Below are 144,179 nucleotides of genomic sequence, written 5' to 3'. Positions count from 1 at the left end.
GATCAGAGCAGAAATAAATGAAATAGAAACAAAGAAAACAATAGCAAAGATCAATAAAACTAAAAGCTGGTTCTTTGAGAAGATAAACACAATTGATAAACCATTAACCAGACTCATCAAGAAAAAGAGGGAGAGGACTGAAATCAATAAAATTAGAAATGCAAAAGGAGAAGTTACAACAGACACCACAGAAATACAATGCATCCTAAGAGACTACTACAAGAAACTCTATGCCAGTGAAATGGACAATCTGGAAGAAATGGACAAATTCTTAGAAAGGTATAACCTTCCAAGACTGAACCAGGAAGAAATAGAAAATATGAACAGACCAATCACAAGTAATGAAATTGAAACTGCGATTAAAAATCTTCCAACAAACAAAAGTCCAGGACCAGATGGCTTCACAGGTGAATTCTATCAAACATTTAGAGAAGAGATAACATCCATCCTTCTCAAACTCTTCCAAAAAATTGCAGAGGAAGGAACACTTCCAAACTCATTCTACAAGGCCACCATCACCCTGATACCAAAACCAGACAAAGATACTACAAAAAAAGAAAATTACAGACGAATATCACTGATGAATATAGATGCAAAAATCCTCAACAAAATACTAGCAAACAGAATTCAACAACACATTAAAAGGATCATACACCACAATCAAGTGGGATTTATCCCAGGGATGCAAGGATTCTTCAATATACACAAATCAATCAATGTGATACACCATATTAACAAATGGAAAAATAAAAACCATATGATCATCTCAATAGATGCAGAGAAGACTTTTGAAAAAATTCAACACCCATTTATGATTAAAAACTCTCCAGAGAGTGGGGATAGAGGGAACCTAGCTCAACATATAAAGGCCATATACTACAAACCCACAGCAAACATCATTCTCAATGGTGAAACACTGAAAGCATTTCCTCTAAGATCAGGAACGAGACAAGGATGTCCACTCTAACCACTATTATTCAACATAGTTTTGGACGTCCTAGCCATGGCAATCAGAGAAGAAAAAGAAATAAAAGGAATACAAATTGGAAAAGAAGAAGTAAAACTGTCACTGTTTGCAGATGACATGATACTATACATAGAGAATCCTAAAAATGCCACCAGAAAAGTACTAGAGCTAATCAATGAATTTGGTGAAGTTTCAGGATGCAAAATTAATGCACAGAAATCTCTTGCATTCCTATACACTAATGATGAAAAATCTGAAAGAGAAATTAAGGAAACACTCCCATTTACCATTGCAACAAAAAGAATAAAATACCTAGGAATAAACCTACCTAGGGAGACAAAAGACCTGTATGCAGAAAACTATAAGACACTGATGAAAGAAATTAAAGATGATACCAACAGATGGAGAGATATACCATGTTCTTGCATTGGAAGAATCAATATTGTGAAAATGTCTATACTACCCAAAGCAATCTACAGATTCAATGCAATTCCTATCAAATTACCAATGGCATTTTTTTAGGGAACTAGAACAAAAAATCTTAAAATTTGTATGGAGACACAAAAGACCCTGAATAGCCAAAGCAGTCTTGAGGGAAAAAAACGGAGCTGGTGGAATCAGACTCCCTGGCTTCAGACTATACTACAAAGCTACAGTAATCAAGACAATATGGTACTGGCACAAAAACAGAAACATAGATCAATGGAACAAGATAGAAAGCCCAGAGATAAACCCACGTACCTATGGTCAACTAATCTATGACAAAGGAGGCAAAGACACACAATGGAGAAAGGACAGTCTCTTCAATAAGTGGTGCTGGGAAAACTGGACAGCTACACGTAAAAGAATGAAATTAGAACACTCACTAACACTGTACACAAAAATAAACTCAAAATGGATTCGAGACCTAAATGTAAGACCAGACACTATAAAACTCTTAGAGGAAAACATAGGAAGAACACTCTTTGACATAAATCACAGCAAGATCTTTTTTGATCCACCGCCTACAGTAATGGAAATAAAAACGAAAATAAAGAAATGGGACCTAATGAAACTTCAAAGCTTTTGCACAGCAAAGGAAACCATAAACAAGACGAAAAGGAAACCCTCAGAATGGGAGAAAATATTTGCAAATGAATTAACGGACAAAGGATTAATCTCCAAAATATATAAACAGCTCATGCAGCTCAATATTAAAGAAACAAACAACCCTATCCAAAAATGGGCAGAAGACCCAAATAGACATTTCTGCAAAGAAGATATACAGATGGCCAAGAAGCATATGAAAATCTTCTCAACATCACTAATTATTAGAGAAATGCAAATCAAAACTACAATGAGAAAAAAAAAAACTACAATGAGGTATCACCTCACACCAGTTCGAATTGGCATCATCAGAAAATCTACAAACAACAAATGTTGGAGAGGGTGTGGAGAAAAGGGAACCCTCTTGCACTGTTGGTGGGAATGTAAACTGATACAGCCACTATGGAGAACTGTATGTAGGTTCCTTAAAAAACTAAAAACAGAATTACCATATGACCCAGCAATCCCACTACTGGGCATATACCCAGAGAAAACCATAATTCAAAAAGACACATGCACCCCAATGTTCATTGCAGCACTATTTACAATAGCCAGGTCATGGAAGCAACCTAAATGCCCATCGACAGATGAATGGATAAAGAAGAGGTGGTACATATATACAATGGAATATTACTCAGCCATAAAAAGGAACGAAATTGAGTCACTTGTTGAGACGTGGATGGATCGTATATTAACGCATGTATGTGGAACCTAGAAAAATGGTACAGATGAACCGGTTTGCAGGGCAGAAGTTGAGACACAGATGTAGAGAACAAACGTATGGATACCAAGCGGGGAAAACCACGGTGGGGTGGGTATGGTGGTGTGCTGAATTGGGCGATTGGGATTGACATGTATACACTGATGTGTATAAAATTGATGACTAATAAGAACCTGCAGTATAAAAAAATTAACAAACAAACAAAACAACTAATACTAAACTTTCTTTGGGTTATTTGCATGGAAATATGTTAATATAAATGTTTCCGACATTACATGAAATTTCTAAAAATCTTATTTGTTCTGGTATAATGCTATAAGTCATAACTGTAGTTATTACTTTAAAATGTATATCTCAGAAATAACTAAATTTCCTTGCCAATTGCATTATTATGAAATTTCATCAAATCTTTAACCGTGGTCATTTTTAAGTCTTTTGTCATTTACAGACAGTTCTGGGTGTACTCTGATGCTTTTGCAAAAATGTTCCTATAAAAGGGTTTCATCTTCAAGGAATTCATGGAAAAGACTCTGACCAGTACAGGTTTCTGGTAACTGACTATACTGCTGAACTGAATGAATATGCATTTTCAGAACTCTAATGGAAAACTGATGAATTCATAAAAGTGCTAACAAAAGATCAAGATGAAAAACAAAATTAACAAAATTAATTACATGGGACTGAGTGAACTGATGAGGATGATTATAATTTTTGTGACTTTCTGTTTGAAAAAAAAAATCCCACAAGGACTCAGAGGCAAAAAATATACAAATCAGGGGCTTCCCTGGTGGCGCAGTGGTTGAGAATCTGCCTGCCAATGCAGGGAACACGGGTTCGAGCCCTGGTCTGGGAAGATCCCACATGCCACGGAGCAACTAGGCCCGTGAGCCACACTACTGAGCCTGCGCATCTGGAGCCTGTGCTCTGCAACAAGAGAGGCCGCGATAGTGAGAGGCCTGCGCACCACGATGAAGAGTGGCCCCCGCTTGCCACAACTAGAGAAAGCCCTCGCACAGAAACGAAGACCCAACACAGCCAAAAAAAAAAAAAAAAAAAAAAAAATATACAAATCAATTATCACTGCAAAGTAAAGGAGCTGTTACAGTGGAGGATTACTGGACTGAATGTCAATATTATGACATAGTATGAGTGTGTTTCGTGTTTGGTAATTGCAATCATTGTTGCTTTTGTTGTGGTCATCCATCTATAATGCTTGGTGTCAGCTTATTTATCTCTTGTAAAAATAAAATACAGTGTGTGTGTGTGAAAAAAGAAAATGAAAAAGAATTAAGATCATTAATAATACTTTAATGGAAAGAATTCAAGCAAATTGATAAGAAGGACACTAGCACCTCAATAATAAAATATGGGCAAAGGTCATGAACAGACATCTCACAGAAAAGGAAATGCAAATTGTCATTCTGCTACAACTGTGCTCTCTTTAATCTGTCCTCCCAATGAACAGCAGAGTAATTTTTCTAGAACAGGATCATGTTTACTCCCTTGCTGAAGTTTTTTCTCCATTTTCTGTGAGATTATTTTAAGTACTTTTCAACTTTTGTAAGAAGAAGGGAGTTATACTATCACAAATTGAGAGAATGTTCATTAGAAAGCAGTCTGTGATTGGTGAAGATCGAACATCATTTTCAGAAGAGTAGAGTGATATGAGCCCGATTTCAGGGGCTTATAGAGAGAATTGTGGGAAACAACTGCAGGATACCCTACTTAAGATGAAATCAATCTTTTCACTGATCTTTCCAGTTCAGTTCTCTCTAGTACCCAGAAGCCAGCAATCCATCAACCCCACCAGGATCTCCGATACATTGATCCCATCACCTTTCCACAGTCCCACACCCCCTAGATATCCCAATCATTCCTCTCCTTAACCAGCTTAAATCATGGACAGGCATTACATTTAGGCATATATTGTCAACTCCATCACCTCTATCTACCTTTATGGTATTCACTAAGCAGTCAAATACACCTGTCTTCTCTGCACCTGCACGTTAAAGCTGAACATGGCTGAGAATAATACTGAAACACTGACTGGTTCCTACTTTAAGTTAATAACCAGAGCCTCCAGTGACCTAGTACTGCCAAGGAATCCGACGATACATCCTAGTCCGTTCTCCATTCTTCCACTCTCCTACTCCAATGTCTGTACCTTCTCTCTTCGAAAACCCTTGGTACCTTCTCTCCCATCCTCTCAGATGATGACCTTGCTTCCTACTTCTCTGGAAGAGTTGTGGCAGTGAGAAAAATAATTTCCACAATCTTCCATCATCCTATCTGCTCATACTTGTCAGATTACCAGCCTTCCTTCTCTAACTGTAGATGAAAAGTTTGAGCCTTGATCCCAGACTAACCCTTTGAATTATGCACTAGACACCATCCCCTCCTGACTAAATACATCACTTCAATACGTTTCCTTTCCCTCTCCCACACCTTCAGTTTTCCACTCTTCATGGTGACTTTGAGGAACAAATTTGGTATCTCTCCTATCTTAAAACACACACACACACACACACACACACACACGAAAAGATCTCTTGACTCTACTTTTCCCTCCAGATCCTGACCCCTTTTTTCTGCACATTTTTTGCAACTAAGCTCCTAGAAAAAGTTGTCTTTACTCACCTGTTCCAATTCCCCTCTTATCATCCAGCTTTTGCTCCAACTGCTCCATCATAACTGCTCTTATGGTTACTTGTGGTCCCCCATAACTAAATCTAAGAGTCAGTTTTCAATCCTCATCCTACGTTACCTAACTACAACATTTGATACAGCTGGGCATTCCCACCTCCTGGAAACACTCTCCACTTGATCCCAGATTCCACTCTCTCCTGATTCCTTTCTTATCTCTCTGGCTTCTCCTGTTAGTCTCTTTTGCTAATTCCTCCTCTTCTACAGTCAACCTTAATATGATAGTACCCCAGGGGTCAGCCTTTAGACTTCTCTTCTCTGTTTATACACACTCCCATGGGGAGCTCATCTAATCCCTGGCTTGATATTGTCTATATGCCATGACTACCAATTTTAAATCCCTAGCCTGCACCTCTCCTGTGAACGCCACACTTATATTTTGAATTGCTCATTTGAAATCTCCACTTGGATGTCTAACATACATCTCAAACTTAACATATCCATTACTGAACTCCTTTCTCCTCCACCCTCAAACATATTCTATATAGTTACTTAATGGAAATTCCATTTTTTAAGTTGCCAGGCTCAAAACTTCAAAGACATTACTGACTCCTCTTTTCTCTCGTACCTCATATCCAGTACTTTAGGGAATCTTAATGGCTCTACCTTTAATATAATCTTTATTTGATCAATTCTTATCATCTCTGCTGTTTCTACTTTGGTTCAAGTCATCATCATAATTAGGTAACAGCAATAGTCTCCTAAATGCCCTCCATGCTTCCGCTGTCAAACCCTTTAATCTATTTTCAAATATAATATTCAAAGTCGATATTCTTACTAAGGCTTATAAAGCCCTACATGATCTGCCTACCCATTACACCCACTCCATTCTCTGGCCTCTCCTACTCTTTCCCCAAACTCTCTTTTCTACAGTAACACTGGCCTCCTTGCTGTTCCTTGGAGATGCCAGTCATGCTTCCCCATGAGGGTTGGAAAAGCTCTTCTGGAGAGCCATGTGGCTCACTTTCTCACCTCCTTTAAGTCTCTGCTCAAATACCATCTTTTAAATGAAGCCAAATGTGACAGCTCATTTATTTTCGACCACTCCCACTATCACTGTGGACCTACCAAATCCACTTGCCCTGTTCTATATTTTTCCATATGACTTATCTTATAAAATATAATAAAATTTACCCTATTTATTACGTTGTGATTCCTACCACTAGAATGTAGACTCCATTGAGAACAGAAAATTTAATCTGTTTTCCCCACTGATATACTCTCAGCACCAAGCAAAAGACCTGCCACTTATAAGAACTCAGTTAGTATTTGTTGATAGAATAAATAAACCTAAAATTACAAAACATTTGGGGATTTTCAGTTATAGAATAGTTGAATAGCAACTACAAAATAAAGCATGTTTAAACTGATTAAAGACACAAAATAAGGGGGAAAAACAAATGCAAAGAATAAGAAAAATGATATAGTGCTATCAATATCAGACACAAGAACATTTTTTAACATCTTTATTGGAGTATAATTGCTTTACAATGGTGTGTTAGTTTCTGGGCTATAACAAAGTGAATCAGCTATACATATACATATATCCCCATATCTCCTCCCTCTTGTGTCTCCCTCCCACTCTCCCTATCCCACCCCTCTAGGTGGTCACAAAGCACCGAGCTGATCTCCCTGTGCTATGTGGCTGCTTCCCACTACCTATCTATTTTACATTTGGTAGTGTATATATGTCCATGCCACTCTCTCACTTCATCCCAGCTTACCCTTCCCCCTCCCCGTGTCCTCAAGTCCATTCTCTATGTCTGTGTCTTTATTCCTGTCCTGGCCCTAGGTTCTTCAGAACCATTTTTTATCATTTAAATATAAATAGAAAAAAAATACTACATTAAAAAAACAGTCCAAAAAGAAGATCATACTACATGAACTTGTATGCACCAAACAATATAGTTTTGAACAATTAAAAGCAAAAATGTGCAGAATCATAGGAAGGAATTAACAATTACACAATTGCAGAAAAATTTTTATAAATTTCTGTTAGAAAAATATTGATAAAGGAGATGAAAAAGTTATTAAGATATGGAAGAGCCAAACAACAAAATTATCAGGTTTTATCTAATTTTAGTATATTCTCTATATATTATGTACTATTTATAATATATAGTATTCTCATATATTTATTTATGCTATTTAAATTATGTATTAAATATATTATTGATATTATTAATAGAATATACAATAATGTATTATATTACAGTATTATATTACAACTAGAATATATAAATATGCTATTTCTATATATTTCTATATATTTACCTATATAGAAAAACATGCAGTCAACAAATAGCATACATAGATCATTTTTTTAAATGACCACATACAAAACCATAAATTTTTTCAAAAAGTTGATAAGATGCATACCATACTCTCCAATTTCAATGCAATTAAATATTTTTAAAGTTAAAAATCCTTCTCAAATTTTGGAAACTAAAATACGAAAAGCTTAAAAACAATCTATATAAATGTGTATGGGGTAAAGGAAAAAAAACTGAAAATTGTAAAATAGAACTGCTTGAAAATATTAGATGTCAGACCTTGTGGAGTACAGCTAAACTATTTCTAAGGATGAAATGTATAACCTTAACTACATTTCTTTGAAAAAAATGAGAAACATTTAAGATAAATTAGTTAAGCATTCAAGTCAAGAAGGTATAAAAACAGCAACAGAGTAAACATAATTAGAAGGAAATCATTTTTTAAAATATAAGAACAAGAATTATTGAATAATAGATAAACCTTTAAAAAGCTGATCAACAAAACCTATAGTTTTTAAAAAGATTAATAAAAATAATTTGCTACAGCTAATCAAAAGAATAAAGAAGCTACAAATAAATACTTTCAGAAAAATTGAAATGAATAGATGCTTTTAGAGTCACAAGAGAGTACATTGAACAACTTTATGCCAATAAATTTGAAAATGTTCAAATTTCATTTTTTCTAGAAAATATAAATGATAAGAATTGATTCAAAAATTAAATCAGTAGCCAGAAAATCTCTTACCCAAAACTGAAACTAGACAAAGATTGTCATAGAGGTGATTTTTACCAAGTTTTTGAGAAAAAACAGATGTTCTATAGCTCATTTTAAGAGTAGAAGAAGAAGGAAAATTACCTTGGTTACAAAAACTGGCTAAGGACAGTACCAGAAAAGAAGGTAATGGAGCAATCTCATTTATGAATATAAATGCAAAAATTCCTAAATAAAATATTAAGAAATAAATGTCAACAGATATAACCAAATAATAATATATCATGACCAAGTAGAGTTTTCTGAAGAATGAAATTATATTTAAACATCAGAGTTTATCAATATAATCCACCTTATTAACACACAAAAAGGAGAAAAACCAAAACAATCATTTTAATAGAGATGCTGAAAAATATTTATTGGGCTAAATTGGGTACTCATTTATGCTAAAATATTTCAGAAAACTAGAATAAAAGAGAACCTCTTTAACTTGTTAAAAAGATATTTACCAAAAAAAAAAAAATACTATAATTAATGGTGAAACTTTATAAGCATTTCCTTTATTTTTAACAAATTTATTTATTTTATTTATTTATTTTTGGCTGTGTTGGGTCTTCGTTGCTGTGTGTGGGCTTTCTCTAGTTGCGGCGAGCGGGGGCTACTCTTCGTTGCGGTGGGCGGACTTATTGCAGTGGCTTCTCTTGCTGCGGAGCACAGGCTCTTGGCGCTCGGGCTTCAGTAGCTGTGGCTGGTGGGCTCTAGAGCACAGGCTCAGTAGTTGTGGTGCACGGGCTTAGTTGCTCCCCAGCATGTGGGATCTTCCCAGACCAGGGCTCGAACCTGTGTCCCCTGCATTGGCAGGAGGATTCTTAACCACTGAGCCACCAGGGAAGTCCAAGCATTTCCTTTAAAATCAGGAATGACAGAAAAATTATTAAAAATTTAGAAACAGGCAAAAGAGAATAGTAGGTATTCCTTCAATGCAGTGCTGAGTTTGCATCTTTGATTTTTCTATTGTCTGTGCTGTTTTACAGCTGTGTAGATGCAGAGGTTAACTTGTAGCTATTTGTGTGGTACAGGTGAAAGTAATTTCTGTCCAGTATAATGCAATCCCAAAGTATAGTTTATTGCTCTGTAGGATGTTAACCAGTTCTGGACCTAACCCAGCAATCTTATCCTAAATTTCCTTTATTAAATTAACTCTGAAGTATTCTTCGAACCAATTTTAATATATTCCTGGTTCCCTCATTAATTAATGAGTTAAATAAAATCCTTGACATACATCCATTTTACACTTGCTTGAGAGCTATGATTTACCCTTTTGGCAAGTACACTTGAACAAGAACAAGTCAAGGATGGCTGTAATTACTTCTTCTATTCATCATATACTAGAAGACGTAAATAAGTAACTAGTAAAAATAAATAATATGTCTGAGTATTAGAACAGAAGATTTAAAAAATGCTGTGATTTTCAGATATGGTTGTCTATATAGACAATCCAAAAGAATTCAAAGGGCAACTATTAAAGCAAATATGTGAATTTAACTAGCTTGCTGAAGACAGTAAAGCTAATAGTCTTCCTATACGTTTAGCAACATTCATTATAAAATTTAACTTGAAAAGACACAAATTACAAAAGCAACAACAGCCAAAAATGTACCTAGGAATAAACTTAATAGACGGTGTGCAAGATCCCTTTGGAGAAAATTACAGAATATTATCAAAAGATATGATAGAATACCTAACAATTATATTATGCCAATAAATACGAATGGTCAAATCAGAAAGCTGCCTATTCTGTGAATTACTCTGTAAGTCAAATTAAGTTTCATTAAAATTCTGTAGAATATTTTTTGTGGAAATAGATTTTAATATTTATATGGAATAATAAAGCACCCAGAATAGCCAAGACAATTTTGAGGACTTGTCTGACCAGATATCAAGAGGATATCATAAAATTTAAAAGACAATGTGACATTGGCTCAGAGACAAGCAAACAGATTATTGGAATAAAATAGGAATTCCAGAAACAGGTGGAAGCATATAAGGAATTTGGTATGTCGTAGAGAAAGTATTACAAATCAAGGAGAAAAGTGTTAGTGTAATTGGTTTATTATATGAAAAAAATAATTTCCCTAATTTACACCTTAAGAAAAAAATAAATTTCAGATGGGTTAAATATTTAAAAGTGAAAAACAACACTTTAAAATTATTGTGTTTTTTAAAAAAGAGAATATATTTATTACATTGGGGTAGGGAAGGAATTTTTAACTAAAACCAAAAAAAGGAAAAAAACTGCTGTACAATGAAGAACTTCTAAATAGTAAAATTTACCATAAACATACCTGAAAGATAATTGTCAGACAAGGAAAGACATTCATGACATAAAAAATGAAGGATTAGTATCAAACATATATGATAAATTATTACATATAAAGAAGAAAAACACATTTTTAAGTCCACCCCCCCAACCCAGAGTTGGCAATAGGCAATGGATTTGAGCAGATGAGTCGTTGAAGTGTAAGAAAGCATACTGATGATTAAATACATAAAAAGATCATAATGCCACTAGTAATCTGGGCAAAAATATTAAAATGATAATAAAGAATCATTTCACATCCAACAAATTAGCAAAAAGGTAAAACTTCTAATAATTCCAAGTGTTAACAATGATGTGGATTGATTACTCTTTTAGATTATTGGTGAAAGTATAAATTGGTACAACTACTTTGGAAAACAATTTTATAATACATAAAAATTTGAAAGTTTGCAGCCATTTTGGAAAGAAGGGAGTTTGGCAATATCCAGTACACTTGAAAATGTGCATACCCTGTGACCATCAATTTCTTGTTTAGGCCTATTATCATAGAAGAGCTCTCAGAGAAGACATAAACAAAGATGTTCACTGAAGTATCATTTAATAGTGAGAACTGGAACCAATGCAAATCTCCACTAATAGGTGACTGCATAAATAAGCTGTGGTATCTTCCTTTGATGAAAAACTAGGCAGCAGTTAAAATGAATGAACTATCTATGTGGATTAACACTGGTAAATGTCAAGAACACATATGCTGAGTGTCAAAAAATAGGTTGCCTAATATTATATATAGTATAATGTTTTTGCATACATTTTTAAAACTATACAAAAGAATATTATCCTAAAAACCTGGTCTGCCTAACATGGCAGGTAATGATAATATTTTTTTCTGGATAAAAAGAGAGAAAAGGCCCCAGTCACTGAGCCGCCGCCGAGGACTCAGCAGCCTCCCCCTCGAGCCCCCTCGCTTCCCGACGCTCTGTCCCCCCACCCCCGCCCGCCTTCTCCAGCCACAGCGTTCCGCAGGCCATTTCCACCGAGGAAAAGGAATCGTATCATATGTCCGCTATCCAGAACCTCCACTCTTTCGACCCCTTTGCTGATGCAAGTAAGAGTGATGATCTGCTTCCTGCTGGCACTGAGGATTATACCCATATAAGAATTCAACAGAGAAACAGCAGGAAGACCCTTACTACTGTCCAAGGGATCGCTGATGATTACGTTAAAAAGAAGCCAGTGAAGGCGTTTAAGAAGAAATTTGCCTGCAATGGTACTGTAATTGAGCATCCAGAATATGGAGAAGTAATTCAGCTACAGGGTGACCAGCGCAAGAACATATGCCAGTTCCTCGTAGAGACTGGACTGGCTAAGGACGATCAGCTGAAGGTTCATGGGTTTTAAGTGCTTCTGGCTCACTGAAGCTTACATGAGGATTTCCTTGCAATGAGTAGAATTTTCCTTCTGTCCCTTGTCACAAGTTTAAAAACCTCACAGCTTGTGTAATGTAACCATTTGGGGTCTGCTTTTAACTTGGACTAGTGTAACTCCTTCATGCAGTAAACTGAAAAGAGCCATAAAACAAAAAAAAAAAAAAAAGAAAGAAAAAAAAGAAAAATTAGGGAATATGCAATACAAATATACATGGATTTATGTGGTTTTCTGTATTGTTTATTATAAAAAAAGAATCAATGAATGAAGAAAAACAGTGCATAGTAAGTGGAAGAAATCAACTAATATAAGGTCCCTTGACAGCATAATTACTTCTTACACATTCAGCAAATACCTGAGGCATGTAAACCCTACTTGCACTATACTGACTGAGTATAAATTGGTATACAAGATAGATACAATTGCTGCTTAAAATTTAAAAAGGATACAGACTAGTGAATTGATAATCACAATACCACGAGAAAAGTGCAGACATAGAGAAGTACATAGTACTCATGCAGGTACGTGAGAGGACCACTGTGCTGGTCAAGGTGTCTTTGGCTGTAAGTAACAGAAAAAACCTTACACAATTACAGGGATGTATTGGTTTAAATAACTGGTAAGTTTAAAGATAGATCAGGATAGGTTTGAGTCAGCAACTAAAAAACATCATCCAAGAGCAAGTTTCCCTTCCTCAATTCTACAGTTCCCCGGGGGGTCAAGTCAGCTTCACTCTGCTGTTGGCTCCCTCTTGTGGTGTCACATGGTTACCAAATACTCCAAGTTCAATGTTTCTCCAGTTCATGACCAGGGAGAGACACAGAAGCCTTTTTGTAAGAAATGAGGAAGCTTCTTTCTTTAGAAGCCTCCAGAAATCTCTTTATCACAGCGCCTGTGTACTGCTGTATTCCCAGCACTGGGTAAAGTGGAGGCCCTCGATTAAAATTGTTCAATTGACCTGAATCTCCACAGATAATAAATTCACAAAACACTTAGCAGGATATCAAAAAACCCAATATTTGTTAAGAACAAAATACGTTTATCTTCATAAATATTAGCAAATATATGCTAATTTATTCACGTGTTTTCTAAATTTGCACCTTTTTTTTTACTAGAAGTATTGTCTATTTCTCAAATGATGCTTTTTAAGTATTTCTCTATTTTGAAAGTTATAATCACAAATTACATATTCTGCTATTATGTTACTTGGAAATTTATAGTGATTTACTGGAGAATAAACGTGTAAGCAAGATTATTTTTAAATATGAACTTACAATGAAAAATGAAAAGAATAAGATGTTAGGGGGAAATATGGTTAAATAATTTTATAACTCAGTTGGTAAAATTCTACCTAGGCCTGACATAAAAATCACAAATTATGAAAGAGATAAATTTAACTACCTAGAAATTAAAATCTGTGTATAAAAAAATACTCTAAAGAAGGTAGATATAGAAGCAATGAATTGGGAATTAATATTTTAACATAGGGACTTCCCTGGTGGTCCAGTGGTAAAGAATCCACCTTACAATGCAGGGGACGCAGGTTCGATCCCTGGTCAGGGAATTAAGATCCTACATGCCATGGGGCAACTAAGCCCGTGTGCCACAACTACTGAGCTCACGCGCATCAACTAGAGTCCACATGCCGCAAACTACAGAGCCCACACGCCCTGGAGCCCATGCACCACAACTAGAGAGAGAAAACCTGCATGCCACAGCTAAAGAGAAGCCCGCGCACCACAATGAAGAGCCCGTGCGCCACAACAAAAAAAAGTTCCCGCATGCCTCAAGGAAGATACTGCGTAGGCAGCCAAAAATAAATTAAATAAATAATAATTAATTAAAAAAATATTTTAACATATGTGATTGACAGATTAATTGCCATAAATTACAAGGAATTCTATAAATCAATACCAAGTAATCAAACAAAATAAGGAAAAGGCAAAATTCATTTTAAAAAAATCCAAAGAAAAAGTGCAAACAACCACCAAACATATGAAAAGAAGTTCCAGCTGACTATTAATGAAAGAAATGTGAATTCAGACAATGATATCTTTCTTGGAAAAGATTAAAATCAGTGATGATCTTAGTGATGGAAAAAGACCATTTTAGGGGATAGGAGTGTAAGTTAGTACAACTTTATCAAAAGAAATTTGAAACAGTCTATTTAAAGTAAAATCAAATTCAAAATTAAGATATTGACAACTTTAGATTCAGAAACTCTATTTCTAAGAATTTTTCCTGAAGAAATAATTGCACAGATGTAGAAAGAAGTATGTACATAGGTATTCACTGCAACTCTGTTTTCAGAATAAAAAATTGGAAACCACTTAATTGTCCATCAGTTGTAATCTAGTTAAAAAACATAATACTAGTCATCTATGGAATATTACACAATTCCTAAAATAATGTTATGTCTATACCTAGTGACAAGGAAAGATAAAGATAACTACATAAATGATTTTTTAAATTGCCAAAATGTGATATAACGTGATCACATTTTTGTGAAGTGCATTATATAGGTGTTTGAACATGTATTTAAGAAATCCAGAAGAGAGTGTATCAGAGGAAAACCTGTGATTATCTCTTGGGGGTGGGATTATGGAAAAGTAACGTTCTCAACCTTGTACATTCTATATTGCTTAGATATTTTACAGTAGGCATGTAACACTTTTGTACCAGAAAAATATACAATTTTACTTTATATATTTAAAATATAACACATAATTTTTAAGAAAGAAATTAGTACTGTTAATGCTGTTTAATAACTCATATTAATATATTTACCTGACACTTCATTGACAGCTAACTGAGTAACTCAAAATTGTTTAAATGTTCATTTCAAGTTATTTGTAAGGTGATATATTAGTAGACAATATGGGAAATAGTGGACAAGAGTAGAAATTTCTAAATGAAGGGAATGAAGGCAATAAAAAATAGAATATTGAAGAAAGGTGATTATTTGGGAAAGCTGAATGGTTAAAGAAAGTGGAAAATGTGACATTCAAGGTAATTTATAACATCAGTGCTTAGCACACCCCAATTTGCTTACTGATGATTCCCCAAAATTTATAAAAATTCAGCACCAATCAATTTCTGTGGTTCTCTATGATCAAGTAACCCATATTTCTTGTATCAAATAAGAAAAGATGTTCCATTTAGTGATGGATATAAGAGAAACCAAAACTAGCTGAGCAATTCCCTTCAAAAATCACTGTTCTTCTTTTTTTCCTCCTTTAGCAATCTTTGATACTGTGTCTGGGGTTGAGAATCCAGGGATAAATGACATGTGTACATGCCTTCTCAGGAACTTGAACTCCAGATGAGAAGTCAAACAAACAAATGAAAAAGAAATGGAAAAGCAGTTTTAATACATTGAAATAAGGTGTTGGGTAAGGCAGTGTAAATAGGATTCTGTGTGTTGGGAGTGCTTAAAAATAAAGCTGGCCTCCCCTGTATTTAAGGGTGGAGATTAGATGTCACTTTTAGATAAATCTTTATTCTGTGATAAAACACCTATTATGGTTATCCCTTGGTTATCAAATTAGGATGAATACACTCCGGAAAACTGGAGTTTGCAATTTTTTATGGAGAGCTCAGAAAGTAATACTGTACATAGTACAACAATTAGGAGGACCAAGTATAGGAGTCACACGGGGAGTTACCATGATTGGAGAGACTGCAGGCAGCCCAGGTACAGTGTGTGGTTGACTGTGAACTTCTATGGATTCAGCTATTCTGACACAGCACTGGACCTTGAGGAAAAATACCTGAGCCTGGATATAAACTAAAAAGTGATAAAATTGGTGTCCAGAGTTGACCCTATGGGACCTCGCCATTGAACTGACCCAAGAAAGGCATTCTTGCAGTATATGACAAATTGACAGGACAAGTCATCAAATGGTTACATCCTGAGCTGATAAGAAGAAACAGCATGAGTGGCTTGAGGTGTGGACTATATGAATCTGTGGAATCCCTGGACAACTAGGAATTAGAGAAGATAATAGGCATATGGAGACTTTGAGATTGATTGGAAAAAAATTAAACAAAGTGACAACATTTGGCAACTGTTACACGATCTAAGAATGTCCAAACAATGGCAGAAAATGAGTAGCTGGAGAATAAGGGAATCGTGGAGTGAAAAGGGTTTTGGACTAGGATTTGGAAGATTTCGGATTAAATATTACTTTATTTATTATCATTATGTCAATTTATTTATTTATTTATTTAACTTAACATCTTTATTGGAGTATAATTGCTTTACAATGTGTGTTAGTTTCTGCTTTATAACAAAGTGAATCAGCTATACATATACATATATCCCCATATCTCCTCCCTCTTGCGTCTCCCTCCCACCCTCTCTATCCCACCCCTCTAGGTGGTCACAGAGCACCGAGCTAATCTCCCTGTGCTATGTGACTGCTTCCCACTAGCTATCTATTTTACATTGGGTACTATATATAAGTCCATGCCACTCTCTCACTTCGCCGCAGCTTACCCTTCCACCTCCCTGTGTCCTCAAGTCCATTCTCTACGTCTGCATCTTTATTCCTGTCCTGCCCCTAGGTTCTTCAGAATCTTTTTTTTTTTTTTTTTTAGATTCCATATATATGTGTTAGCATACAGTATTTGTTTTTCTCTTCCTGACTTACTTCACTCTGTATGATAGACTCTAGGTCCATCCACCTCACTACGAATAACTCAATTTTGTTTCTTTTCATGGTTGAGTAATATTCCATTGTATATATGTGCCACAACTTCTTTATCCATTCATCTGTCGATGGACACTTAGGTTGCTTCCATGTCCTGGCTATTGTAAACAGTGCTGCAATGAACACTGTGGTACATGACTCTTTCTGAGTGATGGTTTACTCAGAGCATATGCTCAGTAGTGGGATTGCTGGGTCATATGGTAGTTCTATTTTTAGTTTTTTAAGGAACCTCCATTCTGTTCTCCATAGTGACTGTATTAATTTACATTCCCACCAACAGTGCAAGAGGGTTCCCTTTTCTCCACACCCTCTCCTGCATTTACTGTTTGTAGATTTTTTGATGATGGCCATTCTGACTGGTGTGAGGTGATACCTCATTGTAGTTTTGATTTGCATTTCTCTAGTGATTAGTGATGTTGAGCATCCTTTCATGTGTTTGTTGGCAATCTGTATGTCTTCTTTGGAGAAATGTCTATTTAGGTCTTCTGCCCATTTTTGGATTGGGTTGTTTGTTTTTTTGATATTGAGCTGCATGAGCTGCTTGTATATTTTGGAGACTAATCCTTTGTCAGTTGCTTCATTTGCAAATATTTTCTCCCATTCTGAGGGTTGTCTTTTTGTCTTGTTTATGGTTTCCTTTGCTGTGCAAAAGCTTTTAAGTTGCATTAGGTCTCATTTGTTTATTTTTGTTTTTATTTCCATTTCCCTAGGAGGTGGGTCAAAAAGGATCTTGCTGTGATTTATGTCATAGTGTTCTGCCTATGTTTTCCTCTAAGAGTTTTATAGTGTCTGGCCTTACATTTAGGTCTTTAATCCATTTTGAGTTTATTTTTGTGTATGGTGTTACAGAGTGTTCTAATTTCATTCTTTTCCATGTAGTTGTCCAGTTTTCCCAGCACAACTTATTGAAGAGGCTGTCTTTTCTCCATTGTATATTCTTGACTCCTTTATCAAAAATAAGGTAACCATATGTGCATGGGTTTATCTCTGGGCTTTCTATCCTGTTCCATTGATCTATATTTCTGTTTTTGTGCCAGTACCATACTGTCTTGATTACTGTAACTTTGTAGTATAGTCTCAAGTCCGGGAGACTGATTCCTCCGGCTCCATTTTTCTTTCTCAAGATTGCTTTGGCTATTCAGGGTCTTTTGTGTTTCCATATAAATTGTGCAATTTTTTGTTCTAGTTCTGTGAAAAATGCCATTGGTAGTTTGCTAGGAATTGCATTGAATCTGTAGATTGCTTTGTGTAGTATAGTCATTTTCACAATGTTGATTCTTCCAATCCAAGAACATGGTATATCTCTCCGTCTGTTTGGATCATCTTTAATTTCTTTCATCAGGGTCTTATAGTTTTCTGCATACAGGTCTTTTGTCTCTTTAGGTAGGTTTATTCCTAGGTATTTTATTATTTTGTTGCAATGGTAAATGGGAGTGTTTCCTTAAATTCTCTTTCAGATTTTTCATCATTAGTGTATAGGAATGTAAGAGATTTCTGCACATTAATTTTGTATCCTGCTACTTTACCAAATTCATTGATTAGCTCTAGTTGTTTTCTGGTAGCATCTTTAGGATTCTCTATGTATAGTATCATGTCATCTGCAAACAGTGACAGCTTTACTTCTTCTTTTCTGATTTGGATTCCTTTTATTTCTTTTTATTCTCTGATTGCTCTGGCTAAAACTTCCAAAACTATGTTGAATAATAGTGATGAGAGTGGACAACCCTGTCTTGTTCCTGATCTTAGAGGAAATGGTTTCAGTTTTTCACCATTGAGAATGATGTTGGCTGTGGGTTTGTCATATATGGGCTTTATTATGTTGAGGTTACATCCCTCTATGCCTACTTTCTGGAGGGTTTTTATCATAAATAGGTGTTGAATTTTGTCAAAAGCTGTTTCTGCATCTATTGAGATGATCATATGGTTTTTATACTTCAATTTTTAAATATGGTTTATCACATTGATTGTTTTGTGTATATTTAAGAATCCTTGCATTCCTGGGATAAACCCCACTTGATCATGGTGTATGATCCTTTTAATGTGCTGCTGGATTCTGTTTGTTAGTATTTTGTTGAGGATTTTTGCATCTATGTTCATCAGTGATATTGGCCTGTACTTTTCTTTGTTTGTGACATCTTTGTCTGGGTTTGGTGTCAGTGTGATGGTGGCCTCGTAAAATGAGTTTGGAAGTGTTCCTCCCTTTGCTTTATTTTGGAGGAGTTTGAGAAAGATAGGTGTTAGCTCTTCTCTAAATGTTTGATAGGATTCGCCTGTGAAGCCGTCTGGTCCTGGGCTTTTGTTTGTTGGAAGATTTTTAATCACAGTCTCAATTTCAGTGCTTGTTATTGGTCTGTTTTTATTTTCTATTTCTTCCTGGTTCAGTCTCGGAAGCTTGTGCTTTTCTAAGAATTTGTCCATCTCTTCCAGGTTGTCCATTTTATTGGCATATAGTTGCTTGTAGTAATCTCTCATGCTCCTTTGTATTTCTGCAGTGTCAGTTGTTACTTCTCCTTTTTCATTTCTAATTCTATTGATTTGCGTCTTCTTCCTTTTTTTCGTGATGAGTCTGGGTAATGGTTTATCAATTTTGTTTATCTTCTCAAAGAACCAGCTTTTAGTTTTATTGATCTTTGCTATCATTTCCTTAATTTTGTTTTCATTTATTTCTGATCTGATCTTCATGATTTCTTTTCTTCTGCTAACTTTGGGGTTTTTTGGTTCTTCTTTCTCTGATTGCTTTAGGTGAAAGGTTAGGTTGTTTATTTGAGATGTTTCTTGTTTCTTGAGGTAGGATTGTATTGCAATAGACTTCCCTCTTAGAACTGCTTTTGCAGCATCCCATAGGTTTTGGGTCATTGTGTATTCATTGTCGTTTGTTTCTAGGTATTTTCTGCTTTCCTTTTTGATTTCTTCAGTGATGTCTTGGTTATTAAGTAGTGTATTGTTTAGCCTCCACGTGTTTGTATTTTTTACAGATATTTTCCTGTAATTGATATCTAGTCTCATAGCATTGTGGTCGGAAAAGATACTTGATACAATTTCAGTTTTCTTAAATTTACCAAGACTTGATTTGTGACCCAAGATATGATCTATCCTGGAGAATGTTCCATGAACACTTGAGAAGAAAGCGTTTTCTGTTGTTTTTGGATGGAATGTCCTATAAATATCATTTAAGTCCTTCTTGTTTAATGTATAACTTAAAGCTTGTGTTTCCTTATTTATTTTCATTTTGGATGATCTGTCCTTTGGTGAAAGTGGGGTGTTGAAGTCCCCTACTATGATTGTGTTACTGTCTATTTCCCCTTTTATGGCTGTTAGCATTTGCCTTATGTATTGAGGTACTCCTATGTTGGGTGCATAAATATTTACAATTGTTATATCTTCTTGGATTGATCCCTTCATCATTATGTAGTGTCCTACTTTGTCTCTTGTAATAGTCTTTATTTAAAAGTCTATTTTGTCTGATATGAGAATTGCTACTCCAGCTTTCTTTTGATTTCCATTTGCATGGAATATCTTTTTCCATCCCCTCACTTTCAGTCTGTGTGTGTCCCTAGGTCAAAGTGGCTCTCTTGTAGACAGCATATATATGGGTCTTGTTTTTGTATCCATTCAGGCAGTCTATGTCTTTTGGTGAAAGCATTTGATCCATCTACATTTAAGGTAATTATCGATATGTATGTTCCTATTACCATTTTCTTAATTGGTTTGGGTTTGTTATTGTAGGTGTTTTCCTTCTTTTGTGTTTCCTGCCTAGAGAAGTTCCTTTAGCATTTGTTGCAAAGCTGGTTTGGTGGTACTGAATTCTCTTAGCTTTTGCTTGTCTGTAAAGGTTTTAGTTTCTCTGTCGAATCTGAATGAGATCCTTGCTGGGTAGAGTCATCTTGGTTGTAGGTTTTTCCCTTTTATCACTTTAAATATGTCTTGCCACTCCCCTGTGGCTTGCAGAGTTTCTGCTGAAAGATCAGCTGTTAACCTTATGGGGATTCCCTTGTATGTTATTTGTTGCTTTTCCCTTGCTGCTTTTAACATTTTTTCTTTGTATTTAATTTTTGATAGTTTGATTAATATGTGCCTTGGTGTGTTTCTCCTTGGATTTTTCCTGTATGAGACTCTCTGCCCTTCCTAGATTTGATTGACTATTTCCTTTTCCATATTAAGGAAGTTTTCAACTATAATCTCTTCAGATATTTTCTCAGTCCATTTCTTTTTTTCTTCTTCTTTTGGGACCCCTATAATTTGAATGTTGCTGTGTTTAATATTGTCCCAGAGGTCTCTGAGACTGTCCTCAGTTCTTTTCATTCTTTTTTCTTTATTCTGCTTTGCAGTAGTTATTTCCACTATTTTATCTTCCAGGTCACTTCTTCGTTCTTCTGCCTCAGTTATTCTGCTGTTGATTCCTTCTAGAGAATTTTTTATTTCATTTATTGTGTTGTTCATCATTGTTTGTTAGCTCTTTAGTTCTTTTAGGTCCTTGTTAAACGTTTCCTATATTTTCTCCATTTTATTTCCAAGGTTTTGGATCATCTTCACTACTGTTACTCTGAATAATTTTTCAGGTGGACTGCCTATTTCCTCTTCATTTGTTTGGTGTGGTGGGTTTTTACCTTGCTCCTTCATCTGCTCTGCGTTTCTCTGTCTTCTCATTTTGCTTAACTTACTGTGTTTGGGGTCTCCTTTGCGCAGGCTGCTGCTTCATAGTTCCCATTGTTTTTGGTGTCTGCCCCTAGTGGCTAAGATTGGTCAGTGGATTGTGTAGGTTTCCTGGTGGAGAGGACTAGTGCCTGTGTTCTGGTGGATGAGTCTGGAGCTTGTCTTTCTGGTGGGCAGGACCACGTCTGGTGGTGTGTTTTGGGATGTCTGTGACCTTATTATTACTTTAGGCAGCCTCTCTGCTAATGGGTGGGGTTGTATTCCTGTCTTGCTAGTTGGCTGGCTTAGGGTGTCCAGCACTGTATCTTGCTGGTTGTTGAGTGAAGCTGGGTCTTAGCATTGAGATGGAGATCTCTGGGAGAGCTTTCACCGTTTGATATTATGTGGAGCTGGGAAGTCTCTGGTGGACCAGTGTCCTGAACTCAGCTCTCCCACTTCAGAGGCACAGGCCTGACACCCGGCCAGAGCACCAAGATCCTTTTGGGAAGTCTGAGGTCTTCTGCCAGCGTTCAGTAGGTGTTCTGTAGGAGTTGTTCCACATGTAGATTTATTTCTGATGTATTTGTGGGGAGAAAGGTGATCTCCACGTCTTACTCCTCCACTATCTTGAAGGTCTCCCTCCATTATGCCAATTTTAAATGAAGGAATAGAAGCTCAGAAAGTTAACTAGTCAACCAAAGATACCTAGCTTCTGAGTGGCAGGATTGAGATTGAAATGCAAAGCACTGAACAACTCAACTGACATTTCTCACTGCAGATATCCAACTGCCTTCTTGATATATCTTTTTGAAGTCTTACAAGCATCTTAAATTGGACTGGACAAAATAGAGCTTTGACTTTCTCTGCCTGCCTTCCTAATTCACTTCCCCACAGATTTTCCCAGTCTCAATTATGGTATCACCGTCTCTGTCCAGCTGCTCAGGCTTCAAACTTAAGAGCCATCCTTGATTTCTTCTAATTCATCTAATTCATTGGTAGGATCTACAAGTTCTATGTCCAAAACATATTCTGCCATTAATACTGTTCAACTATCATTTTTTACCCCAACTATGGCAACAGCCTCTAAATTGGTCTTCTAACAGAACAAATCTTTAAGTAGGGATGTCAGGTGCTGCTGAGAACTCCTGCCTCCTTAGCAGTCCATCCTGCACACAGAAGCCAAAGTGGACTTTCTAAAGTGTGATTCATACCCTGCCATACCTCAGTTTAAAATCACCCAAGGCCTTCTCTTTATAACCAGAAAAAAATCCACTGTCCTTGCAGTGCCCATGTGCTTATTCCCCTGCTCTCCACTCTCCCCTTCGTTCCTTACCCTGAGCCACATTGGCTTTTCTGACTCTTAGACAGTCAGCTCCTTTCCATCTCAGGATTTTGACATCAGCTTTTCCTTTTCCACATATCTTCCTCCTACTCATCATTCAAGTAACAATCAAAATGTAACGACAAAGAAGTGACTACCTTAGTTAAAGCAACACCTTCACTCACTCTGAATGGCGTTTCCACATTTTATCTTCTTCTTAGTGCTATCACTTCTTGAAATCCCAAGAGATTAAAGTCTCATTGAAGACATAGCCTCTGTTTTACACACTTTAATATTTCATGCCCATAATGGTACCTGTGTATATTTGGTGTTTAATAAATATTGTTTGATTGACTGAATTAATGGGTTATTTTCATCCTAAGGTAGCCTATCAGAAATGATGAACAAACTAGTGAAACAATAGAATATTATCTTTCTAAATATAGGCATATGAACATATTGTGAGTTCGGTTCCAGACCATCTCTATAAACCAAATATCATAATAAAGCGAGTCACATGAATTTTTCGGTCTCCTAATGTATATAAAAGTTATGTTTACACTATGTTGTAGTATATTAAATGTGAAATAGCATTATGTCTAAATAAACAATGTACATACCTTAATTTAAAAATACTTTATTGCTAAAACATGATAACCATCATCTGAACCTTTTTCATCATCTTTTTTGCTGGGGCATCATCATCTTTTTGCTGGGGCAGAGTCTTTTATTGATGTTGATGGCTGCTGACTGATCAGAGTAGTGGTTACTAAAGGGAGGGTGGCTGTGGAAATTTCTTAAAATAAGACAATGATGAAGGTTGCAACATTGATTGACTTCCTTTCACGAGTGATTTCTCTGTAGCATGCAATTTCTCTGTGGCATGCAAGATAGTGTTTGGGAGTGGTAGGAAATGAGACCTACCTGTTTGATAGCATTTTACACACAGTAGAATTTCTTTCAATATTGTAGTCAATCCTCTGAAACCCCTGGTGCTGATTTACCAACTAAGTTTACTTAGTGTTCTAAATCCTTTCTTATCATTTCAACAATCTTCACAGCATCTTCACCAGGAGTAGATTCCATCTGAAGAAACCACTTTTTTTGCTCATGCATAAGAAGCAACTCCTCATTCGTTCAAGTTTTATCATGAGATTGTAGCAATTCAGTCACATTTTCAGGGTCCACTTCTAGTTCTATTTCTCTTGATGTTTCCACCACATCTGCAGTTCCTTCCTCCCTGGAAGTCTTGAACCCCTCAAAGTCATCCATGAAGGTTAGCATCAACTTCTTCCAAACTCCTGTTAGTATTGATATTTTGACCTCTTCCCATGAATCATGAATGTTCTTAATGGCATCTAGAATGGCGAATCCTTTCCAAAAGGTTTTTAATTTACGTTGTCCAGATCCATCAGAGGAGTTTCTATCTATGTCAGCTACAGCCTTATGAAATGTATTTCCTAAATAATAAGACTTAAAAGTTGAAATTACTCCATGATCCATGGACTGCAGAATGGATGTTGTGTTAGCAGGCATGAAAACAACCTTAATCTCATTGTACATCTCCATCAGAGTTTTTGGGTGACCAAGTACATTGTCAATAAGCAGTAACAATGAGCCCCAAAACAATTATAATAGTAACATCAAAGATCACTGGTCACAAATCGCCAAAAAAAATACAATAATAATGAAAAAGTTGGAAATATTGAAAGAATTACCAAAATATGACAAAGAGACATGAAGTAAGCACATGCTCTTGGAAAAATGGTGCTGATAGACTTGGTTGATGCAGTGTTGCCACAAACCTTCGATTTGTAGAGAACACAGTATCTACAAAGAGCAGTAAGGTGAAACATAATAAAATAAGGTATCCCTGTAATGGTAAATAATAAGAAAATCTTTGTTAAACTAAAATCTGTGGGTATGACACTTAGATTGCCTGTGATTTTTCAAAAGTTGGAAAAAATGTGGGGATACATTGTGATGTATTGCTCAAGTTGGTACTTAGATTGTAACCATATAATACTTATATCTTACAGTAAAGACCCACAGTCAAGAATAAATCACAACTATACAGCAATTTTCAGTAATTGAAAGGTCAGAATCTTTCATTTCATTTCAAAGTCAGAGCCCAAAACACCAAGACTGATAATTCCTGAAATTATTCTTTGGAATTCCAAGAGAAATACTATGTTTACATACTGTACATACAATAATTTACTAAAGTTAGTAATTTCCACTCTTTGTTCTCATAAGAGGTTAGGCTGAGCAAAGAGTCACCAATTTTATTATTTTATTGAATAGAAATTTAAAAAATGGAAATTGTTGCAACAATTGCTGCTGTTATGAATTAAGCCAGCTCTTACTTTTAACAGACCCTCTAGATTTCTGAGACACTTTCCTAATCTGGATTCATCATACTCTCTCCCTGTCTTCTCTATCATGCTGGTTTTCACAGCAGCTTTTGTTAACTAAGCAAACTTGGGTCCGCTTACCCAATGCACAGCAAAGCCAATCTACTGATACCAGATTGCAGTGAAGGAAAGTATAGCATTAATTGCAAGGCAACCAATGTGAGGCCAAGGAAGGAGAATGGGCAGCTCATGCTCAAAGGATCCAAACTCCTGGATGGCTTTCAGAGAAGGGTTTTTAAAGGCAAGGTGAGGGAGAGGGTTGCAGGGTAACTGATCAACCCATGCACATTATTCATATTGGTTGATGGTGAGGTAACCCAGTGGTAGCTCAGGAGTCAACATCATCAACCTTGTGGTTCCAAGCGGTCTGGGGTCTGTGTGCTGGTGTTTAGCATGCAGTTAATTTCTTCCACCTGGCAGGGGTTTTAGTATCTGCAAAACAACTCAACGTTAGGGTTCAGGATATTCTCTATAGCCCTTGAGGGGGAACAAAAGGTCCTTCACTTTGTTTTATGGTTAAACTATTATTATTTTGTCTTGCTTGACTATTTTCCTTTGTTTCTCCATTTTCTCACTTCTCTGATTAAATTTGCTCTTTGGAACTCAGGGAAGGCCTAGGATGCTGAAGATTTTTTACAAACAAGAGGCAGGGGACACCAGTGAGAGGTGTCTGTCCCTGGGAAGACCCCTCAGGGTCCTGCTCATTTTCACTTCTCATAGTGGAAACACAAGATAGTGTTTGGGAGTGGTAGGAAATGAGACCAGAGGGGCAAGGCTGGACCAAGTCTTGAGGCTGAAGGATCTAACCATGCTGAGGAGCTTGGACTTTATTGTGAGAGTTTATGTTTTGGAAAAGAAAAGAAGGAGAAGAAAAAGAAGAGAAGGGGAAGAAGAGAAAAGGGACTCTTGTTTATCTGATAATGCATTCTAAGTGCTATCCAATTTCTCTTCCTCTTTTTGCTGCCAAACTTCTCAAATGAGTCCTCTATACTGAGACCTATATAATAGGATGTCAAAGTAAGATAGTTGCTATTTTCTCAGCTTTAGGTGAAGCTCTAAACTTGAGAACAAAGTGTTTTATTATCCACAAATTATAAAAAGAGGTGACTAAAAAGAGACAGCCTAAAAATTAATCAGGTAAATTCATCCTTAGCCTACATTGAAGATACTTTAAGGAGAGGCTTGAAAATTAATAGAAATGGGTGAGTAGAACCTCCTTAGTGAGAGAATCATGAGAGACTGAATATACAAATGAACAGTGACTAGATCATATATGTCAAAAGAACTCTCACCCACATCCTCTGCAGCAACCAGCCGGGAAAGCCAAACCACAACCTCTGTAGCAATCAGCCAGAACAGTTAGGACTTGATCCGTGACTGCCAGCTTCCTATTTTTTGACCTTACTTCCAACTCAGAACCAGCCAGAAAAAATAAAGCCAAATATGCTCCTCAAACCCATCACATAAGATGCTCTGCTTCTAGTTAGAGCTCCTCTGGCTTCCCCACACCAACAATCTCCAATCAGAGCAAACCTGAAGGCATTCCTCTTTCTGTACTCTGGAGCTTTCCTACTCCCCTGCCTGCCTATGATTCTCTGCTAAATGCAAGTGATGGTGATGACTTCCTTATTACAAAAGGCTCTGAACAAATAGCCTCAGTTCTCATTAAGGTGGTCTTTATTTATTTTCAGAGTGCTATGACATTTCTCCTCCCCTCTGCCTGGGGGACAGGACAGTGGCGCTTCCCCCTTACCTATAGCCAAAGACTCAGGGACCAACATGCTATTCAGTTCCAACAAATGTCTAAAGGGGAGGCTGGTTGAAGGGACCTGTGATGGCTGAAGAAAAAAGGCACAGCTATGATGGGACAATTTGGTAGGGCAGGAATGTATGCAGATATCACATAGACCAAGTGTGGATCACTTGGGCTATCTTGAAAGGGACCCTCCCAGGATAATTTCCTGGGAAAGTGAGTTGACCCCAACAGAAGATCTCTTAAAAACCCACAAAAGCACCCAGTGAGAGAAATCATCAACTTTTTGATGGACCAAATGACAAAAACCATACAAGCGAAATAACACTGTTTCTGTCTTTATTTCTTTTCCCTCCCGCAATACCATATTTAAAGAATCTGTGGGTAGAATAGTGAGTAGGAGAGGAAGTAATGAAATTTTCTTTTACCCTCAAATTTGATTATTTCAAATAGTATTTTTATTGGAATATTATTTCTTTATGCCAACACTTATTTATTTTGCCAAGGCTTCTGAAAGAGTTGCTGAGAAAACTACCCTGCATCTCCTCTGCCGTGGGCCATGACACTCTCCTTGGTTAAATTATGAGTACAGAAGTTTTCTATAAAATATTAAAAGCTTAATATTCAAGACAAATTTGACCAGTCTGCTTTCTCCCATTGTGTTGTTCTAATGCAATTAAACAATGCATTGTGAATTTGCTTTGAGGAGACCACAAATTAACTTGCAATTTTGAACAAAGCCCTGTGATTGCTCATCAGCCCACTGCTATACCCACCCATTAACCTCTACTGACTCCAGAAGAGAGAGAAGAAAAAAAAAAAGAAAAAAAAAAACTTCACTGGCATTCCATCGGGAACTTTAGATCAGGGAGCGCTACAATGCTTCTCATCTCACTGACCTGACATCACCACCCCAAAGACAGGCCTCTCTGCACTTCTTCCTGAATTCATCCCCTCATTCTTGTCTTTCCAACCACTCAGTGGGCTGTGAATAAGAGCTGTGGTAAAGAGTAGGAAAGGCTGGCAGTGAGGGGAGGGGTTTCTATTTTCCATAGAGTAATCAAGGGTGGCCTCACTGGAAAGGTGATAATTGAACAGAAAACTTCAAGAATTCAGAGAATAAGCCATGTGGATGGGGGCGGGGTGGGGAGGATGATAATATTTAAGTCAGAGCAAGTGTGAAGGATATGAGGACATAGGCTTGAGGATTCTATCAATAGCAACGGACAGACATCACTGGAATGAAGTAAGTGAGACAGGAATTATGAAGAAAAGGAGCTAATGAAGTAAGAGGTAGTGTGTGTATGTGTGTATGGGGGTGGTGGGGAGTGTATCACGTAGGGCTTTGTAGGGCAGTGTGAGAACTTTGGCTCTTATTGTGTGTGAGATGAGAAGCCAGTGGAGGATGTTGAACAGAGGAGTGATTTCTCTCGTTCAGAGAGAAAGGATGACTCTTGCTGTTCTCCTGATAGAGGAGTAGTGGTAGGTAAGGACTGATGAAAAAGAGACTATTATAACAATACAGCAAGAACTGGGGGGTGGCTGGATCAGGGTAGGTAGTGACAAGGGGTTGAAATATGCATATATGTTGATACAAGCACTAGGATTTGCTGGAGGATTGAATATGGGGAATGGGAGGGAAAAAAAGGAGTCAAAGATGATTCCACAATATTGTCTTAGGCAACTGGTGGGCCATTTACTGAGAAAGAACTGAGAACATGAGGGGGGTGAAGTAGGAGTCGGTAGTTGGCAGTCCATACTGGGGGTAGAAACAAAGAGCTAACATTCACAATAAGGAGGTAGAGACACTGCCCAAAGGTTCAGGAAGGATCCATAGGGTACACGTTTTTAAGCTATGCTTTAATATATGGATGAGGTTTTCACAGGGGAGAAAGAAAAAAAAGTATCCTGTTTCTTAAGCCGGAAGAGCCAAGGCAAAGGAAATGGGAAAGCATGGGCCATTATTTGGAATCGTGATCATTGTGGTTTGGTTGCAACATATGATACACATAGGAAATTGCAGAGAAATAGTTTTGGAAAAGCGGGATGGAGCAAGATGGTGACAGCCTTGCATGCTTAGTTTAGGAGTTTGGACTTGACTTGCAAGGCAACTAGGATATGCTGCAGAATTTTAAGCAAAGGAGGGAAATGATAATATTAATCTCCACTTTAAGATGTCAGTGGAATGTGGGATGGATTGGGGGGGCAGGTGAGGGAATGGAGTTGAAAGCAGGAAAGTAATGAAACCTTTGTGATGGACAGTTTCTATTTGCCCTTCCAGGTTCACTCTCTATCCTTCTTCAACCTGCATTGTGCCCCTGGAGTCTGACTTTTACAGACTATTTATATAGGCTACCTTTACCCTCTAATTTATGATTAATTTGTCCAATAGGAAACACAGCAGGGGAAAAGAGAGCAGGTGTAGAGTGAGGCCAGAGTGACTGTTATCCTGAGTCACTCACTCCCTGCCGTGCATGTCTGCTTGAAGACACAGCTCCTATCAGGAGGCCCTATTCTACAGCAACCTGGGGTCCAAAAACTGCTCTCTTCCTTTTTAAAATTTATTCTATTGAAATATAGTTGATTTACAATATTGTGTTAGTTTCAGGTGTACAGAAAAGTGATTCAGTTATACATACATATGTACAAATATCTATTCTTTTTCAGATTCTTTTGCATTATAGGTTATTACAAGATATTGAATATCGTTCCCTGTGCTATACAGTAGGACCTTGTTGGTCATCTATTTTATATATGGTGATGTGTATATTTTAATCCCAAACTCCTAATTTATCCCTCCCCCCCTCACCTTTCCCCTTTGGTAACCATAAGGTTGTTTTCTAAGTCTGTGAGTCTATTTCTGTTTTGTAAATAAGTTCATATGTGTCATTTTTTAAGATTCCACATGTGATATCATATGATATTTGTCTTTCTCTGTCTGACTTACTTCACTCAGTATGATAATCTCTAGGTCCATCCATGCTGCTGCAAATGGCATTATTTCATTCTTCTTTATGGCTGAGTAATATTCTGTTGTGTATATATACCACTTCTTCTTTATCCATTCATCTATCTGTGGCTCTCTTCCTTGACTCCTTAGGCCTAGAGACCAAACAGGTTTCTTTGCAGTTGGTAAATGTGCTAATGTTCCTTAACCCTGCTCACACCCTTGTAAAAAGTCCCTTCACCAAACTGTCCTTAGTAACCCTATTCAAGCCTGCCATTTATTTGCCACTAAAACTGTAACTGTGTGCCACAGGAAAAACTCCAATCATGGTATTTAAAACTTGGTATTTTACTTTTTTTTTTAAATGACATCCACGGCTAGTGTGGTACTTTTGTGGTCATGTGGTATCTTGGATTGTATAATTCCTCACCACACTAGCACTGACTACCACATGGCTGTGGGAACAATGCCCATCACTGCCACTCCACAGGCAGCAGGAAGGAGAACAAAAGGGGTCCACTTCCCAACAACTTCAAGAAGTCTCCCGGGAAGTCTCCTTCAACGCTTATTGTTTCCATCTCTTTGCCCAAACTTCATCACGTGGCTCTGCCTACCTACAAGTGAGACTGGGAAATGATTTTTCTAGCTGGGCACGTTGCAGCTCTGAATAAATTTGGAGTTTTGTCATTAAGAAAGAAGTAGAAAATGGTATTGTATATGTAATTACAAGGCTCAATTCTGGTTAAATAATCCAGAAAGATAGGATAGGTAACAAGGGCCGGAGAATGTGTTGAGGGAAAGGGGAAGTAGTGATGGATACTGTGAAAGATGTACAAGATGTTAATGTTGGAATGGCCCTGCTTAATATCCTCTTTATTTGACAATATTTTACTTAAGCCCTTTGATCTAATAAAATATTATTTATCTGAATACACAACTGTCTAAAAGCTTCTTGTTGACGCCTTTTATAGAGTATAACCAAGAAAAAAGAAATGGACTTAAGTCTGAATAGAAGTGACTAGAAAACAAAAGAATATTGGCAGTTTCCATTTCTGCAACTTTGGTAATGTTAAATAATTCTTGAGCCATATCAAAGGACACAATGGCAGAATTTCCATTGACCTAAATAACCTCCTGAAAATAAAGTGGTCACAAAATTAAAACTGTTGAATTATGATCATCACACACATACTTTTTGCAGAGCATGCCACTTTTCAAAAGGAGCAAAGTTCAGTGTTACTGATAAACATGAACAACTGTTGATGTGTCAAAGGTCTAAACCTGTGGGACATAAGCTTCCTTGATGAGCTGAATCTTAGGAAAAGTAATAACTTAATTTTGTCTCTCAAACTTTAACACATAACACGTTCCAAGATCTTATGTTTTTTTATTAGTCTGTAGAAAGTACAGAAGAACTATATTTCTTCTCTCTCTGAGAGTTTATATTCCTTGAGATATGAAACTGTACCTCTGAAAGCTGTGTGCATTTTATGTACAATATACTTGCACATATTTGCAACACATTTTTCTTTCCAAAGCCCTCATGGCTGAGTTAGTCCCTAACAGAACATTGCTCTGAATGTCATTATATAGAAAAAAATTCCCACCTTTAAATACATTCGTAATTTAGGCAGTCGTTCTTGATTTCCAAAGAAACAAATTTAGAACTATGTGAAAAATGTAAACTGAATTTCTCATTGAAATATATATGTTAACACCATCATGGTGACCATCTTTTGAATGAAGTGATAAACATATATTCTAATTTAGTCCAGCAAGTGCTAGATTTCGTATTGGGAATCTTACATCTGTTCTTCCCAAGGAAACCCACTGTCTCTTAATTTTTATCACCATTAACTTGTAATTTGCTAAATATAAGCTAGTCACATTGTGCTTCATTTGTAAAAAAATAATTAACATTCTAAGGTGGGGGAAGGGATAGTTAGGGAGTTAGGGATTGACATGCACCCACTGCTATATTTAAGATGGATAACCAATGAGGATCTACCATATAGCACAGGGAACTCTGCTCAATGTTATGTGGCAGCCTGGATGGGAGGGGAGTTTGGGGGAGAATGGATACATATATATGTATGGCTGAGTCGTTTTGCTGTGCACCTGAAACTATCACAACATTGATAATCGGCTATACCCCAATATAAAATAAAAAGTTAAAAAAATTAACATTCTAGCTTGTCTTCCCTTTTCTATCCATCATGCTCTGTGGAGCCATTAGAAAATATACATTTATGAAACATGTCATGGCTTGTAAACCTAGAACTCTGTAATTCAATTCCCTCTCCACAGTTTACCTTGTGTTATTTATTTAACCAATATTTACCAGATTCAAAAATTTTTAAGACTTTTCCTAACTAGCCATGTCAGGCTCTGTGCTAGGAGCTAGGTGTTTAACCTTGAGCTTTATGTATTGATTAGCTCTCTATAAATTTGTGGTTGATTATATGTATTTTGATGCCCAGGAGTTTTTTGTTTTTTGTTCTTTGTTTTTTTTAAATTAATTAATTAATTTATTTGTGGCTGTGTTGGGTCTTCGTTTCTGTGCGAGGGCTTTCTCCAGTTGTGGCAAGCGGGGGCCACTCTTCATCGCGGTGCGCGGGCCTCTCACTGTCGCGGCCTCTCTTGTTGCGGAGCACAGGCTCCAGACGCGCAGGCTCAGTAATTGTGGGTCACGGACCCAGCTGCCCCGCGGCATGCGGGATCCTCCCAGACCGGGGCTCGAACCCGTGTCCCCTGCACTTGCAGGCAGATTCTCAACCACTGCGCCACCAGGGAAGCCCCAGGAGTTTTGTCTATGGAGAGGAACAACTAAAAGTATTTTTACTTCATTTGATTTTCAGCTTACTAAATTCATAATTTTACTTACTAGACTCGTATATTCATATTGATGGTAAATTTGGTTAACTAAATTTACTTTAAAAAGATAAACAGCAATTCCACATTAAGCATGACTGAACACCTTAAACAGCAAATAGAATATGTATAAATACAAGAATTATACAACTTATTACTACATATACCTCTACATGTATTCTAAAATAGTAACATTATAAGGTTGGTTAACATCTTCAATATTCCTAGTGTTGTTGTATAATATTTTTACTCTACTTAATTTGATATCTGCCTAAAGTTTTAGTAATATTATGTTTAAATAGTATTTCCAGGGGTGGTAAATCTTTCCTGATTAAAAAAAAGAAAAAAGACTTCCTAACTAGCCATGGTCACAGGATCTAGGTTATCAATCAGGTGATTATTGGATAGAGAATTTGGATATAGAATTTAGCTGTTTCTCTCAAGCAGATTAAAAATCAAGATAATTACTATTAGGCTATTTCCTTTTAGGATTAAGTTTTACAACCATTTGTCTTTCTTATAAATGATGTATTTTGAAAGTTAGTAATTTCGTCTATGTCTTGTCATCATAATATATTGACCTGGTCTGTTAGTATTATTACAACATTTTTTATTCCTTAACTAGTATCTTATTATCATTTGTAGAACCACATAACAGTTTCATCTCTTAAGAGATGCAAGAACAGGAACATACATTTCTCTTTAAGACATTTTGCTAATTCAAATACTTTTGAACACTCCTACTTTGTTATAATGTGCTCATTACTATTAGAACCATTTTCTACCTGATATTACATGTGGCTATGAGGGCTGATTAGTTCTCCCTGTTATTGATACAATACCGTGGGGTTTTTTTTTTTCATTTTTATTTATTTATTTTTGGCTGTGTTGGGTCTTCGTTTCTGTGCGAAGGCTTTCTCTAGTTGCGGCGAGCGGGGGCCACTCTTCATCGCGGTGCGCGGGCCTCTCACTATCGCGGCCTCTGTTGTTGCAGAGCACAGGCTCCAGACGCGCAGGCTCAGTAGTTGTGGCTCACGGGCCCAGTTGCTCCGCGGCATGTGGGATCTTCCCAGACCAGGGCTCGAACTCGTGTCCCCTGCATTGGCAGGCAGATTCTCAACCACTGTGCCACCAGGGAAGCCCCGATACAATACCTTTTATGGACTATGTAAAAATTGTCAAACTCTTTGCTGAAGTGATTGTACCATTTTACGTTTCCTGCAGCAATGTATGAGAATTTAACTCACATCCTCTCCAATACTTAAAGTTGTCAGACTTTTTAATTTTAGTCATTTACTGGGTACTGTAGTGGTAGTTAATTGTGGTTTTCATTTGCATTTTCCTGATGACTAATGACATTAAGCATCTTTTCATGTGTTCATTAGTTATTTGTATATATTCTTTTGTAAAGTATTTGTCCATGTTTATTTGGTTGTTGTTCAATTTACTATTAATAAGTTGCGAAAGTTCTTTATTTCAAATTCACATCTTTGTCAAATACATGTAACGTGAATATATTCTTCACTCTGTGGCTTACCTTTTCATTCTCTTGACAATGTTTATCAAAGAGCCAACATTTTTTTGTGTGTGAACACCAATTAATCAATTTTTTGTGACTCATGCCATCCCAGAGTAAAAAACATTTGTTCCTATGTTTTCTACTAAAAATTTTAAGTTTTATTTCTTAAGTTTAAGTGTATGTTTAAGTCTAATTTTGACATTTGGTATGAAGTAAGGGTCCAGGCTCATTTTTTTTCATATGTATATCCAACTGTTTGGGCACCATTTTTTAAAAGACTGTCCTTTCCCCATTCAATTACCTTAATACCTTTGTTGAAAACCAAATGGTCATATATATGTGGGTCTATTTCAAACTTTCCATTCTGTTCCATTGATCTGTGTGTCTCTTCTTTCACCAATAGCTCACCCTTGGTTAATTTTTTTTATAATAAATCTTAGAGTCCAATGGTATATGTCCTCTAACTTTGTTCTTCCTTTACAAAATTACTTGATTATTCTAGGTCCTTTGCATTTCCATACAAATTTTATAATCAGTGTGTCAGTTGCTGCCAAAACAACATGTTGGGATTTGATTTGGATTAGTTTAATCTATAAATTAATCTAGATACTAGGAGAATTGCCATTTTAACAGTGTTGGATCTTCCAATCCATGAATATCATATATTCCTGCATTTATTCAGATCTTTTAAAATTTGTCTCTGAAATGTTCTGTGGTTTTCAGTAAACATATATGCAAGCACGTATTTTGTTATATTTATCCCCTAAAAATTTCATGGTTTTTGATACTATTGTAATGGAAATGTTTTATGATTTATATTTCCAATTGTTTGTTGTCAATATATAGAAATGTAATTGATTTTTGCATGTTAGGTCCGATTTGGGGACCTTGCTAAAGTCACTCATTAGCAAGTAATTATTTTTTTTTTAGATTCTTTAAGATTTTGTATGTATATGATCAGTTTTCTTATAAATAGAGTTTTTATTTCTTTCTTTGCAATCTCTGTGGTTTTTGTTTCTTTTCTTGCTTAATGCACTGGCTAGGATCTCCAGTAAATGTTGAAAAGGAGTAGAGAGGGACTGCCCTGGTGGTCCAGTGGTTAAGACTCCATGCTCCCAATGCAGGGGGCCCCGGGGGTCAATCCCTGGTCAGGGAACTAGATCCCACGTGCCGCAACTAAAGACCCCATGAGCCGCAACTAAGACCTGGTGCTGCCAAATAAATAAATAAATATTTTTTAAAAAAAGAAAGAAAGAAAAGGAGTAGAGAAAGCGGGGACATTCTTGTCATGTTCCTGATCTTCAAGGGAAAGTGTTGAATCTTCACTGATGCCCTTTATCAGGTTGAGAAAGTTTCCTCAGCTCAGTGAGATCTCTGTGCTTTGCCTGGGATCCCCCTATCAGTACAACCAAGTGGAATGTCTTCAGGCAAAAAGCCAGGGTAATTGTAGGGCTCATCTCATTTGCTTCTCTTCTATATCAGAGATAATAGTTCTACTGTTCTTGTTATCCCATGTCTGAAAACACTTTTTCTTATATTTTATCCAGTTTTCTAGTTATTTATTGTGGGCTGGCAAATCTGGTCTGGGTTATTACATTATGGTCCCACATTCAGAGGAGATAAACATCCATATATTAATACTCTCTGTTTATTTAAATCAATAAAATTAAAAAGAGCTCTGTATATTCATAATTTTGTTGTGACTTTTATTATACATTTCAATTAATTTTTTAATTTTTTGTTTTTTAAATTTTTTATAGAAGTATAGTTGATTTACAATATTATATTAGTTTTGGGTATACAGCATAGTGATTCAATATTTTTATAGATTATATGCCATTTAAAGTTATAAAATAATGGCTGTATTTCCCTGTGCTATACAGTATAAGTATATCCTTGTTGCTTATCTATTTTATACATAGTAGTTTGTATCCCTTAGTCCCCTACCCCTATCTTCCCCCTCCCTTCCTTCTCTCTCCCCACTTGTATCCACTAGTTTGTTTTCTATACTTGTGAGTCTGTTTCTGTTTTGTTATATGCATTCATTTGTTTTATTTTTAGATTCCACATATAAGTGGTAACATACAGCATTTGTCTTTCTCTGTCTGACTTATTTCACTAAGCAAAATACTCTCTAGGTCCATCCACATTGTTGCAAATGGCAGAATTTCATTCTTTTTAATGGCTGAGTAATATTCCATTACGTGTGTGTGTGTGTGTGTGTGTGTGTGTGTGTGTGTGTGTAGCACATCTTCTTTATCCACATATCTGTTGATGGACACTTGTGTTGCTTCTATGTCTTGGCTGTTGTAAACTATGCTGCTATGGACATTGAGGTTCATGTATCTTTTTGCATTAGTGTTTTCAATTTTTTTCCAGATATATAGCCAGGAATGGAATTTCTGGATAATATGGTAGTTCTAGTCTTAGTTTTTTGAGGAATCTCCATACTGTTTTCCATAGTGGCTGCACCAGTTTACATTACCACCAACTATATACAAGCGTTCCTTTTTTCTATATCCTCATCAACATTTGTTATTTGTAGACTTTTTATCATGGCCATTCTGACTCATGGGAGATGATATCTCATTGTGGTTTTGATTTGCATTTCTCTAATAATTAGTGATGTTGAGCATCTTTTCATGAGCCTGCACTTCAATTAATTTTTAACTTTTGAATATCTATTCAATTTATCTATTATAAATTGAAGGCTTTTGAGTAACTCAATCTCTTCAGTTAAACCTAATGATAAACAGAATAATCCTACAATGCATAGAACAACCCCTTTGTAAACACAAAGAATTAAATTCCAGGAAGTTCTGGGTTATCCTACTGATGGGCTGACTAAGCTTCGGTAACATTGGAGAAAGTTCTCAGAAAGAAAAGCCAGGAGACCAGAATCCTGAGATAGAAAGCTGTTAGTTTATAGGAAAAGCGTCCCATATAGCTTGTTAACCCAATGGTTCTGTCTCAATAGCTTCTTCTAAAGTCAAACTTCCATGCAGCTTGGGACTGTGTCTTCTTCTTGTCTGGATTCCAGCAGTTCTGGAAGATATAATCCCTACAAAACCTGAGTTTCAGACTATCCCAAAATGGGATCTCAGAGAAAAGTCCTATCCAACTCATAGTGAAAGGAGAAGGGCAGAAAAGTTGGGTCCTGTGTCACCAAAGGTCTGAATATTACATTATCTTCTCTTTACCCACCTCTTGGAGAGAACTAGCCAAGGTGACCAAGATTTCCTCAGGGGAAGGTGATGTTTAAAAACTGCTTGTTATTAACAACATCTGTTTTTCTAGGAGGGGAAAGGGGATAGGAGTGAAGTCTAATAATTTGAGGACCTTTTGTTTACTTGCTACTGTTTGGAGTATAGAAGTTTATCACTTGGGAATTTTCCCCACAATTTTTTAAGTTGGAAAAAGGGCAAGTTTCTTTCTTTAATTTTTTCCTAACTATGTTATGTAGAAAGATACATCTTCTAGTATATGATCTGTTTTATTGCAATATGTATAATTTACCTTCTAAGTCATGTGTACAGAGAGCTTAGTGTGATTTATTTAAGTAGAATAGACACAAGACACTATTTGCTAATTTCATTTGTTTCTGTGATAAAAGGTACGTCAGGTCTGTATTAGTCAGGGTTCTCCAGAGAAACAGAGCCAATAGGATACAGATATATATAGAGAGATTTTTTATGAGGAACTGGCTCATAGGATTATGGAGGCAAAGAGGTCTCACGATCTGCTATCTGCAAGCTGGTGGTGTAGTTCCAGTCTAAACCCAAAGACCTGAGAATTCTGAGGCTGATGGGTTAAGTCCCAGTCAGAATCGGAAGGCCCATCCAAAGGCAGGAGAAGATAAAGTCCCAGCTCAAACAGAGAAAGCATATTCACACTTCCTCTGCCTTTTTGTTCTATTCAGGTCTTCAGCAGATTTGTTGATGCCCACCTGCACTGGTGAGACCATCCTCTTTACCCAGTCTACTGATTCAAATGTTAATCTCTTCCCGAAGTGCCTTCACAGACACATGGGGAAATAATGTTTTACCAGCTATCTGGTCATCCCTTAGCCCTAGTCAAGTTGATACATAAAAGTTACTATCACAAGGCCTGTAAAGGGAATTTTAGCCAACGGTGCCTCAGAAAAAAAGAAAAATCCCAAGGTTTCACTGACTTGTCCAAATCATACATTATCAAGAAAGGTCTATTAATGTGCTCTATAACACTTGAGCGGAAGGTGAATATCAGTAGAAACTAATATTAGGCTGCTTTGCAATCATGGGTTATAAATTAGGCATATGGATATTAGACAATGTACTCAGTGATGATTATTGACAATGTTGAATCGTTCAAAAGATGCTAATATATGTTCTGCTTTTACCATAAATTAGCCACTGTGTCAAATGATTTTCATGTAAAGTAGCCATCGAAGGAATTCTTTTACCACTACTCCCACCTTTTCTGGGTCTAGTGCTTCTTTCTAATGGAATCTACTGTTCTCCTCTCTCTGCCATGTAGTATGTACAAGAGCTGCTGTCTTACAGACCATGCCCCTTGGCCACAGTTGGTTGGTTCAAGGTAGGTCACCTGACTCAAGAACATCCAATTAGAGCCCATCACTGAGAATTTTGAATTTAGGAAGAGAGAGAATATGGCAGTGGGGAGCACAAAATCTCAAACTCAGGAGCAATTAGCAGCCATGGTTCTGTTTTCGAGAGAAGCTGGTAAGGAAGAAGAAAACTGATGTTTTCTTCTTATAAGAAAAACGGGGGTGGGGGGGGGAATTTTGGGTAGAGAACAAGAGTCCTGGACTTATTCAAAGACATGAGCTTCAATTGTTTTCAAGGACCAGCTGCATCCTTGTGGCTCAGTTGTTCAATATTTCCTTCTACTATATGAGATATCTTGTCAACTAATTTCCATTTTTGCTTAGATTAGTTTGAGTTGTAGTCCTGTTACTTGTAACAAAAGCATGGAACTAACACTGTGGATTATCTCATTTAATTCTCTCCATAATCCTTTGTGGTAGGTCCTATTATTCCCTTTTTATAGATGAGGAAACTGAGTTTAGAGAGGTTCAAATCTTGCCCAGGTTAAGCAACTTGTGAACAGCATAGACAGGAGTCACACCCCAGGTAACTCCAGACACACTTTCTAAAACACAGGATTAGTGAATTATGGCTGTAAGATAAGAAGGCTGATTTTTCAAAAAACAAATTAGACCTTACACATAATAGTACATATTTTTCTGTTTTGCTTGTCTTGAGAGGATATATATTTTCCAGAAAAAGGTTGGTGTATCGATTAACCACTCCTGCAAAACAAATCACCCCAAAACTCAATGGTTTAAAACAACAATAATCAATTTTCCACGCTTCTGCTGGTAGGCAGATATACTCTGTCTGGAGAACCACAAAAACATGTGAGAGAAGGCATGGATACAGGGAAGGATAAAGAATTTGGAGCAGTTCATGCAATCTACCATGCAGACAGTTATCACAACTGTTTTGGATTTTCCAAGTGATAGTGTTCTGGTTAATTATTACTCTGGATTAGGAACTGAGAAAATGTTTCTCATGCAGTTGCAGTCAGATGATGGCTAGGGTTGGAACAGAGGGAGTGTTGAAGCCGATGGTGGCTGGCTGGGTATCTTGCTCTTATGGCCTGACCATGTAGTCTTACTATAAGACTTAGTTTGGGCTCCTTACTGCATGGTGGCCTCAGGGCACATGGACTGCTTACTTTAAAAGCAAGACTTTAAGAGCAGATATTCTAGCTCATAGCCTTGGAAGGCAATGTAACTTTACTTCTGCCACTGTATTCTATTAGTTACAAGTGCATCACAGATGGTCTGGATTCAAAGGAAGGATAATTCTCTATTTCAACTTCACTTCTTGACAGGGCAGTAGCAAGCTTCTAGAGCATGTGAGGTAACAGATATTGTTGGTGATTTTTATATTTTGGAATATATCATCTACCACAGGCATTATGATATAGCAGAAAATTGGACTTGTGCTGTAGTTCTGGTTTGGCACTTATTAGCCATGTAACTTTAGACATATTCTCTGATCTTCCAGAGTTGGCCAATAGTAAACATCACATAATATTTATCAAATGAATGAATGAGTGACTTCTTCAGCATTCAGTTTCTTCCCCTATATGGGATTAATAATACCTAAAGAAAGTCATAAAGAATAAATGAGATGAGAGACTTGAAGATGTTTTGAAAATTTGAAAGGACAACTGTCTATGGGTATTCTTGTCTTTTTTTCTTCAGTGCCTATGACATTCTCTTTGGAATATTCTCAATAATAACAAATTTTTGTCCTCTGAATAATTTGGCTTTTGAAAAGAGTCATTTGAAGCAGGGAGAGGACTTATGATTTCACTGAGTAATAGCATTTTGGGGTCTAAAATGAGATATCATCATGGTATGATAAGACTGATATTTTCAAAGTAGCTGGTAACCTGGTCTGAATGACTTTTCTAAGAAAAGATTACTGAAAGTGTTTTACGCAAAGGCAGGGGAATTGAAATAACCATATGATGGCTGCAAATAAGGGAAAATGTTCATTTGAATGTTTGTTTAAAACTAGGATTAAAAGTTTATCATCATCACTCTTGTCCAGTGTCTGAGGAAAGACTCAAGCTTCCTTTCTAAGATGGGGAAATTTGAATTTTACTGGTGATCAGTTTAAAAAAAAAAAAAAAAAGCCAATAGGAATTAAGTGAAATAATTGTATTTGCAAGTAAGGACCACCTGTAGATTTCCAAAAATTACTTAAAAAGCACCTTAGTTCAGTCACCTCTATATTCGTCTTCTTAAGGTTAAGTTACCTTGCTATTCTTACTTATATGTGTTTTTTTCTTTTTATAATCTTGGTGATAGTGAATGGGAAGTTATTTTTAAGTATGACTTCTGAAGGTTTTTTTTTTTTTTTTTTACTTACAAAAAGCAAATTGTTTCTCAGTCACTAAAGCAAAAATAATTAATAAGAAGGAAAATGATTTCAGCAAATAGGGCTAATCAGTTACCAGCATTTTCTTTCTTAAAGACATATGGTAGTAGTTGGTTTTCTCTAGGGAAACCTTATGTATCTGTGATTGAAGTGGATAGCACTGTGCCATCAAAGTCAGCCAAGAAAAGTCTGAGCAGACTACTTAGGTAATTTTGATATTATTTTCACTTAGAGTAAAGTTTAAAAAAAATGTTCTAAGAGAGAGAAAATGTAAAAGAAAAAGATTTTAAAATAAAATTATATATAATATATTATTCTACATGTTATATATATTTTATAATAGGATAGATATGTTTTATAAGCATACATAATAAAATTAGGTGAAAGCTTTTAAAAGTATATATACTAGGATCATGCACTGGATTAACAGTCTAGCTGATTGCATATGGTCCTAAAAAGATCACCGAAGAACATTGCATGCTCATTTCTTCTCAAACCTGAAAGGTAGTGAACAGCTATCAGAGAATTTTTGGTGGCTTATAGTCTGCTTGACTTTATGGGAAAGGCCTCCACTTAACTTCAGTTACCCACTCCCCTTTGTCCTCTTTCAGATGAGGCCCAACTCAGTCCTAAACAGTTCAGACAGCCCACAGGCCATTTTTGACTGAGCCACTGACTGGTCCAGGAGACAAAGAGGATATTTTTGACATTAGCCTGAAAGAAAGTTATAAGCCCTAATTGGTCTTATTTGAGAAGGGCTGGGGAACACAGGACCCACGAATGGCTCTGATAAACGATGCTGGTTTCCATAGCATGAATAGGATGTATAATTGCTGCTGCCTTGTTGCAGGTCCTTAGAGAGTACAGATGCTAAACTCAAGTAGATCTCTCCTTGAGGGGCTTCTAATGTGAGACCCAGATGGGGCTGAGGAGAGTCATTTATTCCACAAAATTTATAACTCTGATTGTCTTTTAATTTAACTAAGTCATTCTTCTTTGTGTTAGAGGTATTTATCTTGTTTGCAATGGAAAAGTCCCTTATCTTAAAGAATACAATATTGTCTCTATGAGAAAAAAATTTTTTTCAAGTAGCTTAGAAGGTAAGTCAAGAAAGATACAATAAACTAGCTTCAGAAGTATCTTCCTCAACTACAAAGTCTGTTCAAATGTGCTGCATCACACCAGGCACCACTGAGCAGATGTTACATAACTTTGATATTTTGTAACAAAAGAGATACTTTTTCAATAACAGGAAAATAACTGAAACCTGCTTAAACATAGTAGCAGATATTGGTTTTCCTAATTAAAAAGTTAAAGAGATATAACATTTAGTTTTTTTAAAAAGTGCACATTTTAATTTTTTCTTAATTGGTGCTCAAAGATATAGATCACTACTCTTTTATGGCCTCCAAATTATAGCCCCACTCATTTTCCTAACTTTTTTTCCCACGTTACATTTTGTCTCATTCTTCCTCAGCTGCACAGTTCTTAGTTCCTTTCTTCCCCTCCATGTCCAGTCATCTTTGTCCTTCTTCCTTCTCTCAGACTCTCCTATCCTTCTGTGTGCTGGATTTGTTCTTTCTCCTCCACTCTGGAAATCTTTTCCTCTTTCAGCTTCTCAACCTTTCCTAGAGAAAAGGACCACAGGAGAGCCTTGTGTTTTCCACCATTTTTGCTGCCACTCCCCCTGTTCCCATTGTTTCTTGCTTGGATTCTTCCATTGGCCTCCTAATCAGACCCCTAGATGCTATACTTGCACCCATCTGGTTGATTGGTCACACTCCAACCAAGGTGATAGCTGTAAAACAAATTGAATCATGGCATCCCCTGCTTAAAACACCTCATTGGGTTCCCAGTGTATTTAAGATAAATTCCAAAATCCTTAAAATGACCCATAAGGCTCTACATGATCTGTTTACTACTCTCCTCTGTTACCCACTGTGATCCATCCAGTGTGGACTGTTTTTTGTCCTATCTTCCTCCCTTGCTTTCTTTCTGCCTAATTTTTTTTTTGGAAGGGGAGGGAGTCAGAGTGATGGTGATTCTTAATATCTTAGGCTTATTAAAAAAGAGACAGAGAGAGAGAGAGAGAGAGAGAGAGAGAGAGAGAGAGAGAGAGAGATACTGTCCACATAGGGGTTGGATGAAGCTCTGAAAATTGTTAGCTATTGGAGGGCTCAGAAAATGCTTACTATAGTGGGAGGCATTACTTTTGCTGCAAGATCATCTAAAGCCTTTTAAAAATACTAAAATAATACATGTTATTGTAACAACAATGACTACTACTACTACTACTCAGAAATAAGCTTCAGAGATGTCTTTCCAGGTTTTTCTCTGCATTTATTAACATATACATAAACACAGGTAAGTTCTTTCTTGGACAAACAAACAAAAATTATAACCTCTCACCCCAAAATAGCTGAACCTCAGAATAGAAGGCTAGAAATTGAGATATTTTTATGATGAACCCCTATAAAATTTTCTGCTTGCTTTTCCTGTGGACTTTAGAGACAGTTAAATGAATCAGTCCATTTAACAGTTTAATTTTCCTCTTCCCCCTGCCCCAATCTAGTGTGGAAATTCACCTTGGTTACTGCAAACTCTGATACACTATCTAACAGGGACGCTCCTTCACTGAGGAAGGTGTATCACGTTGAGAGGGACCATTGTTCAGGAATCCCGGGGTGACCATCAGTGTAACTAACCACACCTTCACCTACTATGGGTATTATCATCATTAAACTCTTGCCAATGCAATGCACAACAAAACAAAAAGGCTTCTCATTCTAGTTTGCATTTTCCTTGCTGCTAACAATGGCTGAGCATGTTTTTATACATTTGTTGATAACTTGTGATTTTTCTGTGAAATGCCTACTTTTGTCTTCTACTCTATTGGTTATTGGGTTGTCTTTTATTGATTTGTAAAAGCTTGTTGTAATATTGAATATTGTGATGGATGTGGATATGTCCTCCCCCCCCCCCCCAGACTCCCCCTTCAAGGAGGGGTTTGTTGCCTCAGCTGCAGAAAGTACTATTGGCAGAGAGCCTTCAGCTGTCAGACCCTTCAGGGATGGCGTCAGCTGCAAAGCCACCTAGCCCAAAATCACACTCTCACCATAGTGGCTTACATCCAAAGACTGATGTGATGGACGGAAGGTTATAAAGGTCCAGCCATTCTGGCCCACTAGGAGACAATCCTGACAGGCCAGTTTACCTCTAGATCTCCCTGTATGGTCAACCAGAGCTGTTTGGGTCTGTGTTGCAACTGGACTTTTCCCTTGGCCCAATCCTGAATCCTTCCCCTGCCTTCACAGCGATTGATCCTAACGTCACTTCCTAATAAATATTATGTCTCAGGTTCTACTTCCTGGAGAATCTATCCTGCCAAAAATATATATTTCATATATTGTGGCAAATGTTTTCTCAGAAAATATTTTTCAGACAAATATTGCCTCAGGACCTTTGCACGTTCTCTTCCCTATGTCACTTTACCCTTGGCTATCTCCTACTTACCCTTTAGGTACCAACTAAAATGTCACATCCTTACCATGGCCTTCCCTGATCTTCAACCTAAATCAAGTCTCCCTATTATTTTCTGTCATAGCTTCCTATATTTTCCCTCATAGCACTTATCTCAGCTTTTAATCCTATTAATAGGTTTATGTGATTATTTGTTTATGCCCGAATTCTTCACCAGACTCTAAACACCGTAAGGGCAATGATTTTCCTAGTTTTTCATCATTCTTCATCCAGTTACTATCATAGTTCCTGACACATGGTACATCTTTAGTAAATATTAGTTAATGAATGAAGGAGGGAGAGAAAGGACAAGTTCTCTTTCTAAAAACACTATTTTCAAACAAGGAAAACTCCTCAGCTACTGAGTTTCTAATACAAGAATCGTCAACTGAAATCATGAAACTATTCTGCATTCTTTTATTAGGCCCTGAGATTCTTTTGTGGTGTGAGCGTGAGGTTTGATGTAAATTAATCCTGTCCCTATTTTCTTGCAGTGGGTGACTTAAAATTTATTTCAAGGAATTGCCTTTGGAACCCAGCATTCTTTTGAATCCAATTGGAAGACCATTATTCCATATAATTAGAATAGTATAAAAGAGGAAAAAAATAAAGAAGTTCTATGGTTAAGCCATTTAAAAACAAAATTAATTCCCACTGCTCAAGGCCTAAAGGGAAAATCTAGAAAGAGGACAGAGAAAATGGGTTGTCTCATTAGATTTTGTTCAGGACCTATTATTACCAATTTAGTAGCTCACCCTTGAATTGGATTAGAGTATTACTATGATTACTAGATTTATAATATTACAAGGGATTTATAATGTGTCATTTGGAACTGAAATTTCTCATGATTATTTTAGCCTAGAAGCAGTAATAATACTTAATCAAGCAAAACTTTCTATTACTTCATGCCATTTAACAATGCGTAGTTAAATCACATGTGATTCTTGTATGATGGATAAATTTTATTACATCCAATTTAGTAAATAGCCAGAAAGACTGAAAGTTTAATACCGATATATTCTGCACATCACTGGGACTTGGTTGAAAACAACTTGATTGTCTTCTACTCTATTTTTAAGAGGTGTCTGGGCCTCAGGACATGGACTTATTTTCACATATATATGATCATTCAGAAAAGAATTTCTACATGTTAACAACAACAACTTTTTTTTTTTTCAGACAAAGGGGAATAAAACTAATTTCTCATCTATCAACCAATTATGTCACTACTTGCTGGGTGAGTCTGCTTCTTGGGCCATTTGTTTCATCAAAACTTGGATCAATATCTTTTGTAAAATAGGAAAGAAAAACATTAAAAAAAAAAAAAGAGGACAGACAGATGTCTCATCTGCTCTTCAGTCATGACAGTTTTAAAGAGGAATCCAATACGCCAACATACATTTTTTTCTTTGTCCTCTATTCTTCTATCCAGCTCTTCTTAACCACTTCTACCAAATTACTACTAAGGGCAAAGGGGAAAGAATATATGCCCCTTCCCTTTACTAGATGTTTACCATCAGCAATTCTGAGGTAGAATTTAGGGGGTCAGTGAACTTGGATTTTTAAAAAAAGATTATGTCTTTATTTTCACTTACTTATTTAAAATTTAGCATTTATGAATGTAGGCAACAAACCCTATAGTAGTGTTAGTACTATATATGATTTTTGCTTCCAATAGAAATGGTATATAATTGTTATATTATTTTTCAGTTATTGCAGATGTCTCTAAATATCATTTATATCCATCACTACTTCAAAATTATGGTAGTTATTAGATCTATTTCACTTAATGCTTCTGTGAAGAAGCATGTATCTTATTAGATCACGATGTTTTTTCTAAAATATTTTTGTAAATACATTTCAGTGTAATTGGTTTCCTTTTTAGCTATGTATTTTATTTTATGCGTTTACAAACATCATTTTGAGAAGGGTTTCATAGGCCTCATAGGTGGCTAGTGGGGTCCATTGAACAAAAATGGTCAGGCACCTCTAAAGCATTTATTTTCAAACTTATTAGACCTAACTTATCCCTCTTTTAAAAATTGAGGTAAAATTGACATAACATACATTTAACCATTTTAAAGTGTACAGTTCAGTGGCATCTCGTGCAGACAAAATATTGTGCAACCATCACCTCTTTAGTTTCGAAATATTTTCATCACTACAGAAGAACACCACTTACCCTTTGAGTAATCACTCCCCATTCTTCCCTCGCCCCATCTCCTGACAACCACTAATCTTTTTTCTATCTCTAAGGATTTGCCTAGTCTGGATATATCATATAAAAGGAATCATACAACACAAGACCTTTTGTGTCTGATGTCTTTCACTTAGCATCAATGCTTTTGATGTCCAACTCGTAGAATATTTCAGAACTTCATTCCTTTTTATGGCTGAATAATATCCATTTGTATGTATATACCACAACTTGTTTATCCAACTCAACAACAAAAAGACAAATAACCTAGTTAAACGATGGGTAATGGACTTGAATAGACATTTTTCCAGAGATCTACAAATGGCCAAAACAAACAAACAAACAAACAAAAACCCCACAGGAAAAGATGTTCAACTTCATGGTCATTAAAGAAATACAAATAAAACCCACAGTGAGATACCACTACACACACACTAGGATGGCTCTAATAATTTTTTAAAAAAACAGGAAACAATTATGACAAGGATGTAGAAAAATAGGAATCCCTGTACATTGCCGGTGGGAATGTAAAATGGTGCAATTGTTATGGAAAACAGCTTGGTGGTTCCTCAAAAAGTTAAATATAGAATTGCCATGTGACCCAGGAGAAATGAAAACATGCCTACACAGAAACTTACATAGGAATGTTTGCAGCAGTGTTATCTGTAATAGCCAAAAGATGGAAATAATCTAAATGTCTATCAATGGGTGAATGGATAAACTAAACTTCCCTTTTAATAAGAAATCTTTTGTAACAGCATCTTTACTTTCTTGAAATGAAATGGATAGATAATAAAACTTATTACACTGATAATTTTCAAAAAATCAATGTAATGCCTATCATATAAAAGAGACATAAAAGAAAAGTAGTTTGTAATAAAATTATGCATATTTCAATATGCAAATACTCAGGTACCAGTACTTGAGACTTACGAAGTAGTCCTATGTTTGCATCCACATATAGACTCACTGTGAATTAGGAGTTATAAGTGCAGACTGATACAGTATTAGAGATTCAAATATCACAAACATATTAAAACAATGAAAAAAACACTTTGTGTTATATACAAAATGACCTTAGTGTTTAGACGGGGATAATTTTGGAAAAAAAATAAACAGATTTGCAGATTTTGCACCTACTTGAATGTCTGACGGGAGATTTGAGAGCAATGAAGGACATAGGACAATACTTTCTTGCGTAGGCCTATCTAAGTGTTGTAGGATGGTCAGCACCCCTGGGCCCTATACACTAAATGGCAGTAATGCTCCTCTATCATTGTGACATCAGAAAACACCCTGACAATTTCAAAAATGCCTCCTTGGGGGCAGTACTACCCCTTTGAGAACATGTGACCCAAAGTTTACTCCCTGAATCTTGAAGTTTCTCTGAAGATTCATGTTTTACCCTTAAAATTGAATGCATATCTGCATTCTATGATACAGTATAAGTGTGCCTTTTTAAATATATATGTAACTCTCATGTATGTGAACTGCATGGAAGCCAGTCTCAGTATATTTCATCTTCCTTAAAACACTAACTTAACTCTGAAAGTGTTAGTGAGTAATATAGATGTCCCTGTAACCTTCAAAGGACGTCTCAGGAAAGAGTTACACTTCACCACATATGGCAAAACTTCTTTAAAATCCGTTTTGAGACTCTCTCCTCTTTTCACAGAGTCCCTCTGTCTCCCCAGATGTCTATCCTTCAGCTTTTCCAGCCAGGCTGGCTTCAGATCTTTTCACAATTCTCTCTAAATATTTCACCTTAACATGCTCCACCAAACAGAACAAATATTAGACAATAAAAGCCAGTGACCAAGTTTCCTGGTCCCTCCCTTCAAATGGACATAGTCTCTGCAAGGAAGTTATGATCATATTTGTCCTTTTGTCACTTTACAGTAGAACAAGGAGTTCTGGCATTTGAGATTTTGTTTTAAAGGCTTCTGGGCTTTAGGAAGGGACCTACAGGAACACATGGGCCCTCGGATCTGCTCTCTGCAGCCCTGGCCCCGGCTTCCTCCTAAAGTGGCCCTGATTCTGATTGTGCAAACAGTTGTGGTGTTGACAGCCCCAGTTCCTTCCTCCAAGTAGCTGCTTAACAATTGCCTTACAACAAATTGATTTGTTCTCAGGGACTCTTCTGAGAGTGTAGAGTTAGGAAAAGAACTTTGAAACAGTGTCCCTTCAGAAAATAAAACTTACAATTTGCGGTTAGGCATCCTGAGGTCTGAACCACCAAAACTGAGGTTCAGAGACCCACGCTTTGCTCTTGGTCAGGTGGTTAGATGTGTCACACACAATGGAAATCTCTTTTTCACTTAAACCAAATATATAGGATACTTCCTTTATTCAAGATACCCAGAGCTATGTCCTAATATTTAGACGTCTACAGGCACTATCTCCACTTTTTCATATTCTTCCCTCACCTCAGTCCAAACGGCTTCCTCCACCTTCACAGGGTTATCAATGACCTCCTTGTCAAATATGAAGGTCAATTCTCATAATAAATCAGAATGAGAGAATCCAGAAGAGAGCATTAAATAGGACACTTTTTAATTAGGAATTAAAACTTTTAAAGAAAATCAAATATTTCAGTTGTTTCATCTGTAAAAGTGCAAGCAAGAAGAGTAGTAATTTTATGTTGTACACCTGAAACAATACCTTAATAAATTTTTTAATTAAAAATAGATGGAAAGGGGCTTCCCTGGTGGCGCAGTGGTTGAGAATCTGCCTGCTAATGCAGGGGACACGGGTTCGAGCCCTGGTCTGGGAGGATCCCACATGCCGCGGAGCAACTACGCCCGTGAGCCACAACTACTGAGCCTGCGCGTCTGGAGCCTGTGCCCCGCAACGGGAGGGGCCGCGATGGTGAGAGGCCCGCGCACCGCGATGAAGAGTGGTCCCTGCACCGCGATGAAGAGTGGCCCCCACTTGCCGTAACTAGAGAAAGCCCTCGCACGAACCGAAGACCCAACACAGCCAAAAATAAAGAAATAAATAAATAAAGTAGCTATAAAATTAAAAAAAAAAAAAATAGATGGAAAAATAAAAAGAGAAGAGTAGCAATTTTACAAAAAGTGGCAAAAAAGTTCACTTATGATCTTTGCAAAAACTAAGTGAAATAGTTTTAATTAAAAGAGAAGCCATTTTTAAAATAATCATCAAACTACTGTAATAAAAATTAGCTAATAAATGAAATGTTAATAAGCACAATGAATACACCAATTCATGAAAAATATAATTCTAACATAAAATTCTGGCTCTTGCAAGAGAAGACAAACATCTTTATGTAAATGATGTCAATTAACTTATAGTAATTAAGTCACAATTACAAGACCTGATCCAATTCAAACTAGTTAACCTCTCTCTGTTCCATGGCTACAAACAACATCCTCTGCTTATTAATGTTAACAAGATAGACAAGATTTTAAAAAATGGATGGAAACAAGCTTTTACTCACAAATATCTGAAAGCAGAAATCTTACCAGGATGACTCTATAGTGATCATGTAACTTTATATAGAGAGGATAGTACTTACATGTACCTAGGCAGTGGTCAGGATTTTTTTTTTTAAATTTTAATTATTATTTATTTATTTAGTTTTGACTGTGTTGGGTCTTCGTTTCTGTGCGAGGGCTTTCTCCAGTTGTGGCAAGCGGGGACCACTCTTCATCGCGGTGCGCGGGCCTCTCACTGTCGCGGCCTCTCTTGTTGTGGAGCACAGGCTCCAGACGCGCAGGCTCAGTAGTTGTGGCTCACGGGTCCAGCTGCTCCGCGGCATGTGGGATCTTCCCAGACCAGGGCTCGAACCCGTGTCCCCTGCATCGGCAGGCAGATTCTCAACCACTGCGCCACCAGGGAAGCCCCAAGTGGTCAGGACTTTGGTCAACACCGATGTCTGGAGGTGAGTGATACAGCGCTTTCCTATATGAGGGAGCCACATTATTTCTATCCTGTTGCTCTGATGTATTCGATCTCCATTGCTGAGGTAACCTTCATAGTTCAAAATGACTGCTACAGCTCCAAGCACAGCATCTTCAATCTACCTAGCAAGAAAGAAGAAATAAAAGAAGGATGTATCCTTCTCTTAACAACACATCCCAGAAGTTGCATACACCACATATACTTGCATCCCATTGAGCAGCACTTAGTTGACTGTCCATAACTAACTATAAACTAGCAGTCTTTTTTCAGGGTGGTCATAAGCCCAGATGAAAATTAGGAGCCATACTACTACAGAAAAAATGGAAACTGAATATTGGAGAATAACCAGCAGTCTGTCATAAATGTCATTTTCTTTTCCTATATCCAACTTCCTTGGAAATGTCGGTGAAAGGTTTACATATTTCTACTCCAGTTGTGAACAAGGTTCACATTCTTGGGCACCTGAGTTCTTTCAGCATCATCCAATTATTTCATGACAGTTAAAATTAGGAGACTGGTCTACCCAAGTTCCCAAAAAGATCAATAGGAGATATCATCACTAATTAGACTCCCTACTTAGATCGTAGATCCTAAAATGTTTTTGTCAACAGTAGTGGTTTTGTCATGTGTCAACTTGATTAGGCTAAAAACTATAAGGCAGACTCTCCCATAAAAAAGAGGGAAATTTCTTTTGTGCATATACCCTGATGGTTGTATCATTTTATTGTTTCCTGACGTAGAAAAAAAGCTTAATTTTTCTATTAACCTTTGAAATTCAGATGTTTCAACAAGACAAAATCCTATTGAGATAAAGTTGTGGGCTAATTTCTAATGATCTATATATTCTTAGAATGAGATCAGACATTCCAGGTGTCTGATTCTTAGACATATTATTGCTCCATAGCATTAAACACAATGACTTTCTTTAAAAAAAAAAAAAATTGAGGTATAGTTGATGTACAATACTATATAATTTTCAGTTGTAAAACATAGTGATTCAGAAGCTTTAAAGGATATAGTCCATTTGTAGTTATTAAGAACTATTGGCTATATTCCCTGTGTTGTACAATACATCCTTGTAGCTTATTTATTTTATACATAGTAGTTTGCATCGCCTAATCCCCTACCCCTATCATGCCCTTCCCGCCTTCCCCCTTCCCTCTGGTAACCACAAATTTGTTTTCTAGATCTGTGAGTTTCTTTTTTGCTATATTCACTAGTTTGTTGTATTTTTTAGACTCCACATATAAGTGATATCATACAGTATTTGTCTTTCTCTGTCTGACATTTCACTTAGCGTAATGCCCTCCAAGTCCATCCATGTTGTTGCAAATGGCAAAATGTCATTCTTTTTTATGGCTGAGTAGTGTTAAAGGATGGCTTTCTTTAGAAAATGATGAAGAGAAGAATTTTCCCCAGAGAATTCTTCCTCAAATTAACACCATAAAGTTTCCTAATACTTGTAGTTACCCATTGGGAGGATCCAGCATATAGTTCTAAGGGCCCTCCTGCCAATGGCTTTCCTTAACTCTGGCAACATATTTATTCCTAACTGCCAACAAGTTATGTGCATCCTGATTTGAGGAAACCGACAAAAATATTAAGCATTTTTAGAATATGAAATGTTTACTTAAAATGAAATATTGACACTTGTTATTTTGTAAATTACATTTTAGAGTGTTACCTAGTTTATCTTGCATTCAGAAAAGTAAGTAAGGAATTTTATTAAATAAGTTTTCACTTATTGTTAATCATTTAAATCCTCATCTTTCATTCCCTAAAATTTACTGAAATATTTAAGAATCAGAATTAAGAGTGTGTAATAGCAATAAGAAGAAATAATAGGTAAACCAGGTTAAAGTTCTTTAAGGATTTTAAATATGCATTTCTGAAGGTAATATTTATTACATAATATTTAATTATTTCAAATTTAGCCCAATGATGGGCTTGCATCATTGACATCCCCTGCTATTGTCAGGCAGCAAGTCTCAATTCTAGGAGCTTACAAGTTGGAGAGTAAAGACAAATACACACGAAACCATTAAATAACATTTCCAGAGTTTATGCTGATAAAACACACCAGAGGTTCTTGAATAGAGAATTGATTCTATAAACTGATGGTTTAGGAAAACGTTTAGAATAGCATGCAGGAGGAACCAGAATAGGACATAAAAGACAAGGTATGTCTAGACATTGACAATGACTCAAATATCAGGTGATAAGGACCCAGACGTTAGTCCTGGCAGTGGATATAGAAAGGAATGTTGGATTTGAAAAAATTTACAAAATTTGATGCCTGATTGGAAGTAATGGAATAATGAGAGAAGAGTCCAAAAAAATCACTTAATTTTCTCTACAGAAGAAGAACAACAACAACAGCAACAAAAGAAAAAACATGTGATGTTATTCTCAGATAAAAGGAAATAAAAGTGGGAGATTAACTTGGAGATAAAATGATAAATTGGCCTTGGGACATGTTGAGTTTGAAACAATGCAGACAGCTCTTATTGAAGATGGAACTCTTTTCACTGGTTGGATTCTCTGAAGAGCAGACTTTGAGATCAAGTGTGGTATGTACAGTGTTTACTAGGTTGTACCCTTGGCACTGGTACGTGAAAGTGAAGGCAAGAAAGCGATACTGGGTAGAGGGAGAAGTTGAGCTGTGATGCAGGCCCAGCAACAAGTTCAGCTGACCCTGCAGGACACCCTAGAGCTTAAAAGGCCAGTTAGAGTCGCCCAGTGTAGGGTCAAAATCATCGGCCTTTATAACCCCGGTGATTGGATGGGCTTCCCTGGAGAGGGGCATGACTTGGACAAAGCAGCTAAGGCCGTTCCTGGAGAGGCTGACAGCCGAAGCAAATAGCCCTTCATTAACGGGGGCACATCCCAGTAACTCCCACAATTATGAAACTGTGGTGGAGATGAGAGTTGGCGCTAAAGCAAAGTTAGTTAATTAGTGAATCCAGTTCTGTTTCTGCTTCTGACATTGGTAAACGTAACACAAGATCTACCATGGTTGTAGTTGTCATTTTCTGAAACGCTGGATTATCCTAGCAGGAAATAAAAAGAATTTTAGAATTGTGGAGTAGTCATTCGTGTGTTGACTTTTATAAAAGCACATATGTCTCTAAAATGAATGATTATCCTTACCTACAACATAATAAATCAGCAAATTAAAAAATTGCTAATCACCGTTGCTCATGCTTGCTAGCCAATAGCTGGCTTTGGGAGCTGGGCCATGAAATACAGCAGTAGTCAATAAAAGGAATGAGAATTTTAAAACAATTCTGAACATTTTCTAACTTATCTGTTTAGGGACACATAGACTGTGATATTTCACTGGATTTTTGAATACTTTATCTAAGAGGGCAACTTTAAAAATATTTTTATGTTACCAAACGTTTAAATTTTGTCATACTATCAAATAAATGTTCAATGATATTTCTAAATATTATCTAGAGTTCATGTTCATCCGCTATTTGTCAGCCATACTTTTTCCTTCTAAATACATGTCAAAGTTCTGTATCATTTCTCACTTAAATACTATTATTCTATTGAGAAACAAAGTTATCACCATGACAATACAAAAACTTTGTGGAGCAGAGCTGCCATACTTATCTAGTATACATACCTTTGGACTTTTACATGAGAGAGAAATAAGAATCTATTTTATTTAAGCCACTAATATTCTTGTTTTGGTTTTTGTTTTCTGGTTCTCCCAGCTGAACTTAATTCTAATCTTAAATTTTTTCTTCTTGCATAGGAAAATATTGTAGGGTAAGTTTTTGACTTAAGGCCCCCTCCTTACTACCTATATAATTTCATTCAAAAATGCTGTAAAAATGTTACATGATCTGTCATTATGATGTATTTAAAGTAAGAAGTTATTTGTACTTGAAAGAAAAAGAATGTAATATGTTCAACTCTAAAAACAGACTAAGATAATATTAAAAGAGAAGTTAAGTTGAAATCTTAAGCAGACTGGCAGAAAATCTTTGCAAAACACACGTCTAATAAAGGACTGGTATCTAAAATATGCAAAGAACTCTAAAAACTCAACAATAAGAAAACAAGCAACCCCATTAAAAAATGTGGAAAAGATCTGAACAGATGCCTGACCAAAGATATACAGATGGCAAATAAGCATATGAAAAGACGTTCAACTTCACATGTCATTAGGGTATTGCAAATTAAAACAACAGTGAGATACCACTGCACACCTATTAATTAGAATGGCTAAAATTCAAAGCACTGACAACACCAAATTCTTCAAGAATGGGAAGCAACAGGAACTCTCATGAATTGCTGATGGGAGTGGAAAAATGCTAAAACCACTTTGGAAGACAGTTTGGTGGTTTCTTATAAGACTAAACTACTCTTACCATATGATTCAGCAATCATGCTTCTTGGTACTTACCAAATGAATGAAAAACTTATGTCCACACAAAAACCTGCACATGGATGTTTATAGCAACTTTACTCAAAATTTCCAAAACTGAGAAGCAACCAAGATGTCCTTTAGTAGGTGAATGAATAAATAAACGGACTATTATTCAGTGCTCAAATGGAAAAGAGGTATCAAGGCATGAAAAGACATGGAGGAACCTTAATTGCATGTTACTAAGTGAAAGAGGTCAATCTGAAGGGCTACATACTGTATATTCCAACTATATGAATTCTGGAAAAGATAAAACTATGGAGAGAGTAAGATGAGTGGTTGCCTTGGTTTAGGGATGGGGGAGGGTTGAATAGGATACCAGTCTACAGAAGATGTTTTCAGAAGTTTTTCTGAAAAGCCGATAACCAGAATTTCATATGCTCATGAGAAAGATCTGGTAGAGAAGGAGTTCCAGGAACAATTTAACTCAACAACAAAGGAGCCATTATCTATGCAAGACATGGTGGATGTTCCCTTCTTCAAAAATGCTAAATCTCAAGTCTTAAGTGCTTGGCACGTAGACAATCCAGTGGGCCGGTCAGGGTGAAACGGGGAATGAGATAAGCTCACAAACATATAGGTACAGTACCCAGTGCCCTTGTAGGAATGAAAATGTAAGAAAAAGGAAGGATAAATCACCTCTACTTCGGTTAAATAGAAAAAGGCTTCATGGAGGAGAAGGCACTTGAGGAAGTTACCGTTTTTTGGCTCTATAAGTCACGTCAAGGTCAAGTCCTCACAAGGAGGCCTGATCATTATGTCTCAAAGTGATGTTTTTACGTGCGTGCATGCTTTTCTCCTACATTGGACAGGATCTAGAGCAGTGCTTGGGACAGAGTAATTATTCAATATTAAATCACTATAATAAAAACAATGTTATGATAGTAAATACTGTCTGGATGAGTAAAGGAGTGAATGCATGTATGCATTAATAAGTGGCAGTGAGCTCCTCAGGGGCGGTGGACCTTGTTTTGATTATCTCTGAACCCCGGTCTCGCTGCGTGTACCGTGTGTATTACTGTCAATTCACCGGGCGCTCTAATTTCAAAGAGCAGTCTCCAGGGCCAGCCTGGCTGGGGCGGGCTTCCAAGCCCCGGGCCGGGAGCGACGACTCCGGGCGGTAGGGGGCGCCGGCGTGCGGCCGGGCCGGTCCCCCGGCACCACCCGCGCGAAGCCGGACCCGGGTCTACGCCATGCGCGTGCTGCTGCCACTGCTGCGCACCAGCTGGGCCTGGCGCTTGGGCGCCCCGGCTGCCGTCGCCGCAGCCGCCGCCGCCCGCCTGCCGCGGGGAGCGAGCGCAGGGCCCGGGCCGCGCCGCGCCATGGCTTTTTACCGCACAGAGGAGCGCGGCCAGCCCCACTCTCCCGGTTACCGCCTCTTTTTCAGTAAGTAGCTCGCGGGGGTCCCACCGCGCGCCGCGCCGCGCCGGAGGCTCGGGATGAGAGCGCGGCCTCCATCCCTCCCTCTTTCGGGCCCGCAGCGATCGCCGCGTGGTTCAGGTCACTTTCCCGCACGCGGGGGCCAGCGCCGAGCCATGGGAGCTGCCAGAGATGGGGGCGGCGGACTAAGTCCCCAAACGCGGAGCGCGGAGACGCAGGCGCGGCCTGGGCCCTGGGCGCGGCCAACCGCCCTCCCCGAGCCGCGGGCGGAGCGCGTGGGAGCGCGCCCGGTCACCTGTCCCGTCCGGCAGCCGTTAGGCCAGCCCGCGTCACTCTTCTGGGTTCGCGTTGACTCCGAACGCGAGGAGCAGAGTCCACCGGTTAGCCGCCTTCCTCCTCCCCCTCCCCCTCCCAGTGGACGTAACAAAACTCCTCCTGCCGAGGCACGCCTGCGATTGGAGAGGCAGGAGGGACTTCGGAGATGCCGGGTCCAGCGGTTCTTTTACAGGGCGGGGACTCTGATGAAGGATCTCCCAGCAACGTGAATTTATACTCGCGAGTTTGCACCTTGAATGCGATCCACGATCAAGAGCCCCGCTGGTTCCAAAGTAGCTCCTTCTCCTCCTCAGATTGAGCAAACCCAGAGGGCGAAGCGACTTGGGGCACTGACCTGGCCGACTAAGATGGGAAAACACCCAGGTCTCCATTATTCTCATTTTTCTTTGCACCCCGATATTTCACTGTGTAGGTTAGCTACGATGTGAAATAGCGAGGTTGGTTGAGTTGCTTTCATGCCTCACTGATTTCAGAGCCCCGAGGGGAATAGTACCTTTTTTTCTGTAAAGTCGACCTTGCCTTATCGCCCACCTATTAGGAACACCAGCTCTAGAGAATTTCAGATTTCAGCTCGAATCCTGGATTCTTTAGCTCTTAGCTCTGGGACCCTGAACGAGTTTCCTAACTTGCTGAGCCTTAGTTCTTCTCGTCTGTAAAATAGGGCTGTAAGAATTACATGCCATAGTGTATGCAAAGTGATTAGTCACCAGGTCTAGAATATAAATTCTATTGTTAATAATACTTGTGATCATTATTGATACCTGTAATTTATAAAATGTTTATACGTATCCTATCTGAGCTTAGGGTCGAGGAGTATTTTATGGGAGAGGAAACTGAATTTGCATAGTTTTGTGGTTATAATGCAGTTGATACTAAATTTCCCATTTTCTTCAGAATTGACTCCATATTCTTTTCCATCCTAATTTGGTCAAGACTGATCAGGTAGAAAGGAACCATTAACAAGAAGACCCAAATTTCTGAACGGATTGTTCCAAAAGGTTACAAAGTGATGGTTTGAGGAACAGCTTTCCATAGAAACAGTGTTACAAAATGGCAGTTAGGTTTTTAAGTAGATAAAAGCTGTCTAACTCATAAAATGGTGAAAGTAATACAGTAATAAATGATAGACCAAAAAGTCAATAAATATTTATAAAATGTGCTGGACACTGTTAGATGTGGCACTGAGGAAATTTTAGTCATGGGCCCTGACCTCAAGAGATTGGTAATATCAATATAATTAATTAAGGAAAGTATAAAAACACTAAAAAATTCAAATAAAATTATTTGAATGTTGGCTGAGAAAAAATAGTCTTGAGGATCCTGGAGCATATGGTGTAACCCACTGAGCACTGACTTTGGCATGGGGAGTCCTAGGCCTTGGGGGAACACTCTACTGTAACTCACTGTGTGCTGATTGGCCAGGTGATGGCTTCATTTCTTACATGTTTGGTTTCTTTAGCTGTAAAATGAAGCAGTTGACCTACCAGTGATCTTAAAGGTCCTTCTTAGTGCTGATAGTCCTTGGAGACACTGGATGAATAATAGATACTCTTAACATTATCTATTGGGGCCGGGCCTCTATTAGGCATTTTTGAGGCTATATTGGCCTATCGCTGTGGTTTGTTTCTTTAGCTGCAAGTGTATTTCAGACTCACGATTTTCTTTAACTGGAATGCCACAAATAAAATACATATATATTTTTTTCACTCAGTTGGAACAAATGACAGAAAAGAAGAAAAAAGGTTTTACTGAGGTAAATGGGCAAAAATTGGAAGAAAGGAGAATGTGGTTTGGGGGAGGGGCCAGGTGGTGAGATAGTCATTGGAAGGTATCGTTGGGTTGAACACTTCCTGAACTAAACGCCAGATGGCATCCTTGGCCCAGGACTGTTTACTGCTTGCTGGAAGGGGTAGGACAAAGTGAAAGGAAGCCCCTTTAGGATTAAGGGGTAAGGGGGAACAATGAACAATTTGCTCTTTATAAAGATGGTCACAAATTGTGTATTTTATACTCTGGCAGTATCTATGTGCAGTAGTATGGTGCAGTTCTCTCCCTTCAAAGAACATGAATATAGCACTACTTGGCTGAAAAATATTATTTAGCATTTTTACAGTGGAATCATTTCCCACATTTCCAAATATATCCCAAGCCTCTGAAATACGAGTGCAGTTGGGAGGTAGACTTTTTGGCATTTCATTTCTGTAAATGGTTCTCTTTACCATCATTCAGAAGAATTAGAATAAATGATAGATGCAATACTTTTTTTTCCCTTTTAATTGATGTTGAACTTTGTGGGAACAGTATTGAAGTGAGACAGGGTGACAGAGGGGAAAAAACATCCTGGTGGGAATCATGAGGCCTCCTGGCCCTGTAATTAACTTTTTGTGTGGCGTTGCATGAGTAATTGAACCTCTCTGTACCTCATTTTATTAAACCATGGAAAGAGGAGATTGGACTTGATCATTTCCAAACTGCTTAGTCGAGCACAAGCATCCCATGGTATGTTACTAGGCTTTCTTTAAAGGAAGAGCTTCATGGTTTAATAAATTAGCAAAACACTTCTCATTTTATCACCTTGGGGAGTCACAATGTGCATATTAAAGTTGTTGGAAATTCTTATGTAAAGTAACTTGTCCCAAACTTTTGAATCCAAGAGCCCCTGTTTCTCAGAACATTTGTTGACATCTTAGTAACTCTAGAGTTTGATGGAATTCTATTTGAGAAGCATTGGGTTCTAGACTAATAGTCAAAACACTTAGGTTGTAGCCCTGGCTTGACTCTTTTAGGCATCACTTGACATCCCTTAGCTCCGTTTCTCCATCTGTAAAATGGAGATAGCACTGATGATTTTATAGAATTGCTGTGGCAGTTAAATGAGACCATGTTTGTAAAGACTATCAGTGTCTCACACACGGCACATGGTTAATGTTTAATATGAATTCTTTCTTTTTCCCTTTTGACTTTAAGACCAAAATTCTTGTTACATTTTGTGAAGGATGAGAACAATGGGATGTGGATAGAATTGCATACTTTGAGTAAGTCCTGATTTATTAATTCCAAGTCTTATAGTTTTAATGGGTACCGACTTGCAGTCTTTTGAATTAGTTGTGAAATCATAACGAAGTAAGACTTGTTCATGTGGGACCAAAGACATAGCACTGCATGCCAGTATTCTTTGGTAGTCTACCTGTTTTTGTTTTGTTAATAACTTGAAAATTCATTATTTTAGATTTTTTAACTTTTCCGAAAGGATGAGGAGAAGCTACACTTTTCATAGTTTGGATTTTTTTTTTTTTACTATGGGATAGGTGACTGGTTCACTTAGAGAAATAATGCTGTAGATAATTCAGGTTGCTTTTATTTAGTGTGAGAACGAATCATGCAGTTCTTTAACAATGAATTTGTTTTATCATTTGTAGTAAGACTATGCTTATGTTGAAATTACTATATGTTTTGTTTTTTAAGTATGTCATTTGAGTAGGAGGAATCTGCCATTGAATGTACCACACATTTGGACTTAATAAAATTTACTGAATTACATGAAACCTGTGTTTGAGTCTTAAATATCAGTTCCTGTAACTTTTTTTTTTTTAATTTGGCCCATATCATAAAACTTGAATTGACACAGTAGATCATAATGGTTAGTGTGTGGATATAGAAATGTTAGTTATATTTTTTTGGTTTTTGTCATTGCTACAGCTTCCAATAAGAATCTCTATAAATGCTTTTAGTAATGATACATAATAGTATGTTGGTACTTAGCATACATGTAACTATTTGATGTGTATAACATATATAATCAGGTATAAGTTTTGCAATCCATTCAGTTTCCTCACTTGCTAATACAAGTAATAAACTTTCATCCTGATACAACTTGCTGTTATAAGAGAAAAACATATAGATTACTTACAAAATGATAGAATAAAATCTCATTTCAGTCCAGTCAAAGGGAAAGTTTTGACACTATTTGGCAATGTCTGATGTATATTGATAGGCCTGATAGAATTCATTAGCTTATGCCTAGTAGGTACGTAGTCTGATTTTTGACAAAGTGAAATACCAAGACAAGATGGTAGGGTAACTACAATTGTTTGTCTTATCTCCCTCCTCATAAATATCCTACTAAAGTGATAGTAGGTGGATAAAAAAGGATAACCCTGAAACAACAAATAAGAAGGAGCCATCAGAGCCAGTGATTTCAAGATATTTATAAAGGAAGAAAAGCAGATGGAGATGTGGTTATTGATGAAGCAGCATGGAGGCAGTCCCAGCTGAAGTCTATGTGCTGAGGGGGCTGTAGTTTCGGAAGAAGCTGAACTGCTTTGCAGAACCTTAGAGAGTTTGTGGACATGTTGAAGTCAGATTGGAGGGAGAGAGAGAGAGACATGGAGCCTGACACAGGGGGAGCAGTTTAAGTTTTATTATGGAATAGCACACAGATGTTTACCATGCAGGCCTGGGGCTTAGGCGATGTGCTGGTTCCTTCCGCAGAAATTGAAGAAGGTGTTTGGAGGTCAGTAGCCCAGCCTGACGGTGTTGCTGCTTGGCAGAGCTCTGGGCTCTCTGACATTTAGGGAACGCCCCAGTGTCACAGCCAGCTTCTTACCCACACATCTCCAAGGGAAGCTGGCCGTTCAACAAGCCTCTCTGCATGCACATCAGTCTTTTCTAGCCTCTTATTAAATATAAACCAAATTGTCAGGGATCACTTTCAGCCAGGTTTTTATCCTCTGTCTGCCAAACTGCTTTGCCAAAAGGTGTCCTCGGCCTGGTGCCAAGGCGACTCCGATGCCCGCGGTCTCCGCGGAAGAGAGAAGATGGCGCTTGACGGACCAGAGCAGCTGGAGCTGGAAGAGGGGAAGGCAGGCAGTGGACTCTGCCAATATTATCTGTCCAAGATTGAGGAACTCCAGCTGATTGTGAATGATAAGAGCCAAAATCTCTGGAGGCTGCAGGCACAGAGGAATGAGATTAATGCAAAAGTTCGCCTGTTGCGGGAAGAGCTACAGCTGCTGCAGGGAAAGGGCTCCTCTGTGGGGGAAGTAGTCCGGACCATGGATAAGAAGAAAGTGTTGGTTAAGGTACATCCTGAGGGCAAGTTTGTCGTAGAGGTGGACAAGAACATCGACATCAATGATGTGACACCCAATTGCCGGGTGGCTCTCAGAAATGACAGCTACACTCTGCACAAGATCCTACCCAACAAGGTAGACCCACTGGTGTCACTGATGATGGTGGGGAAGGTGCCAGATTCAACTTAAGAGATGATTGGTGGACTGGACAAGCAGATCAAGGAGATCAAAGAAGTGATCGAGCTGCCTGTAGAGCATCCTGAACTCTTTGAAACGCTGGGCATCGCACAGCCCAAGGGAGTGCTGCCGTAGGTACCCACAGGCACTGGGAAGGCAATGTTGGCCCGGGCTGTGATTCATCATACAGACTGTACCTTCATTCGTGTCTCTGGCACTGAATTGGTACAGAAATTCATTGCGGAAGGAGCAAGAATGGTGAGGGAGCTCTTTGTTATGCCCCGAGAACATGCTCCATCTATCACCTTCATGGACGAAATTGACTCCATCGGCTCCTCACGGCTGGAGAGAGGCTCCAGAGGGGACAGTGAAGTCCAGCGCACGAAGCTGGAGCTGCTCAACCAGCTGGATGGCTTCGAGGCCACCAAGAATATCAAGGTCATCATGGCGACTAATAGGATTGATATCCTGGGCTCGGCACTGCAACACCCAGGGTGCCTCGACAGAAAAATTGAATTCCCACCCCCGATGAGGAGGCCCAGCTGGATATTTTGAAGATCCATTCTTGGAAAATGAACCTGACCCGGTGGATTAACCTGAGAAAAATTGCTGAGCTCATGCCAGGAGCGTCAGGGGCTGAAGTGAAGGGTGTGTGCACTGAAGCCAGCTTGTACGCACTGTGGGAGCTGGGAGTCCACGTCACCCAGGAGGACTTTGAGATGGCAGTAGCCAAGGTCATGCAAAAGGAGAGTGAGAAAAACATGTCCATCAAGAAGCTATGGAAGTGAGGCAGATATCCTTTGTGTGGATCCCTCAAATAAAGCTCTGTAGGACAGGAAAAAAAAAGTGACCTCCGTGTGGCAAATTTAATGATAAATTTAAAATTCTCATCTCATGTGAATTCTCAACAGTATTTTCACAATGAAGCCCTCTTTCTTCCTTGAAATGTTTTCTTTTTCCTTCTGGGACGGTGCTTTTATCTTCTTTTGATGGCTTCTCCTTCATCAGTCTCCCTTGCTGGATCCTCTGATCTGAACTCTAACCTTTGAAACGGCCCAGGACTCAGTTCTTAGCCCACTTATCTATCTGTTCTCTCTCTAGGGCAGGGGTTGGCAAGCCCTTTCTGAAAAGGGCCAGATAGTAAATAGTTTAGGCTTTGCAAAACCTGTGGTTTCTTACAACTACTTAACTCGGCGTTGCAGGGCAAAAGCAACCAGAGGGTAAAAGTATGGGTATGGCTGTGTCCCAACAAAAGGTTATTTATAAAAATAACAACAGGCCATGTGCTGGCTTTGGCCCATGGTCTGGAGTTTCTGTTGTTGCTTTTGCTGTAGATGATCCCATCCAGTCCTGTAGCTTGAGATACCATCTATGCCTCCCAGATGTGTAACATTAGCCCTAGTCTCTTCTTGAGCTCAAGATTTACAGATGCTGTAAATGTACTCTGTATTTCCACTGAAACGTCTAAGAAGCATCTCAAGGTTAACGTATACAAAACAGAGCTCCTGGTCCCCTACCCCCACCCAACTATTTCTTTCTGTCTTCTCACCTATAAGCAGTAACTTAGGAATCACTGTTGTGGCCACCACTACTCTTAGCCCATATCTAGTTCATTAGTTTCTCCCTTTAGTCCAGCTTTTGAAATGTATGCAGAAGACAATTCTCTCCACTCCCACCCTTGCCACTATATCCATGTCACCATTGTCTTTCACTTGACCAATTGCAGTAGCCTCCTGATCCTTCACCTTGCCTCCACCATTGTCCCCTGAAGTCTGCTTTCCACCAGCAGTCATCTTGATTCTTTAAGACGTAAGTCTGATCGTGCCAGGTTCTGCTCCTCGTGTACAAGTTCCTGTGTGACCGGATACTGGGCTTCCCCTCTGAATTCATTGCTTACCACTCTTACTTTTGATCACTGTGCTCCAGCCATCCTGGCCTCCTGGCTGTTTCTCAGACATGCCATGCATATTCTTGCCTCTGAGCTTGCTCTGCATGCAGTGTTCCTGTCTAGATGTCTGCTTGACTCACGTCCTCACTTCATTCAGCTCTGTGCTGAAGTGTTACCTATCAGAGAGATCTTCCCTGGCGTTTCCATATTTCTCTTTTTCCCTCTCTTCTTGCCCTGTACCTGCTAGAGTTAAAAACATCTTCATTGCTCCGATACATCGCCTCCCCCACCAGAATATAAGTTCCATAAAAGCAAGGAATTTGTATACCTAGTACCTAAAACAGTGCTTGGTATACTGTATGTGTTCAGTAAATATTTACTGAATGAATAATTTTAAGAAAACCTTATAAGCTAAATGGGAAAAAAAGAAAGTAGAAAGAGAACTTGAATTTTTCAAAGTCGCATGTCAGTCCTCAGTCCTCTGAGATTTCAGAAGCGATGGCACCCATTAAGAAGGAAGAGGAGGCTATGAAGAAAAGGCAATCAAAGAACAAGAACTCTTGGAAATTAAAAATATGATTGTTACGACAAAGAAGTCAGTGGACGGTGTAGTGGGTTGAATGGTGTTCTGTTGTTTTAAGCCACCAAGTGTGTGCTAATTTGGTATAGCAGTCCTAGAAAGCTGATACAGGGAAGTTAGAACGTAAGGTAAAGAAATCTACCAGAAAGTAGAACAAAATGTCTGAGACAGCAAAAAAATGAGGAAGGAAGAAAGGAGAGACATAGAGATTTAATCCAGGAAGTCTAACATTTGGCTAATATGAGTTCCAGAAAAAAAGAACAGACAAAATGAAGAAGAATTTTCAAAGGAATAGTGGAAGAGATCTAAGAATTTAAGTACCCAAGTGTTCTGAGTCCCAGACACTTTTCTTGTGAAATCTCTGAAAACTGAAGCTTTTATAAAGAAGACCCTAAAAGTCCCTGGGATTGGGGTCGGGGGTGGGGAGGGAGAACAGGTCACCTGCAAAGGACTGAGAATTAAACCAGTATCTGACTTAACCAGCAGTGCTGAAAGCTTGGAGACTGGAGTAATGCCTTTGAAATTCTGAGAAAATGATTTTCCTCCTAGAATTTACCCAGGCAACCATTAATCTAGGGTGAAGACTGAATCAAGATGTTTTAGACATTTAAGGGCTTGGGAAATTTACCTCCCATGCATCCTTTCTTACACAACACAAGTTAAGGATATGCTTCTGCAAAACATGTAAGTAAACCAAAAAAGGTGAATGCATGGGATCCAGAAAACAGATCTAAGCTGGAAACCAACAAAGCAGAGCCTAAGGGTGCCAGGAAAACTTCCAATCCAGATTGCAACAGGAAGAATGAGATTTCCAAAGGGAGCTATTTGGGTAGAGAGAGAATTCCATAGTTTTTATGGAAGCTGTGAGACATTTGAATAATTGATAGATATGATTATGACTGACAATGGAAGGAAGAAAATTAGAAGCACAAGTCATAGAAGCTGAACAAGAAAGGAAATTTATTTATGACATTCTACCTGGCCAAAAATCAACACACAGACAGTGCTTCTTAAACTTGCCTGACTATATGAATTATTTGGGGGTGCTTGCTAATAATACAGATATCCAGATTTCTCTCCTTAAGATTCTGATTAGATATGGGGGTCCAGCGATCTGTTTAACAAGTAATTCAGGTTTTTCTTAATCTTAGGAAATATACTAACAGGAAAAGCATAGAAAACTCAGTGTGATTATAGAACATTTTATGAGCCTTGAAAAAATAAAAGTGCAGAAGATAAAATTAGAAGAGAGAAGGATGAAGAAAGAGAGGTAAAAAGCCAGTTAGCTGAGTCAAGAAATACTGTATATGTTTGGTGGAGCAAGGAATAAAACTGTGAAGTATTAAGATTGGCCAATAGAGAATTTAAAGGGAATAGGTTGGGGTCAAATAAACTAAACTTACCTCTCAGAGCTGGAATCAGTAGACAATATTCTAAAATTGTAAATTAAAAACTAACCATATAAATATATTATTTAGGGAGATGAAGATAACATCTAGATCTAAAGTAAGTTAAGGAGGCGTAGGTGGGTTGCTCTAGAGTGGAGCTGGATTGGAGAGAGGTGGGGACTTTTTTTAACCATGCACATGCATTGCTTTGTTTAAACAACAACAAAATAGATATTTATAAAAGTAAATTGGCAACGACTTGGTTTCAATTGTAAAGAAACAACCAGTCTGAGCTACAGATAATGAAGTTCAAACTTAAGATTTATCACTAGTTTACTCTGAGGCTCTAAGAAAGGGCTATTTCTAATCTGTGCTTCAGTTGTATCTTTACAAGGTGATTACCACACAGTGCTTGCTGCATATACCGTGTCTCTCTGTCTATGCCTCATAGGTATAATATAGATTACCCTGTTCATTTTATAGTTGATCAGGATAGGTAGTACAGGTTTCTCCACTATCCAGAAAGGGAGCAGTCCTATGAAACCATTCGTAAGCCGAAATGGCATAAAGCAAAGAAGCAATACCTTAGGATACATCTTGCTAATAATGAATGCACAAAATAAATGGAGAGAAAGCACAGGTGCTCACAGACACAGTTCAAAGCTATGGCAGCTTGCTGCTGAGACGATGAGTAGTTCCCAGGGAAGGAGCTTGGCCGGGCCACTCTCACTGCTCAGGGGTGCTTGCTGCCTCTATAACAGCTGCTGAAAAACACACCGAATGCTGTTTTCGATTTTTGCCTTTTTTTGTAGAAGTGAAAATCCTCTTCGGATTTCTTTCTGTTAGCAAAAACAGGTACTAATGTAGGTCTTTTGTAAAAGTGAAGTGGCGTAGAGCGAACTTTCAAAAAGCAGGGGATACCTGTACCTATCTTTAAATCCACCCTTAGAGAATCTTAATACCCTTTAAGTGGAGCCTAATAGCATACTTAGAGCACTGACTCTAGAAAACTTTTAATGGATTCTCATCCTTCCTTTGTGTGTTAGGTCAATGATTAGCTCTCTAATTGTGCCAAGAGGACTCCTTTGTTTTTAAATTTACAGGATGATGCTGATCCTGATAACATGTAGTACTCGCCCTATCTTATCTGTGGGCATTGCTCACCTTTTAGCACTTTTGTATTCTGGCATCTAGTATGTTGCCTTTTACATAGTACTAAATTGTATCTTGCTTAATTGAAAAAAATTGAGAAAATTAAGTTTCAGAGAAATCGAGTGACTTAATCAAGCTCAGCAAATACATGGCAGATTCTTGGCCTCTGTATTCATTGCTCCTGCGCAGATTTATTGGTATGTTGCCCATCAAAGCATTATGATTATCAGATATCTAAGGCCCTATTTTATTTTCCCAGAAATTATTCTTTTTTTCTTTATTATTATGTTTTTATTTAAACTATTTCATGATCCAAATGGCTTCTAGTAGGTTTGGTTATCTGAGTCAGACCATTCACTTACATTTATATTCTTTTTACCTTCCAAAATGGCAATTAGAAAACAATTTTAACGTATATATTGGCATTACCTTAGTGTTTGAATATATTTAGATCCCAATTTAAAGAAGTAGGTATCTAAGCACGCTTCTCACAGATCTTTAGCTTTTAGTGATCACAGCCTAGTCTAGTCCTGTTTTTCCTCATACTTGAGTAGCATGTGCTCCTCTTACATCTTAAGTTTGTTGGGGCTTGCCCCCAGTTAACGAGAGCTTTAGGGAAACTTAACACAAAATCAGTGTGCCAAAGGTATCATTTACTCTTAATTACAAAGGCAGCCTAGCTATTCTGTCAAGTTTCCTGTACTTCATTAGTTTTAATAACAAACTTTCCTGGTTTGTACAACTTCCTGAATTCTTAGAGCTGAGATTATTGTTAATTTCCATCACAATGGTAGGTTCCAAATATAACAATTGAAGTAGTATGCTAAAGGATTACATCTTTCTTCTCTTCAAAATTCTGCCTTATCTTTGTGACTTAAAGCAGAGAAAAGAATCACAGATGGGTAATTGTTATTTGGAATAGGTGCTTCTATTTATATGTTAATATACTATATTTTTCTTAACTGCCTTTTTTTTTTTTGTTCCATATATACTTATTTTAAAAATTACATAGAATAAAATTCACTCTTTTTTTTGGTGAACAGTTCTGAGTTTTAGTAGAAATATAGATTCATTTAAACATCATCACAATCATGGTACAGAACAGTCTATCACTCCCCAAAATTTCCTTGTGGCCCCTCTTTCAAGTCAACTCCACCCTCTACCCTCAAACTCTGGCAACCACTGGTCTGGTCTTTATCCCTATAGTTTTGCCTTTTCCAGATGTCATCTAAATGAAATTGTTTGAGTCTAGCTTCTTTCACTTAGCACATTACATTTTAGATTTTTTCATTTTCTTATGTGTATCAATAGTTCACTCCTTTTTATTATGGACTAATATACTATTCTGTAAAGTGCCATTGTGTGGGTGTAACAGAGTTTGTTTATCCATTTACCAGTTGGACATTTGGGTTACTTCCAGTTTTTGTGGTTATTGAGTAAAGCCACTATAAACATACACTTAGAAGTTTTTGTGCAAACATAAGTTTTCATTTTTCCTGATTAAGTACTTAATAGTAGGATTTCTGGGTCATATGTTTAACTTTATAAGAAACTGCCAGACTGTTTTCCAAAGTTGCTGTACCATTTTCAATTCCTACGGCTACATTTTATTTTAATAAAAAAATATGTAAATGTGACCCACTTATGTACCCTTGTTATTTATAGAAAAGTAAATAATCAAGCAACAAACTGATAATTTTGTTCTTTCTGTTCTTGTGTTGCTCATAGAAGACTTTAAAATCAGGCACAGAATTTGAAATTTGATGTATGCAAAAGAGAAGATTTTTTTTTTTCAAGATGCATCCTTTTTAACTGATGGAAAAGAGCTTTATAGATCATAGTGAGTTTTATACCCTTTGCCACTTGTGTGCTTTTTCTCATCTTTATCCTACTTTGTGCACCGGGGTTCTTCATGAGTTACCTTGTTGCTAGGGTGGGAAAAGAAAAATTACATTAACAGCTTGTACAGGAAAATGAAATAGTAATAGAGGTATTTGCTCAGCAAATATTTACTGAATGCCTACTAAGTGCTGGAAACTTTTCTGGATGCTGGGGATCCAGTAGAGAGCATAACAGAGCAAACAACAACAAACAACAAAAAAATCTCCTTTCTTCAAGAACTTTAGTCTATTGATAAGTGCTAAGGAAAACTCACACAGCATGAGAAGAGGAAATAAAATTTTGGTGGAGTGGAGGCCATTATTAAGTTATATACTTCTAATTTTATTGGGCCGAAGCCATGGCTTGTTTTTCATTTGTTTGTTTAAATAAACTTTATTTTGGAATAGTTTTAGATCTGACAAGGTTGCAACAGTAGTACAGAATTCCAGTATATCTCTTACCACGTTTTCCCTAATGTTAACATCTTTCATTACCACTGTACATTTGTCAAAGCTAAGAAACCAACATTGGTACATACTATTAACTCAACTCCATGTTTTATTTGGGTGTCACTGGTTTTTCCACTAATGTCATTTTTCTATCCCATGATCCAATTCAGGGTACCACATTGCATTTAGTCATTATATTTCCTTAGTCTCCTCTGATCTGACAACTTCTCAGTCGTTCCTTGATTTTTGTTTTCTAATGACCTTGAGATTTATGAACAGTATTGGTTAGGTATTTTGTAGAATGTCCCTCAGTTTGGGTGTGTCTGATGTCTTTCTCACGATGAGACTGGAGTTCTGGGTTTGGGGGAAGAATACGACAGAAGTGAAGTACCCTTCTCATCATGGCATATCAGGAGGTACATGCTATGAACATGACTGGTGATATTAACCTTGATCACTTGGTTAAGGGTACTGCTTGTCAAGGGTTCTCCGCTGAAATGTTTTTCCCCTTCCATACTCTATTCTTTGGAAGTGAGCCACTAAGTCCAGTCCACAATCGGGGGGACAGGGTAAGCTTTACTTCTTGGAGGAGAGGACATCTACATATATTGTTTAGAATTTTTCTGAAAGGAAGATTTGTCTCTTACCCCTCATTTATTTATTTATACAATCATTTATTTGTATTACTGTGGACTCATATATATTTATTGTATACTTTGGGTTATGATTCAATACAGGCATACCTTATTTTATTGTACTTTGTTGTACTTCGAAGATATTGTGTTATTTACAAATAGTTTTGTGGCAACACTGTGTTCTACAAGTCTGTTGGTGCCAATTCCCGACAGCATTTGCTCATTCGGTGTCTCTGTGTCACATTTTCATAGTTCTTGCAATATTTGTTATGGTGATATGTGATCAGTGATCTTTGGTTTTACCAGTACGACTCACTGAAGGCTCAGATGATGGTTAGTGTTTTTTTAGCAATAAAGTATTTTTTAATTAAGGTATATATATTGTTTTTTAAGATATAATGTTATGGCACACTTAAAAGACTACAGTGTAATGTAAACATAACTTTTATATGCACTGTGAAACCAAAAATTTGTGTGACTTGCCTCATTGTGATATTCACTTTATTACAGTGGTCTGGAACCAAGCCCACAGTATCTCCAAGGTTTGCCCATACTCATTATTTATTTTGTCGCTCAACTTGTTCCAGCTTTGGCCTTTGGGAACTCTTTCAGGTTGGCTCCATTTCCCTTTGACATACCTCCAACCTTTTGTTTTGGGCACTTGGTTGGTTTCTGATACTACAGGATATTCCAGGCTCATCTTGTATATTCTTTGCCCCAGCCTTAGAATCAGCCCATTCTTCAAGAAGCCCTATTTCTTTTCATTGGAGAATGGTATTTAGAAGCCAAGATTTGGGTGCTAGGTATACTCATTGCTACTGGAGTGTCAGCCAGTCCTCATTTTATTTATTAAGATATTTTTAAAGTCTAAATTTGAAAATTATACCAAAGAAGTAGCAGGCCAGAAGTAGAACATACCCTGACTTAGGAAATTACAAAGTGAAAATTTTCTATGGCTATATTAAGCCCAGCTTTTGGAAACAAGCATTCCAACAAAAGTATGCATTGGGTTATTGTATTTTATTTAAATAATATATACTTTTAAAGGTATTTTGTATATACATTTCAGTATGCAATGAGGATAAAATAGTTTCTGTTATTGAAATTTTTGTTTTAAGCTTAATATTAGCATCCTTATCACTTTGAGGGGAACAAATGATTCGTTTCTTTTAACTTGGTAGGACCTTTAATCCTTTGTTCATGTGAATTGTAGATGGAAATTGGGAATTCTATTGCTAGGTTTCTCTTGGGAAAATTGACATCAGTTTTAGTCCATTTCACTTATTAATCAGTCTCTTTTCGAAAGTAAGATTTTTCATATTTGGGGTTTTAGTCTAATTTAGACATTTTTTGCTTTGGATGTTTAAGCCACAGGAATAAGTAAATGGTTTCAGCAACCCAAATATGGTTGATTTGGTATATACAGCAGTCCCCCTTGTCTATGGTTTTGCTTTTCACAGTTTCAGTTACCCTTGGTCATATGTGGTCTGAAAATATTAAATGGAAAATTCCAGAAATAAATATTTCATAAGTTTTAAATTGTGTGCCGCACTGTTCTGAGTAGTGTGATGAAATCTGGTGCTGTCCTGTTTTGTCCTGCCTTGTCCCTGTCCTGGGCATGAGTCATACCTTTGTCCAGCCTTAGTAGATATCTTGGTTGTCAGACCCACTGCCCAGGCATCACGGAGCTTGTGTTCAGGTAACCCTTATTTTCCTTAATAATGGCTCCAAAGCACAAGAGTAGTTATACTGGCAATTTGGATATTCTCTTACTGTGCCTAATTTATAAATTAAACTTTATCATAGGTATGTGTGTATAGGGGAAAAAAGACAAACATATGTAGGGTTACTATCCACAGCTTCAGGCATCCACTGAGGTCTTGGAACGTATCCCCCGAAGATAAGGGGGGACTACTGTTTTTCTCTTTGGTCATCAGATTGGAGCAAGTTTTAAAAGTTGAATTAAACTTTAAATTGGGAGTTAAAGTTAATTTTGAAAAAAAACATTAAAAACTTGTTTAAAATTTAAAAGTGGGTAAGAGTATAATTTGCTCTAAAGAACAAGATAGTCCATTGCTTTAATTCTGTGTTTTTGTTTTTGTTTGTTTTCCTTTGCAGAGAATGTAGCTGGTCACTACATTTCCCCCTTTCATGATATTCCTCTGAAGGTGGACTCTGAAGAGGTATTGTTTTAACTTGTTTGGGGCATGAAAATATGTACTTCTCGTATCACCATAAAATACTTTTCGGAAGCATCTTGAAAGGAAAGAATGTGGTCGGAAGCTGAGAAGGACAACGGAGTTATCATAACAGGATTATAAGCCTCCTTCGTGAATTAGAATTTGGACAAGAATAGGATTCTTCCAGGAGGGCTTGGGGAGAAAGAGATGTTAGTAGTCGACAAAGCTTAGAATTCGGTCAGAAATAAAGATTTAAGGTATAGAATTTAAGAGGTTAACAAGAGGCTTACTGTAAGTAGTAGTAACGGTAGTAGTAGAAGTAATAACATTTGTGAATTATTTTGTTTGCTAGCCACCATGTGAACATATGCCATTTCATTTAATCCTTTTGAGTTGCTATTATCATCTCTAAGGACACCGGAGCTGAAGGCATGTTATTGACTTGTCTAAGGTCACACAGCTGGTAAGTGCCAGAACCAGATTTTGAACTAGCATTTCTGACCACAGAGTTCACGCTCTTTAACTACTCTACGAGACAGATGCTAGAAAGATAAAGTTGGGAAGATCGTAGTCTTTGAATAGTTATTCTTTTAAAACGTAAAATTACTTGACAGGTGTGAGGGTGGAAGGGATGTAAGTCAGGTCAGAGGGAGATCTGCTGCTGAAGGTGGAACTAAGAGGGGCTCGGAATATTGGAGGCTTCCGAGGACTCGCCTGACTAGTTGGCGAGATGATGTAATTGGTAGTGGATGTTAGTAGTCACCATGACGTTGGAAGTTCTTTCCTTAAAATCTGAGTAGTTACAATAATTGGCTTACTTCATCTGTTAAGTAAGTAAGCAGGACTATGTTCCTGGTTGAGATTCTATGGGGCTAGTTAGTGGGCTGGGGCTTTCTAGAACTGTGGGGAGATCAGTGTGAGGGCAGAGGCCAGTGAAGAAGTGGGAAGCTGCTTCAGATGCAAGGCTGGTTTGACCTTTCTGGTGTTACCTCAGGGGCTGAATGTCAGGCATCATCCTAAGGTTCTGGAACGCTGGAGTAGGATTTATGCTGCCTTGCAGCCCTTCACAGGGCTGGACTGTCCGTAACGGTGGCAGCGGGGAGAATAATAGCAAAGATTCATTGAGTGCTTCTAGTGCTTAGCCAAGCACTGTGCCCAGAGCTTGACTTGCATTATTTCAAAATGTCCCGGGCTACTATTATCATCCTTATTTTGTTAATGAGGTTAAGTACCTTGCCCATGGTCACAGATCTAGTTTGTTGTGGAGGTGAGATTTGAACTTAGGTGCTCTAACTCCACAGACTGTATCTTTTTTTTTTTTTTAAACATTTCTTCAGGCTTTATTTTAAATGATAGCAGGTTTGAGGTCAAGAAGACAATAGGTGATGGTGACTTGATATAGTAAAAAAAAAAAAAAAGCAAAAGGAAAGGTATTTTATTCTAAACTATTATTTACAAACACGTTTAAAACTATAGTCATTTCCTATAATGTCTGTAGAATTTTCTATAAATAATTTTCCCAGAAAGAGCAAGGAAAAGGATGCCCGGCAGCAGGGGTACCCTTTTCTACAAAGCCTGTATCTTAACTGCTCTTGTGTAATTCTTCTAGCTCATTACTTCTGAGGAGTATTCAGCTACAGGACAAGGAGTCATGTAATCTGGAGAGAGAAAGAAACCAATGAGAGGGCAGAAAGAACTCCACAGTACTGTGTGTGTGTGAATGTGTGTATGTGTATGTGTGTGTGTCCATGTGTTTTGTTTTGGCCAGTGAGCTATCCAACCTAGATCTCTCACATCTCCCAAAAATTCTCTTTGATTTTGGCCAAAAATGCGTGCGTTCATCTATTTATTTATTCATAGACTTATTCATTCAGTAAACAGTTATTGAATGCTTATTATGAGCCTGACAGTATTCCAAGCACTAGAGTTGCAGTGGTAAATAAAGTGAATATAGTTCCCACTCAGCTGGAAGAGACTAACAACCTGAAAATAAACAAGTCAATCAGATAATGTTATGTGCTCGGAAACGAGAATAGGGTAAGGAAGGTAGGAGTGAGTGGTGGGCGCTGCTTCAGGTGTGCTGTGACAAAATCTTTATACCTAATAATACCTATACAGTAACAGTGATGATAATAATATTCGGAGGAATCATGTAGCAGGTAGGGGTGGAGGTGGAACAAAGAGTGAGCTTGAAACATCCCAGTGGGCATAATATTCTGCCTAAGGAGGATGGGTTTTGGGGAACATGAGATTTGGGGTTATGAAAAATTGAGGATAGGGCAGGACAAAGTAGAACGGGCTATACCGGTGAATTCTGGGCCTTTTGGAGACTGGTACACACAGCGGTTATGTAAATAGGTTTCCCTCGTTCCCAGTCCTAATGGTTAGAATGGTTGCACCTTATACTTTGGGTGGTGGTATTTTAGGAACAGAAAGAATGTTTCCGGGCCGACTTGGAATAATTGTTTTTCTGTTAGTTTTTGTTTCCTCCACTAGTTGTTCTGGTGTGTAAAAGTTACATATAATGTGCGAGCATTTGTGAATGGCATAATTTTGCTTCTCAACCCACCACATACTCTTAATTTAAAAGTGCTTGATGAAGGCACAGTCATCACACCTTGGTGGAAACCACAGGCAGGAGGTGCAGCCGAGCGCTTTCATGGCTTGTTAGTCACACTCCCTGGAGTTTCACTTCAATAATGAAATGACTGTTTTAAGCACAGTCACTGGAAACTGCCAGTCTTTCCTTAAAGACTGAACAGAGCCTTTGCTTGTTTTATAAAAACTAGGAAAATATACTTGAAAGAGATTTAGCTTTTCTGATAATTTGTTTTATGAAATGCTTTGATGCTCATGCACTGGGGATGCGAATGCTGAGAGAAAAATGAAGTGGGCATTTGGTGGATTCTCTGTCGAGTCAGGTTTCTGGAAGCCTCTGTAGTGGAATGTTTATTCAATAGGCGTATTTTCATTGCTTTGCAGTCAATGCAGCTGTATTCTTTCATGAAATATCACAATCATAAATACGTTCTTTTTTAAATTGAAGTATAGTTGATTTACAATGATTCAGGTGTACAGCAAAGTGATTCAGTTTTTTATATATATATATATATATATATATATACACACACACACACACAATATATATATTCTTTTTCAGATTCTTTTCCATTATAGGTTATTATAAGGTATTGACTATAGTTCCCTGTGCTATAGAGTAGGTCCTTGTTGTTTATCTATTTTATGTATAGTAGTGTGTATCTGTTAATCCCAAATTCCCAATTTATCCCTCCCCCTCTTTCCCTTTGGTAACCATAAGTTTGTTTTCTATGTCTGTGAGTCTACTTCTGTTTTGTAAATAAGTTGTTTTGTATCATTTTTTTAGATGCCACATGTAAGTGATACCATATGATATTTGTCTTTCTCTGTCTGTCTTACTTCACTTAGTATGATGATCTCTAGTTCCATCCATGTTGCTGCAAATGGTATTATTTCATTCTTTTTTATGGCTGAGTAACATTCCATTATAGGTATTTACCACATCTTCTTTATCCATTCATCTGTTGATGAACATTTAGGTTGCTTCCATGTCTTGGCTATTGTAAATAGTGCCGCTATGAACATTGGGGTGCATGTATCTTTTCGAATTAGAGTTTTTGTCTTTTCCGTAGATATGCCCAGGAATAGGATTGCTGGATCATATGGTAGCTCTATTTTTAGTTTTTTAAGGCACCTCCATACTGTCCTCCATATTGGCTGTATCAATTTACATTCCCACCAACAGTGTAGGAGGGTTCCCATTTCTCCACACTCTCTCTAGCATTTATTATTTGTAGGCTTTATGATTATGGCCATTCTGACCAGTGTGAGGTGGTACCTCATTGTATTTTTGAATTGAATTTCTCTGATAACCATCTTTTCTTTTATAGGAAAATGGCATTCCTACAAAGAGAGCAAGAAATGATGAATATGAGGTATATCTAAAGGTTTTTATTTGTGTGTCTCACTTATATTGTCTTTTAAAGACCTTGATGATAGTTTGCATTTGTAAAATGATTCTGAATTATTCTCCCTTGCAAAACTTTTGTGTGCATTCTGATGTTTTTCTTCTTCTAGTAACTCTTTAAGGCAGCTAGGGACAATATTACCATTTTACTTTTTTTCCCTTGTGGTAAAATATACATAATATAACATTTAGCATTTTATCTATTGTACACTTTTTAAGTATACTTTAAGTGACATTAAGTACTTTAGCATGTTGTGCAACCATCACCACCATCCATCTCCAGAACTTTTTCATCTTCCCAAACTGAGACTCTGGACCCATTAAGCAAAAGCTCTCCATTCCCACTTCCATGCAGCCCCTAACCACTATTCTACTTTCTGTTTATGAATCTGACTATTCTAGGATCCAGGAACAACTCTTTTGGGGGTAGAGAAGAAAAAAAAAAAAGTTATACCAACTATATGCTAAAATAAATACATTCTAAATCAATCTTTCAAGTATGTGACTGTCAGACTTTTAATATTTCTTGGCTTAGGATCAGAACATTTGACATATTTCTTGACTTAGGATCATCCCGTTTCTTGCTGTTGATACCTGTTTATCTTGCTGCTTCCAGGCAGCTTTTCCTGCCACTTCCTTAGCCTTCTTTTCCCTTTCCAACCTTACTGCTATCTAGTCTCTCGTCTGGCTGAAACTTATGACCCCAGCCTTTGAATCCACTTCCAAATATAGCTGTGGGGCTATTTAATTCCTGTCACCTTTGCCGGCCCTCGATCTTGTATTTTCCTAAACTAGTGTTTGTCAAAATGGTCCTAAGCCATCTGCATTGGAACTGCTCAGGGCCCTTGTTAAAACTTCTGATTCCTGGTCCATTCCATATCTACTAAATGAGAATCTCTGCTTGCTGGGGACTGGCTAGTCTACATGTTTAACAAGTGTTCCAGGGCATCCTATACACCTGAAGTTTGAGAACCATTGCTCTAGATGTTGGGTGAATAGACATTCAGGGGCTCAAGTCTTTATAGGTTCCTAGAGACTTTGAGTGTTAAACTGGAAACAGTTGTTTCAATGGGAGAAATGTATTCCGAGTACACACAGCCAACTTAACATTTAATTCTTAGTTACATAGTTTGTGTGTCAGAGACTACCTGATTTGAGGGTTTTTTTGTTTTGTTTCATTTTGTTTTTTAAAATTCTCTCCTATTTCCCCTACCCCCTAGGCCCTGGCAACCACTTTTCTACTCTGTTTATATGAATTCGGCTTTAAAAAATTTTTAAGATCCCACATATAAGTGATGCCATGCAGTATTTGTCTTTCTCTTTCTGGCTTATTTCCGTGAGCATAATACCTTCCAGGTTCATCCATCCTGTCACGAAGGGCTAGATTTCCTTCTTATGGTTGAATAATATTCCCTTGTATGTATACAACATCTTTATTCATTCGTTTGTTGACAGGCCCTTAGGTTGTTTCCATGTCTTGCCTATTGTGAATAATGCTGTAATGGGCATAGGAGTGTAAATAGCTCCTCAGTATCCTGTTCTCATTTTTTTTGGATATATATCCCAAAGTGGGATTGCTGGGTTATATGGTAGTTCTATTTTCAATTTTTTGAGGAACCTCCATACTGTTTTCCATTGAGGATGCACCAATTTACATTCCCACCAACAGTGCACAAGGGTTCCCTTTTCTCCACATCCTTGCCAATACTTGTTATTTCTTGTCTTTTTGATGATAGTCATTCTAACAGGCATGAGCATCTATCTCATAGTGGTTTTGATTTGCATTTCCCTGATGGTTAGTGATGCTGGCCATCTGCATGTCTTCTTTGGAAAAGTGTCTATTCAAGACCTGTGCCCATTGTTTAATCAGATTGGTTTTTTGCTGTTGAGTTACATGATTTCTTTATATATTTTGTATATTAACCCCTTAACAGATATATGACTTGCAAATATTTTCTTCCATTCCATAGGTTGCCTTTTCATTTTGTTGATAGTTTTCTTTGCTGTGCAGAGCTTTGTAGTTTAATGTATTCCCATTTATTTGTTTTTGCTTTTGTTGCCTTTGCTTTTAGTGTCAAATCCAAAGTTTATTTGATATCTTAAGAGAAAGAGGATAGAAGAGTGATTTCCTCTCATTTTTTTCCCCAAGTATGTAAAATCTACTGACTGCTTTTTCATCTTTTTTTTTTTTTCCGTGCAATAAAAATAGAAGGGAAAAATAGAAAGAAAAGAACTGAAGGAGGAAGTAAATGCCCCTGACCCATACTCAACTTTCTGAATTTGAAATGTGTCCCCTTGTATCTTTGTGATTTTCTAATAAGTTTCAGCAGGCCATTTTTGGTTTGTAATTAACACTAATCTTAGGATAACCAGACTAACATTGGCTTTAAAAAATTACAGGTCGTATGCATTTTAGCCAGAGAGAAGAAAAACAGGCTGGAAATACACTCCTAGTGATCAAGAACAAATGATGAGGGAGAGTGTAGTTTGCAGGCTTAAAATTCAAACCTGATCCATTGTTCTTTTGGCCTAATTCAAGTCTCTGTGAGTGCTTTTGGTAGGTGTCGTTGTGTAAAAGGATTGTCACTAGCTTTGTCTTCTCTGTCACCTCTGAGTATTCATCTGCATGCATTTGTTCTCTTATAGCCAGACTTTCAGGGATGAATAAATTATGTGAACATCTGCCATTTCCTTAGGTTTTTCTTTTTAACAGCTACTTCAGACATATTTAAACAGGTGCTGGGGTACCTCATGAAAGAGCATAGAAAATGAAACATAACAGCAGGCCTGTGTATAAGGTTGCTAAGATAGGTATGAGACATACTTCTAAGGAGCAATTGTTGAGAATTCATTCTCAGCTTTTGTTCCTTATCTCGTTATGAGTATGCAGTTTTGTCACTGGTAAACTTCAGTCTTATCTAGAAGAACTTACCATCATTATTTTTGTGGCTTGATTTATATTTAATTGTATAAATGGCATTCTTTGAACTAATAGCATTCATGTTTCACTGAGAAAGCCCCAGATATTGTTTAATAGTGCTTTAAACCAGAGGTTCTCAACTCTGGCTGCATATGAAAATTGCTTGGAAAGCTTTTAAAAATAAGCCGTGCCCTGGCTCCACCTGAGAACCATTGAATTCAAATATGTAGGAGATGGGACTCTAAAAATCTTTTTCTTTTTTTTAATCGGTTACAGCTCTCCAGGTGATTTTGCTGTGTGGCACAGTTGAGAATAAGTATATTTAATCACTGCTTCCCAAATGATCTGTGGTGAAGGACAGTTTTTTTGTTTGTTTATTTCTAATCTGTTGTGAACTGATACTTTAAAAAAATACAATCAAAATGAATTATTAGAAAAGTGTAATTCAAGTGCCAAATTTTTATTATTAGGTCAACAGTCATAAAAAGTACTCTGTCAGATTGTTATAAATGTTTCTAAATGAACCAGTAACAGTCAGATTACAGATTAGCCCTGGTCCATGACCACACTTGGAGTAGGACTGTTTTAAAGTATTGCTTTGATAAGTTGTTGGTTACTGATATCAGAATGGCATGCGAGTCAACTTTACCTGTAAGACTTTCTCTTTGTGAGGCCGTTACTGTAGGAAATTATTTTTACTCATCACTGATGTAGAGTATCCTTTGTTTTAAGTACTCTGCAAAGTTCAGAAATGCTAAAAAAGAAGCAGTGGTCCTTTTATAACTTTAGGGAACCAGAGATCACTAGATATGCAAGCTAAGCTTTAAAACTCTTTGTAAGCTTTATAACTACCTATACCAATAGCCTTAATTTTATATTATGATCATAATAACTTGGATTTAAATATTGTTTTATAATTTAAAAAATTACTTCATAATTGTCTGTATTTTCATTTAAAATATGTAATTCATCTTCACAACAACCTTGTGTGGGGTGAGGAAGGAGATTATCACACTTACTTTGTAGACTGGAAAAGTGACACATTCAGCTCTCATTCCTATTTTAGCTGGAAAATAAAAATTGAAACAAGTTTCCTGGCTCCATTCTGGTTCTTTCACTACCCTGCAAAGGTATTTCCAGAAATGTAGCAACTCCTAACACTGTACGGTAGTGGGCAAGTGACACGATCAGGTTTAAATTCTGTTGTGTTTTAAACAACTTCTCTAATTTTTTAGAAGGAATTTAAGGCATAGGGAGACATATGATGCAGATGCTCAACATTTTTTGTGGGAAAAAAACTAAAGCATTCTCATGCAGGAGATATGTGAAAAGATAAAGGAAGGCAAAATTTAAAATTTTTTCTCTTTGTTGTTTTTTTAAATTGCAGAATTTGTTTAATATGGTTGTAGAAGTACCTCGGTGGACAAATGCTAAAATGGAGGTATGGATATAGCCTATTAATATCAAATGGAAATGATAATAATGATATAAAAACTTGGTTTCAAGTTGTTTGCCATAATATTTTGAAATTGGGATGGTTGACAAACTTCTTTATAATTAAAACAATGGAAAACATTCTTGTGAACTTATTTTGAATCTAATTTCAAAAAGGAAAATATTATTCAAAGCTGAATTTACACTTTAAAGAAAGTGTTTTCCATTTTTGCCTCCCTAGTTTGTTATACACGTATTTATTTAATTTTTCTTGACTCCTCTGTCTTTGAAAATGACAAATATTTTCAAGATTTTCTTAAATAGATTCTGAGATGTATTTTGTTCATAGACACAACTGAAACGTATTATTTGGGGCTGATGATAATTTTGGTTTCTCAGGACTTAATTTTCCTTTAGATTTTATTTTAGTCTACTAGGAATGAAAGCATTTTGCTGGCCAACTCTTGGTTTCTGAGCACTTTCTAAGAGCATCTGCTGTTCCCCTGGTTAGCTTTTTTTTTTTTTTTTAAGTTTTTCCGTGAGACATGAACCTGTCAAGAACTTCCCTTTTGCTTTTCAGAATTTTAGGATTTCATCTTCAGTTCGGTAAGATCCCTTATAGTTCCGAGTGAAATTTAATTTATGGTACTTAGTTTGTTTAGTTATTTAAGCCTTCTCCTACAACTTTGGATGTGATGGCAAGTAATTATTTCAAGTGTTTAAGGATTGTTATGTCAGTATATATTTCTCAGATTTTATATTTGGAGGATTGTCAGTACCTTCACCAAGTCCTGGTAGTATTTTTTTGTTGTTAATATTTTAATAGGAAAAAGTAAAGATATTAGATTCTTCTTTTGTTCTTGCTTTAAATACAATATTTTATCATTCTGGCTACTCTCTACCTCACTTGGGTATAGGATCAAGATTCTGTGAGATTCTGCCTAATTTAAGCAGTGTTTATTCATTCAAACATGGCTTCAGTTATTTTTTATATACTTTATAGGATAGTGTTTTTTTTTTTCTTTTTGCATGGCAATTTGGATATGTTTGATTGAAAGGTAACCTTGAAATGAAATCACTTGGTGAAAATCTTTAAGTTAACTTTATTATAAGATTGATGGTAGAAAGTCCGAGATTAGTAACAAAGAACAAGTTGATTAATCCTTATCCTCTTGCCATTTCAATAAGCTTTCTTATTTGTGTTAGAAATAATGAGTTCATAAGTAATAGAGTGCCTAAAAATATAGTCTGATGCTTCCTTTTCGGACAGTTTTTTTAATACAGAACGGTAAATTAGAAACAAGAACTGGCTTAATTTATTTTAAAGTGTCTTTGATCAGTAAGTTGGATTATGAATACTTAGTCTGATAATGGCAGATTTTAAAAATACTATTTGAATATAGGATTAATTGTTTCTTATCCCCCACCCCCCTTTGTTCCATGACCTGCTTAGATTGCCACAAAGGAGCCATTGAATCCCATTAAACAAGATGTAAAGGATGGCAAGCTTCGCTACGTGGCAAATATCTTTCCTCACAAGGGTTATATATGGAATTATGGTGCCCTCCCTCAGGTAACATTTTTGTTATGATGGTAAAATTTCTCTGTCTTCTGAAAAAATTGCCTTGTAAATCCTGTGAACTACTTGAATTTAAATTGATTCTGAGGACATGTCAGTGTGAGAGATTTGTGAATATAAATTTTTTTAATGTGGAGTTTTATTGTATCAGTAAATTTTTTTTTCAAAGTATATATATGTCTGTACTCAAGTTCTTAGAGTTAGGTATATAGAACAATCACATTTGGCATTTTGAATGCATTTCTTTTTCTGGGCTTGGCTATTAAGAGTTGGTGAAAAATGTTTTATCTCCTTTATCTGCAGTCATTTCTTTGGATATGACAAGTTATGGTTTTATATACATTCATGTATGATGGCATGAATTTTGTTTTTTAAATTTTAACAGATGAACCTTTTAAATTGTTACCTCTTTCAGAACTCATTGTGAATTGAATAAAGCAAGTTAATTATATACTATTATGAATTTATAATTTTTAAGTGGGAAGCAATGGAAACAATGACTAAGTAATGGTAAAGCAGCATTCCTATTAGAGAGTAACACTATTTGCTTTTCTTCCTTTCTTCTCCCTTTTTGTTTTCTTCTCATGTTTCCTCACTCCTGGGAAGTGGTAACTCCTTCCAGATAATTTAGTGAGTAAAACTCAGAATATGCAGATTCAGAAGTCTAGGTTTGGGGACATAGAGAAGCATCTGCCTTTATGTTTATAAAAGCCATTAGAGCATCTGTCTATCTGAATATTTAATTTTGATTATTTAAATTTTATTTATTAATTTTAATATTTTGCATGAAATTCCAAGATGCTTTTTGGAAAATATCTGAGAAAAGGAGGTCTTGCTTTATCCAACTCAGAGAAACAGCTGCCCATGTAGAATAAACATTCACAGGAAAAGAAAAAAGAAAAATGTTTTCTAAAGAGTCAGGCTGTCTTTGATGCAGTTAGACCACCCAAGTAGATACATTCTTGGTTAAAACAGGCATTTCTAACATGGTGTGCTAAGAATGAGGATGTCTGTTGAAACCAAGAAGGCAGGTTTTCTGACTCCCCAGGTGCCTAAGTAGACATCCTGTTTGACCTAGCAGTGAAAGAGCAAGAATATTTTTGTTAAGCTTGGGGGATAGGTCTGTAAGAGAAGACATAGATGAGGGGAAGGCCAAAGAAGCCATTGAATTAGAGAAAGACAAAAACAGAGCCATAAAAAGTATGTATTTGTTTATTTCATTAAACATTTATTAAGGATTTATGTGCTAAGCTGTGTATTAGGTGTTGGATAAACAAAGAAAAATGAGAGATACTATAAGGTCAAGGCAGCATAATAAGTGACTAGGAATGTTGATTTTGGAGCCAGCTTGCCACTTCCCAGTAATGTGACCTTGGGCAAGTTCCTTTGTCTTTCGGTACCTCACCCTCTTTATCTGTAAAATAGAGATGATAAAGTACCTACTGCACATGGTCCTGTTGAGGTTAAATGAGTTATTGCATGTTTATGTTAGAATAGCACCTCATAGATAGTGATCACATTATTATTACTGTTGGTACTTTTATTATTATATGGTCTTTATATAGTCTCTTGGGGGTGGGTGATCATCAACTAAACCAGCGGTTACAGTGGAGCATAATAGATGCTACTAACTCATCTTTTGTAGTTTATCTGTTTAAAGTCCTGACAAATTTTTGTGCTCCTCTGGATGTGTTTGAATGTGCCAGATGCTCTTACTGCTATTATATTGGTCTGTTAGGTGCAGTGGTTCTTATATTAGAGCAGAGTTCGACTGCAACTGGCTCTTTGCCCCCTGCCTTCACCACTGCCTACCGAAATTTTATACTCCACCTAGTATCCAAAATACCATTTTGCCCATAAGAGAACCTTTTAATGGTTTCCTATTGCTAAAAGGATAAAATAAAAAGTTCCTAACATGGCTCCTCAACCCTTCATGATGTGGCCCTGCTTCTCCAGCCTCGTTTTGCAACCTTTGTCCTTCCTCACTTCCATCCCACCACAGCAGCTTCTTCAGTGTTTCGAGTGCCCCTTGGCGTTTCCACACCAGCCCTTCCTTCACAGAGCTGTTTATTCGTTCTATACACATTTTTTGAGTATCTAACGTTTGCCAGGCCATGTTCTAAGTACTGGAGGTAAAGCAGTGATAAAAGGGACAAAAATTCTTCTGGGACTTTTATTCTGGGCAGAGAGACAGACAAAAAAAAAAGTAAAAATGTACAGTACATCAGATAGTGGTAAGCGTGTTAGAGAAAAATAAAGCAGGGAATGGGGCTGGGGTGTGTTGGAATTGTTGCAGTTTACACAGGGAGAAGGCCTCAGTGAGGTGGTATTATCTGGGGGGGAGACCTGAAGAAAGTGGGAAGGTAGTTATCTTAGTAAAGACCTGAGGAAGTGAGGGCCATCCAGGGCCGTCTAGGGGAATTCATCAAGAAACAAGTATAAAGGTCCCGAGGTAGAAGGAGGCCTCGAGTGCCTGAGTAACAGAAAGGACGCCAGTGTGGCTAGAATGGAAGTGAGGAAGAGGAAATAGACCTGTATTCTCTCTGCTGTTTTCAACCAGAGATCTTTACTATCTTTTTACACCCAAACTGATGTTGTTGCATGTGTGTGTATGTGTGTGTGAGTCTTCAGCAGAAGAATGTGCTATAGACTGCGTAGAAGTGAAACACCAAACAAAAATAGCTACATAGACTCATGTTTATAAAAAGTTGAAATTCGGCCAGTTGTTGATGGGCAAGGTACTGTACCCAATATCTCTTTGCTTCCTTGTCGATGTTAAGACAGAGTGAGCCTGTTAAAATGAAAGCCAGCCCCCGGTTCCATTTATGTTTTTGATCTCGTGTCTAGCTTCTCCTCCTGCTCGCTCACCTCCACACTGGCCTTCTCACGACTGCTCGAAACTCCAGGCACACTCCTGCCTCAGGCCATCACACTTACTGTGTCCTCCAGCCCGGGACACTCTTTCCCAATGGTCTCATGTCCTGCCTCCTTAAATGTCTGCTGATCAGTTTCCTCCTTCATGATGTCTGCCCAGAACATCCTTTACAGTTTTAACCCACGTACTCCCATTCCTCCTTCCATACTTTATTCTTTTTCCCTTTTCCATTACACCTACCAACTTCGGTCATGCTATATAACTTAGTTATTTATTATGTTTATTGTTAATATCTTTTAGCTAGAATGCAGTCTCCATGAGGGCAGGGATTCTGTCTGTTTTGTTCACTGATGTCTTCCAGCTGCCCAGCTTAGTGTCCGGCACCAAGTAGGTGATCAATAAATATTTTGGGATGAATGAATCCATGAATGCACGGTGTACGTTGCATTTGCTTCGTAGGCACGTGTGGGTAATTGGGTTTTGCTGTTCTCTTACGATTTGTCTTGTAACAGCAGGAAGTTTGTGCAGAGCAGTTACCAAGCCAACCACGCTTGGAAGAACATTGAAGCAGCAGAATACTGTTTAAGTAGCAGCCTCTCCATTTAGCTTGTGATCCGTCTGTGCGCCCTCATTTCAGACCTTCATCTGCCTAGACTGTTTAACCCTGATAACTTCCCTTGCACCAGCAATAATGCCTTCCTCAAAGTTTGAGTTTGGACTGGGCAAGAATCATCTTTGTTTGTCTTCCCCCGATTGTTCATATTTCCCACATATTATTCAAGTGTAATAACTTTCTGCGTAAATATTTAGAGGACCTGTCTGAATAATGTTAAAGGACTGGAATCACTAACTTCAAGATTTCTTCAGTCTTAATGTAATATCATTGTATTTATTACTTTGAACTTCATTATAAATTTGGTTCAAGGACCCCAAGTTTCATTTAGTACCGCTTCTTAGCTTTAACCTGGGACCAGTGACTAAATGTCTCTAGGCCTATTTGTTCATCTGTATCATCCTGCCACCTACCCCACAAGGTTATTGTGGATATTGAATGAGATGATCAAAGCAAGTTTAGCCCCGTAGTGAGTGTTCAGTAGTATTGTCTCGGTGATGACACTATTGCCACTGATTGATATTAGCTGCCAATAGTAAGTAGCTTTTGCTCCAAATTGAAGCTGGTGAAGTTCAGGTAGTGGTTGAGTAGATCTTACTTCCTTTGACTTGATGATAGGAATTCTGATTGATCAGGAAGGAGTTCTCAAGAAGCATCTGTATACCCAGCTCTGTACCATTCAGTGATTTTTTTGGAGAGACTGAAGCACCAGCTCATGGTGATTACAGATGTATTGGTTAATATTTATAAGATTGTAAGGTAATGATCTCAAAACCTTCATGAGGATGAGTAAGGTTTGTTTTAGGCTAGATCAATAATCTGTGTATTCTGATTTTTTTTCATAGCTTTATAGCCATCCTTTGTATGAGTTTAGCATTATTTGTATTCCTCTTGATTGGTTTTTAAACCCTTTTTAAAGCTTTTCGTGGGTCCCTGCTAAAATTTTTCTATATACTTAACATATATACATATATACTACTAAGTATATGCCTGTGAGTCAGATTGCTAAGTTCTGAGTTACATACCTATTTACTCTACTAGGTATTCCCAAATTGTTTACAAAAGGAGTTGTAATAATAATACTCCTACCAGTAGTAGTAGGGTTCCAGGTTTCTTACATCATTACCAGTATTTAGCATTATCAGATTTTTAAGTTTTTGAAATAGCATCTCATTTTGGTTTTAATTTGTATTTCTCTGATCAGACTGGGTATCTTTTCATATATTTGTAAGTCATTCATGTTTCCTCTTTGAATTACCTGTTCCTGTCTTTGACCCATTTTGTATTGCATTGCTCTTTTTCTTATTTAACTGTAGAAGTTATTTCTAAATTCTGGATCTAATCTTTTGTCACTTTTGTGAAACCAATATTAAGATTTGGAATTTCCTCTTCTGGATATTTCTTTTCTAGCCTGACTGTGCTTTTCTAGTTGTTTCTCTGCCTAGTTAGATACTTAAAGCTTCACTCGAGGGCATAAAGTTTTAAATTTGTCAAGATTTCCTCTCCTAGTGATTGTTTGAAATTATACTATATTTTTAAGTTAAGTTAGAAGTCATTTAGTATGACTCTCTTTTTGTAGTAAAAAACTGAGCCCTAAGGTATAGAGTGTTAAAGGCAGGACTAGAGATAGAAAGAAATAGTATGGTATTTTTTTCTGGTGAGGGAAATCATGAACCACTGGCCCTAAAATTGACAGCATTGTTATAGCTTAAGAATTTTGCCTGTATGTACTTATTTCCTCAAGAGAAGGAACTAAATTGATAGGTAATTTTGAAAGTGGAGTTTCTGAAGGGAATGTAGACCAACGAACCTCAAAAAACAGAAACACTCACAAAAACCCAATGGAATACAACTTATATGAAGACAGTTTTTGTGTCAGTACAAGAAAGGACTTTTGTAAATATTAAATCTGACCAAAATGGGCTAATTTATCTCATGAATTTGTGAGCTTCCTGTTCACTGGTAGTATTTATGTAGATTATGAATGACCACTAACAACCATAGAATTCAGGGCTAGGATGTATCTAACAATTGTCTTATTTAAGCCATTCTTTTTATAGGTGAGGAAACTGAGGTCTGAATGTTTTGGCCAAGGTAGTTTGTGGCTAAAAACTATCTTCCTTCAGGCCAGAGTGACTTCTAGCTTATCACATTTGTTCCCTTCTGAGAGTGGGAGTGAGGTTAAGGAAGGTTCAAGAAAGGATTCCTGCATTAGGAAGGAAGAACCTCTCAGATATTTTCTGATTCTGCCTCTGGGTTTTCTAATTCCACTTATACTTCACTTCCATCTTGGTTTCTCCAGCACATTAAGATTAATTTTGTAGCATTGTGACAAATACTACACCATTTATCAACATGGTGTTCTTCAGGGTATTGACTGTGTCCTGTTGGTTTCTGTTCCTAACTCCTGGTTGAGAGTAGGTAATCAATAAATATTAACTCAATGAATGGATGCCTGGTAATAGAAAACAAGAAGCAGTAAGGGCAACAGTAGGAAAATATACTTAGGAGATTCTGAGAGTAAGAGAATTTAAAAGAAGAGAATCATGAATAAGGTTATATCTGAAAGTAATTGCCATTCAATTACTAAATATTTGTTATCAAAATCTGGGCATCATAACATAATTTTTAATAGCATGTGTTCTAATCCCATTGCCACCATTTAGAATCTGAGCTTGGCAAGTTTAAACTCTGTGCTGCAGTTTACTTATCTGTACAATGGGGTGAATAATGGTACATTCTTCATGGGATACATGTATGTATATATATATGTGTGTGTATATCACTGGGAAGGTATCTCTCACCTATAACCAATATGTAAGGTTAACAGTTATTTTTATTATCCTTATATTTTATTAGTAATATTAGTATTTGGGGGTAATGAAATGTTGTTAGTCGTGGTTTACTGATTTTGCTTTCTGGTAAGGATGGGTCAGTTTATTCCTGAATATGCTATAATTATGATCAGAAGGGAAATACTAGAGTTTATCTAGGGTTTAGCTGTAAATACGGTTCATTTTAAATTATCTATATAAAATTAGAGGAGCCAAGCTTGGATAATCTGAAATTCTAGGTAACATTCTTGAGATGACACAGTCTCTGCACATCTTATAAATCTGAGAGAAATAATTTCAAGGAACTTCTACAGTTCCATTTAGAATCAGCTAATTATGGAGCTTTTGGGGAACAATAGTGCCTAAGGGATATTTAAACTTGATAACAAATTTCCGTTATGCTGTTCATTTATAAAAATACTCAATGTATATAGTTTATAGCCAACAGGGTATAATCTTTTCAGTAAACTAAAGAGTTGCCATCTTTTCATGGTTTTGTCAAGTTTTCGAGATTTGATGACAAAGGTAGAGGATTTTTAAAATGGAATGAAATGGGACAAAAATGGGTTTTTCTTTCATAGATACTTGTTCTTTGGTTTATGAAGGGAAAACTGGGTTTGTTCTAGTAGAAGTTACTTAGAGTATAGGAAGTTTATTTTCAAACCTGGAAAGCCAGACCCAATGCTGTTCCATGTCAAAGGAAGCAGTGAGTAGTGGAAGCAGCAGTCCAGACAGTTAGTGGAAACAAGGGCACAGACAACGGGAACACCCGAACTGAAGCTCTAAATAAAAGTGAGCATGAATTTAGACACTGACTGAACTTGGAAGAAGAGTGTGTTTGTAAATGCCACCCACTTTCAGACGTGATTATACAGACAAATGAGAGACAGAAGGGAGGAAATAGTATGAATCTGTTTTAATTATTATGATGCTTAGGGATGTACTGGCATGTTGGCATTGAGCCTATTTAATTTCTGAGAATTTTTCCCTCGGATTATGGCTATCTGTAAAACTTCAGGGACATGTGGAAAGATTAAGATACATTATAGCGAGTATTAACCTATATTCCACCCACGCCCTTCTGTTTTTTAGACTTGGGAAGATCCCCATCGAAAAGATAAGAGCACAGACTGCTGTGGAGATAATGATCCTATTGATGTTTGTGAAATAGGCTCAAAGGTTTGTTTCATAGGCTGTTATTCTAACATATGTTCAACTTTATTCATGCCATAAAATTTCAGTTCTCTTTGGAAGGCACCGATTCTTCAACTCTTCAAAGTTCTAGCCTATTTATCCCTCTGATATCAGTTCTTTTTTGTATCTTTACTTCCTTCTCTTAAACTAGGGGTTGGTAAACTATAGCTGGTGGCCAGTCAAATCCAGCTCGCCACCTGTTTTTATAAATGACACAGCTCCAGCCGTTCATTTACGTATGGTCTACGGCTGCTTTTGCACCACAGCAGCAGTTGAGTGTAGCAGAGACCGTACAGTCCGCGATGTCTAAATATTTACTCTCTGACCTTTTACAGAATAAGTTTGCTGAGTCCTGTCTTCATCGTCGTTGCCCATTATCCAGACAGGAAGTTCAACACTGATGAAAGCCAGCTGGAACTCTTTTTTTGTGCCTGCTTCCAGGCTGCCGGGTCCCACTGGGGACAAACAAAACCTGAGCTTTCATAGGTTACTGCTACCCATAGAATACTGTGTGTCTTTGCTCGCATTCTTCCTTTCTCCTATTTTCTACTGCACTTATTGCCAATATTTATTGTTCTCTGCAGACATTAAACTCCTTGTACTTTGTTCTCACTCCCAGCAGAACATGTTGCCTTTAATTTTGTAGAGCTCGTAGAAACCAGCATGTAGGAACCCCCTAACTTTCCCCGTTAGAGTACCAGACACCTGTGCCTGAAACACTCCTTCTTCCCTTCCTTCTGTTACTATGAGACAAGGGCGTCCCCCTGTGCTCTAGATCATGTCCCTTCTTGCCTCTTGAGTGACACTATTTTCTTAGCTCTTCTCTGTCCTGTATTTACAACTTCTCTTTCTTTATTGGCTTCCTCCCATATGCCTCCTCTCTTTTTTCTTTTCATAGGAAGACTTGTAAATAGAGTAAACACTGACCTCTGTCTCCTCCTTCCCACTTAATCTTCAACCTATTTCAAAATTTTTTCCGTCCCCCCATTATTTCAGTGAAACTGCTCTTACTAAGGTTACTGGTAACTTTCTTTTAGCCAAATCCAACTGGCCTGTTTCACAGGTTTTGTCTAACTTGAATTTACTTTAGTATTTTATACCTTTAACCTCATCTTCCTTCTTCAAACAGTCTCTTTGCTTGGCTTTGATTATATCATAATATCTTGGATATCCTCTAATTCTCATTCCTCCTGGGTTTCTTTTGCAAGCTCCTTTCTTCTGCCTGCCCCTTGAGCATTGCTTCGCTTGAGGGTTGTGCCCTGGTTCACCTCTTCTTCACTTCGTGTGGAGACTCCCTTGGTGATCCAGTCCCAAGCATTCATGGTTTTGCTCTCAAATTAATGTCCAGCTCAGACCTACGTTCTCAGCTACCTACACCTACACTTGGGTGTCTCCCAGGCACCTCAAACTCATCGTGTCCGGAACTGAATTCATTGTTTCCTCCTGTCCACATGAAGGACATCTCTCCTCCTTTCCTCCTCACCTCCAGGTTCTTGAGCCAGAAACTGAGGGGTCATCCTTGATCATCCTTTGCTTCTCTTTATCCTGTTAGTCATGAAATACTGATTCTATGTTCTAAATGGCCTTTACATCTCTTTCTTTCCATTGTCACTGCAGCCAGCTTTGTCTAGTCCTCAATTATATTGCATTTGAATTATTCCTACTACTGACCAGTTTCCTTGCCGAGTCTTATTTTCTCTCCCGATTCCAGATTCTTTTCCGGCTCTACTCTTTTTTAGTCCCTGTCCCCTCCTTTTCTGACTTCCTCTCCTGCCACTGTTTGTCTGCAGCTGTACCGAACTTCCAATTCCTATAATGTATCTGCCGTTACTCATGTACAGGCCTTCACACAAGCTATTCCCTTTATGTAGAATGGAACATTCTCTTCCTTCACTTTATTTTACTTTCCCCTTCTTTTCACTCTACCTCCCACTGCTCATTCTTCGGATCTCAGCTATAATATCCCTTCCTCTCAGGAGTCTCCCTTTACCCTCCGTACACTAACATACTTGCTCTTTGGTCTGTGCTTCCTCAGTACCAATAGTGCTGTGTTTTTTGTCTAATTGTCTCCTCCGAGATGGCAGTGAGCTCTGTGAGGATGGGACTCCGTTACAGTGTGTAACTCAGTGCCTGGCACAGGGCGTGTGCTTAATGTAAGACGTTCCGAATGCAATCATTACTTGAGTCATATTCTTCTAGCTGAGATTAAATCGGTTTTCTCTGGAAAGTCGTATTAGCACTTTTAGGCTTCCAGAATGTTATTCAGTAAATAGTGTCCTCTGATTCTTTGTCACTTTGCTTATTTACTATGTTCTTCTGTTACTCTTCTTTTTTCTTTCTCATCTTCTTCCTCATTCTCCTTTCTTATTCCTCCTCCTTTCCTCCTCTTCTTCATCCTCTTCTTAGACTTTCTATTCCTTCTTTTTTTGCTTTTTCTCCTTCTATTCTTCCACTTCCTTCTTTTTTTCTTCCTTGTACTTTTATTCTCCTCCACCCGCCCCCCACCCCCAGCTTCTTTTCCTTCCCCCTGTCTCTTACTCCTTTCCTGCAGGGGAGATCCCCATCCAACTTAGATTTCTAGTTTACACCCAGATAAGGACAAATAGGGGCTAGAGTTCATGCTTGTGTGACTCTATAATTCCTTTATCTCTCCAGCAGAAATATGGCCAAATTGTTTGCTTTATTTCAAATTTAAGCTATAGTTTACAAATTTATTTTTTGGCCTTTTTTCTCCAGAGGGGGTAGTGAAGTGTGTATAAAATGAATAGATTAAAGGAAGAATATAAATATTTCAATGAGTACCTCCTTTGTTCCAGATGCTGTGCTATATACTTTGGGTCACTTTCCTGTGTCTTATTTTATGATAAGAAGAGTCACTAAATTAAATAACATTACATCGATGGAAAGGTTATATAGTAGAAAACCCTAATTCTTTTTATTTTATTGAAGTATAGTTGATTGACAATATTTTGTGTTAATTTCTGCTGTACAGCAAAGTGATTCAGCTATACATATATATACATTCTTTTTCATATTCTTTTCCATTATGGTTTATCACATATATTGAATATAGTTCCCAATGCTATGCAGTAGGACCTTGTTGTTTATCCATTCTATATATAATAGCTTGCATCTGATAATCCCCAAATCCCTATCCATCCCTCCCTACCACCCCTACCCCTTGGCAACCACAAGTCTGTTCTCTGTGTCTGTGAGTCTGTTTCTGTTTCGTAGGTAAGTTCATTTGTGTCATGTTTTAGATCCCACATATAACAGATCATATGGTATTTGTCTTTCTCTTTCTGACTTACTTCACTTAGTGTGATAATCTCTAAGTCCATCCATGTTGTTGCAAATGGCATTATTTCATTCTTTTTTATGGCTGAGTAGTATTCCATTGTATATATGTGCCACATCTTCTTTGTCCATTCATCTGTTGGTGGACATTTAGGCTGCTTCCATGTCTTGGCTATTGTAAATAGTGCTGCCATGAACATAGGGGTGCATGTATCTTTTGGAAATTACTGTTTTGTCTGGGTATATGCCCAGGAGTGGGATTGCTGGATCATATAGCAACTCTATTTTTAGATTTTTGAGGAACCTGCCTACTGTTTTCCACAGTGGCTGCATCAACGAACATTCCCACCAACAATGTAGGAAGGTTCCTTAGAAAACTCTTATTCTGAAGGAGTAATCCTTGGGGCCACTCAGTTTATATTAAGTGCAGATTATTAAGTTAATTTAAATCCTTATGCAGATACTAAGTGTAAGTGAAAAGATTAAATGAAAGTATCTTATTTTCACTGATGTAAAAATTTGTCAGTGAGCACGTAATTAATGAGATTGGTAACTGGAAATCATGAAAATCTCGGTACCTGATAAATTGATTTGACTTAGTAACACTAAGTCATTATTGACAAAACAAGGGAATCTAAGAAAACTTGATATACAGGCTTTTAAATAAACATATCAAAGTCACTAAATATGTGGAATAAAATTAAACGTTTTAAATGTAAGTGATTTGTAACAAGGTATACATCATTAATCTTGAAAGCATACTTTTGTATGCAGAGAGCAGTCCCTGGTTGACAGCCAGCAAGTTTAGGGGGACCTCAGTCCTACAATTGCAAAGAATTGCGTTTAAATGGGTTCTTCCTTAGAACCTTCAGATCAGAGCCTAGCCTGGCCAACACCTTGATTTTGGCCTTGTCAGGCCATAAGCAGAGAATCTAGCTGTGTTGTGCCTAAACTGCTGACCCATGGAAACTGTGAGACAATGTACACTATTTTAAGCCTTTAGATTTATAATAACTTGTTACACTACAGTAAAAACCTAATACACAGGATAACAGGCTTTAAGCAGTTTTACTTTCCATAGTTTTTTATATTGATTGGGTCCAGTTGAAGGTTTACCTCATTCTTCAAATTCTAAATCAGCCCAGAAGTTTTGTTGTAGACCACTATTACATTCTGCTCATTCCAGGTTCCCAGGAGTTAGCAGTTGACAAGTGTGAGCAGATAAGTACAGGTAGAGCCCAGAGAGAAAAAAATATTAATATCTGTGAAAGACCTCTTGTGTTCTAGTTCATGCATCTGTTGTTTCCTTTGCTCTTTATCTTTACATCAAGGAGTAAGTCATGTGATCTCCATTTTACTGTGGAGAAAACAAGTCCTAAAATATTGTGTGAAGTAGTTGGCCTCAGTCACCTCTAGGAATGGTGGAGGAAGAATTTGACCCCATATATTTGTGACTTAAAAATCCTATCTTTTGAAATATTTTTATAATAGCTAGAAAAGTCTGTAGTAACCCTAGTCTGATTCTGCCTGAAATCTTTGAGGCATACCTACGTTCTTGTTTCAGAATGTCAACTCATTTTTGAAACATGGTCAACTGTATGATTCCCAAGGAATTAGTAACAGAATCTGCTGTGTACATTAATTTCCTCGCAGGGTAGACTGAGAGTTTTATAATGGAACTGAGGCAATAGGTTTTATCTTATATCCAAAGCAATTTATTCTTTTAGTTAATGAGGCCCGAAAAAATATTTAGTAAACGTGAAGTAAGTACTTAATCGCCATCTAAACAATAGGCCTTTGTTGGGACTACGCTCCTTTATCTTGTGCCGGGCTATGCCTGGCTAGTCCTTAAATCATCTATAAGGAACATCATAGAAGAAAGCCTCTTTTAACACCACATATGTAAATGGGCAAAGGAAAAGGAGCAGAGTCCTGGAAGTTGTTAATAGACTTAGAATCACAGATACAGAAATTTTTAAAGTTAAGTTCTTTGAGAAGTGTTATTCATTTGGTATCTAACATTATGTGTTCTGCAAAATTTGTTGAATTGCTTTAGACTGAATTGAATTGTGGGGTATTCAGAAGAATTTTACTATTTGTTTTTAAGCATCTTATCCTGAGTTTTTGGTTTGATTGAGAGAATTTCCTTTCCAGTTTTTAAAGTGTAATTGCAAGGCAGTGGTTTGTCTAATCCCTTTCTGTTGCTTATGAGATCAGAGGGCATTTATCATTCTGATGAAACTTGATAATTCCCAGACATGCTTCCTGCTTGCCCTTGTAACCATACAAGTCTCAAATCTGCTCTTACGTTGTATGAAATTTCAAAGTAAATTAATTCTTGTGAATAAAAATAAAACAATTTAGAAGGTGCCTATAAAAACTATATATGATTCCCAGTAATTCTGATAGACAGCCCTGTCACCAAAGTCTGCTGCAGGCTCCTCAGCTTCGGCACTATTGACATTTTGGGTGGATGATACTGTAATAGGAGGCTGTCCGGTGCAGCTTCCCTGGCCTCTTCCCCGCCAATATGCTAATAATACCCCCCAGTTGTGACCACCCAAAATGTCCCCAGGCACTGCCACATGTCCTCTAGAGGGCAAAATTGCCTCTGGCTGAGAAGCAGTGATGCGGTTCATCACTGAGTTAACCAATGGGGCCACCTTTCATTGATGATTGTGTGATAACTTTGAACATTTTTGTTTTATAAAGGACCTCCTGGCGGGAGGTGTGTAAGTCTCCCCAACAAGATTGTAAGCCTTTAAGAAAGGGGATGCTTTCTTTTTGTATACATAGTGTCTAATATAGTGCTGGGTACTAAATAGAGCCTAAACATGTGAGAGTCTGGCTAATATAATTGTGCATATTCTCCTAAAAGTGGTATTTCAGTTTAGTTTATACAGTCACATTAATCTGTTGGATAAACTAATTTCACCTTCATGCAGATTTATATTAAGATTTCAGATTCATTTTGCAAATGTTCTGAAAGGATTTATTTGACTTTATGGTTTAAGATCTGTTTTTTTCTCTCAAATAATTTCAAGATACAACTGTGACTTTCTTTTGCATACCTTGATGTCCAGATGTAAAGCTGCATTTTGAATCATGAAGGAATTATTCTGAAGCATGTGTTCAGATTTCAGCTTACAGTGAAACTCTATAGCCGACTAAACCTTTAAAAATAAAAGGCTATAGAAAAGAATGCATGCATATAAACTTGGCATTGGCAACTTGAGGGAACCACTGAAATAACTTTCTTTAGTACAAGGAACATCTGCTTCAACATGATGCTGTTTCTTGGTTTCACTTAAAATCTTTTTAAAGCATTTTATGAAACCTGCTTTGTCTCTATCTTTAACATTTTAATAATTATTTCATTGTCATTCATTATCTTAAGGCTGTATTCAGATATGATAAAAATTTACTTTTCACTAGTAACTGATAAATATAGTTTGCAAAAAAGGTACTATAAAGCAGTTTCAAAGGATTCTCATGTCTTTTTACCCCCAAGTTTCAAAGGATTCTCATGTCTTTTTACCCCCAAGCAGCAGAAGCCAGATTTATATTATAACATGATATACATGGCTTTATTTTCTGCTTAGTATGAGTTTCTAGGCCTAGTACATTAAATTTTAAGATCTATAAATAATTTCAGTTTCCAAAAAGGGTTCAAGACATCTATTCTAAGAAGGATATCATAAAAGGCTTTATGACTGTGTTTACAATAATTTTAATTATTAAGTTTCAGTCTATAGTGCTTTTGATCTTTCATATAGATTTTTATGATATATGAGTAAATTTCTCCAAAGCCTTGCAAATGCTGAATTTCTTTTCTCTTTAAAGGTTCTTTCTCGTGGAGATGTTGTTCATGTGAAGATCCTCGGAATTTTGGCTCTTATTGATCAGGGTGAAACAGATTGGAAATTAATTGCTATCAATGTGAATGATCCTGAAGCCTCGAAGTTTCATGGTAAGTCTGTAACTTTCCAGAAACAGAAGTAAATCAGTGTGTCATTGGAATTCTTAGAATTTAAAAGAGGCTCATGTAAAACACAGTGTATATTTTGGGAGTTAAACTTATACGTTTTGTTTTTTAATTCTCTCTCCATGGACAATTCAATATGATTGTGATTCAATATGATTGTGTCTGAGTTATGTCGTACTGCTGGGAGGAGTAAGAGAAAGAAAAGGAGTGCAGACAGACAGACGATACTTCAGATTAAGAAAGTACAATCTGTGGGCTCCCTTCCCCCTCACCTCCTTCCCTCCCGCCCTTCCTTCTTTTCTTTCTTAAATCTCTCTTTTATTCATTTGAGTAACAGGAAAAATAAAAAACAAAAAGGGGAGTGTTCATCAAAGACATAGCTGGTTTTATACCTAGTTTTTGTTCTGTCTTGTACAGGTGAAGGGAAAGATAACGGCCCTCTAACAAAATTATGATGTCCCAGAAATTTAAGTTCCAGAAGTTTGGTATGATAAAGAGTTAAATTTCTTTGGTGTCGGACAGACTTCAGTTTGCCTTCTGGCTGTGCTACTTTCTACTTGAGTGACTTTGGATAGATCATTTAACCTTTCTGAATTTCAGTTTGCTCATCTAATAATGTAGGTAATTATACCTACTTGTGAGCTTGTTGGCAGTATAAGAGATGATTTACTTAAAGCATCTGGCTGTCATATGAAGTGTTGAGTATATGGCCACTATTATTATTCTCTGACCAATTTTTTCCCCTAATTTTCTAACCTTTTTCCTTTCAGTTTCGTCCTTATTTGGGATCCTGGTCTTTTCTAGACCTCAATTCTTATCTCAATTTGAAAATATACCATTTCTGAATTGACTGAAACTCATTAACACTTACATTTTAAACTCTTTTAATTTATGTGCATTTAAAACCTTTTCTTCACCATGGAGCAGAAAGGAGAAGTACAGAGCGGGAAACTCCTGATACAGAAAACATACTTTGCAGACTTTCCAGTTTTACACAGAGCTGCACTAGCAAGAGGGATGTGTAAAAGCTGTTCTTAGGGATTTTTTTTCCATTGTAATTGTGCATGCTCAATTTAACGTAGGCATTACCACTGATCAACATTGCTTTTTTTTTTTTTTTTTTTTTAAATTTATTTATTTATTTATTTATTTTTGGCTGTGTTGGGTCTTCATTTCTGTGCAAGGGCTTTCTCTAGTTGCGGCAAGCGGGGGCCACTCTTCATTGCAGTGCGTGGGCCTCTCACTGTCACGGCCTCTCTTGTTGCGGAGCACAGGCTCCAGACACGCAGGCTCAGTAGTTGTGGCTCACGGGCCCAGTTGCTCCGCGGCATGTGGGATCTTCCCAGACCAGGGCTCGAACCCGTGTCCCCTGCATTAGCAGGCAGATTCTCAACCACTGCGCCACCAGGGAAGCCCAACATTGCTTTTTGAAATGCACCAAAATGTAAGCATAGCTGCATTTAATAAAGGAAGTGTTTTCTTAAAAAAAACAAAAAAACAAAAAACTTTTCTTGCACATAGAACAACAAGAGAGATTTTATGCCATTCTTGCTTGTAATTGAGAAAGGGAGGGGTCTGATCGGGTGAAGTACATATAACCTCAGGGTCAAAACTAAAACATGAAAACTACAATTAAAATATGAGACTCAAGCCCATAAACCATATATTTTTCTTATCTATTTCATTATTTTACACTGGATTTCTTTATTATCGTATTTCTCACATATATATGTATGCATGTATATATGTATACATATGTAATAAGAGTAAATCAATACTCAATTTAAAAGTTTTTTAATACATAAGCTGCTCCTCAGATGAGAACTGATAATATAATGATGCAACAGCCAGCAAAAACAAACTGTTCAATTAATTCATTTGTGATGTGGCACACTAAAGTCTCAAAACTCTACTGAGGGATGTCCCTTTAAACTGGAGAGGCTGAGAGTCTAAGGAAACTAGTCTTTAGCTCAGTACTGTTGGAGATGTGATTTAACATCTCAAATTCCCTGACATATGCCAAACACTGGTGCCTGTCCTAGTACATATTATTATTCTTAATTTAAAGAATCTCAAAGGATTTAAATAAATTGCCTAGGGACTTCCCTGGTGGCGCAGTGGTTAAGAATCCGCCTGCCAATGCAGGGGACACGGGTTCAATCCCTGGTCCGGGGAAATCCCACATGCCGTGGGGCAGCTAAGCCCGTGCACCACAACTACTGAGCCTGCACTCTAGAGCCCGTGAGCCACAACAACTGAGCCTGCGCTCTAGAGCCTGCAAGCCACAACTACTGAAGCCCGCGCGCCTAAAGCCTATGCTCCGCAAGAAGAGAAGCCACCACCGTGAGAAGCCCGCGCACCGCAAAGAAGAGTAGCCCCCGCTCGCCGCAACTAGAGAAAGCCTGTGCAGCAACGAAGAGCCAACACAGCCAAAAATGAATAAATAAAATAAATAAAATTTTTAAATAAGTAAATAAATAACTTGCCTAAGTTTGCACATTTAGTAAATAGTGGAATCATGATTTGAACTCATTTCGGTCTGATGAGAAAGTCCATTGTCCATCTACCGTGCTATACTGCACAATTCATATTTGTGTAATTTGCAGTATTTGTAACTAGCAGTATTGAAACCAGATTACATAGTATAAGTACCTTACTCCTACAGTTTCCTAAGGGTTAGAATGAAAAAATATAACTGTATTTTCACTTTTTTTCTGTTTATACCCCAAATGGAGATGGCTTGCACTTTGGGCATCCTCTTCTAAATTCTTGTTGTGTATACTTGTACAGAGAGACATGCAGAAATACTGAAACCATGACATGCAGAAATATTGAAGCTTATTTTGGTTGAGATGAAATTATCAGACTAGAATAATTAAAATAAGAAATTATTGTTTTGAAAGGAAAAGAGGACTTTTTTTCCATTACACTAAAAGGGAACACATACATTATCTTCATCTTAAGAAATACAACAGTGCTTCTTTATAATAACTTTTTTAAATCTTAAAAGACTAGATGAGTGATTATTGACATATTTTGCTCTGAAATGGTAGCTGACATTGTGCTTTGTGTTTATTTCCAGAATGAATAAGGTATACAGGGGAAAATGGATTATTTACTTTAAGGATATTTGCATATTATTTACACTGAGTAGTTCCAATACTTAAGTACTCTTATATATCTAGATTTTGTAAGATAAGTTCTGTAGTTTTAAGAGTTATAAGTGTTTTCTTTTGCGACTTCTCATTTCTTTTACCTGCACTTTACTGTACATACTCCACATATTCCACGTTTCTTCTCTCCTCTTTTATTTGATAGAGACCCAAGAAAAAAAATAGATGTAAGCACAAATTGAAAGGCTGAAGAATCTGCAGTATAAATTTTTTTTTTAATCCTAAATCATGGAACACTAGGTAACCCTATGTAGCAGCTTTTATTTTTTCATTGAAACTGAAGTTTGGTTTATATTTATCATATCTCTCTAACATCATCCAGCTCTCCTCTGAAACGATTTCAGACGAAAGACAGAGTTTCTGTTGTCCCGCTGCACAAGCAAATAATAATGGACAGAAATCATTCCTAACCTTACTTTCTTTCTTCACTGCTTAGCCTGGTGTGTTGTCTGTGTTTTCATTAGCACCTGTAAAGGGGGGGAATTGGAGGGGGTGAGAACTGAAAGATGCTCACTAATCACAGGGGTTGAAAGCTTCCTGAATTTGTGAAGGAATTTTTACAAAATTAGTTTCTATGACTTGATTACAATATTTAATAGCTTTCTCTTGTATCATAATAATTCATCTTCTGAAAGTACCTAACTTATAATTCAGGAGGCGCTTAAGTACTACTGTAAGCATATGGCTTATTTTATAGGATGTTACAGGTTAAAAATAGAACCTTGGCAAGGGTGAGGGGGCCTCAGAAATAAATAAAGGAATCAGCTTCATGATTTTGAGATTAGAGGAAATGCCTCTGATAACAATTTATGGTTTTACTGTAGTAAGATAAAAATGTATATTTGGATTCATATGATTAAATAAATACTAGCTAATAGATATTAAAAGTTTGGTGCTATTCTCTATCTACTATAAATCTTTAAAAATTAATCAGCAGTATTTAATCTGAAACCAAGCAACTTTTAAACATTTTATTGTGTCCCTCCCACGTGTACCTTCTAAAATCACAAACAGAAGACTTTGGATGGCATTTTTTTAATTATAAAAAATAGTCATATGTTTGGAAATAAAAACTCAGAAGTATAAAAAGTGTATATAAAATGAAAAGTAATGTTCTCCTTCCTACTTTTTCATCCCCACCCCCCTAGTCTTACTTCTCATATCTTCTTCCCCATATGTTTTTAGTTCTCAAGTGGTTGCTTCTGTTCTGTAATCAGTGTGCTCACACCTCTGTTTCTTTTCCCTGTTAACTTAAGTTGCTGCTTTCAAAGATTAGGAATTTAACATCTTATACATCTCTCAATTTTGTTACCATATTTCTTCTTCTGTTATCTTAATAACTCTAGGTATTACACTTTGAGCTGTATTTATTGCTTCATTAATTTTGAACAGTAACTCGTGGCTGCCCAGTGTAAAACCAGGGCATTTAGGTTTCTGTACTTCTTTCCTTCTCTGCCCCTTACAACCCAGCTTCCCTCAGCTACACTATGAGTTCTACAGTGTAATACATTTGTAATGCGTGGGTTCTGTTCTTTAAAACCATAACTGTTTTTCATGTTTTGTCTCTTGAATCTGAAAGTTGAAAACTAATAAATAGCATTTACAGTATTTATGTGACTATCATTCACTTCGTTTATCATACTGTTTATCGAATGACTGGTTTTAGACAGGCTGTACCCTTGAGCCTGCTGCATAGCTATTATCATGGGGTTTCTTTTCATTGCCTTTCTGGGTTATTAGTTCTATTCTTTCTTAGATTCTTTGATGCCCTCTACTTTCCTTTCCTTTTTCATTGTTGGCTGGTGTACATTTTCCAAAAATTTTCACAGAAAATGCATGGGAGATTGATTTCCTACATGTCGGAGTCCATACATGTCAGAAATGGTTTGTTTTGGTGGTCAACTTCTCCTTAAATAACTTTAAAACATCTAATGCAGTAACTTTAAATATAAATTACTGTATATGAGTTGAAATTTCTATCACAAAGGAGTGATTTTTTAACAGTTTAAACATTTGTCATCTATACTTGGCATTTTTATTCAATAGGAAGAAGAATTAAAAACATGTAGGGAAGGGTAACTATCTGGAAATTCTTTAAAATTCTGTAGTTTTCTGAGGATGTGTGTAATACAGAAATTTACAGGGAAATTTTTTTATTATTTCCTATATATAATTGTTATTTAGACATTTAAAAAATAAGTCCCTCCTATTAATTTCTACTACCTTAAGAAAAAGAAGCTGTTTTTGACATGGTCAGTACCTATTTTTTCTTTTTTGAAAACAAAAAAGTGTGTTTTAGTTTATAGACAGTATGTTTTATCTATATATATATATTTTTTGGTGTATTAATTCAGACACATTTGTATTTCTGTAAGGAAGTTCTGGGGTTGGGAGGTTTTTTAAGCAATTTTTATTACTCTTTAATTTTTATACATGTAGTTCTAGATGTATCATGCTTGAAGCGTGGTACCAATTTTTTAAAATTAATTAATTTATTTATTTTTGGCTGTGTTGGGTCTTCGTTGCTGTGTGCAGGCTTTCTCTAGTTGCGGTGAGCGGGGGCTGCTCTTCCTTGCTGTGAACGAGCTTCTCATTGCAGTAGCTTCTCTTGTCGCAGAGCATGGGCTCTAGGCACAAGGGCTCAGCAGTTGTGGCTCGCGGGCTCTAGAGCGCAGGCTCAGTAGTTGTGGCACACGGGCTTAGTTGCTCCGCGGCATGTGGAATCTTCCTGCACCAGGGCTCGAACCTGTGTACCCTACATTGGCGGTTGGATTCTTAACCACTGCGCCACCAGGGAAACCCTGTGGTTGTTTTATTTGTTAGGAAATAACTTCTTTGATCCTAATGAACATGTACAGACTTTGGTAGACTGTAGCATCCTGTTTTAATGTTTATAGTTTTTTAAACTTTAACTTGACTGAACTAAAACTAGCCATTGCATCAGAGAATACATTTCAGTTGGAAACTGTGGTTGCTGGCTATATTTCTGTAATTTTAACATTATTATTTAAATCTTCAAGTTTTGCCTTCTGAAAGTGGAGTAGCAACTTTGAAAATCTAAAAAAAGTCTAAACAGCATTTGAAAATGAATTCCTCATATGCCCTGATAGAAAATTGGTCACTTTGGCTGGCTCATTAACACTTGGTGAGCACTAAGACCATTTAATGCACTGTAATTAGGTTCCAGCCCCTAATGCTCTTAATGGTACCTTAATGACCTGCAAGAGTTAATAAGACTCCCAGGGCACCTAAATTGTTACTAGAGAATGCCTTGGCTGTTAGGGATAATAGCACTTGGTTCTGAAATAACCAAGTTCAGAGCTTTTTAAGAAGATGGAAATGCTAGGGCATATGTAATTTCTCTCTTGGTTAAATTAACCACCTTCTATAATATAGAGCTTCAGATATTCACCAAACAGATGTTTGAGCCTCTTCAGGACCGCCAACGATGCCTAAGGCCGTTATGTCAGGAGAAGTAATGTCATAAGGAGGTAATTTAAGCCTAGAAGCTATGTCAACTTGCAGAGCAATAAAGATTTCTTTTGATTGGTATTAAATAAATGAAAACTATTGTTTGATGTCCTGTAATAAATATTGCCTGTGCAGTGATGTTAAAGTTTTCAAAAATTGAAAATCAGAACAATTATATTGATGTAGATACATTCTGGGATGAATGAATTCCATGAGTAATAAGGGAATTATTTTAAATGAGGCAGTTGGGACTTTTTCAAAGGCCAGCATTGCACTTGTCCTGAAATTATCAGAATTTATATGTATTTCATATTTGTAGAATTTCAACTTACATTTAAAGAAATTTGAAAGTCAAATAAAACTGTAGTTTCTTTTATTTTCTTTCAAGGCAGGAACAAACACATGGAAACCAAATCTATTTGACTTAAATTTTCATGTGCTAAGTAAACAATTCTAGTGCCCCTGCAATTATTATTTTAAAAATAAGCCAAATTAATAAGGTATTTAATTTCCTTACTTCCTAAAACACAAGTTAACCTTATCATTTAGGGAAAAAATAGGGCACAGCATAGTAATCTTAAGGGAAAATATTCACATTAACCTTTGTAACCGAAAGAATGGCGTTCCGTTTGCTTTCCTTTGCGTGTATTCTTTGGTACAGAAAGGGGCCGGCATGTCACCATTGTCGTCCTAAAAGCTCTAACATTTCTGGAACAATTACTGTATGTCGAGGAACTATGCTGAGTGCGTCTTTTGGAATATCTGTTGAATGTTTACCTAAGTTCAAGCAAGATGTGCTAGTGTTCCCTGTTTTGTTTCAGGTTGGGAACCTGAGGCACTGGTGGTTGGGGGCGGGCGTTGGTCGGTGACTTCCCTAAAGGCTGCGGGAGCCACTGCATCGCATCGACGCTCGGAGAAGTAGTTGTGGCCTTGGACTGTCTTGCTTTCTGGGAGCGCTGACCACTTGCTTTTCAATAGTTGAGGCATCAGTGGGATAATTATGATTAGAAGTCCCAGTAAAAGATGGCTCTTTTGATCTTCATTCCTTTGATTTCATTAATAGGTATGGCTTAATAGGCGTGGGTGGGTAGGGATGGGATGTGGGAGGAGGCAGTTGAGGAACGGGGGACAAATCAAGTAAAATGTACTATAATTAAGAATAGAATTAAATTACTGGGAATCATTTGCCTCTTTTTTGAACCTTGACCTCTTCCAGTGTTTTTTCAGGCTTCAGTCATATTCCTACGATGTGAAGAGTAGGGGAGGCCTAAATTCTAAAATCCTCTCTTGTATGTATTAGTTATCTGACCTTGGGAAAGTCACATAACCTCTTTTTTTTTTTTTTAATTTCCTTTTTCCCTCCAATACATGCTCCCAATACACAGATAAGCTTTTTCTTTTTTTTTTTTTACAAATGTATTTATTATTTATTTATTTATTTATTTATTTATTATTTATTTATTTATTTTTGACTGAGTTGGGTCTTTGTTACTGCATGCGGGCTTTCTCTAGTTGCTGCGCACGGGCTTCTCATTGTGGTGGCTTCTCTTGTTGCAGAGCACAGGCTCTAGGGCGTGCGGGCTTCAATAGTTGTGGCTCGCGGGCTCAGTAGTTGTGGCTCGCAGGCTCTAGAGTGCAGGCTCAGTAGTTGTGGCTCACGGGCTTAATTGCTCCGCGGCATGTGGGATCTTCCCGGACCAGGAATAGAACCTGTGTCCCCTGCACTGGCAGGCGGATTGTTAACCACTGCGCCACCAGGGAAGTCCCTCACATAACCTCTTGAAGCTTTCTTCATCTCTAAAGTTGTGGGGTTGATCCTCTAATCAGTAAATGACCCCTAGAGCTTTTCTTCTCTAACTTTTGGTTGTTTTAGGAATATTTCAATCCATTATTTAGACAGGCTAAAGCCTGTCTTCTTCTAAAATAGAAAGACCTAAATTATCTTCAGAGTTAGTGCTGAACAAAACGCAGTTTAAATTATAGATCATGAGATAGATTTCTTGGGGACATTGGCACATTTTTAGGTACTTTAGGGAAGCTGTTAAGTGGTGGAGCTGAAACTTTAGTGAAAGTCTGGGTGACCCAAAGCCTAAGCTTTTAGCTACTTGGTTATGTGGTTCTAGTTAAAATTAGATTAGAAAACCATTTGGATTTCTGTGTTACAAGGCACCTGGATGGTTTTCATTTTATTGGTCATGTAAAATTTCTTGTGAAATGGTAATAAATATTTATATTTTGGGAAAGAAATCTACCAAGTCTTTTCCAAGAAGTTTTTCTGATACAATACAAATAGGCTTCTATCTTTGTTTGGTTTTAACTTATTTTGAAGTATATTTCCATTTTTCATGATGTGAACATATGTTTTTAGTATAGACGTTGATAAGAGTAGAATTTGTGGAAAAGGAGAATAGAGAAAGAAAACGCAACTAAAATGAAGGATACTATTCATTAGTCTGTGTGCTATTAAGCATAGATATGCAGAACAGTGTGGAAAACATGAGAACCTTTTAGGGATCCCATGTAAGTGTAGCTATTAAAAGATTGCTCTGAGCTGGAACCTCTATTTGTGATGATACAGTGAATGTTATGGAACAGAACTGTTATTTCTTGTGAATGTTTATAAAATGTCATTAAAAACGTGTGTTCTCACTTCCCACAGACTTTGTTTGGAGGCCAGTCTTGCACACATTTAGCTCTGTGAGAACAGCATCTACAGCATTGGAATGAGAGCTTTGTGCATTTATGTCACTTCCTTTGGTGGCATCCCTTAGAATTGGAAACTCCATTTTTACTTTTTTTTACTCTCTTTGGACAGAATTTCAAACATGAGCACATTTTCTAGTATCTTTTTTTTTTCTTTTAAATAATATGGGCAAGGAGATACGGCACTACATTTGTGTTACTGTTTTTTATCTAAAAATAAAAACAAAAATCCTCAGCTGATTATATGCTTTCCTTAGTTCCTGTTGTGGTCTGGTGGAGATAATGCCAGTGAAAACAGCATTTTCATTTTTTTTTCCTCTGGATCATTTTCATGGAAGTACAGATGGTTCTCTATATGGGGATGTGGATAGGAAGTTAATGATGTGACTGCATATATAGTTTGATAAATATCCCTGGGTGACCCTGATGGGTTCCTCCAAGTTGAGAACCATTCTGTTAATCTATTCTTCTTTGCTGGTTGGATAATCCAGTCTTGGAACTAGAATAATTGATAACAATTTTGATATATGTTCAGTTAGGAGATGTAATCACCTAATCAAATTTGACGATGTTCTTCTCCCCACACATACCCCTGCCATCCCATATTTAAAGGTAGCGCAGGTGACCCTTGAACAACGCGGTGGTTAGGGGTACCAACCTGGCACAGTCAGAAATCCACATGTAACTTTACACTTGGCCCTCCATATCTGCAGTGCAGGCATCCTGAGATTCAGCCGTCCATGGATCACTACTACTGCAGTACACACATTGAAACGAATCCATGTATAAGTGGACCTGCACAGTTCAAACCCATGTTGCTCAAGGGTCAACTCTATATTGAGGTTACTCTATTCCCTTTAAGATCTTGAGCCAATTACTTAACCTCCTGGAGTCCCAGTTTCCTAATTTACATAAAGGAAATAAATAATGCCTAATTTACAGGTTTTGAAGCTTCAATGACATACTATTACTGAGCCTTTAAAAGGTTTTTTTTTTTGCCAATCTAATAGATGAAAATGGTGTTTTGTTTTAATTTTACATTTTTCTGCTTAATGCTTGGATGGAGCATCTTTTTCATATATTTATTGGCTAGTTGTATCTTCCCTTCTGTGAATTGCCTATGCATGGTGCCCTCCATTTTTCTATTGAGTTGACATATTCTTTTGATATTTGGGAGTTGCTTATATATTTTGGATGTTAATTCTTTATTATTTAGGTTGCAAATATTTTCTCCCTATCTTCAGAGAAGCTGTGTTGCCTTTTGTCTTACAGACATTTTAAATTCTGACGTATTGCATTTTATCAATCATTTTTATATGTGACTTTAGCATTTTGATTCTTATTTAAGGATTTCTTACCCCATAGTCGCAAAGTTGTTTTTCCTTATTTCTTTTTTATTCTTTTATGTTTTAATTTTTTTATACTTGGATCTTTAATCCATGTGGAATTTATTTTTTCCATGTAAATAATATTTTCATCACCTCTTAACAGAAAAATCTTTTCTCTTCCCCCTTTATTGAAATGTCTCCTTTATTGTATATTGCATTCTTATTTATACAGATAGTCTGCTTCTGGATTCTCTTTGGTGTCAGTGATCTATTTCTGTGCTATAGCCACATTATTTTAATTACAACAGCCTCATAATAAAACATATAGAAGGCAAATCCTCCTCCTTTTGTTCTACATTTTCCAAGTTGTTTGGTTTTTTTCTAATGCATATATTCTTCTGGGCAAATTTTTGGAATTAATTGTCAGGGATTTCTGCTATCTTTAAAATATTAAATTTTGCAATAATGAGCATGATATGTTTATATATTTCTCCAATTATTCAGGTTTTCTTGTTTATCTTTTAGAAAATTGATGTAGATTTACTAATGAAGGTCTTACATTTTATGTTAGGTTTGTTTCTAGGTATTTAATTTTTCCACTGCAAAAGCTTTGTTCAGTGTCTGGCATGTTATAGGTGCTTGGTAATTTTTTTTAAATTGATGAATAAATGAATGTATGCATATATATATTGATAAAAAATGAATGTTTTGAGCAAAGTTTGAAAATACCTTCAAAACAGTGCATTTTCACTTATTTTAAAGTGAGAAAACATTTGTACTTAAAATTTTGGCATTTTTAACAATTGTACTTATGTTTCTTTGGAGTTACCTGTACATTGCTAAGGACAAGTATTTTCTGGTATTTTTCTTTCTCTTGTATAATGCTGTAGGGATTCATGCATATTGTGTGTGATCAGTGTAGTTTGTTCTATTTTGTCACTGAATAGTGTTCCATTGTGTAGATACACTGCAGTTTATCCATCCACCTGTTGACAGAAATTTGGGTTTTGAGTTTAGGGCTAATACAAATAAAGCTGCTATGAACATTCAAATATATAGGTCTTTGTGTGAACTTACGTTTTCATTTCTCTTGAGGAAATACCTAAGAATAGGGTTATAGGTCAGTGGGTAATTATATGCTTAACATTGTAAGAAACTGTCAAACTTTACTAAAGTGACTTTATATACCATTTTGCATTTCCACCAGCAAGTTGTATGAGAGATCCAGTTGGTCCCAGAACCTCCATCCATCCTTTGTGCTTTGGTTTCATATTGTCTTCAACAATAAAATGCCTTTTAAAAAAATTAAGAGGAAAAACACACACACACATATGTATTCTATTATATTTACCCATGTTTTGCCATTTTTTTACCCATATATTTTATTACTTCCTGAAGATCTGTAGTTTCCATCTGGTGTTATTTCCCTTCAACTTTAGCATTTTTTGTAGTGCAGTTCTTTTGGCGATGAATTCTCTCCATTTTTATTGATCTGTCTTTTCTTGTCTTTTCTTGCCTTTGTTTTGGAAGTATACTTTCACTGGATATAGAATTTTGAGTTACAGGGTTTTTTTGTAAAGATTTTCCATTTTCTTTTGGCCTGCATTGTTTCTGATAAGTCAACAGTATGTTGTTAACTTAGTATATAATATATTGTTTTTCTTAGACTGTTTTAAAGGTTTTCTCCTCATTTTTGGATTTAAGCAATTTTTCTGTGATATGCTAAGGTGGTCTTTCCTTTATATTTATTTATCCTCCTTAGCATATCCTGAACTTCGCGGATCTGTAAGTTCATGTTTTTGTCACATTTGGGAAATTACTTACCGTTACATTTTCACATTTTTTTCACCCCATATTTTTTACCTTCATTCTGAGACTCATAACATATTTTAGACCACTTTAAAAATTATTATTATATAAATTTCAGGTGTACATCATTATAATTTGACATCTGTATTCACTACAAAGTGATCACCATGACAAGTCCAGTTGCCATCCACCACCAAACCATTGACCCTCTTCACCCACCTCACTCACCCCTCAACCCCTTCCCCTCTGGTAACCATTAACCTAATCTCTGTATCTATGAGTTTGTTTTATTTGTTTGTTTTGTTTTGCTTAGATTCCACCTGTCAGTGAAATTATACAGCATTTGTCTTTCTCCCTCTGACTTATTTACTTAGCATAATACCTTTGAGGTCCATCCATGTTGTTGCAAATGGCAGGATTTCATTCATTTTTATGGCCAAGTAGTATTCCATTATGTTTATATACCACATCTTCTTCATCCATTCATCTGTTGATGGACACTTGAGTTGTTTCCATATCTTGGCTATTGTAAATAATGCTGCAGTGAACATAGGGGTGTATATGTCTCCTCAAATTAGTGTTTTCATATTTTTTGGGTAAATACCCATAAGTGGATTAGCTAGATCATATGGCTTTTCTATTCTTAATTTTTTTAGAAATCTCCATACTGTTTTCCGTAGTGCCTACACCAAATTACAGTCCTACCACCAGTGCACAAGGGCTCCCTTTTCTCTACATTCTCTCCAACATTTGTTATTTCTTGTCTTTTTGAGAATAGCCATTCTAACAGGTGTGAGGTGATATCTCATTGTGGCTTTGATTTGCATTTCCCTGATAATTAGTGATGTTGAACATGTTTTCATGTGCCTGTTGACCATCTGTATGTCTTCTTTGGGAAAATGTCTATTCAGATCCTCTGTCCAGTTTTGAATTGGGTTTGTTGTTGTTGTTGTTGAGTTTTATGAGTTCTTGATATATTTTGGATATTAGCCCATTATCAGATATATGACTAGCAAATATCTTCTCCCATTCATTAGGTTGCCTTTTCATTTTGATGATGGTTTCCTTTGCTGCACAAAAAAGCTTTTTAGTTTGATGTAGTCCCATTTATTTATTTTTGCCTTTGTTTCCCTTGCTTTTGGAGTTAAACCCACAAAAACATCATTAAGGCTGATGTCAGTGAGGTTACAGCCTATGTTTTCCTCTAGGAAGTTTAAGATTTCAGATGTTATATTCAAGTATTTAATCCATTTTGAGTTAATTTTTGTGTATGCTGTATTTAGACCACTCTTAATTGTCTCACAGGTCACTGAAACTCTCATGTCTTTTCAGTCTTTCTTCCTTACTGTTCTTTAGACTCCATGATTTCTATTGATCTGACTTCTACTTAACCTGATTTATTTCTGCCATATCCAAGTTCTGCTATTAAATTCATGATTTTTCATTTCAGATACTCCCTCATTTGTTGTTTTTTTTTTGATAGTTTCATAGTTTTTTTTCCTCAACTGAGATTTCCACATGTTCATGCATTGTGACCGTATTTTCCTGAACATCCTTGAACATATTCATAATAATGACTTTAAAATCCTTGTTTGTAGGGGTCCTCTCAGGATTGATTTCTTTTGATTTTCTTTTGTACCAAGAAGTTATTTATTAATAAGTAAGAGTGTGTTTTTCCTTTATTGTTTGTTTTTAATATCCAATATTTAATTATATCAAAAGTTGGGGGGACTGGGCATGGTTCTTTTTGGGTAAGCAAGAGAGTAATTTAAATTATTTTAAAATATTTAATATTAATTAGAATATTAATATTATAATATATAATATTAATAATATCAATATTATATAATATAATAATATCAATAAATATCTTAAAGATATTTATTATAGAATGTGTTATGATTTTCTCATGATTAAAATTTCTTAATTTTTTTTGTTTTTGGTAAATAATTACTTTTAAAGTTCATTGTGTCTTTGATAAGTCTCCAGAGTAAAAATATGTCATAGGTTAGATATTTCTCTCTCTCTCTCTCTCTCTCTTTCTCTCTCATATTGTTCATGGGCTGTATGCATAAAATGAGCCTTATCAACTGAATTTTTTACCTCATTTACATCATTACTGTTTGCTTATTTGGCAAAAATAGAGTATTAAAGTGTGTTTAAGTCTGAAATCTGGGTAAAATGGAAGTCTTGACAAATACCTGTGATTAGAAACTGCTCCTAGTATAAGAGAATGTATTTTTTTATAATAAATATTAGAAAGAAAGTCAATTATCAAACCTTTTTTTTTCTTAATAGATTACAGTTTGTGATACTCAGTTACGTTTTAGAAACAAGTGAATTGGTTTATACTGAAAAGAAACTTGATTACATGTTGAAAGGTATACAGTATCTCTAATGAAAGAAAAAGATAAGTCATAAAGATTGCTTTTAAAAAGTGAAAAGTGTTATGATCCTCTCACGTCTACAGAGATAAAGTGGTAGGTTTTGACTAAGATATTTTAGCTTAATTTCTTTGCTTTTATAAATTTCTAAATCAAAATTAGTTAAGACAAACTAAATTAAAATGGAGAGCTCTGGATTTTGAAAAGCCAAATTAAACTTTAAACTTTATTATTTTGCATCATTATTTTGTTTTGCTTTTTACCTAGCATTTAATAAAGAAATTTACAAAATTTCCAATGGTTTTATGTAGAACTATGGTTATTTATAAATCATGTATTTTTAGTTTTAATATAAAAATTCCCTTAAGGAGACTGTATATAATCTTTGTTAATTAAACTTTCAAATTTGGAAACAGCTCTTTTATAAAGTAAATCATGGCTGTACACTATTTGTCAGAAGTTATGACACCTTTTATGAAACTAAAAAAATAGGGTGATATATATTTAGGTGACTGCATTTAGTTGTGTTATAATTTAAATTGCTACTTAATGTTATAGACTAGTCCTTTTTAACTCTTTGATACTTTAAATTTTACGTAAGTCTGATCTTTACTGGGTTTTGTTGTTTTTAATTTTTTCTTTCACTGGTAATTCGTCTCAGTTCTGCTTTCTAATAATATCCAAAACTGACCATTTGTCACCACCTCCATACAACTACAATTATCAAAGTCCTCATCACATTTCGCCTCGTATTGGATTTCCTGCTTCCACTTCTTCCTCTCCACGGTCTTTTCCCTACACGGCAGCTAGAATTATTCATGAAACACGTACTCTGCCCAGAATCCTGTAGTGGCTTCTCATCGCAAAGCCAAGTCCCTAGTCTGGCGCTTAGACTCCTATGTGACTGCTTCTGTAATCTCATCTCCTAATACTCTTACTTCACCCTGCTCTAAACGCAGGGATTTCTTAACTGTCTTCCTCAAATGTTTGATGCACACTCGTACCTCAGAGTATTGATTGGCACAGTCTTCCTCCCAGGACTCCTTTTCTGCCTATGTGAATGAGCTGCTCCCACACTTCATCTAAGAATTTACTAAAATACTTTTTGTCAGAGGCTGTCCCTGATCTCTCATATCTAAAATCGTCTTCCCCACCTCATCTGCAGATCAATCTACATGTTTAATTGTAAATTTTTACATCTTTGTCTCATCTTTGACTTACCCAGGCCTACTTTGACAGCAGATATTTTTAGCAATCTCTTTTATTGAATTCTTTTAAAAACATTCAAGTTACTGTCATAGAAACAAAATCTCATTTTTTTGTACTGATAAAGTCACTGCCTTATATAATTTTTATTAAATCTCATAATTATAACAACAGATACAGTTGGCGTGAATGTTTTGGGAATAAACATACCTGCTTGCTAAAGCTAAAACTTAACTGGTGGGAGCCAAGTGTGGGCTTCATTCTAGAGCTGACTACCAGACTCAGCAGACAGACCACTGTGGACATCAGGCAGAAAGAATATTTACGGAAGTGGAGAGTCTTTGTTGATCATCTGGGGAATTGATCAAGTAGATCTCGATTAAGAGAGTTTAATTGTAGTTAAAAACTGAAACTGAAATAAGCTTAGCTTGATTATATAAAAGAGCTCTTCTAGATTATTCTAACTTTTATTGTTGGATTAGTTCATCTTGAAAATAAATTATATAATTATCTCTAGTAGAAACTTTCGTATGAAATTAATTCCAAGAGTGGAAATAAATGACTACTAGAGAATCGCTGCTTTTCTTAAAATAACATATATTATAAAAAATATATCTAATGAAAAAATTCTGGAGTTAGATAATAATGGTGGTTGCGTAACATTGTGGAGGTACTTAATGCCCCTGAATCAAACACTTAAAAATGGTAAATTTTATGTTATGTATATTTTCCCACAATAAAACCAAAATAAAAATACATCTACACATAAAAAATAATATAAATAAACCTGTGACAAACTATTAATGTGCAATATAGAAGAAAAGTCAGAATTCATGGAATTAGAGGACTTGTATTTATATAATACTAGTTCTACCATGAATGAGTTGGCAACATTTTGACAAATCTTTTACATTTTATTTTTTCAAAATTAATTAATTTTTGGCTGCGTTGGGTCTTCGTTGCTGCGCACAGGCTTTCTCAAGTTGCGGCGAGCAGGGGCTACTCTTCGTTGTGGTGTGCAGGCTTCTCATTGAGGTGGCTTCTCTTGTTGCGGAGCATGAGCTCTAGGCCCATGGGCTTCAGTAGTTGTGGCACGTGGGCTCAGTAGTTGTGGCTCACAGGCTCTAGAGCGCAGGTCAGTAGTTGTGACTCACAGGCTTAGTTGCTCCGTGGCTTGTGGGATCTTCCCAGACCAGGGCTTGAACCCATGTCCCTTGCATTGGCAGGCAGATTCTTAAGCACTGCGCCACCAGGGAAGTCCCTTTTACCTTTCCTTAGCTGTAGTTTTCTTAAGTTTTATGTGAATTTACTTACTCCTCACAACTATCGGGAGTTTTATGAGGAACAAATGAGGTTATTTATATAAAAATCTTTTATGAACTGTGTAAGTCAGTTTATAGACTTCAGGTGGAATTTTTCATATTTTTGGAAGAGTAATTCATTGAACTGACTGTTGGTATTGCATATAAGGTTTTGGCTTGAGGCATTTGCTACTGAGGTTTTAAAAATATTTAAATTGCGTATTTAAAATGTTTTATTTTTTTGTGAAAATGCAGCTGTTTATTCCCCAGGGTTTAATTAATTGAGAATGGAAAAGTTTAGCTTATATTTGGAGAGTTACACTTCTTATTGGCATTATTAAATGTTCAGGTTTTTTTATTATTGATGTCTTTTCTTAACAGGTTCCCTTCATAACTTCTGAAGGGAAAACCTTGCAAGCTGAGGTAGATACTGGATAACTTAGTTTTTCCTTTCTTATTTGAAATCGGTGTGTTAAAAAGCAATTATCAAAAAAAAAAAAGCTTTATGCAGTGGAACAGGAAATGGTAGACTGGGCAAGTATAATGATGTCATAAATCAGATTTAAGTAATAGAAAATTATTTGTTTTGGACATTGATTAAAGTGCATTTCTGGTTGCTCACCTTCAGTGGACTAAAAGAGATTTTTTTCCTCTGAGTAAGAAAACAGTGAGTTGAGGCTTCCTTGGTGGCGCAGTGGTTGAGAATCTGCCTGCCAACGCAGGGGACACGGGCTCGAGCCCTGGTGTGGGAAGATCCCACATGCCGTGGAGCAACTAGGCCCGTGACCCACAATTACTGAGCCTGCGCGTCTGGAGCCTGTGCTCCGCAACAAGAGAGGCCGCGATAGTGAGAAACCCGCGCACCGCGATGAAGAGTGGCCCCCGCTTGTCACAACTGGAGAAAGCCCTCGCACAAAAACGAAGACCCAACACAGCCATAAATAAATAAATAAATAAATAAATAAATAAATAAATAAAATTTTAAAAAAGGAAAAAAATAAACTTGTTATAAAAAAACAAAAAAACAGTGAGTTGGAGGAACTCAGTTAATTTACAGAGATTTATTTTTGTAAAAATAGAGATAGGATGTAGGAAAATGGTCAATAGAAAGCTCACTTTAGAAAGAAGCTCTTTTTATAAGATAAAGAGGAAAAATAATCAGAATTTAATTAGCTGAAATCTTTATTGAATGTTCCATTTGGGGCATAACAAAGAACTCTGTACCTAGGATACAATGTATAATATTAGAAAGATGTGATCTTAATCTTTAGAATTCACTGTTTTAAACATCCTCCATCACTTACTTAACCTGTGTTCAGTTTTAAGTGATTCTTTTTTCCCTTAGTTAGTTGTAACATTTCTGCAATTTGCTCCAGAATTACTTTAGATAGATGTGTGGCCCATTGACATATTTTAAAATTTTAGATTTGTGTGCCTTTAGGCCGCACACTCAGTCTTTTATTTGCCATAGTCTCTGCCATTTCTATGGTCTCTGCCTTACCACACTTATTTCACTTATGTGAAACACCTGGCCTTTGGAGACATATGTCACTCTTGCTAAACCTTTACCTAACAGGCACAAGGCAAGGATAAAAAGGAAAAGGATAATTCCTGTCTGTTCAACCCATGCCTGCAAAGTTCTTACCTTTTCCTGTCATGCCTAGTGAGTGGGGATTCCCACAAGGCTTGGATGAGCATGTCTGAAACCAAGTGATCTTTAAATTATCCCTCTGCCTGGTGTCATCTCCTGGTTTTAGTTATGGCTTTCTAATGCTCCAAGTGCTGCTAAGTCTGTCATTTGCCGTAATATACTGTGAATAAAGGACTATGCTAAATTTCCCTTAAGTCACAGTCTAGTGGAAGGTAAGGACTTCTAGTTTTATCTAGTTATTTCTCATACTTTTTGAATTGATATTTTTGGAAATGATACATTCCTTGGGGACCTCTTTTGGAGGAGGGGCCTATTATTAATACAGTAGTATTTCCAACTGTATTTAAATGAATGTCTTCAAAATGTAATGGTTAAGGTGTTTATGTGGTAATAGAACTTAAAAATAAATCCTATAAATCATTACTAATTTGAAATGAAAAACTCTGAACCATCCAGGTATCACTCTGTTTAAAATTGCCCTGACCACATTCTCTGTCTTCCTTACTCTGATTTATTTTTCTTCATCAGACTTTTCACCACTTAAATTGCGTATTTGTGTCTTTATTTGTTGTCTGTCTCTTCCTACTATGTAAGCATGTGAGCAGGGACTTGTTTCTGATTCCTGTTCTATTTCACTGCTTACAACAGTGTCGGATACATAATGAGACACTTACTAAATATTTGGTGTAGGAGTGCATGAAACCCTTCTCATCCACCTGTAGTATGTTCTCTTCTGGGTGCTGCCCTCTCCACTCTACTGTCAGCATCCTTTGGCTTAGTACATATAAAACACGGATCCTGATGTTGTAACTCTCCCTACTCGAAGCCCCCCATTGTCCTCAGAATGACATCAGTCCTTAAGTATATCTCACTTAATCCTCTCACTTTAATACAATTTGTTGTCTATCTGCCTGTTTTTTTTGTTTTTTTAATTAAACCTTTGAGCTCCTTGAAGAAAAGAACTTTGTTGTCTTCATCGACTTATCCCCTACCCCTTACCTGGTATCTGAAGGTGCTCAAGAAATGTTTGTAGAATGAAGGAGTAACATTTTACATGGGGAAAAAAAGGCAAGTCCGGAGGTGATAGGATACATGCTGCTGGTGAGCAGCAGGGTTGGACTGACTCCCTCAGGCCAGTGCTCTACCACTAATAGGAGTGGATTTTGATTTTTAACAAAAAGTATTTTTGTTTCTTCACTTACAGATATTGAAGATGTTAAGAAGTACAAACCTGGTTACTTAGAAGCTACGCTTAATTGGTTTAGATTTTATAAGATACCAGAGGGAAAACCAGAAAACCAGTTTGCTTTTAATGGAGAATTCAAGAACAAGGTGAAGTTGATAATCTTTATTCTAAAATGTGCCTGTGATACCTGTACAATATTTCTTTCACTTTGGGCGATTTCATATGTGAACATTTGTATATAGTATGATAACAAAAGTGCTCTTTACCGACTTTCATATTTAAGGACATTATTTTATCATTTTTATGTTTAAAAAAGTTTTAGGAGATCTCTCTAAGTAAATCAGTAAGGCTGATAAATACCTATATGCATCTGTTTATCTATCAGTAAGTCCTTCATCTCAGAAAATGAAGGATTTCCATGATCAGTCTAAGTCTGCAAATTGTATATGAAGAAAAGCCTTCCATTTACTTATTCCAGAGAAGAGAAAGTTACTTACCATTAAATGCAGATCCAAAGGGGCTTCCCTCCTAAGTGTTCATCCTACCATGGCTGAATTAAGCTGCTTAACAATTAAGACAGCACTTGAATTATCTTACTGTCAGAGGATTTTTCTATTAGAAAACCACAAAGTTACCAGAAAGTGGCTCTAATATGACACATATGGAGGAAATAGACCAAGAGTTAAAGTCAAAAACATGGACTATGTCTTTTAAACTTACTGCCACTATATAAATTTCACATTATAAACCAACCTTTAAGTGATACTAATAAATAAAGTATGTTTTGCAGGTAAAGTAAGCCATGGTCGTGAAAACTTTAAGATTACAATAAGCATTTTGTTATACAAGAGTTTATTGCTGAACCCAGTATTTTTTAAAGGTACATTAAAAGAACCCTTAAGATCTTGAGGGCTTTGTCTAGGATTTTTAAATATAAATGTAAAACTATTATTTTAGACTGTAATCTCTCACTTAAGGAAAATTAGGAACATTTTGGGGGAAAAATATAAAGAATTTTCTGCTTTGGAAAAATAAAGCAAGTTTTCCTTAGACGGTCTTACTAGATCTATATCTATTGTTGATTTTGTATTTTTAGATGCTATATGAATTCATACTAAGAAAAAAAATTAGAAAATGTTGAGGTTTGCTACCTTCAGACAGTGGATAATCTAAAACGATTATGCAATTGGACTACTTACAGCTTTGATGATGATGAAATTAATAGGTATATGCTTATTTACAAGCAAGATATTGACAGTAGGCTAACCACTTTACATTCAACATCTTATTTATTCTTTCAACAACTCTATGATTTAAATCAGGGGTTGGCAAACTTTTTTGTGTAAAGGACCGGAAAGTAAATATTACAGACTTTGTAGGCCATATGGTCTCTGTCACAACTACTCAACTCTTCCATTGTAGCACTAACGCAGTCAGAGGCCATGCACAGATGAATGGGCATGACTGTGCTCAATAAAAACTTTATTTACAAAAACACATGGTGAGCTGGATTTGGCCCACAGGCCCAAGTTTGCCAACCCTTGATTTAGATGATCTTCATTACATTGCATATTATAGATGAAGAAATTAATACAATGAGATTAAGTAATCTGCATAAAGTACCTTATCTGGTAAATAAGGATGTGAGAATTTATACTCAGGTTTGCCTGACTACAGAGCTCATGTTCTTAATAATTAACTGTCATACTATGACTAGTTCCATGTTAGTATAATGATGTGATTGCAGTGTCTGTTTTTGGTTTTTAACTAGGCTTTTGCTCTTGAAGTTATTAAATCTACTCATGAATGTTGGAAAGCATTGCTTATGGAGAAGTGTGCTGGAGGGGCTATAAATTGGTAAGGACTTGTCTTTTCTATGTAGAGTTATTTTATTACTAACTGGTACTAAAGAGCCATATAATACTGCTCAGATCTGATTTTTTTTTTAAGAGAATTGAAATATTTTTTCATTTAAAAAATGTTTACAGAGCACCTATGTGAAAGGTATTACCAAGTGCTGGGCACTATGAAATTAGGAATTGACATGACCCCTTTTCCCAAGGAATTTATAGTTTAGTGGGGTATACTGTCAAATAAAGAGGCATTTAATTATAAGGCACTGTGAATATATGCAAAGGTGGATTTTCAGCGACTTTTCAACATGCAGACGTATGATTAATTGATGTAATAAGTACCACATCATTTCTTGGTAAGAACAGTTAAAAGCCTTCTTATCCAACAGGATCTGGGTCACCAGCTAATTGATTAAGGGGAATCAAACAATAGTAACATATATAACTCAAGCGTTTTATTTTACTTTAAAACATTTAAGTGTACATTCATTTATCAATCTGTGGATATAGGGCTAAGACCTTTTCTGTATAGATTACATATAGATTATATATAGCCTAACTTAATATATAATAGAAAGTAAAGATCAAATCCTGTAATCTTTAAACTCCTTACACTTAAAAACCCTTATAAATTTTTAGGGTTCTTTTTTTCTAACATTTTACAGTTGTCTTACCACACCTAATTTGATACCAGGTTTTTATAGTGATTCACCTTCATGGAGGCTTTTTACAGCCTCGATAGTGTGTACAGCCTCAGTGGTTTTAGAGCCCACTTGGTGTTCATAGAAACAGTTCTCTTTCCATACTCCCTTCATTGATGGGCATAATTACAGCTTTAATTATGAAATTGTAATACCAAAGACCACTGACATAAAAAAGGTTTGGAAACAAAAACAGCTGACTCTTGGTAAGCCTAACTAGGAAGCAAAAGTACACAGTCTTTCTGGAGAGCAGAGTCCTACCCATCTTCGTTGTCCTGTTTGAATCAGGGGAAAGTGGGAAGCCATTTACTCTTCAGCAAATACTGATTGAGGGTCTCCTGCCAAGTACTGTGCTGATAGTAGGGTTGCTGCTGTGAATACAATAAAGAGAGTCCCCGTCCTTCTGGGGCATAAAGTCTGGGAATCAAGAGAGACATTAAAGAAATCATTAGAATAAAGTAATATGGAGTAAAGAATTAGGCAGTCTCAAGGAATATTTTATCCAAGTCATCAGAGGCTCATCTTGCAAATGCTTGGGCGTTATAGCTTCCGATTCTGTTTCTCTTGAGTCTAGAGTAACACTGTGGACTCCATCTTCTCCTCCCATTTTTCTTACCTCTTATGTATTGATAGAATACCCTTTTTTTTCATATAGTCTTAAAATTTAGGTAATTGTGTCTAACATAAATAGTACAACTTACTAACAAGAAAACTGGGTGTAATGAAATGTCATCTAGCCCTCACTATCCTAGTAACTAATAGACTGAATTCTTCTTTATGGTCAAATATTCTAAGTCAGATATTAATGTGATGGGCTCCTCTAAAAAGAGGGGCCTCTGATTATCCAAAGAGGTATTTGCTTGCCGTTTGCTTTCCTCTCCTTCCTAATGGTACTTTCAGAAAAGCTTTTGCAGTCTTTAACGGGACTTGTATGGTTCCCAGGTTTCCTGAGCTGCACAGCTAGAGAACATCTCTGGTTAGATTTTCTATAGCTTGATAGCATTCCTTCTATGCTGATTCTAATTATCTTTACTGTGAAGGTAACTTTATTTCTATGCTCTGTGGAGTCATTTTGCTGTAGCTTCCTAGGTAAAGATAAGGATTACATTAACAATAATAATTGACATTTATTGAACTCTAGTAGTTTTCAGGTTCTAAGAGTTTTATATGTATTATCTAATTAATATTCACCAGAACCCTATAAGATGTGTATCATTATTTTATCCATTTTACATATGAGGAAATTGAGGCCACGTAGAGATTGTGACCTATCGAAGGTCTCACTGTGTGATGGATTTAAGCCAGACTTCAAACCTACTCTCTCCACAGCTTTATTCTTCCTCTATGTTTTCAAAGAATACAACAAAAGTAATTTTTTTAGCTTGAAAAATTTTAGGATATAAGTTTCTGGTTATAAATTTTACACATCTAGATAATTTCAAGTCAAAATATTCAGAATTTTAACTCATTTTTGTCCATATTTTCTTTATTTTTTGTCACTACTTGATTTGTAAAATATATTTATATTAATAAAATTTTTCTTTCCTTTGTCTTTACCTAATGAATTGCTTCTCTCTCTCAGTTCCTTACAGTGTACTCTGTTATTGATTACCAAACCATCCCCCCTTCCTTTTTAACCTGTTCTCCCCACGCAAATCAGTTTAGGTCTGAACTGAAGACATTATCACAGCAGTTCTCTCAAACAACGTATAGTACAGCACAATTACCCAGGGAAACCATTAGAAAATTCAAATGCGTTATCCTTTTCTTTAAACCTGGTGAATTAGGATCTCTGAGGAGTAGGGTCTAAGCATCTGTATGTTTTAAAAGCTCCCTGGCTTCTGATGAGCTTCTCTGCTTAGAACCATTAAATCCAAACTTCTCTTAGAAGAACAAACAAGGCCTTCCAGGATTTGGCACTTGCTACCCGTCTAGCCTCATTTTCCGTCACTTCTTGCCTCTTTTTTCATGTTCCAGCAACTTAGAACCACTTGTCACTCCTCACAAACACCATGTTCTTATTGACCTCTGGGCCATACTCATTTTGTTTCCCTTTGCCATGATTTTCTTCTCACTTCTTGACATGGCTGACTTACTTATCTTTTAAGACTTGGTTTTGACATTGCTTTCTCAAGGAAACTTTCCCTCATCTTAGCCTTGTGCTTGCTAAGGTGCCATTACACTCTATTCCTTGCCCCCCTGTGTAGTCCTATCACTGCATTTATTAATTAACTGCTTGTTTTATGAGTTTGTCTTTTCCTCTAGAGTGTAAGTTCCTCAAAAGTAGATGAATAAAGATGTTGTATTCATCTTTATATTCCTTATCCCTGACATGTAGTAGCCACTCAATAAATACTTGTTGGAGTAATTGCTGAATAATATTTTAAAGCCAACAAATAGATGTTTTTTTAAAATAAATTTATTTATTTACTTATTTATTTATTTTTTGACTGCCTTGGGTCTTTGTTGCAGTGCGCGGGCTTCTCATTGCAGTGGCTTCTCTTGTTGCGGAGCACGGGCTCTAGGCGCATGGGTTTCAGTAGTTGTGGCACACGGGCTCGGTAGTTGTGGTGCACAGGCTTAGTTGCTCCGCGGTACGTGGGATCTTCCTGGACCAGGGCTCGAACCCGTGTCCCCTTCATTGGCAGGCGGATTCTTAACCCCTACTGTGCCACCAGGGAAGTCCCTAGATGTTGTTTTTTAAATCCAGTAGTGACTCTACTGTTTCCAGGAGCCCTGCATTTATTAAATTATTTAATTGATAATCCTCTTTATCACAGTAAGTTTTGTCATTGTTATTTTTATTCCTTTTCCCCACTGCTTAATGTTTACTCTGGAAGCTACGTATTTTTTTTAGCAGGGATAATTTTGTTATTTCTGTTTTTACCAAAAACAACTTTAAATTCTTTGTCGGAGAAATACAGTTTTTTGCCATTTGGGTTTACTCTTCAACTCTTCTCACCCTTTCTTCATCATGGTTTATGTATCTTACCTTATTTTTAAGAAATCAGAACTGCACTGTTCATTTCACCCATTAATTTTATTTCACTAATCATTATTCTGATCCATTCGTCTTACAAATTTTTCAAGTTTTGACTGATTCTCAACTTTCCTTCTAATTATAAAACTGCTTTAATTTCTTTACTCATAAATTGTTTTGCCTTGCAACTACTCTCCTGTTTAACATATTCTTTACAGTACTGTCAGAATTATCTTTGAAAAATACAGATGTGATTGTCATTTTTATGCTTAAAATCTTCTTGTGACTCCCTTCAATTAATAGGATCTAATACAGCTCTTCTATATATTAAACAGTGTGTCTAAACCGACTTTTCCAGCCTCCTGTTCATCTCCTATTTCATTGTCTTTCCTCCATGAATGCCTGCTCATTCTTCAGGAAGCAGTTTAGATGTCACCTCTGCAAAGTATTTTCATTTCTTTTGGACAAAATTAACTATACCCTCACCTGTGCTCTCATATCACTGCTATTTCACACCTCTAGGTAGAACTTGGAGTGTTTTATTACTTTTTTTATGCTCTAAATTGAGTTTGTACTTTAGCCCTAGTGACAGGACTTGGCATATAGTAGGTAGTTTAAACATGCTTACTAAATGGAAAAATTATATAAATATATATGAAGTTTTTCAAAATATGTCTATATTTCAGATATATATATATTTGTTCATATATATATTCTTCCAAATTGTTTATGTCTTGAAGTTGTTTCTTTTACCTTTCCAGAGGAAGGTGTATCTGATCCATATATGGCTAGCTCCAGTTCTTTTAGCTTTGTATAGATTTACTTCAATGTCAGTTTTCTCCGACAAACTCTGGAGGTTATGGACCCAAATCATCATTCTTATCTCTTTAAATTTTCTCTCTCCTTTTTTCTTCAGTACTTTGCTTTAGAATGAAAAGCCTTGAGCAGTCTGAATCCTGGGCACTGTCTTTGAGGATTCTCATGAGTGTGGGCCTTTGTCTGATTTGAAATTGTCTTGAAGAAAATAATCTTCTCTTTACTAAAATTTCATATTGCTGGCCCTGTAAATTTCATCTTTTAGGTATCTGTTTATTATTTGCAGGTAATTTTCTATTTCTGTTTCTTTTTATTTAACGACTTATTTTGCTCTTTATATAGCTATTAATATATCTTTATTATTTGTAAATGAAATTTGGTTTGTTGTGCATAGAAATTTTGGTATTGTTGATCTTTTGTTCTAATGTCATATCTGCTTATTTTGATCAGCAAGATCGTGTGTAGGCTACACAATGTTTATAAATTTAGAACAAAATATTTAATATCTTATTATAAAAAGGAAAACAGCACATTCTTCCCAGTCAGTATTTTTAATCTCATTTACAGTAGGCACCATCATCTTTCCTTTAAGTGGTTATACTGCTTCTCCTCTTGTATGCCATAGTCATAGTTTGAAAGCTAGAAAGAACCCTAAATATTACAATGTTCATGGGGGCTCCATGGTTCGACATTGTATCCCCAGCATCTAGAAATGTCCCTAACACATGGCATAAGAATAATTTTTTGAATCAATAAATAATATGAGTCAGTGTTAACTATTTTTGTATAAGGGACAATTCAGATAAAATTAAAATGTTTCTTGATAACATGCCTTTTATTATACCTTCCAACATTCAAAGTAAAAATCACTTCCTTAAATCCTGAGGAAAGTATATTGCAACCCAGATTGCATTCTTTATTAACTAAAAGGATATTAGTGAGGAGGATGGCACTGTTTGTAGAAATAAAATGCTATAAAAAAAGGGGGGGTCTATTGGAGAAATAGTAACAAGGGGCTTTGTAATCTCTCCTCTTTTATATATTATATATCATTCAAGAATCTCCTAAGTCCATTTGTATATACCTTCCATTTAATTCCTGAAACAGCCATACTAATAATTTGTCCAAGGTGAAAAATGGCAGAGCTTGTTGGCTTCCTAGATTCTAGCTGGTTACTTGTCAAGATATTTTATTGGGGATATTTTAAAAGTTACTCAGTTTTTTAAATTTACAGTGCTGGCTTTACTATTTTCTTTCTTTTCTAATATTTCTGTTGATGGTTTTGCTTTGTTGTGGGAATAGAGGATTACTTTAGAAATAGGTTATCAGATTTAACAGGTAAAAATAGAGGACACCCCCTTAAATCTAAATTTCAGATTTTAATGTAAATGTCTCTTGGGATGTACTTATACTAAAAAATAGTTTGCTTGGGACATACTTATACTAAAAAATAATTTGCTGTTTATCTGAAGTTCAAATTTAACTGGGTGTTCTGTGTTTTGTCTGGCAACCCTATTTACAGGATTCCCTGTTCTCTCATCACCATTTTCCCAGAATTCCCGAGGAATGTTTCACTTTGGTGTAGTTTTAATGTTAAAAACATTGTGTGTAGCAGGGGTCCCCAACCCCCAGGCCACGGACCAGTACCGGTCAGTGACCAGTTAGGAACTGGGCCACACAGCAGGAGGTGAGCGGTGGGCGGGTGAGCGAAGCTTCATCTGTATTTGCGGCCGCTCCCCATAGCTCGCATTACTGCCTGAGCTCCACCTCCTGTCAGCATTATGGTGAGTTGTATAATTATTTCATTATATATTACAAAGTAATAATAATAGAAATAAAGTGCACAATAAATGTAATGGGCTTGAATCATCCCCAAACCATCCACCCCCTCCCCCCACGCCAGTCCGTGGAAAGATTGTCTTCCACGAAACCGGTCCCTAGTGCCAAAAAAGGTTGGGGACCGCTGGTGTATAGCATATTTAGTATACACCATGTTTTCTTCAGAGGAGTAGCACTTAAGACTTTTCAGTGTCTGTTTTTTTGCCTTGTTCCTTTTAAATTTAGTTTTGACTTTTTTTAGAGAAACATTTAACTTATAAAGCCTTACCTTTTTCAGTTTTTAGCTTACTTAAACATGGGCTGTGAAGAAGAGAGTATAACATAGTTTAGTCTTAAAGATGATAATGCCACCTTTCATCAAACATCATCACTTATGCCAAGAATGAAAACAAATTCCACATTTTGAGTCTGGATAGAAAGCAAAATGACCACTTTCATAATTGCTATGTACCCAGTGTCTGATTACGGGCAGATGTAGCTGAGAAGATAAATAAATAACTAGACAGATCTTTTATCATATATATCCCAGCATATTTCACAAAGCCATTGCCAAAATAAATTTGATAATGTACATCCCTTAGATCCACTTGGAGAGCACACATGCGTGTGTGCGGGTGTGTGTGTGCATGTGTGTGTTTCATCTATTAATTATCTCCTTTAGGGATCTGCTAATCACTTATTCCTTCAATTGTGAAAAATTAATTTGGCTTTAATGCCCTTCTGTACTACCTTTTTCTGTATCCATTTTAATCTGATTTCTTTGATGAAATTTTAAAAAATCAGACTTAATACGTTTGAGGGGAATGATGCATTTGCTTTCATCTGGGAGGTAAGAAATACGTGGTGGGCAGCATGTTTGTGGAGATAGCATGCTAGTCCCCACTGTGTGGGAAGACTTTGGACTTTATAGAGCCTTTACTGGTCATGGGAGGAGCTGCTGTCTGTGCCTTGCTAAGCTTCCTTACTTGTACAAAAACTGAGCTTTCATGTTCCTGTGGTTTCCTCTCACCACTGTTAGCTTAGTCTTCCATACCTGTCTGAGAAAGAGATTCTACAACATCTTTCAGCAGCCAATTACAGTGTTTATCACCTCACTTAGAGGAAAGTTCTTCCTCATGGTCGTCGTTCTGTGGGTCAAATTTGTTTTTTCTTTTCTTCAGTAAAGGTGAAGGGTAGTGGAATAGCCTTATATATATACCAGGAGATTATTTAAATTTGTATACTATCATTTGATTTTTTTTTTTTTAATTCTGGAGAGTGCAATGCTATGGAGCACTTTATATTTATAACTTTGCCTGAAAGAATGTACAAGACCCCAGTTGTCCTAATTTATATTCATCCAGGTCCTTTTTCAGGGTATCTTATTCACATGTCTGCAGTGCTCTAGCATTCTGCATTAGAAGGTCTCTTGTCTCCTTTTGAGTGAGTGAGTGAGAGACAGAGAGAGAGAGTGTGTGTATGTGTTATTATCCACTGAGATCCAAAGACTCAGTAACTGTTGGCTGGGATCATACACTCAAATGTAAAGTATTTGAGACCTGGTTTTCTTTTTGGTAATTGCTCCTTTTTTATCCTGTTTAATAATAATATTCTCTTTTCCTCTCCAGCACAAATGTGCAGGTATGTGATAGCCCTTTCCATTGCTCTCAAGAGGAAGCAAGATCATTAGTTGAATCGGTAAGGGACAAATGTCCAAGGCATCCTTTATTCTTATAAATGTCATGGGGAAGTATAGCAGAAATTCTGAAAAATCTAGCAATGAAATGTATCAAGCCTTTTGGGGAGCATAAAGTTTAAAAATAACATTAAAATTATTTTTTTATGCAGGGAATTTAGATTAAAAACCTTAAAACCTTTTAGTTGTATTTCTATTTTCTAAAGTACATTAACCACTTAACTGATTTCATATGATACTATTTTTCACCAATTTATTGTTGTTTTAATGCATTTGCTCTCCTCTATACTGACCTGTTCCCATGAGTTATCCACAATCCAGTGTCTAAATTGTGACTGGCTGCTGGCACAGGTGCATTTCGGCTCAAAAAAAAATGAAATAAATACATCTGTTTTCCTTTTTTTCCATTTAGTTTGATTGCCTCACAAGCTTTCCTTCTCTTAACTAAGATGATATCCTCGGATTTTTACATGTCTTAGTGATAATGCTGCCTGGAGGCAACTGAATTTATTAGCAAAGTAATGCTTGATTTGGAGGCCACTAAATAAGAAAGTTCAAATTCAGATAATCAAGTAATGTTGCTATGTAAAGTGTGTTCAGGAGTGATCTTAGGCTAGAAATCCCATTTATTAATTAAGGGTTTTGGGGGTTTTTTTCTCTTAATTATCAGATAGAAACTAGTGAACTTAGATCTTTACTTAAGGAACAACAAAAATGTTTGCTCACAATGGCTGCTTTGAATTTTTTTCCCATTAATTAATCAGTTATTTAATTATTGCCTGCTACGTGTGGTTAGAATCTTGGTGCTGGGGATGCAGTATTAAAAGACACAAAGGGCTTCCCTGGTGGCGCAGTGGTTGAGAGTCTGCCTGCCAATGCAGGGGACACGGGTTCGAGCCCTGGTCTGGGAAGATCCCACATGCCGCGGAGCGACTAAGCCCGTGCGCCACAACTACTGAGCATGCGCGTCTGGAGCCTGTGCCCCGCAACGGGAGGGGCCGCGATAGTGAGAGGCTCGCGCACCGCGATGAAGAGCGGTCCCTGCACCGCGATGAAGAGTGGCCCCCACTTGCCGTAACTAGAGAAAGCCCTCGCAAGAACTGAAGACCCAACACAGCCAAAAATAAAGAAATAAATAAATAAAGTAGCTATAAAAGACACAAAAACCTCTTTCCTCGTATAGCTGACATTCTAGTTGGGGTGCTGGATAATAAATAAATACACAAGTGAAATATATAGTGTTTGTGAATGCGATAAACGCTATGATGAAAAATGAATGAGGGAAGAGGGGATAAAGTGCCAGGAGTGGGATGAGAGTTGTAGTGATTGAAAAGTAGTAGGGGACAGCCCCACTGAGGGGAGAACGGACCTGAGTCAAGATTTGTAGAAGGTAAGGGACTGAGCCAAGTGACTATCTAAAGGAGGAGAATTCCATGCTGCAGCCCAAAGGCCATGAGGCAAGTGGGTACCTGACATGTTCAAGAAATACCCGAGGAGCCACAGTGGCTGGTGGAGTAGAAAGAGTCTAAGGGAGAAAGGACGAGATGAGATCAGAAATGCGTGGATCTGGGGGTGAAAGTGGAGGCAAATTATTATGAAAGACACTGTATAATACCCTTAGAGACTATTTTAAGAATTTCATTTCTTATTCTGAATACGAAGGAACCATTGAGGGATTTAAGCAAAGGAGTGATATGATCTGATTTAGATTATTTTTTTAAATTTTTTTAAACGTTTCTTTTAATTAATTAATTAATTTTATATTTATTTTTGGCTGTGTTGGGTCTTCGTTTCTGTGCGAGGACTTTCTCCAGTTGCGGAGAGCGGGGGCCACTCTTCATCGCGGTGCACGGGCCTCTCACTATCGCGGCCTCTCTTGTTGCGGAGCACAGGCTCCAGACGCGCAGGCTCAGTAGTTGTGGCTCACGGGCTTAGTTGCTCCGCGGCATGTGGGATCTTCCCAGACCAGGGCTTGAACCCGTGTCCCCTGCACTGGCAGGCGTATTCTCAACCACTGCGCCAGCAGGGAAGCCCCTGATTTAGATTTTAACGAGATGACTCTGGCTGCGTTGGTGAGAACGGGCTAGGGAAGCAAGGGAAGATGCAGGGGAGCCGTGACAGTAATGCAGGCTACAATATTGGTGTATTTTCTTCAAGTTTTCAATTTTATATCTGTGTCATTAGATTCTGAACTTAGTTCTCATCAATATTTATTATTAATTCTTTAAGAAAAAAATTAAGGAAAACAAATTAAAAACTTTATTCACGTAGTCTCCCACTAATCTCAGATTAAGACTATTTCATTTATTTTAGTTTGGGTTTTATAAATGATAGATATAATAGATACTTGTCTTAAAATTAGCTGTAAGAATAAAGTTTCAATCTTACATCTTTTTTAAAAAGTTGTTTCCTAGCATATTAGTAGGAAAAGTCCTCTTGGAAAAAAATAATAATTGGAGAACATGGATATGATCTGGATAGTTTGATTTGGGGAACAAGATTAGAATTCAGAAACATTAACATCCAGCTTTAATTACATGGTTTGGTAGCTTTGTTGTGTTTCATAATAATGAAGAAGGTGCTATACTGATTTTTCACTGAGAAAGCTATGGTAGAAAATCAAAATGCAGAGAAAGCAGTCCCTCATCATCAGCTCTAGTGGAACTTATCGTATATGGGATTTCACCATTAAAAATTTGTAAGTCAAAGAATTGCTCTATTAGCAGCCTCATTAGTGATTCAGGAGCTCAGATTAGGTAACAATTTCTCCTGAAAATTTTATCAACTTGTAATAATGAAATTCTTTGTAGTCAGAGCATTTTGGCTTGGCATTTTATCTCTTCAGAACCACATTGAGATGTTTGAATCAGCATTACTTAGGTATATATTCCCAGATCTCTCTATTTTGCTATATATTGAATGTTGCACTGACTTCAAAGTACTGTCAGCTTTTGTTTGTCCTTTGCTTGCTCAGAATAACTTAAGGCATTAAAGTCATCCATCAAACTTGATCATGTTCAGACCACATCAATCCTGGGCCTGTATGGAAACAAATTATAACCCCAAGGTTTATTAGTGGACTTAGAATAAGTGAACTCATTCTAACAAGTTAATCAACTTAGGTAATATTATCTTAAGACAGATGTGTAGATGTTAAATGAGTCTGGGGACTTCCCTGGTGGTCCAGTGGTTAAGACTTTGCCTTCCAGTGCAGTGGGTATGGGTTCGATCCCTGATCGGGGAGCTAAGATCCCACATGCCTCGTGGCCAAAAAACACAAAAAAATAAATAAAACAGAAGCAATATTGTAACAAATTCAATAAAGACTTTAAAAATGGTCCACATCAAAAAAATCTTTAAAAAATAAAAAAATAGATAAATAAATGAGCCCGAAGTTATGCTTAAAACAAGGCCAGATAGTAATACAAGTTTTCACTTTCTAGATGTATATTCACAGAATATTCAGAATGATCGTTAACTAGGTGGGATTTTAGGATCAAGTAATTGGCTTTGGTGAACATATACTTCTGAAGTATACAAAGAAAAGAAATGGACTAAACTCTTGAGGGATTAGGAGAACTGTTGCAGGAAGCATATACTGGTGAACATATATTGATCAAAATACATTTAAGTGTAGTAGCATTGAGGCCTCCCCCCAAAATCATTAAGTAGTCACCCAACAATATGTACAGATCAATTAAATTAGGAAAAATAGTGTCACCATAACCAAGAAAAATAAAATAAAAGCCAACACCCTGATGAATATTATTTGGATGCATTTTAGAAACAAAAGAGAAAATATCTACAGAAGTAATTTGTCAGACTTAGGTTAGAGATCTTAAGAAGGATAGCTGATCTGGATCTGAGGAGGATAAGGAGAACTGAAATGGTCAGAAAGGTTATTGGATTTTGTTTATAAATGCAGATGTTTGAATTATATACAATCATGAAAGGCATGGCTGTGTCAAAAACAAGGTTTGCTACTTAGATCTGAACACACTAGGGATCCACAGAGACAGTTGGTTACTCTGGGCGTCCGGGCTACAGTGTGTGGCCACCGGCAACAGGAGTAACTCTCAGTGGTAGTTCAACCACAGGACCACCCAATTACATTTTTCTGGATAGTGTGTCTTTTTTATAGCCAAAAAGGTAGGACTCTTTCCCAATTTTTGAAGACTGTATGACCAGAAGTTGGAGCTTTATTTCAGGGAACAAGGTTCAGAGCCTTTATAGGGAACAAGGAATGTATGTTTGTGTATGTGTGTGCACACATGAGTGTGCGTGTGTGCATACACATGTAGTTTTCCTTTCAGATCTAATATCAGTTGATATTTAATGACAATTGATTCTGGGATTTAAGATGCTAGTTTTAGGATCCTTTACTGTATATAAAGTGTTATTTGGAAAATATATTGAGAAGATGGGAACAAAATTTACAAGCTTTATCTAATATATATAATTAGAGAATACATTGTTTTTTCTAGTACATGTGGACACTTCCAAAAATTGAGTATATGTTAGGCCACAAAGAGTTGGAAAAAAATACCAAAGAGTTGAGGTAATGCAGACCACATTCTCTGTCAACAGTATAACAAAGTTACTAATCAGTTATAAAAATATTAAAAGAAAAAAACCCCAAATCTGTGTTGTTTGGAAACTAAAAATACCTCTCAAGTCATGCCTCAAAAAAATGAATTATGAAAAATTATAAAATATTTAAAATTGAGTGACAACTAAATCACTCTATGTCAAAACTTGCATGATGCAGCAAAAATAGTTTTTGAGAGAAATTAACTGTATACAGCAGAAATGAAGAAAGAAAATTGAGAGGCTGAAAATTCAACTCAATAAGCACTGTTTTTTTCTTTTTACATTATAAGAGAGAAAATTATAAAGAGTAGAGCAAATATTTAATGAAATGGAAAACAAGGAGATAATGAAAAGGATCAATTAAAATAAAAGCTGGATTTTCTTCTTTTAAGGCTAATAATATAGACAAACTTATTACAGGAAAGGCAGTGAAATAGAGAAGCCATAAATAAAAATATCAAAAATTAAAATTAAGACATTATTACAGACACAGGAGATACATAAGTAATCAGAAAGGAATACTCGGGACTTCCCTGGTAGTCCAGTGGTTAAGACTCCATGCTTCCACTACAGGGGGGACAGGTGGCATGGGTTCAATCCCTTTTCAGGAACTAAGATCCCACGTGCCACGCAGTGTGGCCAAAAAAAAAAAAAAGAAAGAAAGGAATATTCTAAATTGCTTTTGGCAATACCTTTCTAAACATAGATGAATTGACAATTTTTAAAAAAATATAAATTACAATGTCAAAGCAAGAATAAACAGAAAACCCAAATAGACTTATCAACAGTTTAAAGGAATACTTAATTATGAAAATGACAATTTCTCCCATATTAATTAATGAAGTCAATCTATTTTTAATCAGAATTTCAATAGGGTTTTCACTGAACTTGGTAAGATAATCCTAAAATTTATATGGAATATTAAAGGGCCAGGAATAACCTAGAAAAGACTGACAAATTTAAATAAAGTTTTTTTTCAAGCTGTAAACAATTAAAGATACCACAAAATAAGTCAAAAGATAAGCCATTGATTGGGAGAAGATACTTGCATATAAGTGACAAAAGGATTAACAACTTATTCAAATCAACAAGAAAAAAATAACCAGTAGGAAAAAAAATGGGCAAAAGTATGAATGGGCAACTCACAAGAGGGAATATTTAAATTGCCAGTAAACATGTGAAAATCTGCTGTATTTCCCCAGTGATCAATGAAATCAAATTAAGACATAGTGCAATTTCATAGTTACCAGATAGGCAAACGTTTACAAGTGTTTTTAAGCAAGTGGAGAAGGGAGACCACTTGTACTTGTTGATATGCTTTATGGGAGTATAAATTAGTACAGCTACCTTGAAGCGCAATTAAGTGATTTCTAGTATAGTTGAAGATGCTTATAACCCACTACTCTGAAGTTACCTTTCTAGATGTACATTCTATAGAGACACTAATACATACGTTTTTATGATCAGACATGGGAAAGTTGGAAACTGGACAAATGTCTATCAATAGAAAACTGGGTAAATAAACTGTAGTATATTTGTACAGTGGAATACTATACCACAGGTAAAAATATGTGAATTAGAACTATATGACTCTACATGGATAAAACCTGAAAGTGCAGTGTTGGGTGAAAAAAGCATTTGGATATAGTATGCATTGTTGAAGTAAAGTTTAAAACACCCAAAGCAGCACCATATATTTTTAATGAATACAAACAGATACGTTGCTCACATTTTAGAAACATAAATAAGAACAATAAACACCAGTTTCAGCATAGTGGTTAGGAGAAGTTACTTCTGAGAGGGAATAAAAATAAGTAAGGTCTTTATTTTTGATGAGTCGGGAGAAAAAGAGACTTCAGTTGTAACTTTTCTGAAATAACCATGTTAACTCTAAAAAAATCTAGAGAGTAGATATTTGTTATAATGGTCTCTTCATTTTCTGTGTGTTTGAAGTATTGATATTTCATAATTAAGGGAATTTGTATGCCCAGAAAAACAACACAGAAAATTAATGAAACCAAAAATTGACTCTTTGAGACCAGCAAAACTGATAAACACTTTAGCCAGAATGTTCAGGAAAGAAAAGAGAGAAGACAAATCTTTAATGTCAGGAATGAGACAAGTGGCATCACTACTGATTTAGGAGCTATTAGGAGAACAATAGAGAAATATTGTGAAAAAACTTTATACCAGTTAATTTCACAAGTTGGATGAAATGGGCAGATTCCTTGAAATACATAAACTACCAAAACTCACTGAAGAAGAAATAGGCATAAACAACTTAAATTTGCACTTAAAAACCTTTCTGTAAATACAACTCTACAACTCTAGACCTTGGATCCCACTGCTTTTATTAAGCATTGTATTGAAGCTTCTAGCCAGTGCAGGAAGGCATTAAAAAGAAGGAAAAGGCATCCAGGTTATAAAGGAAGATGGCATGAGTGTCTATATTAAATATTCCATAAAATCTAAAGCTACTAGAATAAGTGATTTTAGCAAGGTTGCAAGATATAAGCTCAATATACAATAAACAATTGTATTTTTATATATTAGGAACAAAACTTAACGAAAAATAAATACATTATTTATAATTGCTTCAAAAATATGAAACACTTAGGAATAAATCTGGAAAAAAAATGTGAAGAACCTGTACCCTGAAAACTGTAAAACATTGCCCATAGATATCAGAGAACTAAATAAATGGGAAGATGTATCATGTTCGTGGGTAGGAAGACTCAATATTGTTATGATGTCAATTCTCAAATTGATCTATAGATTTAATGCAGTATCAATCAGATTGTAATACACTTTTTTGTAGAAATTAACAAACTCATGTATGTGGATACTAAGGACCTAGAATAGACTCAACAACTGTGTAAAGAACAAAGTTGGAATACCAACTCTTCCTGATTTCCAGACATTTTATACAACTACAGTAATCAAAAGAGTATAGTAATGGTGTAAAACTAGAGAAAGATCAGTTAAAACAAATCCAGAAATAGACCTACATATATGTGGACAACTGATTTTCAAAGTAATAAGTTTTCAACAAATAGTGCCTGAACAGTTGGTTATCCCGTACGGGAGCAGTTAACATCAGTATATACTGTGGCCACCTCTTTCATCCCTAAACTTTACCAGAAATCTCATAAATGGATGTTGGCGTTTACGTAACCAGGCGAAGGACTTTAGGTGAATCCATCATCAAAAGCGTCTGATGTGAGTCTGAGGCATTGTTATCGCTAAAAGCAATAGCACTTAAAAAAATTCACACCAAAGCCATATTAACATTTTTTTAGAGGCCCACAACAAAGATAATCAATAAAGCAGCTAGTTTAGAAGTGCACACTTTGGGGTTCTTTGCTCTAATGGGAAACTGCCAACTAATGAATATTTCTAAATAGTTTCAAATATGAAAAGTAATGACCAGAAGAATAATGTTACAGTTCATTATAGTTGTTGGATAGGACTTTTAACAGCATGCTTCTCAGATCGTTTCCTTTGGGCATGTACTTCATCTCTGCTTAAAGCTATTGATGACAACAGCAACAGTTTCCTTGCACATCTCAGAACAAGATGACAATCCTTGGCTTCTGGTTTTTGAAATCAAGCCAACTCAAAACTAAGTTCTGAAGTCACTCTGGCTGGGATGCCCTCTTATCACCAGGGTTGCTTGGACCTCTTGGACTGCCTAGGCAAAAGACCCTTCCTTCTGTGGGCATTCACTTTACATCTGCATCAAAGAGGACTGTTTCCCTTTAGAGTGGAACCTTTCTGTGGATGTGATTTTTCTAATGAGGTCATGCTACAGTATTTATGCCATACAGATTTGTTTTATTTGTGACTCTGAAAATGAACATCTTTGTGGCAGTTTACTATTAAAAAATTTAAATAATGTATTTTCTTGATAAATCAGGATCTGATTCTAGTATATCTCCCTCTTCCTTTCCCTTTCTTTCCTCTTAAAAGCTTCGCTGCATTACCACTGAAAGATGGACAAAGGAGATGAAAGTAAAATAATTTTTTTCAGCTACTAGCCAATTGTATACATTCTTGAAAGGAAGAGGAAGTAGATTAAACTAACATAAACCTAAAATACTCTTACAGGGACTTCCCTGGTAGTCCAGTGGTTAAGACTCCGCACTCCCAGAGCAGGGGGCCCGGGTTCGATCCCTAGTTGGGGAACTAGATCCCGCGTGCCACAACGAAGACCCGGCACAGCCAAATATCAAAAAAAAAATACTCTTACATTTTGTTTATGGATAACTAAGAATTGGTCAAGTTTTGTTGATTTATAAAGCAGAAATCAGAAAAGAAATGTGAAAATAAAATGAATATAGATGAGGGAGATTAAGAGGTACAAACTTCCAGTTACAAAATAGGTAAATCATGGAAATGAAGTGTACATCAAGGGGAATGTAGTCAATAATACTGTAAAATCTTTGTATGGTGACAGATGGTAACTAGATTAATTGTGGTGATTATTTTGTAATGCATAGAAATACCGAATCACTATATTGTGCACCAGGAACTAACATAGTGTGGTAGGTCATTTATACTGCAACAAACAAACACACTCAGAAAAAAAGATCAGATTTGCTGTTACCAGAGTGGGGGGTTGGGGGAGGAAGAATTGAATGAAGGCAGTCAAAAGGTGCAAACTCCCAGTCATAAGATAAGTAACTACTAGAGATACACGGTAGAGTAGGATAAATAGCATTCATGCCACTGTATGTTACACGTGAGAGTTGTTAAGAGAGTAAAGCCTGAGTGCTCATCACAAGGAAAAATGTGTTTTCTGTTTCTTTAATTTTGTATCTATATGAGATTATGGCCGTTCACTAAACATATTGTAGTCATCATTTCATGATGTAAGTTAAATCATTATGCTGTACACCTTAAACTTATACAGTGCTGTATGTCAATTATATCTCAGTAAAACTGGAAGAAGAAAAAAAAAATGAATATAGAGTAACTGCCTCATGAACCATGGAAACATAATGCAGGGAGAGAATACCCGAGGTAATTTAATTCAACTAAAACCCTACTGCACCTGAATGAAAAATCAGGAACTTTTTTCTCTTTAATTTTGAATCCTTATAATAAAGTAAAAGAACATCAATCCTCATATCATGTAGTAAAGCAAGCTTTTATGTTGGTTGAGTGTGTCATGTTTGTTAATTAATTTGAACAAATGTAACCTGCAGGTGAAAATGCCTATAGGGACCTGGTGGGGTTATCTGAAGGAGTACAAAACAGTTGTTTAATAGTTCATATTCATTTAAAATACAGTTTACACATGAGTAGGGACAGAAAAGAGTAAGCCTTCTTTGGTTGATAAAAGAGGAATACTTTGGTAATGAGAACACTAAATTTGTTTGAAAGAAATTAAAGATATGAATATTCATGAGAAGTATTTTTGGAGTGGGAGAGGAGAGGAGATAGCATTTTTAGAATGAGAGTATAAAGTAATACAGTTTCCTGGAGAATTTATCTTAGATGAGTAGAGGGTGCCCACATTCGTCCCCTACTGAGAAATTAGGAGAAGTAACTGAAAATCCTTCTGTTTCTTACAAGGAAAATGTAATGATGGTGACTTCTGAGAGTGAGGGTTGGGATTAGGTCACTTTAAAATGCTGCTCTGTGCATTTCTTTGTTCTTCCATTTTCTGTAAGCAAGTGTAATGTTTAAGAATCAGGAAGTCATTGACAGTAGATGAAGAGTTAAATAGCTAATGTGTATCATGAACCCATTGTTGTTTTCAAATTTAAATGTTGGTCTCTTTTGACATATGTTAATATGGAAAAATGTAAAACAAAAAAAAAAACAAAAAAACCCAAAAAACTTTCAGACTTTCATAGTTATTTTATCTCTGTTAGATTTACCTGTGATGTTTGTTTTCTTTTATATGAGGCTTTGTACAGTCTGAATATATTCTACCAACCAAGAAATATATTTCAGGAATAAAGAAATAAAACATTCTGGGAATTATTTTTAAAATAAAATGTAATGATAAATGTTTTAGCTAGAGTAGTTTGTCCATTTCTTTTCTGTAATGCTTTTTAGGTTAATGAGAAGCTGCTCGATTATTCTATTTCATATATCATACATTTTCTTCCCCTGAAATGTTTGACAGCTCCAGCAAGAAGCAGCTGCTAATTTTAAGCAGGAAATCTAAACAGCTACCTTTCCAACAAACTCTGTAATAGGCGTCCTGCACAATTTAAAAAGCATAAGAATTTCAAAGAATAAGCAAGTTATTCTGTTTTATAGTCTATTTAGAAAAACAGAGCCATCAAATCCCAAAGGCCTAATCTCAATTTTTATGTTGTAGTGTTACTTTCACACCCAGAATTATTTAAGTTCTGCCATCCTCAAAACCAACCATGGTTAAGCATTTTCCCTGTGCTGGGAAGCTGAATAGAATTTTCTTTCTTTTTAAGTACTTGGAAAAATCTCAAGGATGTTTTACATACAATTTGTACAGAGGTCTTCTTTATTTACATTGTTACATCATCATTTTGTATGATAGAAAATAAAACAAAGCATATTTGATTAACCTTTTTCTCAAAGAGTGGAAGGAAAAATAACTTTAACCCATTTATGATTCAGGGGAATGTATTAGCCAGCGTTTTTCAGAGAAACAATCAATAGGAGATACATATGAAGAGATTGTTAAGGCTTGGTGATTCCAAAATCTGCAGAAGGGGATGGCCTGCTGGAGACCCAGGAAAGCCAGGGATTCAGATGAAGTCCAAAGGCAGTCTGCTGGAGAACTCCCTCATGCTTGGGGAGGCTGGTCTTTTTGTCTGTTCAGGCCTTCAACTGATTGAATGGGGCCCACTCACATTATGGTGGCAATCTACCTTACCCAGAGTTCACCAATTTAAAAGTTAATCTCAACCAAAACCAACCTCCAAGTTGGCACATTAACTATCATAGAGAATCTTTTAATATTGGCTGAAATTTATATTTTCCTGCTGAGTTGTTCTTTAAGACTGTCCTTAGACCTAAGGAGGGCCCTGCTTTGGGTCCTTCTTTTTAGAGGGTCCTGCTTTGGCCCTCATCCAATCACATCCCTCCTCACAGGGCAAGACCGAGGGACCAAAGTTGTGCATTCACCAGGAGCCCAAGCCCCCATTCTAGACCACCTTTTAGTTACTCAAGTCCCTGGAATTCCTTACCCAGCTAGCTGCAAGCCTGTTTCCAGGGCCTACATGGGCATCTCCCCAAGTGCACGCTCATGACTGTGCGGGCTCTGCTCACCATTACTTCTACAGGGGCCTGTGGGTGGCTGTTAGGAGGCAGGGGACACCTAGATATGTGAGCTACCCTTGTGCAGGTGAGGCTCTCAACACAGCATGGAGCCTGGGGTAGCAGAAGCGGGGCAGGATGAGGGCCATGTGCCTCTTTTCCTTACTCTGCCATGTTCAGGCGGTCTCTAAGGTGTCCAGAATGCTAAACGAGAGCTTCCAAGTCAGTGCAAAGGTATATTTATCAAGACAGTAGGATGCAACAGTTTTTATAGTCACTTTGTTAGCTTGATTTATAACCTTTAAATACTCAGGTGTATGATATATGGGTCTCCATTTGTACATTTGCCCCAGACCTCAAATATCAGAGGCAGATCTTTCCTACTAAGGCTGAGCAAATTCAGAGAATTAGAAGTTGATTATTAAATTTGAAATCTGAAAAGTGTGTTATAAAATCAGGGTGGTGGTTATACCTCAGGGAGAAGAGGTTATGACTGGGGAAGTGCCTGGCATGTTCCATTTCTCGACTTGGGTGTTGGTTACATAGATGCTTATTCTGGTTATTCTTGGGCTTTGTGCATTCTTCTCTGTGGAGAACGGATCTCTCTTTAAATTTTTTTTTAAACCTTTAAAAATGTATTATTCTTAATTAGGAAAAAATCTTATATCTCAGAAAAACTTTTCAATCTTGTCTACCACAGGTTATGTCTGTTCTAGGAATCTTGGCCCAGTCATCAAAATAGAAAAATTAATTTAAACACTTTAGAAGACAGCTAAATACATTATATAATGTGTCTCTGTGTGTGTGTACCTACGTACACATGTGTGCATGTATCTATGAACGTGTGTCTTGGATTTTTGTTCTCAAGGCCTCAGCCAAAGAAGCAACTGAAAGAACATTCCTCTCCTCTGTTCACATTCTCAGTAGTTCCCATGGGTTAATGACAGAAAATTTTTTCAAGAATGCTTTTTTTTCTTATTTGACTCTTAAGTCTGTGGTTTGTTTATCTGAAAGAAAAGGCAATAACAATAAAAGGCAAAGAGGAGTATTCACTTTGTTCTATAATTTCATGTTAAAAAAAAAACCATTCTGGATATAGTTTCTACATCTAAATGTTCGTTATAACAGAGACTCTGTTCTTATCTTTCAGGTGTCATTTTCACTGAATAAAGGAAGTAATGAAGAAGGTATGGTATATGCTGGTTCTTGAGGAACTAGATATGTAAATTTATTCATTTACAGTAGTGGAGACCCCAAAAAATACAATAGATTAATTTAAAAATTATATAAACTAAGTAAAATACTTTTTTAGTCATTAAAATTTTCAGATGAAATCAATTATTTCCTAATTTCAGAAAATAAGGAACACGTTTATTACTTTTAGGCTAGAAAGTAGTTTGATTGTGCAGTGACTTTGTTGGTGAAGTACTGAGGTTCCAGCTAGTTCTGATAAATTTTAAGCCTCCAAATGTCTGCATTTGGGAGACTTTATTTATTATCTATCATCATTTTAATGAATCACTCATTTTAACTAAAGATCTTAAAATCAAAATTTATAGTAGGATTAAAAATAGCATTTTTTAAAATTACCATTATTTGAAGCTGTTTTGAGAAACAAGTAAAAATGTTCTGTAGTAAAAATTTCAAAATACAAGCATGTGCATGTATCATTTGCCTTTTAAAATATTGCAAGGCTTTTTTGCCTTTTTGTTTTAATATGAAACTTTAGAATAATATTCAACTCGCAAGTTTGGAGGAAAAATGAGAACTATTTACTATGAATCAAGTTGTAAGATGTTTAGAAAGGAGCAAATGCATAGACATGATTTCGTGGGAAAGCAAACTATATTCCTTATATGGGAAACTAACAGATTGTTTCTTTGCAATACTATCCCATTTTGGGTATTTGACAGACGGTCAGATTTTACAGTACAGGGTTTTCCTAGACCTTTCATGCCGTAGCTAGGACACTAGCTTCAGTACTATTCAATAAAGACTAAAGTGACCCAGTAAGATGTAGGAAATAAAGTGGGAAGGCTCTAGAATATAAGGCCTTAGCCAAATGAGAGAACTTAGGACGAGAGTTTAAAGGTGAGTGGCTTTAAATATAGAAGTGTGTCATACTAAGTTCTGATTGTTTTTATCTGCCTAAATCTTTCCGAAAGGTCTAAATTAAATGTGTCTTATCCTCCTTTCCTCCCCGCCTCCCTCTCCACCCCTTCCCTAACACCCTGCTGCCCCCATTTTTAAACACAGATCAAGTATGGCACTTCCTTGGCAAGTGATGAGAACATTTGAAGTTCTGCCATCAGGATTCCAGTCTCTAAAAACTCCAAGACTCCATCTCCCCCAAGTGCTAGAAACAAGCAGATCTATGAGAATCTGCTAACTTCCTGTTGAAACTTCTTTTTTTCAAACTTTTTGAGATATGCAAAGTGTAAATAAACATTGAAATTTTTGAATTAGTTTCCTTTGGATATTTATTGATGTGAAAAGATGTTGAATTTCATAGCAAAAATTTAGAAGCATTGAGTTTCACCAGTTCCAATTTGCATGCCTGAAGGAACCCAATGATTTTTTTTTTTTAATTTTTTATTTATTTATTTATTTATGTATTTATGGCTGTGTTGGGTCTTCGTTTCTGTGCGAGGGCTTTCTCCAGCTGCGGCAAGCGGGGACCACTCCTCATCGCGGTGCGCGGGCCTCTCACCATCGTGGCCTCTCCCGCTGCGGAGCACAGGCTCCAGACGCGCAGGCTCAGCAGTTGTGGCTCACGGGCCCAGCTGCTCCGCGGCATGTGGGATCCTCCCAGACCAGGGCTCGAACCCGTGTCCCCTGCATCGGCAGGCAGAGTCTCAACCACTGCGCCACCAGGGAAGCCCGAACCCAATGATTTTATTAACTTTTATTTCTGTGAGTTAATATAAAAATGATAAATTTAGTAAGTTAATACGATTTTTGTAGATATTATTGCTCCCATTTTCATACCATATTATGTTTTTTGAGTCCATTGCTGGTGGAGACTTCATTTAGCCAACCTTTGTCCTCTTAATAGTCCTGTGTAAATGTGTTTACATTTATTAAGGCTCTTTCCTACCATTTATTTTGTAGGTCCTAAACTCCATTTGATTCTCATCAAGTCCTCTTAGTTTTACTTCTCGTCTCTATGGTGATCACTCCCAAGTCTACATAAGAAGCCCAGTTCTCTCTCCTGGGGTTTATCTAGCGGACATCTCTTTAAATGCCTTGGATCCCTCTTGTCCAAAACTGAACTCATTGTCTTCCCTTTTTCTTGAACAGCGGAATTAACATTCTCCTAGTTCCCCTGTCAGACCCTTGAAACCATATTGAATCTCCCTTCTCCTCTCTTTACTCATGAAGGTCATCTAAATGTTTCTGTGCCCCCTCCATTCCTTTGCACCCTTACTATGCACGTTTTCCCCCTTATTTCTCCCAGACTCTTGTAGCAGCCTCCTAGGTCTTCTCCATGCCTCCAGATCCAGCCCTCTGCCTCATTCCCATTGCTCCAGCTCAATTTCATGCCCTCTTGCCTCCTAACCAAGTTGTTATCCTACCTCTGGCTTTCCTTCCTGCACATCATCTTCCACATTTCCAAATAGTTATGTTCCTAAAGCATGGATAGTGCCTTGTTAGATTTTTCTCAAAATGCCTTCAATGGCTTTTCATATTCTTGAGAACAGAAATCAGGAAAGCCATCTTTCAGCCATGTCATGTTACCCCTTCTCCAGGCACATCTCGTGCTTTTCACATTCCCAGTTCTGTGCTTCTGTGGCCAGTTCTGTTCATATTTTTTTTCTCCCCTTTTTTTCTATTATCATTATGAACACATTGCATTTACATAATGTGTTTTGTGGTTTACAAAGCCCTGCTATAATAGCATTTCTTGAGTGTCTATTGCATGTCGGGCAGTGTTTTAGACGTCGTGCATGCATATACCCTATAAGGTGGAAATTGCCCACTTCACGTTGAGGCTCCGAGAAGTTTAATAACTTGCCAGAGGTCACAGAGATAGTAAGTTTCAGAGCCAGAATTAGGACTCATGACTACATGGCTCTAAATGCTATGGTTTTTTCACCCTGCTATGCATGCTGCTTCCCTCCTACAGCCACCTTGTGATGTGGGCGAAGCTCAGAGCATGCCTGTTTTACAGGTGAGGAAATAGGCACAGAGTTTGTCATTAGCCCAAGTGAAATAGCAATGTTCACTTGAGATGTCTTTGGGAATGTGTGAACCTCTTTGAGGGACATCAAAGAATGTAAGGAGAGAATCTATTTTTAATTTTATATATTGATAGCTTAAGCTGTGAAAATAATAAAACTTATAGAAAGATATAAAATAGAGAACAACTATTATTTCAATTCAGTTGGCCCTTGAACAACATGGGTTTGAACTGTGTGGGTCCATTTATATGCAGGCTTTTGTCAATGATAAATACTGCAGCACTGCACGATCTGCTCTGCTACTTGGTTTAACGCGTGGATGCGAACCACAGGTACAGAGAACCGCATATACAGAGGACGAACTGTAAGTCATACACAAATTTTCGACTTTGGGGAGGATCTGCACTAAACAATAAACAAATTATCAAAGGATGGATTAATGGCTTATGGCATGTGGCATATTAATCTCCTGTGAGTTGGAGAAGAAGCCATGTCTGGTGGGCCTCGTGTGGGGTAACTCACACCTCGTATTTGGCTCCCCTCCTCCTAGCGGTCAGTGATACTTAGATGCTACCTAGTTAGTGACCCTTTCTCACTACAGTACAGTTAATCACAATTGTCTTCATAGTATATGATTTTACATAGTTATAATCTTAAATACATCATTTTGAATTTTAACTCATTATTATAAGCATCTTTCTACATTGCTATATAGTCATCAGTATTACTATGGTGACAATTATATTTCAGTGAGCATCTATTTCATAATTGTTTCAGAATGTCTTCCAGACTAGCTAATCTGATCTTTGCTAG

The 144,179-nt window shown here is 36.7% G+C and overlaps 2 protein-coding genes and 1 pseudogene across 3 annotated transcripts; all 3 read left to right on the top strand.

Annotated features, from left to right (window-relative positions):
- Positions 1–11,838: 11,838 nt before the first annotated feature.
- On the top strand, positions 11,839–12,345 carry LOC103017827 (eukaryotic translation initiation factor 1-like). Its single transcript, XM_057547284.1, has one exon. It carries the CDS (start codon positions 11,839–11,841, stop codon positions 12,178–12,180), a length of 342 nt encoding a protein of 113 aa, XP_057403267.1. The 3' UTR covers positions 12,181–12,345.
- Positions 12,346–56,560: 44,215 nt separating this feature from the next.
- Positions 56,561–141,647, top strand: PPA2 (inorganic pyrophosphatase 2). Of its 2 annotated transcripts, XM_057547153.1 has the most exons (12): positions 56,561–56,796; positions 72,467–72,531; positions 76,458–76,502; positions 80,842–80,895; positions 82,342–82,461; positions 89,882–89,968; positions 97,124–97,250; positions 117,496–117,623; positions 119,249–119,334; positions 127,274–127,343; positions 140,336–140,372; positions 141,442–141,647. In XM_057547153.1, the coding sequence occupies exons 1-12, from the start codon at positions 56,604–56,606 to the stop codon at positions 141,468–141,470; spliced, it is 1,041 nt and encodes a 346-aa protein (XP_057403136.1). In that variant the 5' UTR covers positions 56,561–56,603; the 3' UTR covers positions 141,471–141,647. The 2 variants fall into 2 exon arrangements, with proteins under 2 accessions (XP_057403136.1, XP_057403137.1); XM_057547154.1 differs by lacking the exon at positions 89,882–89,968.
- LOC103014704 (26S proteasome regulatory subunit 8-like) lies at positions 61,944–63,177 on the top strand (annotated as a pseudogene).
- Positions 141,648–144,179: the final 2,532 nt, after the last annotated feature.

This window comes from Balaenoptera acutorostrata, chromosome 5 (genome assembly GCF_949987535.1).
Source record: "Balaenoptera acutorostrata chromosome 5, mBalAcu1.1, whole genome shotgun sequence".
Taxonomy (NCBI): Eukaryota; Metazoa; Chordata; class Mammalia; order Artiodactyla; family Balaenopteridae; genus Balaenoptera; species Balaenoptera acutorostrata.
This window is presented reverse-complemented; position numbering and strand designations above follow the sequence as displayed.

Bases quoted from the DNA above. Each gene is read 5' to 3' on its own strand.
- PPA2 (XM_057547153.1), top strand. From the start codon at position 56,604: ATGCGCGTGCTGCTGCCACTGCTGCGCACCAGCTGGGCCTGGCGCTTG. The intron at 80,896-82,341 runs GTATGGATATAG...TGACCTGCTTAG, and splicing joins GGACAAATGCTAAAATGGAG to ATTGCCACAAAGGAGCCATT. The intron at 140,373-141,441 runs GTATGGTATATG...TTTTAAACACAG, and splicing joins TAAAGGAAGTAATGAAGAAG to ATCAAGTATGGCACTTCCTT.
- LOC103017827 (XM_057547284.1), top strand. From the start codon at position 11,839: ATGTCCGCTATCCAGAACCTCCACTCTTTCGACCCCTTTGCTGATGCA.